This window comes from Chelon labrosus, assembly GCF_963514085.1.
Source record: "Chelon labrosus genome assembly, chromosome: 6".
NCBI classification, from domain to species: domain Eukaryota; kingdom Metazoa; phylum Chordata; class Actinopteri; order Mugiliformes; family Mugilidae; genus Chelon; species Chelon labrosus.
In genome coordinates, this window is record NC_140342.1 from 17009441 (window position 1) to 17153619 (window position 144179).

The 144179-nt window shown below is 44.0% G+C and overlaps 4 protein-coding genes across 6 annotated transcripts; 3 read left to right on the forward strand and 1 right to left on the reverse strand.

Moving 5' to 3' along the window:
- Positions 1 to 11897: 11897 nt before the first annotated feature.
- Positions 11898 to 30181, forward strand: greb1l (GREB1 like retinoic acid receptor coactivator). Its single transcript, XM_084547439.1, has 32 exons — positions 11898 to 12135; positions 12565 to 12744; positions 12866 to 13042; positions 13220 to 13396; positions 13507 to 13629; positions 14788 to 14910; positions 15993 to 16130; positions 16228 to 16353; positions 16836 to 16973; positions 17663 to 17848; positions 18054 to 18353; positions 18435 to 18563; positions 19095 to 19229; positions 19410 to 19610; positions 19741 to 19921; positions 20376 to 20565; positions 21328 to 21464; positions 21561 to 21903; positions 22408 to 22523; positions 22635 to 22867; positions 23111 to 23676; positions 23771 to 23876; positions 24000 to 24146; positions 24253 to 24392; positions 24505 to 24666; positions 24750 to 24954; positions 25761 to 25926; positions 26034 to 26261; positions 26347 to 26488; positions 26603 to 26803; positions 27356 to 27494; positions 27750 to 30181. The coding sequence occupies exons 1-32, from the start codon at positions 11946 to 11948 to the stop codon at positions 27911 to 27913; spliced, it is 5889 nt and encodes a 1962-aa protein (XP_084403565.1). The 5' UTR covers positions 11898 to 11945; the 3' UTR covers positions 27914 to 30181.
- Positions 30182 to 35366: 5185 nt separating this feature from the next.
- On the reverse strand, positions 35367 to 44487 carry abhd3 (abhydrolase domain containing 3, phospholipase; the record flags this gene model as incomplete). Its single annotated transcript, XM_084545937.1, has 9 exons — positions 35367 to 35793; positions 36325 to 36490; positions 36576 to 36624; positions 36944 to 37117; positions 37495 to 37607; positions 39790 to 39835; positions 41176 to 41358; positions 43242 to 43405; positions 44326 to 44487. The coding sequence occupies 9 exons, from the start codon at positions 44485 to 44487 to the stop codon at positions 35612 to 35614; spliced, it is 1239 nt and encodes a 412-aa protein (XP_084402063.1). The 3' UTR covers positions 35367 to 35611.
- Positions 44488 to 46673: 2186 nt separating this feature from the next.
- On the forward strand, positions 46674 to 94533 carry mib1 (MIB E3 ubiquitin protein ligase 1). Of its 3 annotated transcripts, none has more exons than XM_084547319.1 (22): positions 46674 to 47572; positions 48366 to 48537; positions 50534 to 50663; positions 53333 to 53437; positions 54463 to 54529; positions 55009 to 55213; positions 55532 to 55715; positions 56749 to 56893; positions 56987 to 57120; positions 57910 to 58017; positions 58189 to 58386; positions 58653 to 58804; positions 85023 to 85155; positions 86397 to 86483; positions 86966 to 87124; positions 88279 to 88460; positions 89042 to 89231; positions 89342 to 89420; positions 89514 to 89657; positions 91148 to 91219; positions 91899 to 91999; positions 92191 to 94533. In XM_084547319.1, exons 1-22 carry the CDS (start codon positions 47344 to 47346, stop codon positions 92329 to 92331), a joined length of 3117 nt encoding a protein of 1038 aa, XP_084403445.1. In that variant the 5' UTR covers positions 46674 to 47343; the 3' UTR covers positions 92332 to 94533. The 3 variants fall into 3 exon arrangements, with proteins under 3 accessions (XP_084403445.1, XP_084403446.1, XP_084403447.1); XM_084547320.1 differs by having other exon boundaries at positions 91151 to 91219; XM_084547321.1 differs by having other exon boundaries at positions 89514 to 89600.
- Positions 94534 to 114014: 19481 nt separating this feature from the next.
- gata6 (GATA binding protein 6) lies at positions 114015 to 118171 on the forward strand (the record flags this gene model as incomplete). Its single annotated transcript, XM_084545717.1, has 7 exons — positions 114015 to 114060; positions 114684 to 115568; positions 116181 to 116353; positions 117111 to 117236; positions 117349 to 117436; positions 117528 to 117625; positions 118010 to 118171. Exons 2-7 carry the CDS (start codon positions 114743 to 114745, stop codon positions 118169 to 118171), a joined length of 1473 nt encoding a protein of 490 aa, XP_084401843.1. The 5' UTR covers positions 114015 to 114060; positions 114684 to 114742.
- Positions 118172 to 144179: the final 26008 nt, after the last annotated feature.

Consider the following 144179-nt stretch of genomic DNA (forward strand, 5'->3'; position numbering starts at 1 on the left):
TTGCTGTTGTTGATGGGATGGGATCAGATGTGCGCGAACAACAGCTGGAAACACTCAGGCCCGTAGCCAGATTTCCCACTTCACCACAGCAGCACAATTGCCTTTGCCCATAACCGCTGTTCCAAAGTCTCTCTCTCTTTCTCTCTCTGTCTCTCTCTCTCACTCATCATCATCATCCCAAACAGGACATTCACTCGCTCTCCCTCTCCGTATTGAAACGAAAGGTCAGTGTGTGTGTGCGTGTCGACGCTGCCAGGATTGTGGGGGAGAGGTCTTACTGTAGCAGAAGGCTTTTCCATAGGCTGTCACAGCTTGTACAAGGCTACGGTGACCAAGACCCAGCCCTCCGCTGCGAGGACTCAGCGTTCCTCTGTGACAGACAAGGTCATTCTCTCTCTTTCTCTCTCGCTTTGTGAGTGCATATTTGCTACTCGAGCACAGCCCGAAATAAAACAGGCGAGCGGTAAACAGAGGAGTAATGATAACAAAGGATTCTTCATTGATTTTCTAACTAGATCGGCGCGCTCTCTTTACCTGCAGGACATGTTTTGCCGTTTCCCTCCTTCATCATGAAGACATCAAAGAATAGTGTGCAGCCCCTCATCCCGAAAAGAGAAAGAGTGTGGCTGTCGAGTACTTTCATAAAAGACTTTTTGTCTTTTCAATTTGACACTGATCAACTGCAGGAAACCTACAGAATCTCAGCTTCAAGTTATGATCCGAGCAGATGATAACTTATTGCTCTTTCTCTCTTTCTATTTCTGCATTAGAGCATCAGTGCAGTGCTTAAACTTGGCAGTGTTTGGCTGGTCTTACTCTACTGATCAGGCTGTTTTCTAATGAAAATGGCTGGAGCACATTTGAAGTCAAAACATTTTTTCTTGTCATTTGGCACCTCATGCCTCATTCACCCCCATCTCTGCGTGGTGCACCACATCGTCACATCTGCCAGTCAGTAGAGTAACCCATCTTTTGGAGGGATCAGTGGCAGAATGAAGTGGCAAAAGCCCCTGAATGGGTTTACTGTCACTTTTTCTCATCAGCAAGGTTTGTGTGTGGGGTCAAGCCACGAACAAAGGACGGCTCTGGCTTCCATTGTCCCATTAAGACAAAAAGAGCCCCGCTGATGCCGTGGCTACCGCTGCAGCACGGAGGACTGATGGGATTTAAGTGTGGGTCCTGTCACCGAGGGCAACCGAGGTGCTTATTAATCTGGTGGGTGAAGGGTGGGGGGGTGGGGGGGGTGACGGAGGAGATGTGGCAAGACCGTGAGGGGTGGGAGGGGATGCGTCGGGGGTTGGGTGCCGCTGATGCTGCAGTGCCGCCTGAGGTCAGGAAGAGGGGCATGATGGATTCAGCTGATCGCCCGGTAAGGAAGTTTAGAAGGAAAGGGGAGGAGGCGCCTTCGTCGGGACATTGAGAAGCCTCTTTGTCACGCTGTCACTCAAACGGATTCAAGGTGGCTGGGAGCTTTTTCGGGGAGGAAGAGAAAGGAGAGGTCCCATTGTGAAAGGTGGATCTCTTCTCTGGATGCCTGATAAACACAACAGGCCTCTTTGTTGCGGCCGAAACAATACGTGCTTGGTACTCCTGCTAGGCAAAATTAAGTTAGTGTGTCAGTTGTGTGAAATTTTAAAGAAGGAAGGTTGAGAGGATCGTTAGACCTTTAAAGCTAAAATTTAGTAAAGCTTGAGGTCACACATCAACTAATAGCCGGACAGTTATTTTTGATTTTATTTCATCGCTTAGTTTAAAAAAGCAAGAAAATGATAAAATATCCAATTCTGGTTTCTCAAGCTCAAATGAGTGTCTTGTAAAACATATATATATTCATTTTACTATCACAAAAAAACAAAGAAACTAGTTGAAGATTTGCAAAATCTGTCAATCTGGCATATCATTGTATCTACTGCAGTCCTACGCTTGTGTTATTGTATTATAGCTTGTATTCAAAACCCAATAATAGACCCAATAATGCATTGTCAGTATTTTGTTTTTCTTTAGCCTTCGTGGTGATCATCCCTGTATTATGCCATTAGCACTTCCATTTGACTGACATGTGAAGGGGAGGGAGGTTGGAGTGCAGCTCAGGTCAGCTCCTGAAACTGGAACCTGACCCCTTTGCTCGGTTTGTCATCTGATAAGAGCAAATGTTTTGATAGTGTTGGCCCTTTCAACGTGATCCATGGGCTCTCCTTTTACACCCCATAACAAATAGGGCTGTCTAAACAACAGTTTATGGCCGGGACAAGGCCTGGTCAGCCATCATCAAAGATCTACTCCGGGATGAGCCATTAGGTGCGGACCAGATGTTAGAAGAAGCTGTGGTTACGGTGGAGGATCAGCTTCTATCTCGGGATAGGATAGCATTAAAGTATAGCTTCAATGTAGCTGTTGCAGATTTTTACAATCCCACAGTAAAAATGTGAATTTGTGGTTAATACATTTAAAATTTGACCCTGCTCCCCTCTCCTTGCCCTTTAGCATTGACCAGCGTTTGACCGCCGCCACTGACAGCTTTACAGTATGAAATAGAACTCATTGTTGTCTTATTCAATATGGCTTCTCTGAATAAGTCCATAAACGTATTAGGGTCCTGTGTCTCTCCCTGTTGTTCCAACTTGGGTGAACTGGCGTTCAACCCCGGCAGCGTTGTAAAATGCAGATTGGGTTCACTGACAGGCCTTCGGTTTTATTACACAGCCATGAACAGCGTTGTAAACTGTCACTTGTCCTTCACTTTCATTCTCGTATTCTGCCGCGGATAAGATCGCTCAGGTTTCCGCCGCGTCGTCAAAGATCTTGGCAGAAGATGTAGGGAGTTTTGAACTTTGTTTTTGGAAAAGATTTAGCTTTCTGGTAATAATAGCTGGGCCTGTTGTTGGGCGAAGCCTGTAATACGGTGCTCATTAGCTGTTCTGTAATGACGCAAAACCTTCTGTGACAAGTCGCTGTCTAACTGTGTTGTTTGGCTCAGTCTTGTCCAAAATCATTGGGAAGGCTTTGTTTATTTCCATAAAAAATATAAGTGATAGGCTTCTTCTGCGCAACCTGAATAGATGGATGAAATGAAAACAGATTAATGCAAAATTTAATCCTGCTGATTAAAACATTAAAAACATCAAATTCCGATAATACCAATGATGAATTCCAGACGTTGGGTAACGCTTCTGAAAATGGATTTAACGGATTATTAAAATCGTATCATCATTAATCTGAATGTAACTGATTAATCAATAAATTGTGTAACAGTTATAGCTCTAGTTGCTCACTTAGTAATATATCTAGTGATAATAATCTGTTGAAATATGATGTGCGGCGTTTTAAATGTTCCTATAAACGAGGAGCATTCGTCTTCACTGCTATCCAGAAATCTTTTAACTGAGCTTGTTTTCCGTTTTTTGCCTCGTCAGTCACATGCTCGGAAGGCCTTTGCCATTAAATGACGCCGGGCCTTTGTCCGTGGCTCAGATTCAGTTTAAGGTTAAATGCCTTGCCCTTAAACTCATCCTCTGGGCCACAGTGTGTGGCAAGGTCACCACTCCAATCAACCTAGTGTTAACACAAAGGCCGCTTGTCCCCTAATGAATTAGCCCTACAGTTCCTCAGCGAGTTACTACACCTTTCTCCAGGCCTTCTCGGTCCTGCTGCCCTTTCACACGTACACCCCCCTCAGCCCCTAATTTTGAAATGAGTTTTATAACTGGACAGTAAACTTCCAGTGGCTTAATGATGATGACTTCTTCATCTGCCCAAATGCTCCTTTTGTCCACCCCTCCTCAGGCCCAGGACCCTGCCCCCGTTCCCTCTGGTCACACCAGTCTTTAAACCCTGGTTCACCCCACTTTATAGTTCCGCAGATAATCCCCTAGAAAGCGCACGCTCCCACGTGCACGTGCATGCACACGCACGCTAACACGTATGCCTTGAGGCTATTATCTCCGCTGAGCCCTGCTCTGTCTCTTTCTCCCGGTCTTTCTCTGCGCTGCTGCCGACTTCAGCAATGGCATTCAACTGGAATGTTTGCCTTTGTTTGTTTGGCTCACTGGAAAGCCATGAATGACCTTTAGCTCATCTGCTATCCTCACTAGCACCGATTTGCACTTCAGGGCCCAGCAGGTAGTCCTGGGGAGCCGGAGGAGGTGGTTTTTTTGGAGAAGGTTGCGGGGCTTTTATAAGGAAATTAGAGCCGTGGACTGCCACCCGGATAGTAAACGGGAGTGCGAGTCCTCACGCCCTTGGCGTCGGATGGCCTACGTGACGCAATTTTGTTACGGGAATTTTCACATGGTTGCTGTTTTGTTTTCTTGTTTTGGTTTTTGACCGTCGGGCCCCAGGGTTGTTTTCTTATGCTTATTAGCACCTTGGTTGCTGCTCTTCCTCCCTGAACCTCATCTCCAGAGAACCCTCAGTTACATACAGAGTTATGTAATAAATGTACATCACATCTGTTTTTCCTGTTTTATTAGTTTATATGCATTAGGTGGAAGAGTTTCAGTTCTAAGTTTAGGTAAATGATTGTCCTGTAGTTCAATCCAAGCTGCTCCAAACAACCATTATGTGTCCGACAGCTGCTGAGTCAGCTAAGACAAAGCTGCAGCGCTCCTCCGGGAATCCTAAGAGAGGAAGAACTCCTCTCCCCTACCCCCCTCTCTAGATTTAAGACCCCCAAGCCCAAGATCTCCCAGAACCCCCCACTGTTGGTCATGTGACCTGTCTTTCCTCAGGTGGCAGTGGCAGAGATACTTCCCCTTTGTCTGCTTTGCAGCTCAATGCAGCGGTGAAGGATGGGCTCAGGGGCGGGCAAGCATTCAATCCATGCTCTTTTGTTTTTTTGCCCAGTGTCTTTTGAGCCCAAAGAAAATGCTGCATTTACTCATTATCTCCGTTTTAAATGGGCTATTTAAGACAGGCCACGTCAAAGTCAGGGGCTTGGACATAAATCACAGTGACAGCTCTTTTCCCCCAGTTGAACTTGTGGCTTTGCTGCCATCGGATGGATCATTGTAAAGATTTAGAGCGGAAGAAGCCACTTGGATGAGCGGTGAAATGTCAAGAAAACTCAAATGAGTCCAATTACCGTTGTTTTAGCTTTTTATTCTGATATACTGTGACCTGGATGACTGAGAAGTGACACCAAACAACCACAGTTATCGATCACTGACAAATGTTTTTAATATAATGCAATGGATGAGAGTCGCTGACGTTTACCATGTGTGGTCTAAATCAGCAATAGCCGGGCAGATTTCACAGTCAAACTCAAGCCCAATGTTTAGACAAATGTGCCTGATTGAGAGAAATGAGTGCATGAAAGCTCTGCAAGGACTAATGGAGGCCCCCGATTGGCCGGCGCGGCGGTTTTTTACGGCCGCCCTCGCGCTGAATGCGCCGCAATATAACCATTGGAGAGGAGGTGAGAAGAGCTGCACACAACCTGATTAAAACAACTGTTGACCGTGTCTGTGGTAATGAACTGGAACGCGAGTCGCACGGCTCGGTGAAGTGAGAGTCGCGGGGCACTAAAGGACAGATTTTGATAATGAGATCGTTTAGCAAGTGTCTAAGAAGCATCACTTTCCAATTTTTCTTCCAGACAGTTTTATTGTCATCCTCCTCTCAGTAACACTGTTAAAACATTTCGAATGGGGAAAAAAATGCCGCTATGAAAGAGTGGCAGAGAAACACAAGCTGGACCTTCCTCCCTGCCGTCAAGCAGATGTGAGTTTGCTGAGACTTACTGTTTACCTGACACATTCTTGCTGGCTTTTCCTGACATTAATTAGTTTGCAGGAAAACAGACGCAGAAGCCTTCGTGTGCTGTGGAGACCTGACTGTAACTATGAATTTGTGAGATGCTAGTGCTAGAACAGGACTCTTAGAATCTGATAGCCAGTGGTGTTTACTATTCAAAGTCAGGATATAGTTAAGTGTGAGGTTCAGGAGTTAGAAAAAAGTTTAATTGTTCATATTGGATTGTAAATTGTGGTTTTAATGATTACATACAGTATGAAGATTCTTACTCAAGGAAAAAAACGAGCCCCTTTTGGTTATTTCCAGGACATTAGTTGTCCTCTTTACAGTATCGTGATAAGGTGCCAGCCCTGATCACTGGGCTATAACGACATATAATCCCCAGCATCTGCCGGGGGGGGCCGTTGATTTGCGGTGCATTCGCGTTTATTTTTTTTTTGACCAGATGAGCCCCTGGTATTTATAGCGGGAGTAAAAAAGCCTAGTGTGGGGTCAATCCCGGGTAAGACAAAATGCTCAAGCTGACCTGACATTCTTGTCCCCGTTTTGCTTGGGACAGATTCTCCTGTCTCCTTAATTGGCCCCCAATAAAAAGTTGGGTGTGGCCGTGAGCGGCTGAGCCGAGCGTGAGAAGAAGCTCGGTTTCTGTCTTGAAAAATTAAAAACTTCCGCGTGACGCAGTGCCCACGGTGGACGTCGTGCTTCGGGGGGTCACACGTGGCAGGGCGCTGGGGCTGCACGGCAGCGGGGAGATGTGGGTGCTCTTCTTTTGTCCCCCCCTCCCTCGACACACACACACACACAGCTCTGCAGGCCTCCAAGAGCATCTGTCACCACAGGGGGTCAGCAGGGCCAAGATGAATGAGCCCCCGGTGGATTCCCTCCCTCCTTGGCAAATGGCACAGGACAGAGGAGGACACAGGGGACTAGGGGGAGGGGTCTGTGTGTATGTGTTTGTTTGCATCTGAGTGAGAGAGAGAGAGAGAGAGAGAGAGAGAGGGCGAGAGAGAGAGAGAGAGGGAGGGTTTCTGCTGTTTCTGAGAGAAAGAGTGGGATTCCCAGTCATTTCTGTAGAGGATCATGACAAAGGTGACTACCACACAGGACTGAAACTCCACATGCTCCCTGGATATCAACAAATTCTTCCCCCCAAAAAAAAAGGATTATTTAACCCGGGACTATATTTGACAATCTGCCAGCACGTTTTGGGATTTACTGCGCTCGGACTGGATTTTTAAGGCCACATCAGCCGCTGGAGGAGTCATGGAAGGTACAGGAGAGGCTTCGTGCTGCGTGTCACATGTGGCCTTAATGCAGCATTAATGATATGGGCTTTTAGCACCTCATTTAGAGAGCATGGAGAGATGTTTGTCTTTTTTTTACCCCCCCTTCATTTCTCACCTCCCCACCACCATCCCCCGGTTCGATGGGCAGTGTCTTTTCTAATGTTAAGAGCCCTTTCCCGCAATTTCAGCTATTGATATTGACCTTAAAAGCATAACAATGAGGATTAACCGATTCCCAAAAGCTTTAACATTTTATGTGCTTTTATCCTGAAACAACAAGAGGAGAGGCTTTCGGTTTTTATTTCGATTAAGCCTTCATTTAATCGTGTTTGATCACAGACATTAAACAAGTTTAATTATATGCATTAAGTTGCTTATTAGATATTGACTTGGGAGGAAAAAGGCTGTAGAGGTTTGAATGTGATCAAACCACGTTGAATTAAAGTAACTTTTATCCTACTTTAGTCTCTATTGTGAACAATGTAATGTAATTATGCAGCTGAGAAACAAAAGGACTGGAAAGAAAGAAAAAACTAAGGTAACCTCAGATGAATGGTGAAATATCTCTTCAGGATAAAGTTTACTTATTGTCCTGAGGTTTAATCGCCAACCATGTTATTTGACCCTTTCACAACAGTCAACCCAAGGCTTGTCAATTACAGAAAACCTCAAGCATGTGAACACAAATGTTGCTTTATTGAATTGTAATCTGTTTTTTTTTTTTTTATGAGCCTTTGCCTGCAAGCTTAAATGACAGCTATAGATTAATCCCTGCCATTTTTAATTCAGCATTAAAAACGAAAAAATCTGTTATTATTTTTGAGAAATACTATCTCTGTTATCGTCGTTATCGCATATAACAAGAAAATACTGAATTCAGAGACTTATTTTCTGTGATATTATATGTAAGGATATGTTTTTAATACACACGTATCCATATTTTACAGTAGCTCTTGGTTGTATGATTTATGACGGGGGGTGTGTTTGCATGCACGTGCAGTTACGCTGCAAACATGCACGGTAATAAACCGCAGCCATCGCCTTGAATCGTGCCTCACTGAACCAGTGTGTCATTCTGAACATTCCCCTTAAATCTCTCCGCTGGAAAAACAGGACCTCCTCGAGCACCTCAGGCTTCACTTGTATAGATTTACGGCTCCTTCATCTTCATCTCCAGAGCCATCTGCGTCTCCTTCTGCGTCGTCTACCCCTCGCCGCTTAGATAAGCATCAAAAAATTTCAAGACTCTGCTCCTAATTAGCAAAGTGATTGCGGGAGCTTTGGTTGAGATGTCTATCATTAGCGGGGAACACCCGGTGGAGGATAAAAGCATGAACTTGTTGTTGTGAAGCTAATTTTCTTATACCTTTTATCGTTGTTAAGAGGTCACGTTGCTCCGGAGGAGGAAAATGGAGCCTGTGCCTGACACATTTGTTTTTTAACTCTTTACTTTGAGATATCACGCTGGCTAATCATTCACAAAACAGCCTGGTCCAGTAAATGCAAGTTGAACCGGGTTGTGTACACTTGCTATTTGAAGGACTTGGACCCCAGACCAGCTGCCCTCTTACAGAGGAGCAGCAGCGCAGTCGGAGGTGATGACTGGCCAGATTGTGACTGTCAGGGTTTTCAAAGGAACTTTGCTTCTGTTGTATCAGAGCCTGAGTGGCTAAACAATACTCTGTCAAAGGGTCAAAGTAACGCTTAAATCCATTCAGAGTAGGGTGACTGTGCGTTATGAGCGCTGCGACAAACACCCTGTTGTGTTTTATGAAAATAGCCCCGGGGTGGCGCGGTATCGTGTGACGCATTTTCAGCCTCGTAATAGCGAGTGCATATGTCATGGTTTGAGCCCCACTTAATGTTTGAGTGGCCCTAAGTGCACCCATTCATTTTGTGAATGAGCATGTCCTTTGGACTCTGTTGACCTGCAACACCAAACTATCTGAAGCATTCATTAGACGTTCCAGGCGTCACCTACAATTGTAAATTATGTAATCTAGCATTTGATAACTTGGTTAAGTCCTACAATCTTCATTTGTTTGTAACAGTAAAACATGAAACTGGATTCTTTTGTTAAAACTTAAATAAAAAAAGGTTATTGAGCTACAGTCCAACAAATATATATCATGTTTTGAGTGTTTTTCAAGCTATGTGTCTTGTTGATGCGGTCGATTTCTTTAAAAAAATTCCTGTTATGTGATATATTTGTATGCAACAGGTAGCTATTTAGGAAAAATCACTTTTTTCATTTTCATTCTGGGCTCATCAGAGATCTCCTTGCTCTCCCCTAGGTCTTGAAGCGATGAGCGGCATGTCATCGTCGAAGGTTTCCGCCGAGTGGTAGCGATCCAGCATGTAGCAGAGGTGAACAAATCCTCTTCACGCCTGGGAACAGTCCGACAGCGTAAGTGTTTCCAAAGCCGCGTTCAGGCTGATGTGTTTTTCAGTATCTGTGCTCTCGTTTTTTTTTTCTCTGCCTCCTCGAATCCGCCGAGCCAAGATTAGCTTATTGCGACCCGGGGTCACATTCATGCAATCTGTTGATGCCACCCAGGAACAGTGGGATGGCCTTGACTGACCATCTGACCAGGCAGCGTTCAGAGTCGGCGCTCGCTGACACGAACGTCCCTTTCAAGCGTCAGTCTTTGAACATTAAACTGCTCCCTCCCACGAGAGGCTGCTCATTATGTTTGACCATCCATCAAGCGGACTGCAGCCGCCGGACTGACCTGAAATCCCCCCCCCGCCACTGCAAGTGACCTTAGCAACCACCTGAGTCACACCCCTGCAACATCCGTTAAGCGACCTCTGCCTCGCTCACGCTTTGTTTCAGGTTGCACAGGTGGTAATAGGTCAGTCTCTTGTGTTCACCTCCGGCCTACGCCAGGTTAATGACAAATGTGTCCTCTGGGGTTTGACGCTCAGGCAGGCAAAGAGGCCTCCGGAGCCTGCTTTGGCTTCAGTATCGAACAGACAGCGGCTACATACTAATGCCCTCAGGCGCTTTTCTCCTTTCTTTTTTTTTTTTTTGTTTGTTTTAACCCCCCTCCGTCTTTGTGTGCTGTCGCCTTCCTCCATCAGTTAAGCAAGAAATACTGTAGCTTCATTCCCTTAAGCCGCTTATCTCTTTGACAGCACAGTCAGGCACTGTTAATCTTGTCTTTTGTCTGGGTTGGTCAGATTCCTCCCCAGGAAGGTTGTTAAGTAAACACAGAGTCTGGAACCTGTCCAGGCGTGGGCAAAATGAGACCTGGGAGGCGAAAAAAGGCACCTCCACCCTAACTCCCACCCTGGACATTATTGACAAAACAGTAAAGGTTCAGGGGTTTTCTGTGTGGCCAGCAACTGAAGACTGTATTCAGAGAGCGGTAGATGGTGATCAGTTAAGCTAACATGATGGCCAAAGAGTCCCATTTATTCACAGATTCGTTGTTTTTTAAAAGTTGTTGTCAGTAAGTAAACTCCAAGGCTAATATCTGGTTTAAAATGAGTTAAATCATTAGTAAACTCTGGTTTAGCTCAGTTATGTAAGTGACCGTAGTCAAGACGCGCGGTTACAACGCATCGTTGTCACGTAACAGCTGTGGCGGATCTTACTTAGGCTTTAATGAGGAGCCAAGTTGAGCAGCTGAAGTGTTCAACCTGGGCTTCCACTTGGCTGCTGCAGTGTTTACCACAACACTGGTCTACAGCACTCGAATGTAGTCCAAGGACAAACAGAAAAAGAGGCTTTTCAGGCCAAACTTGTGTCAGGAAAGCAGCCAAAAAAGCCCTTTTATTTTCCCTTTTTTTTTTTTTTCCTACTTCTCATCTCCCACAGTTTGAACTCTCTCGAACACTGGCTTGGTTTAAAAAAAAAAAAAACAGATTCTGGTGTGTTTTGACAAGCTGAAACATGGGAGTTTGAGCGAGGATCTCCTTTGTGCAGTGAACGGGCACGGGGACACAGCGTAGCCATTGGTCAGCGCCGCTTTTTCACCACATTTGGAGTTCTTTCTGTCTCTCTCTCTCTCTCTCTGTCTCCCTCTTTCTTCTTTGAGACCACATGCTCGGCCTCCCCGTCCAGCTGCCACCTGCCACCGGAGAGCCGGGCCAACCGCAGGCCCACACGGCCGACCCCGGCAGATGTCCCCGAGTGGACGCAGGGGTGGAAGGGGGCACGGGGGTGCAGAGGAGGCAGAGTGACAGCAGACAGAAGGAGAAAGAAGGCAAAAAAAAAAAAAAAAAAGATAGGAAAGAAAGCCATCGGCCTTGGCCGTTATGTTTTTGACCGACATAGACCTTGTGTGTTATTACATGCAGTACCTTGTAGGTAAACAAACCATCACGGTTACTGTAGAATAGGAGAGATAACAGCAACACACACTCACAGGGCTGCAGCTAACGTTTCATTTCAAGAAATCTGAGTTTGGTTTTGAACATTTTATGTCTCTCAATTGTTTCTATTCAACAGCAGTGCAAAACCTAAAGCTATTTTGCAATTTACTATCATGCAAAATGAAGAAGGTTGCAAATCTACAGGTGTGAGGGAAAGGGTTTTAGCTTTTTTAAAGCTGCATGGAGCAGATTTATCTAAAAATCTATAATATTCTTCAGCAACTTCAGTGATTTTGCATTTTGTTATCTACTAAAGCCATCCTGTCCAAGTTAAAACTAGTTTAAATACACAGCAGAGGCACACGTTTAGAAGCTGTTGCTACATTTGAGACATCTGCAGTTTGAGTGATAAAGCATAATAATCAAACCATATGCATAACAGTTTGATTGATATCTAACTTTGAAAAAATGAATTTTTTTATCTACACTTCCCGCCTTTGTGCGTGACAGCTGCTTTGCTACGTGTTGCGCTCGCCGCTATTAGGTAAGGAACTAATCAATAGATGAATTGCGATAAACAGACGGCTCATGTTTGCTCTCTTCTCTTTGCTCTCGCAGAAAATGGGGAATTCATACGCCGGGCAGCTGAAGTCCGCTCGATTCGAGGAGGCTCTCCACAACTCGATCGAGGCGTCGCTGCGTTCGAGCAGCGGAGACCCGCAGCCCATCTTCACACAGCTCTACCTGGAGCCCGAGCCGTACTCTGGTAACGTGGAAGGTAGGAACCTGGCAGGAAACGGCAAAACGAGATCTGGCTTTAAACTGCTTCAAGAGCACTTTAGCTCAGGTGAACTAAACCTTTAAAATGTGGTATTTCCTGGTCTGTATTAACGTCAAATGGAAGACTTTTGAGTTGAAATTTGAATCTGAAATGCTTTTATTTTGAAAGATATGTCTTTATTACAAATTATTTCACACAATTTTGATTTAACTTTTATTTGAATCCATCATTTTCTATACCCAATATCATATACTGAATCTTGACTGAGATTTTAAGTCAAAGCTATGTCTTCCTTACTTTATGCTGAGTACACCAGCCAAAAGAGTTTTCTGTATTTCTGTGTTATTTGATTAGTATCAAATGTTGCCGTTCTAAATTATGGATCAAGTTTGCTTCTAATCTTTCTGATAATTTGATTTCCTGCAGACGTGAAGCCGAAAGCCGATGTAGCGCTCCACGGCGGGGAGCACCCGGCTCACGAGCTCACGAACGGCCACTCTTCCAACGACCTGGAGGAGCTGGAGGAGGACGATGATTCGGACAGCAGCAGCCCTCCGCTTCCCTACCTGCAAACCCCTGCGCCCGACGGCTGCTGCACGCTGGACGGTAAAACCTCATCGCATTTGTATTACAAAGCACCTTCAAAGAAAATGCACGATAATGATGATAACAGATAAGCTGCCGGCTCTTTATTTCTTTAAATATCACATCTTCCCTCCTCTCTCAGGGTTCTGTCAGGCCGGGAAGGACCTCCGCCTGGTCTCCATAGCAACCGAGCCCGTCGAAGTCCCAGCCGGCTTCGAGCTGGTCGGTGCCAAGTCCCCCAGCGTCCCCGAGCACATCCTGGTGTGCGCCGTGGACCGCCGCTTTTTGCCTGACGAGAATGGGAAGAATGCACTTTTAGGTCAGTCTGCTCCCACGATCTCAGATGAAAAGTGAAGGAGGCAGATAGCCGTCAGCCTCATCCCCGGTGAAACGAATACGCTCTGCTGTGCACGTCCCGCGCTTGGCCGTTAATCATATGGAAGTATGAATGGAAATATGATGTAGCAAATTCATTTTGTGTTCCTTTTGCGTTCAGGTTTTTCAGGAAACTGTGTGGGCTGCGGTGAGAAGGGTTTCAGATACTTCACTGAGTTTTCAAATCACATCAACCTGAAGATATCCACCCAGCCCAAGAAGCAGAAGCACTTAAAATACCACCTGGTGAAGAATTCTCAGGGTGCTCTGTGCAAAGGACCCCTTATCTGCTGGAAAGGTAAAAATCCCCAAATCCCCAAACTGAGAAAGAAATCCGCATATACTGTATTTTACCCTCTTATCTGCAGCTGCGTACTGCATGTAACATTTGTTTTTTTGCGTCCTCAGACAGTAAAACCCGTCAGTTCTCCAGCAGCGCGTCGACCTCCAAACCCAGCTCGTCCTCCTCTCTCAGCAGTAAAGAAAACGGAGGCACCAGTGGACACAGCTCCTCTCCCTTTTCCCTCTCAGGTGAGACGGCACACTTGTGATGCACTTACTGTAAGAGAGCCATCCTGCTCAGGCCGGCCTGGATGTGCGCAAGACGCAAATCCATTTAAATACTCTCGGTAAAATGGCAATATATATTTATATATTCCGCAAAGACTTGTTGCATCTGCTGGCAAGCTTATGTTGTTGCCATAGGGACAGGTTGCCGGGGCTTAGCCCTGAAATTTGTGAGGTGAGTTTAGTCTGACGCCACCGCGCCACATTCAGCTGTTAATGAGTCGGTCGATGACATGGAGGAGGATCTTTTTGGTTGTCACTTGGTCACAGCGGCGCCTTGATGCGTGTTCTGGTGGCACTTCATAGTGGAAAACATCCTTTTCATTCGTTTTTTTTAATTAATTGCAGCTGCTGTATTTGATGTCAGTGTGTTTTTGGCTATTTAATACATCTGTGATGGGTCCTTCTTTTACTTTTGTCTCTTTATGTCATGAAAGGTCATGCAATTTAATAGGAGACATTCGCTCCAATCTAATAGAGCCATGGATAGAAAAAAAAAACAACTAAAATCATACGACTGTGAGACAGATTCTTCTCTTCAAGGAGATGTTGTTCTTCTCTGACCTCTCACAACGAGAACGCCCGTTCTCTCTTTGATTGAAAAAAAGCTCCCAGGCTTATAGTATGGATTTGTTCTGAACCTGGAAGCTGCCTGTCAGCAGAGACCTCACGCGTTAATGTGTTAGACAGCTGAGCTGCGAGGCTCTGCCTAGGCATTAGTCTTACCTGAAATCTCAAGACGGACACCTTTAGGTACGTCCTTCTCCCAAAAGTGGTCACTGACACTTCATTTAAAAGCCAAGAGGTTAAAATCCTTTATCTCTCTCTCTCTCAGTGCCAAAGGACTGTTTATCCTGAAATGATTAATGAAAAGGACAGTTATGGTCTGTTTGTTGTTGCGCAATAGACATTTTATACAAACTAGAGTCTGCTGTGAGTATTTGACATTTGATTGAAGGTCAGAGTTAAGCAAATGACCAATCAGAGGAGTGGTGGGTTTTCAAGCTGCACCTCTGAGCTAACTGAAACATGTGTTAGGCTGTCAGTGGACAAGAAGAGCTCAGGGAGCCGGTGAGTGGTTCGTGTCCTTTGTTAATATCATACTTTTGTTTCCATCTTTAGATTCTCCGCCCACCAGAACGACTCAAGCGTCCTCCGTCTTTTTCGGGAGCCAGGACCTCGTCAGGGATTGCAGTTTCCTCAAACCTCTGCCCTCCACACCCGGAAACAAGACTCTACCAATAGGTGAAGATTCCTTTTCAGTACACCCACGGCCGCCGATCGACTAATCACCACGTCGGTTTGAGCGTGTTCCACATGTTATCAGGACGACACGCTGAAATATCTAAACGCTCATCCGCATTTCTGCCTCCAGGCTGTAATGCCACTTTAATGGGCTCGTCCTTATGCTGAATGAGGTTGCTTAGCTACAGGTTTTTTTTGTTTATTTATATATTTATTTTTTACATGGTTCAGCATAAGGCAAATGGAGCCGTGGCTGACCAAGGAGCCGAGATTAACCTCTGCTACGCCGTGCTTAGACGCACACAAACACGCACACACACACACACACCCGCGTAACAATACACACACACTAACACGTGCCCGTGTGAACACACCAATCAATAGTGAAGGAAGAAATGCTGTAATGACTGTTTAAGGCCTTGCTCTCCATTAGCCCCTTTACAAGGTTGTGATATTGACAAGCAAAGGCTTCGCATGACAATCAATGTTTTAGCGTATTGCATACACAATGAATATGAGATGGGAAAATATGCAATCCCAACGGCCAAGCGTTTCATAGGAAATCAATAGCCCGCTGTTAGTACTGACTCATTTTTATTTATTCCCTGTTCTCTGAAGATGCCTAAAAATGCTTTTATAGTTTTATTAGATTTTTTCTTCATCGTTAACAAGTCAGTTCTGAATTTTTGCATGCCGGTGGCGAGCAGTGCGGCCTTTATCAACCATCTCGGGTACAGGCTGAGATATCATGAAACGTCAGGTACAGACGCATGTGTGCGGGCGGGAGCAGGCGTAAGGCGGTTTATCGACGAGTGCCAAACAGGCGCAGCGGGAGGCAGACAAAAAGACAAAAACCAGAGGGCGAAGCATCGATCAGAATCCACGAAACGAGCAAGGGGTCAGAGCAGGCAGCCGAAAACCAAACAGGCTAAGACGGGGACAGAGATCACAAAGACAACCTGTAGCTATGGATACGAACAACCTGGTCCCCTGAGCCAGAGACGGTATAGATGTAGACTATCTAATCATTAAAACACTGTCTATATAAACTCTTGTGTTGTTGTGTTATTGTGTGTTTACAGTTCCCACAGCTCTTAGGGTGAACGGACCATCTAATGGCCTGGGTGTTGATGGACGTCCTCCCTTGCTGAGCCCCTCTCAGGTCTCCTTAGGACCTCAAGGTCAGGGCTATCGCACTCCTGATTTAGGAGACAGTCCAGGTAGGCCCGTCTCTCTCTCTGAGGACAAGTCCTGTATTTGTAGAAACACGGCCTTCTGTTATTTCTAAGCTGTATGTTTTTTTTCTCCCACGTTAAGTATCATCGGCGATGAACTCCGGGCCTCCGAAGAAGCGCCACCGGAGCTGGCATCCCAGCTCACTGGTGCCGGTCCCGCCAACAGCCGTCCCCGTGCCAGCTATTCGTCCAATAGTTTGTTCTCCAGGTTCGTTCCTTAGCCCGAGTGTCGGGGAGCACGCTCAGCTCTAATTTATTCAACAATACGGGACGGTTCAGTGTGAGCCGGTGTAAATGGGCCCCGTCGTGCCTTGTTTTTCTGCTCTTGGCGGCGTAGACTGTTGTTTATCTCTTTCCCCCACTCTCCTCTCCCCTCCCTCCGGTTTGGGGATGAGTATGCCGCTGACATCTCTGACGCTCTCTTGTTGTTAGAGATGATTCACCCAGCATCTCCATGGAGATGGAGCTGGACAGTTTGGTACAGACGTGATTTTAAAAATTGCATGATTGAAGAAGCTCTGCTACATTATGAAATTGTAATTATAGACAGTAAATTACCTTTTTATTTTGTTTGTTTTTCCATTTGGAACATGTCTGTGAACACAATACAGCGACTATAAATACTTTCGGCAGTGTTTTTGTGACATGTGTAGACATCACCTAAGCTGTAACGTGTGATTCCTTTGCCAGGTTCTGTGCTAGGAGTGTCTTCTCCTCAACCACCAGTAGCAGGTGTCATTCAGCCCCAGCCGGTCACCGCAGGAGAGACAGTCATCGTCCCCGACAACCTGCTCAACTCTTCAGGGGTTCGCCCTGTCATCCTCATCGGTAAAAGCTTTTTTCCCCCACTGATCGGCTCCTTTTTTAAAGAGGCCACGTTATGCTCAATCACAATGCCATAGTTGTATTCTGGTGGTCTGCTAGAACAGATTTCCATACGTTAATGCCAAAAAAACGAATTATCTTTCTCGCGCTGCACACTGCTGCAGCACATCTTCCTGCCCTCTGGTTGAAACGATCCATTTTTAGCTCCTGTCTCTTTAAGAAAAGAAAATCTTTGGCAAGCTTTGATTGGTCACCTGGCCCATGCTGTTGTGTTGTGGTTAACCGCTTCCTGCAGAGCACGCGCCGTCACAGACTAACTGCTAGATGGGCATTATTCAAATGTGTTACGTGTTGACGTGGATAAGAAGCGGAAAGAATAGGCTGGAGTGATAAAAAAGCCGTTCCAGGAAGTGCAGGCGCAGGTTTTGATGTGGAAGAGTGCACAGAACGCATAATATTACCTTTTAAGGCTGCATATTAAGTGTTCTGCATTCTGCATGGCATGCCAAAATGCAGTCACAATTTTATTGAAACAAACAATCAAATATCTTGTTTATTCACAGACATCAACCTGTTGAAGCATAAAGTCATATCTACTTATTTCATATTCTACTTTTGAAGGTTAGGCTGCAGTAACTTGTTATTTTTCTCTGTAAGCTTCTGTCTTATCTAACGGCACCTTTCCTATTCAGGGCATGGCACTTTACCTTATTTCTACGGGAATGTCGGAGACATAGTGGTGAGTCCCCTGCTGGTGAGCTGCTACAAGAGCAGCCAGCTCACGGAAAAAAACCTGGAGACTCTGGGCCTCAAGAGCAGCCAGTTGCTCAGTGTGGAGACCATGACCCTACTCACTTTGCAGTATCTCGCACGTTTAGGTAAGTAGCCAATGCAAATCAACTAAAATCACTGTGTTTGTAATGACATATCGAGCTGGATAGTCGGTAGATGACCATGAGGTAACAGTGTCTTGTTCTGACAAAACACAGCTTGTATTTATTCTTTAAATCCTTCATGACTTACTTGCATCGATTTTGAAAACATGCATTTGGTTGCAATTTGGTTGAAATTTTTGTCCTGCAGGTTCGGGGCAGATTCCTCTGAGGGAGGAGCTGGAGCAGATAGTCTTGAAAGCCATGCTGTGCTGTCCCGGTGGTCCTGCCATCTCCCCGGCCCAGCTCCCCTGGCTGGCTCGCCTGGAAGCGAGCGTCTCCGGGGGCAGCGTCCAAGTAGTGGTTACCCACAACTCTCTGGGTGAGGGCATTTCTGAGTCGCTGCGCTCTCTCAGCGAAGGCCCTCACCCTCAGCAGTGCCTGCCGACCTATGTGGTCATCATATGCGCGTCAAAAATGAGCGGCAGCGAGTTCTGCGTGCTTGTTTTGGGTGAGTTTGCCGAGACCAAAAAGCCACGTATTATATTACGCCAATAATCTAATCTATACTGTCCTATACTGTCGGATGCAGGAAAATACCAAGCACGGGCCTTAGCGGAAGGAATGCTGACAACCAATGAGTTTTTGAAGGAAATCAGCTATGAACTCATCACAGGGAAAGTCAGCGTCTTGGCGTCTCACTTCAAAACCACCTCTCTAGGTGAGTTCTTCATCTATTAAACAGTTGCTCATTAAAAAACAAACTACTATGTCACTGTTGTTATATTACTTTTGCCAGATATTCTGACCACACTGGCAGCAAACAAGCAGTTAGACTTAGACAAAATAGATGTAAGATAGTTAAAAAATAAAAAAACAAGTTTGGCATTTGCGGATTTGTTCAAGAAATAGAGACAGAAGTAAATACACAGTATATACTTAGGAAGGATGAATAAGGTGCAATAATATGGATGATGGTTACTGAGTGTATGAAGCAGCTATAATCTGCAAACATGATTAAATGATGTGAAATATTGACTGCTTAAACGGTAAATTGCACAAGACAGAGATGAAAACACATCAGGGCGGTTTTAATTATGACTAGAAAAACAACCTTGTTTACTCCTCGATGTGTTACTTTGTTGTTGTATGCCCGTACTGATTGTGCTGCATATCAGGTTCGCGCACAGCTGTTGCACTTGTTACCCCGGCTCTGTGGCTCTGTGTGACTATGGTGACTGGTTGTTTCCAGGGGACAATCTTGACAAGCAGCTGGTACGATACCAACGCAGACGGAAAGGACAGGTCATCCAGCCCTTCCAGGGCGATGTCACTGACCACATCCACTCCCAGGAGGCTGCCAGCATGTCACCACCCCCAGACACAGGTTGGACTCCACTCCGGCGTACCCGCTGTCTAAACTAAAGTGTTTGGCTCATTAGTTATTGTGGGGGGGGGGGGGGCTCTGGCAGTGTTTTTCAGTGGCAGCAATATTCTTCATGTTTAAACCAGCGGTCGAGGTTGTTCATCGTACTGATTCTGTTGCTATTTGCTTGTTTTCCTGTAGCAAAGCTTTTAAGTAAGGTCTTCCAGATCTATCCGGCCCAGCTGAGCGTGGCCCGTAGCCTCCTCTCCCAAGTCTGCTCCATCGCCGACTCAGGGACCCAGAACCTTGACTTGGGTCGTTTCTGCAAGGTGGACTTCCTTGTTTTGGTTCCGCCATCTCACATTCTGGTACACCAGACGGCGCAGCGCATCCGACAATCAGGTATATTTTTAAGAGCAGTTGTCAACTCATGGATGACCTTTCCATCCGCTGATACCTTAAAAGTATAAAATACGGTCTGATTGAAGTCATGACAGTTGTTAACCGGTTGAGTTTCGTCCACTCTCCACAGGCGTGCTCGTGGACCTGGGAAACGAAGATGCCTTCACAGCCCACCAGAAATCAGATAGGTACGTGGTGCGCCTGGACGCCGACGTTCATGGCAAGATGGAGGCCTTCATGAAGAAAGTCAAACAGAACCCCTACACCCTGTTCGTCCTCATTCACGACAACTCGCACGTCGACCTCACGAGGTAAAGGCGCCTCCTAGAAACACGGGAAAATATTATGAGAACTGACAATGCGTTTGCTCTGTTTATATTTTAAAGCTGTGTGAAAAGGAGAGTTGTTGTGGCTGAGCATGTAGCCTTGGCTTTGTTTTATTCACCATTTATAGCAGAGAGAGAAGAACAGCTGCACAAAATGAGAAAACAAACACACCGCAGTATCCGTAACCTTGAATTTTGGGTAAATGTAGGCCAGACTCTACGAGAGGGCAGTTTTTCTTTATTTAAATTTAGCCACGCTTCTCGTGGATATTGGACATACTAGATGAAATAGATCACTTCCTGTTTTCCAGTGGATTTATCTTGGGAATGACCTACCACACACTGGGCACTTTGACCAGTAAAAACAACGCTAATGACTATGGTAGGAGAAGAACAAGAGCTAAAAATATCCACAACTTCTTTCTACTCCCACTTCCAGTGCCCTGTCAGGCTCTGTGTGCCACGGGGAGCTGCAGGGTTTGGCTGACCGGGTGGTGAACTGCCAGGAAGTGCTAGAGGCCACAAATCTCTTGGTACTGCAGGTCAGCTGCTTCCCTTACACCCTGCAGACCCACCAGTCCCGCATCAGCGTCCACAATGAAGTCCACTGGCCGTCCAATGAAAGTCTGGTGTGTATTTTTCTTTTCTTTTCACCCCAAAAAGCCTCAGACACCCTGACGTTGTAAGAAAAGGTCCTACAAGACAAGAGATATTTTAGATTTCAATTTATATATATATATATATATATAGGTTTGTACTGATGCCTCACAGCAAGAAGGTTCCGGGCCGACTGAGGCCTTTCTATGTGAAGTTTGCATGATCTTTCTGGGTACTCCGGCTTCAAACTGTCCAAAGACATGCACGTTAGGTTCATTGGTGGTTCTAAATAGACCGTAGGTGTGAGTGTGAATGGTTGCCTGTCTCTCTGTTAGCCCTGTGATAGACCGGCGACCTGTCCAGGGTGTGCCCCACCTGTTGCCTGAAGACAGCTGGGATAGGCTCCAGCACCCTGGTGACCCTTCACAGGACAAGCAGTTGCAAATGATGAATGAATGAATGAATGAATGAATATTTTTTTGCAGTCTTACTTTAACAACTGTGGTCCAACTGCTCCACCTGCTGGACTAAAACTGCACTTACAACCACAGAATATACTGTATCCTGTCCAGTTAAATAATAGGGGCTAGATTAGAGGAATCACCAGCCAAAGACACTGAGATGGTAAAAAAACACTAAACAAAAAAACACTAAATTTCAGATCAATATTTTTACACAGTGGTGTCTGTGTAAAGTGTGGACACTATAGGAGTTCTTACTATGTGGATTAACTGTCTGTTGATATTTGCGTCTGTAGCTGACTCTCTTGTCATGTTGGTCCCATTGCCTTCCAGCAGAGGGAGCAGTCTGCTAACGAGTTGGTCTACTTTGGCCTGAGGGACTACAGCAGCTCCCTGCAGTGGGGCGTGGCCAGCCCAATCCTGCGCTGTGATGATGCCTTTGAGAAGATGGTTCACACGCTGCTGGAAAGGTTAGCACGGAGTCACAGCTGAGAAATCACAAAAGAAATGACGTTATAATCATTTGTAAATCTCAAACTAACAAGCGGGTCTTATGTGTATTCCAGACACCCCCACCTACACAGCATGGTGATCCGCAGCTATCTGCTGATTCAGCAGTACACCGAGGCCATGATGGCTCTGACCTCTTCCCCGTCCCTGAGGGACCACATAACCCCGGAGACCCTGGCCATGGTGGAGGACTTAATCAACGCTCCGAGCAGGGAGGGCTCTCAGGGCCGGGGTCACATGCTGCTGGTCCGCGTCCCCTCGCTGCAGCTGGCCATGCTGGCACGGGAGAGGCTGGAGGACGTGAGGGACAAGCTGGGACTCCAGTTGTGCTTTGCGGTGCTGTTGGGAAGCCCTGCCTCCGAGCTCAGCCTGCCCAGAAACTTCATCAACCGCCTCCGGGTGAGAATGAGTCACAGAACTCATTCCTTATCGTTGTGTTTTCTGCTGAACATTTTAAATAATTATGCAAAGCTGCTATTCTTTGAACAGAAGTCAAAGTTGGTAAACGATACTGGGTTTAGTCTGCTTCAGGAACGTGGCGTTATTCTCAGAAGTCACTGATTTCTTTTCTGTAAACCACGATGAGGCACAAAATTATGATTCACCTCTTAAATAATAGGGAGAGGCCACATATTGCTCAGTTACAATATCATAGTGCAACTCTTCGGGTTCAGGAAGTGCAGGTGCAGGTTTTTCTGTAGGAGAGAGCAACTTGGTTTGACAAGGGACTTCAGTCTTAGTAACTTTGCACAAAAAGCTGCACATAAGGCACAAAAAAAGCACAATACGGCCTTTTTTAAGTACGCATATTCAGCTTTATTCTGCATGGCATGTCAAACAAGTTGAAGGATGAAGGATTCTTAGGTAGCAAACTTTATCCAATAATCCAATGTTTCGCTGCAGGCATGGCGAGGCTGTGAGAATGAGGACTGGGTACCGCACACCTACGAGGATCTGGAAGGGCTGCCCTGCATCATCATCCTCACGGGGAAAGACCCCCTCGGAGAGACTTTCCCCAGGTAACCTCATACTTCAACATGAAACCACTGCTCGTACTTTAACTCTTCAGTTAAACTTAAAGAAAAAAAAAATACTCATACGCAACAATCTCCATCCACACACTCTTCTAGGTCTCTGAAATACAGCGACCTGCGTCTCATAGACTCCAGCTACCTGACTCGTACAGCCCTGGAGCAGGAGGTGGGTCTGGCCTGCACCTATGTATCTATGGGTGTGATGCAAGAGCCCAAAAAGGACATGGCCCCTCGAGAATCAGACGGAGAGAAGGCCGCCACCAGTCTGAATGACGGAGATGAGCTGGAAAGGCCTCAGAGCAACGGTAGCGCTGCAACCAGAACATCTGGTGAGTGTCTCTGAAATACCGGAGGATTAAAGGTGGAAGCACACAGTACAACGCAACTGGCAAGAGATTAATAGTAGTAAAGCAATCTGGGCTATATGCATTTATAGGAAATATGGTCCTAATTTGTAGGAAAAAAACTGCACAGTCAGCTCAAATTTAATTCCTTTATTTAAATAAATATAAGTAATAATGTTTCTAATTTATTGCTCTTTTATATTTTACTCTGTTCGTGTCCGCTCTCAGGATCCTTGGCTGAGAATGGTGTTAGTTCTTCGGACGTTGCTGACTCTTTCCAGAAGCCCTCCACTTCCACCTCTCAATCCGAGGGCGCCGTCACCTCGGACGTGGGCACGGCCACGCAAGAATTCAAGCAGGAGTGCGACTCTCTGGGGGGCCAGCTCACCCCCAACGCCTCCAAACCCTGCAAGGCGCCCCCGTCCCTGTACTCCAGCTCCTCCTCCTCCTCCCCGTCGCCGTCGTCCTCCTCCACGCAGAGGCCCAGCCAGTCCACGCAGTGCGGCCGGGGGCCCAAGTCCGCCAGGGTGTCGCCGCGGACGGTCATCATGTCGCGGGCGGCGTACAGCCTGCTGGCGGGGGAGTCGGGGAGTCAGCTGAGCTCCTACTCGCTGCTGCCTCACGCGGACGTGGCCTGGAGCAGTCCTCTGAGGCCCGTCATCACCCACGACCTGCAGGGGGCGGAGCAGAGCGCGTACTACCGCCAGTGGACCGTCGCCAGGCAGCATCACGCTGATTATGAGGCGCCGCTCGTGCCGCATCCTCGACGCCTGCTGCTCAGTGGACCCCCACAGGTAGCAGAACTTCACGTTAACTTCACCTTCTTAGATGCAGTTGTTCACGTGGAAATGTCCGGCACTACAGGAATTGTTTCTTGTTCTTTGCTAGGTGGGAAAAACTGGTGCCTACCTGCAGTTTCTGCGTATCCTGTTCCGCATGCTGATCAGGCTGTTGGAGGTAGACGTGTATGACGAGGAGGAGGACGGCGAGGAAGGTGAGGATGATTGGAACTTGCGTATTAATTCCACAGAACGGCCTCGTGTGCCGTTAAACGCCCCCGGATAAACGCCGAGGATTACGGCGTGACTTCATGCTTTCATCTACTTCTAATCTGCAGAAAATTCCGAGGACACGACCCCGGTGAACACCCAGTGGCCTGACATCGAGGAAGTTCGCAAGCTGCCCTTTGACCCCAACCCCAGAGATCCTAAGTTCAGGAAGGCCAGCTCTGTTTACGCTGACAAGATGCCAAAGAGCTTAAGAGGTCAGGAAATATATGCAAACACGCAACCAGGACACCCTGGACATTTAAATCTGCCTCTGTGAAAACAGCCTGGATGTTAATTAACTTGTCCTCGACGTATATGCAGATTTTAAGCAAGAAGGGCCGAGCCAAGCGACAACCAAGCGAGTGACCAAGTCAATACGGCTGAGCAGGTTCGCGGCCCACAATGCGTTTCACCACTGTGAGCAGTGTCACCACTACTGTGAAGCGGGTCCCGCCACGCAGGTGAGATACAGCACACGGTCTTGCATGAGGCATGTGATGCACTCCCCTGCTGCCTTATTGCAGATAGCGGTGAGCTCTCGCCCTTAATAATGCGTATACGTGTGTGTTGCAGCTGTCTGAGTGCACCTTCCACGCTTTCACCTTCTGCTCGTCCATGCTGGGGGAGGAGGTCCAGCTCCAGTTCGTCATTCCCAAAGCCAAGGAGCAGCACTTTGTTTTCAGCCAGCAGGGCAGCCACCTGGAGAGCATGCGCCTGCCTCTGGTCTCCACCAAGGTGCGCGCACAAGCCAAAGTCTGGAGTTTTGAGTCAGACGTTGATCCCTTCAGTAAATTCTCCCCTTTCCCTCCCGTCTGCAGGACCCCGATCTCTTGAAGAGCCCCGTCTTCACCCCGACCACGGGGCGCCAAGAGCACGGCCTGCTCAACATTTTCCACGCCATGGAGGGCGCAAATCACCTGCACATCCTGGTGGTCAAGCATTTCGAGATGCCCCTCTACAGGAAGTACTGGCCCAACCACATCCTGCTCGTCCTGCCGGCTATGTTCAACAACACAGGAGTCGGTGAGCAGCTTGCCGTCTCAAAAGAACAAACTTGCAACGTGGAGTTTCTTGCTTGCATTGTTCACACACGTGTTTCCGACATGGTAGTTTTCGTTTTTTCTGGCTGTAGCTGGCGCTTTGTCACACTTTGGTTGCTGTGGATTGGTGGAATTGTTTTAAACCAGTAGGAGGAACATACAGAACTATGTGCAATACAAGCAAAACACACTTAGAGATGTTACTTCACAACACTACTAGTGGTCAAAAGTCCTTGGCCTTGCAGCTTGTCATTCTGCTGAGAATGAGTGATTTATCACGATGAATGAGCCACGCTTGTCACGTATATTATATTACAGTCACGTTTCACGCTTTACCTATTGTAGGCTAAAGGTTAAACGCTATCTTGGCCAATGCCAGAGGGCCATTATGTTTGAAAACAGTACGGAGCGATAGGCTGATTTGTCAGATAGCCAATCAAGTTCACGGCCTGCCTGAAACAGGGTGCAACGAAAGTACATTTATTGAGGACTGGCCTCTCTATGACCCCCTGTGTCAACGTGGCTGCCTGCTATATATTACCGTTCAGGATTGACCATTGAACTGGATGCACAAACATCATTCACGTACGGTAACTTACAGAGTGCGATATGAAGCCCTTCCTAAAGCCGTACGAGTTCACTTGTTAATGTGTAACGCGCACAGGCGCTGCGGGACTACAGCTTCTCGGTGCTCGGCTCCTCCAGCGATGTGTTTAGGTCAAAGGACGTCTCAGGTACAACGGTTTTAATGGAGTCAAAGTGAAACAAATGTGGTCCTGTCTGTTCAAGGTGCGGCCCGCTTCATGATCAAAGAGCTGTCGTACCATAACCTGGAGCTGGAGAGGAACCGGCTGGAGGAGCAAGGCATCAGGAGGCAGGACGTGTGGCCTTTCATTGTGATGATGGACGACACGTGCGTGCTGTGGAACGCCCACCAGCCGCCAGCAGATGGAAGGTAGTAAGGGTTTCAGATCTGTTGGAAACATATATTTACATTTCAGTAATGTGTTTCTGTTAAACTCTGACGTCTCAACCCCGTCCTCCCTTCACTTTGCTTCTCAGTGAGACGTCGGACGGAAGCTCGACTCTCGCCAACGTGTCCCTGAAGACGGTGCTGCAGCACATGGAGAACACGCCGAAGATCTCCCTGTACGCGCTGTGCGGCACGCGCAAGTGGAACAGCAGCCTGGCTCGCAGGTCTCCTAGCAACCCCTTCAGCCGGTGTCACCTCCACGACTTCGTCATGCTCAACGTGGACCTGACGCAGAACGTCCAGTATGACCTTAATCGGTAGGTTTTGCGGAGAGACGGCCGGCGGGTCGGGGATGTGAGCGGCGGCGTCTGTCATTTAACGCGGTCTTTCTGTCGCGTGTAGATACGGCTGCGAGGAGGTGGACTTCAATCTAAGGGTTAACAGCAGTGGGTTGCTGCTGTGCCGCTTCAACAACTTCTCTCTGATGAAAAAACACATTCCAGTCGGGGGCAATAAAGACTTCCTGGTCAAACCTAAACTCATGGTGGGTGTTTTGTTCACACGACGCATTTCACAGCGGCGTTTAAAAAGCATTTTAGTAAATTCACGTGGTCTTCTTTCAGCTTTGCTTCCCTAATCTCCTTTCTTCTCTCCACAGGAAATAGAAAACCCCGCTCCAATCAGCCCATCACAGTATGTTTGCGCCCCAGACAGCGAGCAGACCCTCCTAGACGCCCCGGCCCAGTTCCTGCTGGAAAGGTTCCTGCAGAGCTGCAGTCACAGACTGTTTCCAAAGGCTGTTCAGAACAGAAACAACCCAGTTCTGTCCATCGACAGCTACCTCAACATCAGCCCGGAGGTAAGAGCTCCCAGTAGGCTGCAGCTTGAAGCAGGAGCGAAGACAATTAGCGTCATTCAAGTCATTCAGTTTAAACACACAGAGAGGCTGCTGTGAAAGTGAATACATTTGTTCTCCTGACCTCTAAACATACTGTACTGTGCCTCCGTTTCAAGGGAATCTCTAGAAATTTGAAAAACCGTCTCCTTTGCTGTATTCTAGATGCTTTTGCGTACAGAAGATTAAAGAGTTGCGTTAACCCACAGAGAAACATGTTGCATGATTCTGCCATCTGCTTAGCCAAGAACACGCTGACCTGCATAGACGCACATGTGCAGACAACGGATGCTAACAATGCACATGCTGTACTTTTGTGCATCGGACATGCAAAGAAAACTGTCTCACTGCACAACTCACACACACATTTTTTTTGTTGTTGTTTGTATTTTCTATTTTTGCAGACAAGTGCAACCTATGGATTTTCTTGTGCAGGTGCCTCCTAAAGGAAATGCATTTATCTTTTTGCTTTCAGTTTGAAATGAATGGATCTTCTTCTTGTATCTTTCGTCACAGATTTCTGTGTGCTACATCAACTCTCGTCCACACTCCACCAACCTGAACCATCAGGGCCTGGTGTTCAGCGGCCTGCTGCTTTACCTCTGTGACTCCTTCGTCGTCTCTGGGCTCCTCAAGAAATTCCGCTTCCTCAAAGGTGATGCAACACTGGCTATTGTTAACTGCTTCGATTGCCTTGGCATCTGTTTGATTAGGTTGATTACTTCACAGTGGTGTTACAAAGTATGTAAGAAAATACACAGAGGGCAACTGTGCTTCTTCAGAGTTAAAGGAGCCTCTTGGACCGGTGGTGAAAAGTCCAAATGCCTTTGTTTTAGCTTTGTTATTTAAATATACCTTGACCTGGATGACTGAGAATCTTCACAGACATTGACCCTGATTGCGTCTGCAGGTGCCACCCTCTGCGTGATCTGTCAGGACCGAAGCTCCCTGCGTCAGACCATCGTCCGACTGGAGCTGGAGGACGAGTGGCAGTTCCGCCTGCGCGACGAGTTTCAGACAGCCAACTGCAGCGAGGATCGGCCGCTCTACTTTCTGACCGGCCGCCACGTTTGAAGCCGCGTCCGGTCAAGTCTGCCGACCTGCTGAAGAAGCGGAATCTGAAATGAGGGTCATTTGGACAGCAAATCATCCAGCAGTCCCAATTCTCGCCGGATCAAGAGGGGGGGGATACACTGGAGCACGAAGGCCCGAAGTGCCCCACAGGAGGACACATGGCTACGTGATGTGGCTCTCCCGACATCTGCGCTACCACAGTGCACTATGCCCGGCTCTGAACAAGGGCCGGTGCATGCTTTTAACTCTTTTAACGCTGAGCTCGTCTCCACTTGAGATCGTATCCTACTGAAAAAGACTTTGCTCGGGGAGAAAAAAAACGAACAGCTGAAATCGAACTCTTATTAGTTTTGTTGTTGTATTTTTTTGCAAAAACGGACCCTCTCTCCGATCGATAATGTGACTATTTGAAGATTGTATGTGTACATGGACTTTGAAATGTCCCACGCCGGACATATGTGTTTATCTCAGGGTTTCAAATGGGAGATCCAAGGGGAGGTCGCCTTAAAGGGTTCTCTCCCAGTCCACAGTGTATGTTTGGCATTAACTTATGTTGGCACCAAAGACATCCTCAGCTGCACCTTGCCTTTTTTTTCCCGTTCGCTCTCCTCGGACTCTCAAAACTCCACATTCACTATAAAACGTCAGCTCGCCGATATTGATTTCCATCGTCACTGGCAGCAAAATTTGTTGTAATGCACGTGGGATTTGGACAACAGCCTCTGAAATATTTTTCCGCGGCGTCGATAATCTTTCCGACAAGCGAGCGTGGTTTTGGTTTCCACGTGACTGAAGTATGTGTAAATTTATCCAAAGACTGGGGAAGAGAACAAGTTGTGTCGTTTCAAGAATGTAGATTTTGTTTTTGTTTTTTTAATGAACTGAATATGTATCTGTGAAGTTGGTCTGTTGCTTAAAATACTGACGGACCTTAGAGGACTTGCCACAGGGTTTTCTTATTACAACTCATCCGTAATGCCAATCAGACAGAGCGCTAGGTTGTGATTGCGTAACAAGCCCGAGCTCCCTCACTGCCAGCTACTTCGCCGCCGGCTCGTAACGTCCGGAGGCTGATTTTTGGAAGTCTTAATGTCCACAAACCTTAAACGGACCTTTCCCTGAAGTAAACCAAGTACAGGTTGACGAAAGCAGCCGACCGGGTCAATTCATATACTTGAAAGTAAAGTGTTTTTATATGTTTCTGCACAGGGTTGTCCAAAGAATATGCCTTAAGCAATGTTTCACACAGTCACTGCTCAAGACGCTGATTTTTTCGGACCAACGAGAACGAAAAATAAATAAATAAATAAAAGAAGAAACTGTGAGGTGAAGAACAGTTGTTTGGCGGGAAAATTGGATTTCGGACTACTGTACTGTTTAAAGCTTTGTTTACATTATTAATATATTATATCATCCCCTAACCGCTGAGGTTTACTGATGTTTCTTTTTAGTCCTGTGTAACTTTTGCCAGTTTATTTTGGGTCTTTCTGCATTTTATGTTGCAAAGGCGAGAAAAATCTACCTAGATATATCTGTGTCCCTTTCTGTTCTTGTGTTGGATTTGTGTTAAAAAAAAAAAAAAAAATGAAAATCAGGTCCATGTGGGATTCTTATTTATTTGACGAGCATTTTTGGACCGATAATCATATTTATGTGATCGCATGCTGATTGAGCTCGCTTGAACCAAAGAGCGCGCCCCGTTCGAAAACCATCCGCGAAGGCTTTGCACAAGACCCGAACGAATGATTCTTGAATCTACTGAATGTCAATGGGGGAAGGGAATGTGAACTTGCACTATACAAGTTGCCAGCTAACTAAAAAAAAAATATTTCCATATCAGCAAAATATTTGAATTAACCCCCAGAACTAGTCCAAATGTAATGACGAAAATCTGTCAAATTCCAGTGGCCCGTAGAATGTGTCTTTCTCTCTTTTTTTTTGATAATTTAAATCTTAATATGCAACTTGCTTTCACAATCTTCTCTGAAATGTGTTTGCTGACCATGTGCAGCCCGGTGGTAGCCTTGGTGCCTGGTTGATCTACCTCATGTTTACCATTGTGGTTGCAGGCTGTGAATAATATAATGACATTAGAGCCATGCTGTTGTTGTTGAAAAATGATGAATGTAATAAAACGGCTTCTAAAATCATCTCCTGGTTTTGTTTCATTTTGTTTGTTTTTTTTCCTTTTATTTGCTTGACTTTTTATTTGGATTTCTCTTTTGAAATTTGCAAACCAGCATCAAACAGTAGCGCAAATGCAGTGTAACATAGGTTGCTTCCAGCATTGTACACATATACACCGACCAGGCATAACATTAGGACCACCTTACTAATATTTGTTTAGGTCTCCCTTGAGGCCTCCTAAACAGTTGTGACTCATCAGAGAATTGACATGGGTCTTCTGAGGGTGTCCTGTGGTGTCTGGGAACAGAATGTTGTTAGTGGGGGACTTTGGGTTCTATGAGTTGAAGGGAGGGGGGGCTCTGTGGATCATCCCACAGATACTTGATCAATTTGGGATTTAGTGAATTTGGAGGCCAGGTCAACACCTTGTCCTGTTCTTCATGTTTTTTTTAGTTGTTCCTAAACAGTTTTTGTGTGTGTGTGTGTGCCTGTGTCAGGCTGCATCCTGCCATCAAGGAGTGTCATTGCTATGGGGTGGGGGTGCCTGGTCTGGTCTAGGTGGGTGGTACATGTCTAAGTAACATCCACATGAATGAATGCCAGGTCCAAACGTTTCCCAGCAGAACATTGAATTGTCACAAGATGGTTGATGTTATTTACTTCTCCTGTCAGTGGTTTTAATGTTGTGGCTGATCCATGTGTATAAACTCAAGCTTTGCATCTAAAAATTAGCCTAACCCACTGAAACGTATTTTGAATTCCAGTGGACACTGAAAACTTGACATTTTTCCATAACACTACACAGCTTATAAAAAGAAATATTCAACTCGGATTTAATTCCTGAACTATTTTTTTGTCAAAGACAAATCCAGAATTAGGCCCTTACGTCATCTGTCCATCACAGTAAAGTGGTTTGTGAAGGATGCATTGACATAGGGTGGATAGATTTGCTGAGACTGCCCGTCCCCAGGTTGCCTACTTGTACAAAACACTAACTACACCTCTCCTAGTAATGCAGATTTTCAGTAAAAACCGTCATCTCTAATCTAAAATCAAATTTTGCAAATCTCCTCCAAAGGCACTGAACACACCGTATCACTGTTTCCACAGGCTGGGTAACTAGGCTCCAGTGGAGTGCTCAGCTAAGCTCTGATCTTCGCTCGCTTTAATGATTCTGGTGTGCTTCCCGTGTTCCCGCTGAGTGTTTTAAAGTGCGCTTCGAGTGCGTGAACACAAAGCTTAAGCGGCGTCGTTAAAATGCATGCTCATCCCTGTGACTAACAAGGCTCTCCCTCTCTCCAGCGAGTGTTCAACTCCATTTCTCTCCGCCCTGCTAAAGAGTAAAAACCACAGGCCCGTGCTCGTTTCCTAAGCAGAGGCTCTCTCCCGATATGCGTCTCACCTCTGCAGCCGCGCTGGGACTAGATACACAATCGAAAAGAGATTCGGCTCCTTAATGAATGCCCGGGAACGTCCCTGGCATCGCCGTGGGGGCGCAGGGGCATCGTTGGACAGCACTATTTCAGCTCCTGTGTGGTAATATTAGAGCACACTTTCCATCAACCTACAACCCCCTGTGTGATATAACGCGAGGGCTATTTTCATCCAGCTGCCGCCAGGATAGAGAGAGAGAGGGCAGGCATGCTGGTTCTTGCACCTCATAATTGCTGTTTTGGGAAAAGCAGAAAGACATTGTGCACAGTGCTCGAGAGAGAGAGAGAGAGAGAGAGGGTCGTCTCGAAAGATTTTAATGTCCCAAGTAATTAATTTGTGACAAAGGAGTGAATTCTAACACTTAGAAAGAGTGCAAAGGGCTGACTGACATACAAAGTGTAGATATTGGTTTCTCTTGTGCAACACAGAAGAATCCTGGAGTAATTTGTTTAATTTATGCAAACCCTGTGAGGGCAAACAAGAAAATGTCTTAGCCATTGGGATACTTGACATTAAACTACTTTCAAACACTGGCATGCATCTGATATCACTGAGAAATGTCCCAAAACATTGTTGGTTTGGTGAACTAGGTATGTAATGCACATGAGCAGAGATATCAACATTTATTACGGAGGGGATTCCTGTCGCATAATATCAGTTCTCATTGGTAGTAGCCAAGAGTACATTACTCATCCCTCTTGGCAGTCTACTCTAATTACTCACAGGCTTCCATAAAGCATCTAGCTAAAACCAAAGCTCATCTGTCTGCGGGCTTATTGGAGGGAGGGCGGGGGTTGTTAGGTAAGTGGAGTGCTTTGGGATTACAGTTTGCCGTTGGCGGATCACATCCACTGCTGCAGCGATGCATTTCCTATCAGCGGCTAAGCCCGTGAGTGCGGAGTGAGTCAATTCCAGGGACCGGAACCCAATACTGCGACGTGAGAGGAGAGCGAGCGTGACCCCGAGGTGACAGACTGGGCATGAAGTAAGCCGGCTCGAATGGCAGACTTTTCCAGCGCCTTTGCCTTAAGGTGACGACTGGGGAGACGGACGAAGAGGCCGAACACCTCGCGTGACTGATGAGCATCTGACTGCGCGGCCCGGCTATCAACAGTATTTAGTCACCGAGTCTAAATCCCCATTTATTTTTGTGAAGAAGTGCTGACAAAAGGCAACGGAAGTCAATTATTCTAACCCCTTGGTCAGTTTAGCAATCCAATAATCTCTGCAGAGAAAACGCAACCGCAAGCACAAACACTGGAGACAAACGGATCTCGTTTCATGGTTTATTAAATACAGCATATTACACTCATGTTGATAACGTGAATATACTAGTACTTGTACTATATAGATCATGTTTTAAATTTAAAATCTTATTGCTGCACATTAAATTGAACGTTTCTTTATCTTCATTTCATGTAGTGTACAAAATGAAATGCAGCATTCTATGAAAAAAAAACATAAAAACACACAAAAAATTAAATAAAATAAAAACATGTCCTTTGTGCTACAGATTACGAGAGTGACGTTAAGGTCCAGGACATGATGACGGCGATGAGACACATGCTACTTGATGGACACTTGGCAGAACAAACGAACACTAAAATTCCAAAGGAACAGGAAGTCAAAAATCCCTCATGCAGTGCATTAATGAGAGCCCGGCCCGCCAGTCACGTCTGCCCGTTTCACTGGTGCCAACTCAAACGCGGAAGCCAGCCCACTGATCATTGTTGGCGAAAGAGAACAAATGAGTGACCGGAGAACCAGGTTCCGCTAACGATACGAGCTATGCATCTTATAAAGCGACATCTACCGCGTCAGATCAGACTGCCAGTATGTACACTCTCTGTCTTGCCGTGTGCATTACTTCATTCACACCACTGTATCTAGCACCCCTCAGACTTACGTACGCAAAACTTGGGTAAACCTCACAGAAATTTACATACTGCTCTGGTTAGCCTTTGGGATATACTTTCATATCTCAAGTGAAATGAAGTGCCTTGCATTAAGGAATTAGAGGCATGGTGTTATCAACTAAAATAGTGCAATTTTACATTCCTTGTAACTGACGTATTGTACTCCTTATAATACATTTTTAAAACTATTTGGTGCGCGGGGGGTCAAAATAAAAAGTGCATGCAGTAGACGTACACACAGAACGGTTTGGAATATGTTCATTTCTTGCTGAGTCTGATACAGCTCAGCTGCTTGTTTGTTAAAACCAGCAGTCAGGTAGTTAGCTTAGCATAAAGACTGGACGCAGTGGGAAACTAGTTTGGCTCCTTCCTCTAAAGCTGTCCAGTTAATATATTAGAAATAGTTTCTCTAAGCTTAAATGGGAAACAGTCCAGCCACTGCCACAACTTGATGTTTTTACACTTTTGTTTAAAGCTGCCACGCAAAACAATTTGTCTTCCCCTCCCCCCCGGCAGTGAGGGTAATTACACAAACCCTGCCAAGAAGAAAATGCAACGTAGGCACCCAGTTTCTCCAGCAAGCAAAATACACACCAATGGTGATGTGTGTTGGTCCTTGTCATTGATCTATTTAATGTTTTAGATTATAATCCTTGGAATTGTGGAGTAATATAACCGTCCCAATAATTACAAGAGTCCTGAAGAGCAGTTTTGAAGCTAACTCTGGTAGCTCTGGCCATCTTGGCAGTGACTGACTAGCTCCCAGCTAATTCAGAAATTGTCTGTTGCAACCTGTGACGGCAGCCACCTGTCGCTTGAAGCAGCTCTTAATTTAATTTAAACTGGTTGTACAGTTGCAATAAATGGTGACATTCTCTATGGCGACAGTAATTGCTTTTTGGACATATTTATTTTAGCTATAATGTTGGGCATTTTAATATGGACGTCTACGGGGACTGCCTCTACCATGGTTGTTGCATGAAGTGTCTTAGTTTTATTTGATTCTTCCTGAATGCCAGAGAATGTGAATTCATAGAACCCAAGTTACATCTGTAACCATGGTTTCTCCATCAGACCCCTAGTCCCTAGTCTCCATCGTTACGGATGCTACCCCACTTCAGCTTTGACAGACTAATCCACGCATCTCTGCTGATGCGTTGTGGCGACAATGACGCCACAAACACCAAATTCAAAACTCCTGTACGCTGTAAAATACGAGAGATATACCTGGCACTGATCAGCTTAAAGAACTCAAAGGGCTTGCATGTCATGAACGTACCTTTGCTTTAAACAAATGAGATATACCACGTTATTCAGAGAGTTTCAGAGCTGCTGGTTGGTTTGCTAGCTGCTGTTTCCAGTCTTTATGTTGTGCTAAGCTAACCGCCTCTTGACAGTAGCTTCATATTTTACAGAAAGTGCAATCAATCATCTCAACTATCTGAAACAATGCTTATCGAATTTCCCCAAATCACTTTAAAGGACAGACGCTGCTATATGCCAACAGGTAATTAACACAAACGACTGAGGAAAAATACCAACTCAAGATAACTGACGAGACAATATCACACAGGAAGGAGAGGATGTAATTAAATAAAGAAAATCCCTGAGGCCTAAAACGTCTAGTGGTTTAAGCGCTAAAGGATGTGTCGTGAACACAAATGATTGGAGTATCATGTACAGTACTTCTGTTGACTTTAAAAGAAAATGATTGCACAGGGTAGTCACAGAACTATTTAGCAAGCTAACGCAACTAAATAACATAGACACGAATTTAGTGGTTCAGCGGGGACATGAGCCGCTAGGCTTGATTTTAAAAGCATGATCACAGCTTTGTTAACTACATGGAATAAATACATGGATGTTGAAGGCAACACAAACGCTGCATTCAATAAGATGTGCCCTTCAAATGAGAGAGAAAGATGTTTTTGCTTGTGGCAGGACGGAGAATGGGACGGAGGGTGAAAATAAAGGAAAGCCCACGGAAGGAAGGAAAGAGCTAGAATGGGGTCAGAATAAAAGGATGGTGGGAATGACGAAAGACGAAAAATGGTCAGAGGAAGGGACAATGGTAGGAAGGTAAGAGAAAAGAATGGGTTTAGAAATCAGAGGGATAAAGAATGGAATGCAGCAAGGAGAGACGGATGACAGAGAGGAAACAGTGAATAAGAGAGGAGGAATAAAGACGTAAAACTAGAGGGACATTGTTAAGTTTTTCTTATCAGTAGAGGTCCTTGAGTCGGCTGCCTTGTTCGATGACCGCCTTCGCAAACTGCTTGAACACTCGGTCCATGTACGTGCTCTGCCGTGGCCACAGGCCCTCCAGGAAACCAATATGGCCGCCGTGAGAGGTAATAATAAGCGCCAGGTTGGGATTCTGCTTCACCGCCTCCACTGGAATAGCTGCAAAAAAACACAACAAACACAGAATTCAGTTAATATTTTCTCGCAGTCTAACTCTTGACTCCCATGAATCAACAGATTATCTAGTAACATGGTATTTACACATTTGCTCTTAAACTTCTCAAACCACCTGCAGACTCGTGTAATTTTTCTAACTGCAAAGTACAACAGTTACAGTTTTTCTTCTTCTGCTGTTGCCGCTTCTTCATTTGGTTTATTCTGCAATTTGCACATCAGTTTGCAGACGCATTACCGCCAACTACTGGACTGGAGTGTCGATCAGTAGATTTACAGCAAGTTGTCGCAATGCAGGCTCTGCTCTGCTTCTAATTTCCACATGAGATCACATGAGTTGGTGCATTCAGTGCTCCCTGATCTTGCACAACAATCTAAGTACCCTCCTGTGGTGTGTGTGTGTGTTGCGCTATTATTTTCAAACCCTGCAAGTCTGAGAATAGAGAGAACGTGTGAAGTTTCTCCTTAAGCGCGTGATGCAGCCGACCACAAACAACACGGGCGGCTGGAGCTCACCGTGAGATGGAGAGAAGACATCGTCAGCAGCGTTCAGACACAGCATTGGCACCTGCACGGATTTCAGCCTGTGGACAGGACTGGCATCGCGGTAGTAGTCGTCATTGGTGGGATAGCCGAACATTATGGAGGTGAACCTCTCGTCGAACTCCCGGATGGTCTTTGCCTGTAGCGAAACGGAAAAGTGATTCAATTTCCTCTGCTGTTTAATTAAATTAGCGAGGCTCAAAGTCACTGAAAATAATCCCTACCTTCATGACATGATCGATGTCGTAACACTTTTCAAGCACTGGTCTGTGTCTGCAGGGGGGATTAAAAATAAAACCGTCGCTAACTGCTGTTAGGTTAAATCATTTGAATCTGGAAATATCCCTCAAAAAATGCTGATGAGGTTGTAGCAGCGTAATAAAAGAACAATCAGGCTCTGCTTTAAATGGAGTAGTGCAAAAGCACAGTTCTACATATATCATGTTAACACACTGATATCAGAACTAAAAATGTTTCATTAATTAAATACAAGTATGTAAAAAACCCAGTTATTAAAGCTTGCGAAATGTTCAGCCTCTTGCACCAGCATTGAGTTAGAGGCCGTGTTAATCCCAGTCTGGCCCTGCCTGACCTGTGCACAGACGCTTGTAGGCAGCTGGTGAGGTAGGAGTTGAAGAGGAAACGGTCCAGAGGTTTCTCCAGTGAAGCGGTGCACTCGAACACATCCCAGCCCGCTGAGAAGACTACGACCCCTTTCAGACAAGTTTCCCGGCCCTTGCGCCCCAAGTAGTTGGCCAGCATCATCCTGAAAAGGGGGAGAGGGGAGAGATGAGGGAGAGATGAGGCGACAGACAGGGGGGGAAAAAAAAAGGGATTCCGTTTCTGACCAATCCCTCCATTCAAGGGATTAGTGCTGTGCAGTGAAAAACACTTTCTTTGGCAAGCTGCACAGAATGACTGCACCAAAATGAAAGCCCTGACATATTCAAACCAACACTGAGTGAATGCGTAATAACTTATAGTGGACAAATGCTGCATTATGTTACTCAGGAACCTCTTTAGTTATCATTGAATTGCCAACAAATGTGCAAAGCTGTCGTGTACGGCTTTATCAAGTCACATTCTGAGATTTATTAGCAGTACTGAAATGTCCAGTCAGCTGGTCCTGAGTGGCTTCATTACCCGCCCATGGATACTCCTGCAGCCATGATGGGAGCGGCTTCATTGGTCCTCTGGATGTGCTCAATAACGGTCTCCAGGTCCTCTGTGTTGGCTGCACAGTACGTCCTTGGGGTCTGGCGGGGACAGCGAGACAATAATGCAATCATCGTTCGGTTCCTCTGTTTGAAATTACACGAAAACAAGTTGAATTCCTTAAATGTGAAATTAAAATGCTTGCCTCAGTCTGAGCAGTCGTGAGCCACTAGTCGTGAAGAACTTAATGCGTACGGAAACAAATGCTAGAAACTAGCGAATATAATTTCAAAATGATCCCAAGCAGACGCAGAAAACTGAATTGGTAGAGCTGTAATAACGACAATAGACGGGACATGCTGCACGTTGTTTGGCATTAACTTACAAAATGATAGTTTTGTTGAGTGAATATTGGATGAAAAACCTTTAGAGCGTAATGTACATTAGACAGAGATGGTACAAGCGGAGACAGATATGCACATGTGGACACAAAGAGCTTACAGATCCCTATATAACAATGGTCCACACTGAGGCTTTCATACTTATAAGGAGAGACAACGAGACTCTATAGCTATTAGGCTGCACATGTGATGTCCTCTTCTGATCATATATTCTATCCTTAGGAGACACTACTTTTCAGCTGGAGTTGTTTCTTAATGTAAACCACTCTTCAGTATAATACATAATACATAAACATAGTTTCTAAAATATTAATACGTTATAATAAACTATTAGATGTGAAGACACCTGCTTAGTCTTTGGGAAACTGATTCCTTATCACACGAGGGCTGCTGTCACGTGTCTGGCCTGTTTAGCGATGGATTCTGGGTTTGAGTCCCATCTGGGGTGTAAAGCAGCAGTGGCGTGCAGATCGTGTGTGAACTTACTCTAGAAACGATTCACAAAATGAGCTGAAATTTGAAAAGTCATGAACAAACTTGAACATTTGAAGACGCTTATGTTTGAAAACATGACGCATTCATAGCCCCGTGACAAACTGTATGTCAATAAAACCATTTCATTCTTACATATTTTATTTTAACCAACTCATTACTGTTTATTCCGGCTGTGAGAAGAATACTGTTACATTTTTCTGTGTTAACTCTCCTCTCAACTTGAAGCAGCCGTATCAGTCGGAGCAGGTTTACTTAGCGTTTAAAACCATCCGGTACTTAAGGAGCCTATTGAAGAAGTCCAGTTTGTCAGGATGGTGTTGACTCCTCAGCTCTTCAAGGCCCTAATTAAGATTCAAGAAGAAGCTCAGGCAAAGTTTGTCTTGGTTTTTTTTATTCTCTTTTGGCTCCACTAACAGGGTTAGAACTTTACAGGCATTGCAGAACCTACTGAGTGAAATTCATTAAATAATAATACATAATGAAAAGAACAAAATACCAATGGCTAGAGGAGCAGACTTTAGTTGCTTCTTCACTGTAGGCCTACTCCACACTAAAGTGTAATGTAATGGGCATTTTTACGTGGCCTAGAAATAGGGCTCTAGCATTAAGGATGGACTTTGTAGCAGGAAGGATCTTTCACACAGCAGGTCGCTCTAAAGCACTGGCCTATTTAGACAATGGAGGATATTCACACTAAGCGGACACAGAGACAACATTCACAGAAGCGCACAAAGGCTAAATCATTTGCACACAATATAGCGCAACTCCCAAATGAAATGAGGGAAAATTCCTCCCTTACGACCACTCTTGATACCTTGCCAAGGTTACTGGGTTCACCTCTTTTGTGTCCACATGCGGCGTCGGTTTAGTTTCCAAAATTCAGAACATGACAGCGGATTTCAAGCGAGATTAGACTGATTGAGGGCAACGCCTGCCATATCTTTACATGGTAGTGATTGTAATGATAGATAAAAGAAAAAACGAGCCTCCGTTCCGAGACATACAGACGGAGCGGGGAGACATCGGCGCCGTGTGACATCAAAATCTAGGCCCATTTTGTTGGCTAAATATACCCGGTGTGAGCGGGCAGATTAAGCCAGGTGTCAGAACAGCACGTGCTCTGCCAGGTCATGTTTCTGCGGATCGGCATTAAAATACAGTATCTGCCAGCAACTTAATCCCCGCTGTGCAGCGACATTGTCTGCGCGGCGCTCCCTGTGAACCGACATGATCTGTGCGCGCTAAATCAAAGAAAAGAAAACAACTTAACTGGGAATGTGAAGCAATAGCCGCCTAAACTATAGCCGCCTTGTCTTCCTGAGCAGTGTCAGGCAAATTAATAAACGCATCCGGCGGAATGAGACTGAGACGCGTGTTAGATTCTTACCAGCAGTGTTTCTCCAGAAACCCCTCTGTTGTTGAAAACCACACATCTGAAACACACAAAACGTGTATTACTATAAATCATTACTGTCTCCTTAATCATTTGTGTACAGAAACAGCTGCAATAGTAATAAGTCAGTTCACTGTTGCAAACACTTGCAATCAGCATTTCCTGGCGATTCTGGCCGTTTTACAGACTATTTAGATTTATTGAGAATATAATTGTAAGCTGCGACCCTAATGCACTTATAACAGTGACAAATTCAGGCAGGGCTGAAAAGATTTAGTAATAAATTTGCTAATTAATCTGCATTTTACTCAGTTTTCTAACACAAATACCACCAATTTATTTCATGTTCACTTAATAAATGTGAGTATACTTTGCTTTTCTCTGTTTTACATCACTGCAAACTAAATATGTTCAGCTTTTCAACTCTTCTTCACTTCTGACAAAATAAGCTATGTCGGTTTTGTCACCTTGAACCAGTTATGACATTATTTATCAGTTGCAGTCCTAAAACGTGCACAAGAAACATTTAATAGTTGTACTTTCATGTTTAAAGGAACATGGTGGCCTAGATTCCTTTAAACATATGTTACTTCCATAAAAAAAAAATGGAACTGGGAGTGTGATTAGACGCAGAGGTGCACAGCTGTGTGACCAGCGCTCAGTTCACACTATAAAGCAAAAGACATCAGCACCCCTCCGCGCCCCACATCCCGCCAGCCATCTATTATCCGGCAGAGTCAGACCTGCTGCTTTTATGTGTATAACTCAGCAGCAGGGCGGAGCCATACGACACGGAGGGAGGAGGCGATGGCGGCAGGGTGCTTAAACACACGCTGCAGCATAGGCTCGGATGCAGGTCTGGGCTAAGCTGCAAAGCTTGTACCGGGATAAGCTGTAATTAATTAAGCCACGCAGACAAGGCTGAGGACTGGAAGATGCTGAGTTTGCCGGCTCTCTTCCCATGCCTTTCCAAATCTGGGTGAAAGAATGAGTGCAGAGAACACAGAAAGGGCCTGTTGGAGAGGGAGGAAAAAGGGGGAGAAAAATGCCTCCCTCTGCAACTCTTCAAGCTTGTGCAACGTTTGGCTATTTACAAAAGCAGCTCTTGACACAGAGCTTAGCTGCCCAGTTTATTTGTGTGCTTCACCTGAAACAACCCCGAGGCCTTGTCACTTAAATAAAAGTATAAGATTTGCAAAAGTGCTACAGAAGTCGATGTTACGATTTTACCTCGTAATCATTATTTGACTTTGATTGGACATGGAACCCATACCCCAGATAAATAAGACCGTAATGCACAGTGTCCCGTCTGTGATTCAATGCCCTGAATGTGCGCAGAGCCTTGGACCCCAGCCAGGGGATCTGGCCAAGACCACCCACCTGTAACCCAGATCCCGGCTCTGCTGGACCATGTGCAAGATGTAGGACTCTCGGCTGGTGCCTGTCAGGCCAGGGAGAAGCAGGACTGTGGGCCTGGTTGCAGGGTCGGGATGAGAAAGGCTGTCGTCGTTGTCGAACCAATCCAAAGAGATCTGTCCTCCATCTGCTGCCTTAATAAGCTCACTGCAGAGAGACACGATGGGTCACGCAACTCAGCAACGTGGGTTTTTCGAAAAATGATTTTCAGTCTGTATCTGTATCCATTTCTTTGTTTCGTGCAAATGCATTTGCACACTCAAGCACGGAACGACAGTGATGGATGTCAGATCTGGATTAACAGGCATATCTGCTCATTAAACTATCATTAAAAGCTGTTCAAATACTCTGGTTGCATTCTCTGCACAATAAATAATTTCTATTAAGTTCTTCCTAAAGTGATTACTTCACTGTATCCAGCACACTGCCAAAGGGGAACTGGATATGTGAGTAGAACGCTGACAGAGAGCTGTCACATTTCCCCTGTGACCATCTTGTCACTGGATTTAACACAAGTTTAGCTAAAGAGGAAGGCATTGCACCAGTGGATTCTTCTGGTCAGTGAATTTCTGAGCTATACCTGTACAACCCTAGCCTGGCAGATGAGGTCATTCAGTCCCAGTGCTAGTACATTTTAAAACCTGCACCTCACACAGCCAGTGAGGCAATTTGGGCCAGCTAGTGGCAGCAAGACATCAGCATGAAATTACAGAACCGCCATGAAATATGCACCCGGGACGAGACTTTAAAGCCAATGAGAGCCACTTCTGAGTGGCCAGCCCACAACGCGGGAAGTGACGTGGTGCTGATCCTCCACCCAGGCAACAAGGTGAGTGGAATTTCACCCTCACAGTCAACCTACGATAAATGGGACGGTTTTCAAACTGTCCGCCCTTGGGTCGACCTTGGATAACTTCATTATGGCGAGGGGGTGGGGGTGTCCCCAGAGGAAATGTGACAATAAGTTCGGTGACTGTGACCATCAGTCTCACCAGATTTAATAACAGCGATAGGTTGGCGCTAGATAAGACACAGTACGTGCGCATTATGGGAATATTTGTCTCCTTGACAAAGGAGACAAGCAAAAGCAGCAACAGCGTGAATGTCCATGGGACGGACAAATGACAGAACACATAATTCAACTGAGGAATCCAAAAGGCCATTAAGCCAACAAAATATCAAATATATAAATATAAAACCAATTAAAGGGGTCAATTTTTGCTCAGATGTTAAATTAACTGAACAGAACCAACTCCCAACAGGTCCACCTGTCACTGATGTTTATTTAAAATAACTAGAAGCAAGAATAACTATGGATTTTCTAATAATCTAATAATAATATTAAGTACCTTGCTGTTTTACTAAAGCTCATAGCCACACCAGTTGTATAATTTACAGTTATATAAATATAACCTGAGCCAAAAAAGATGTACAAGATTATCAGGGTATACTGTATTTAATATATATGTAAGTAAAAAAGCAAATAAGGCATACATTTGTAATAACCTAGCATAAAGCTGTCATTTTTGCCCTTATAATCTCTTTTAGGTACTGTACGGAGAGGGGGCAAGGAATGCAGTGCCAGTTAATCTTCAGCAGAATGTACATTGTGAAGGAGCAGCCTGGGCAGCCCGAGCAGGCACGCTGGCACAAAAGCTCTCTTTTTCCTCAGAGCTTTTGAGTTTGCTTGAGAACAAGTGTGGGATTTGTTGTGCAACTGGACGGAAAGGAATCCAGAAAAAAACAATCGCAGTTTCTCAGCGACTGAGACTGAGCTAATTCGAAAAGTGTCCTGACAAGGCTTAACAGCTGGCATGGAAAACTTGCGAATGTTTCCGCTCACCTTAACAAGTGTGGAATGCCAGAACAAGACAGCCGTCATATTCAATGAACATTTCACTGAACAATGTCTTAATAACTGAGATTAGAAAGTTCTGGCAAAGGTAGCACAACTGCTAGAAAGGAGAAATAAATTCTCGGTCTGGGAGAAGAAAAACAACAAAGGTATGTCGGTCACGGTGAGGACTTACTTTCTGTATACCACCCCAGGTTTGGCTGTAACGAAGGGTCTCAGCAGGGTCTGGATGCGGCTCTCCCAGCACCAAAAAGTGGGGTAGTAAGTCTCTGACACTACCGGACATTGCTCCCTCAGAAACTGGCAGAACTTCTTACCCCCAGAGATGAGCTGCGGCTTCTGCAAAACACGAGCAAAGAGATACGTGAACAAATTTGCAAATACTGTAAGTGGTGTTACTTTACACTGACACCAGAGATTTACCAATGTACAAAATTATACACATGTAGATAGAGAAATATATCAGCAGCAAAATAGGATTAAAACGTATTAATTTTAAATGTCACACAAATGTCGTTCAAGGGAAAAACTTTCTAAAGTGAAGGAGACCATCATTTAGTCAGTTATTACAGCTGAACAAATTGTCAGTAAACATCAGGTATGTATTAGCACTGCATAGTTATAAATATTAATACTAATGAATTAAATAAAGCTGTATCATATGTATTATTATTATAAGCTATAATGCATGACTTGTGCTCCTTTAAGCCATTTCACTGGAGAAATGTGATTACATTTATTTTATTTTTTACCACATTATTGTTTTGTTAATATTTTAATATTACACCAGTACCTGACGGATATTGTTTTAAGTTTTTTTTATTTTTTATTATTATATAAAGTCAAATCAGGTTACTAAATCAGGTGACCAAATCAGAGACGGAAACTTAAAGACTGCATTACATAAATCCTTCTACCGGCATTTCAAGCTACCATGTTAGCCTAGCTTAGCCACTACCGACTCCGCATTGAAATAATAAAACCTGCTTACAGTATGTGCTACACTTATATGTAGATAATGCCCCGTTTTTTTCTGTTTATATGCTAATTGAAGTGTGTGTCTTATTGTGACATACGCGGGTTTTACCCCCACCGGTGGCCGGATGCGACCAAACCACCTCCATCAGCTGAAGCACCGGCCGGTCGGGTGTCACCACTAGCATGGGGGTCGTGATGCTCCTCCGTGAAATAACGGTGTCTATTCAATACACGAGCTAGGATATATATATATAAATATAAGCAAAAATGGGTGAACTCACCTTTGCCACTGAGACCAAATAGTAGCAGGTGTAGGCTGCGCTAAAGCCCAGCACCAGAGATAGCCCGACTCCCGACCCGAACAGCCCAACTTTCACTTGATTCTCCAAATAATGCGACAGGTCCCTTGTCAGAATATTGAAATTGAAGTCAAGCGAGATCATTGCAAGGTCCCTGTTGTCTCCCGTAGTGCAAGGACAGCGGCCAGCCCGGCTGTAGATTCAGCTGTGTCTGCCTTTCGAGCCCACTGTGTGAAGGAGACAGTCAAGGGGACCTGATGAGGGGGGGGGGGGGGGGAGAGAGAGAGAGATATATATTATGGAGTATCAGCGAGCGGTGGCGCTCTTTGACCAGCTTTACCGTGGAGCTGCACCCAGTCAGTCTGCCGCCCCCTGCAGCCAGCAGAGGGGAGGTGCACCATGCACAGCCAGAGTCTCTAATAACGCCCTAATTCTTTATTCATTGGGAGACAGCTCAACCAAAAGTAACCGATCCTCCAAACAAGCCTTTGCAAAGACTTCGCAAGCATCACTGAAGAGCTACAGCAATTAAAAAACGCATCATGTGTGCACTGCAGTGGTAGTCTACGCACTGAAAATTAGTTATTAAGCAAGCAAATGCCCCCGGGGGGGTTTCAAAACCCACATGGGGCCTAAATGTTCCAGGTTAACCAGGTGGCAATTGGCAGTAATTTAATCAACTGAAAATGTTATGGAATTATAGGGACCCTGAGGCAACCTTATTACCGGATCTTGAACAGGAGGGCCCTGGGTAAAAAAATAAAAAAATAAAAAAGTTCATGTTGTTTTTGTTCATTTCAGCAGATGAATTTCTGGTTAATTATTTCAGCATGCACAGAGAGGAAAACAATTTGTCGGTGGCACCTACAGGACATGTTTGGCCCATTGCCCTGTGTATATTAATCTAATCCTGATCCGCTCAAGGTTTTGTATGGAGCCTGATTTGACTTAAACTTGGTTCAGTGTGATCTCATTTAACAGTTTGCAGTGTGATTGTGTAGAGGATGAAAAGGATTTAAACTGAGTTGACATTTTAGATTGCGAGGTAAAGATTAGGAACCTTTTGCACATCTTTTGCAGTTACAGGTGGCTGTCTACCTCAATGTCAGAGGTCGCTGGCTACAAATGAACAGTCTTCATATATTAGTGCTTTAATCTGTATTATTGGTGTTTTGCTGTGGACCTATTTTAGCAGTAATGCCATGCAGTCACCCACTTACATCAGCTGGCGGCCTTTGACCCATTCAAGCTGCTGCTATTCATTCTCTGTGGTTTGGATCTCATTTAATGTTTGAATTAATGTCAGCTGCTACCAGCTCAGACATTCCTGACGGTGCCTTAACAAATCAAATGTATTTACTGTTAGTTGTACCTATGCGTGGACATACTGACAGGGATGAGTATGCATTCTTGCAAGTTATATTTTACGTGCAACTTACTAACGTCATTAAATGTCTATTTATAAGTTATTACAAAGCTGGCGTAAGTATGTCCATGGCCGTTGACAAAGTGTATTCACCCACTTGCCAGTTCATTAGTTACACTAATGAAATTGATATTTTAATGTAACAGTTGTGCAATAACTCCCCTTGCTTGACTGTTATAATGTTCGGTTTATGTTGAAATAGTGTAATAAATGTGGTGATTGAACTCCATTTCAGTCAGTGGGCAAGGCTAAATAACAATAGGCCCTTTGTGTTTAATTCAATATAGTTTAACAGCACCACGAACTACATCCTCCAAAATGATGACTTATACAGACATAAAGGAGAATTTAGTGCTGGCCTGTTACATTAAAATGCATTCATTTTCACTAGTATTCAGATTCAGATTCAGATTCAGAAAACTTTATTTGTCCCCGGGGGGCAATTTAAGGCACAGGTGAGCAGCTTAACGTGCAAGTACAGACATTTTAAGGTGCAAAAGAGACAGAGACAGAACAGGATACAGAATACAATATATACAAGTATATACAAGTTACCATGCCATAAATGTTATGGCTGTCCAAAATATCCATGGAGAATGTAAACAGACTGTATAAGTAAAGTGAGTAAAGTGCAAATGTAAACAGTAAACAGTAGTTACAGGGAGTATATGCCTAATAAAGTATACCTAATAAACTAACAGTGTCTTATAACTGAGTGGAAATAGCTAAGAAAAAAGAAAATTAACAAAAATATTTCTAAAATCAATATGATGAAAATTGTAAAGAAATACTAATGTATATATTTTTATTTATTTTTATGTTTTAATTAATTCAGTCATCCACATCACTATTGCGCACGCGCATCAAATCGGGACTCGCTTGTTTTCAAAGCCTCGCGTCTTCGTGCTTTATCGTCTCCCTCCGTAGCTAGTTGTTGCTCGTCTGGGGTTTGAACGGTGATTGACTATAATGGCGACGCGTTTATTCTGAGTTGAGTCCATGGAACCATCTCTGGCTCACAAAGGGAAGGTCTCAGATGGGTACTCGGCACCGGAGACATCAGTAACGCGGATAAGCTGCCACCAAAAGGAGAACGTTTACCTCAGCTACAGGGAGCCAGGGAGCGCTTTATCTAGCTAGCTTTGCTACAGCTAGCAACTCGGCTTGCTAGCCTGCTAAGTTGAAGAGGTGGTGGCATTCTTTAGTGTGGACTGGAAGAGGAGAGACAGCCAGCTTTCTGGCTCCTGAGATCCACGCTAGCAATGTGGCTACGTTGTTGGCTTTTTGTGTGATTCGTTTAATTTCCCGGAGGCGACGCAGAGGAGACGCTGGACTGCAGCTGACGCTAGCTTGTAGTAATAGTTTTTGGAAGAGGATCCAGCAGCCTCCTTGGGCAGCTAACTTAGCTACTGAGCTAGCAGGCTAGCTTTGTGGATTGTTCCAGCCTCTTTCCTGTTAGGACTTGCTCTCCATTTGGAAAGTGTCTCCCGGCGCGTCCGTAGCCGGCTAGCAACGTCTGCTAGCTTGTCAACTTGGAACAAATTTGTCGTGGCATTGCTAGACCTCTTTCCTAAATGACCACCGGCAGGAATAACCGGGCGATGATGGAAGGAGTTGGGGCGAGAGTGGTCCGCGGACCTGACTGGAAGTGGGGGAAGCAGGACGGCGGTGAGGGACATGTTGGCACCGTTAGGAGTTTTGAAAGTCCCGAGGAGGTGGTGGTTGTCTGGGATAATGGGACAGCCGCCAACTACCGCTGCTCCGGAGCTTACGACGTGAGGATATTAGACAGTGCTCCAACAGGTAACTTTACACCAGTTGATTTATTTATTTATTTATTTATTTATTTATTTGTGCCTGGACCTCCAGACTCATTTAAGACTCTGCACACTGCACCAAAAGTATGCACAACATACAAGTCGCTGGTTCTTTGTTTTGCATGGATGTTGTGATCAAAATAGTAAATCACCATCATAACGGAAATCCATTTAAATGCTGAAGCTTTCTGTTTACAAAGTTCTCGGAAACCGCAATTTATTTGTAGCTAAGTTATAATTGTGTGTTGAATGCAGCCTACGTCTGAGTGACTTATCTTTACTGGTATATAAAAAAAAGATAAGTATGTAAATACATCCTGTATGAACAAGTATGAGGTATACAAGATAAGCACAAAGAATATGTCAGCACAGCTTGTTATTCTAAATTCAGGGTGAAACAGCTTTTGCTCACTATGTACCAAATTTGTGGAAGGACCACTTCATCACTGGTTGTGTTAATCTCCCAGACATACCATATAGCAATAAAAGTCAATATAGCAATCATCAGTTTTTGTTGTTATTGTAGTGCCAGCCAGCCAACCGTGCTCACATCAACACGTCTGTAACTTTTTTTTAAAGTGGTGGAGGATATGAACATGTTTCCTTGTGTGTGCAGTTGAGATCATGTAGAATAAGTGTATGTTTTGGACACATATTGTTGATATGAAAATGTAGACCAGTTATTCTGATAGTGTACCAAGCGTGCAACGTGCTGTCACAACATGCAATCCCGAGTTATTAACTCCGACTGATGCGTCCCCCCCCCCCCCTCCCGTCAGGCATCAAGCACGATGGAACCATGTGTGACACCTGCCGTCAGCAGCCCATCATTGGCATTCGCTGGAAATGCGCGGAGTGCACCAATTACGACCTCTGCACAACATGTTACCACGGAGACAAGCATCACCTGAGACACCGGTTCTACAGGATCACCACCCCGGGCAGTGAGAGGTTAGTTAACCTCTCAACAGTTGCCCTTATTGTGCCTCGAGTAAGAGCTGCCAATGATGAAGTGTACACAAGCTGGGCAGGTAGTCTCTTGCCTTTCGCTGTGGCCGTGGCCCTGTTGTCCGCTTAGGTTGACTTTATGTTGTCTTACGTTAGTGTGTGACATTTGAGAAGCCCTTTTGTGCGCCCTGCCTCTCGGGCAGACAGAATCTTCTTTCTCTGTGCTCCCAGCCTTCAGTTGCCAGGCAACAACTCACCCTCGTTTTAAGATTCGGTCAGACCTTTTTTTAAAAATGATATTCATGCGGTATTTTACGTTTATATAGTGTATTTAAGAAAAGTGTCCCGTTGTAAATTGTGTTTGTCATTTTAAAATGTTTCACACATACACTCACCACTTACTGGAACTTTATCCCACTGGTGTGTCTTGAATTTAGGAACATTGAACTTGATAAGTGTGATAAATAGAGAAAAATACTGTATTGCAGCTGCCTTAAAAATTACTAACTGTATAATACTTATAATAGTAACACTAGATGTGCACAGCCAAGTATTTGCATGCGAAAGTAATCCCTTCAAGTTCTTCAGATTGTTTTTATTTATCATAATTTCCCTCAAGTTATTCTGTCATTCAAATGGCATTGTCACGGTGGATACCCCATTATTTTCTCTTTTGCTCTTTATTTGCTGCTGGAAGCTAATTTTGATTTTAAAAGCTACGATGTTTTAGCGACCAGATAATACACTGTGAAGTACTATAAACTCTCCCCGGTCAGGGCATCTGAGGTCTGCGTAGAAGCTTTCACAAGTTGGAAAAACCTCAGAATAGATAATTGTAATTAGACCAAGTGCTCTCTCTACACAACAAATTAATCCTTAATGAGGACTTTTAGGATTACACATAGAAGAGTAGCTGCATGTGATGTTCATTTTAGGTCCTTTTAGTTTTGGATAAATTGGAAAATATTTCTTCATCCATTTCAGTCCTGTTTCATCTGAACCCCATATTTTAGTAAATGAACACATGGCCCAACAGCTGGCAGCCTTTTCAACTGAGTTCGACTTCATTTCCCCCGAGACGGACATTGCATAATGCACAATGGGTGCTGGATGTCTCCCCAACTCAGACTGCTGCTACAGCTTGGTGGGGTGTTTTGTTACACCACATTAGACTCTTTCACTAACTGCCGAGGAGGGAGTGGTTAGAGGCCTCAAGCTGTTTGCATTGGTTAGACCTGCAAAGTCCAGCTGCTGTGTCTACCCGGGCTCACGTAGTTATTGACTGGTAAGGACTCAGCTGGATGCGTTCTTTGCTGTTATTAAATATTAATTGGTTAGACTTGTAGCTATGCTGCAATTTTGACTGCAGCTCTCAGAACTGAAGTGATTTCAAAGTTTAACTCCTTAACCACTTCCCTTACATTTGCATTTGTTCTTGTTGGGTACAGGTGAAAAGGGAAGGAAATGTCAGTTAGGTGCAAAATCGGTGCTGCTGCAAAAATTATTGTTATTCGTTACGTTACGACGTGACACCGGCTTCTCAATGACATGGTGTGATTCTGAATTTAACTGCATGACATGACACTCCTAAAGGAAGAAGGAAGTCAGATGTTTCTGGTTTAATGTGTTTTGCTAGAATCTAAAATCAGTTGTGTGAAAGATTTATAATAATCGGCAAAGACTATTTGGTTCACATATAAAATTGTTTGAGGTTAAGGACATTTTTCCTCTGCAGAATAAAATAACATACACCAAGACTCCACAAACAGTAGGCACACATGTAGTGGTGTGCCTACAAAAGGATGATTTCTAATATGTTTAATTTAGCAGTTACTGTGGCGCAGACACTGACTCCTCCACTGCAGTGCCTGTTTGCCATTCACTCAGAATAAAAGTGAACTGATCCATCCAAACGGAGTCACCATACTCTGTCTGATAGTGATAAACTCGTGGTCCAAATAAAAAATAATGGTCTCTTTCAATTTATTTATCCACGTAGAGTACTTTTGGAGTCACGTCGCAAATCAAAGAAAATCACAGCCAGAGGGATCTTCACTGGCGGACGGGTTGTGAGAGGAGTGGACTGGCAATGGGAAGACCAGGATGGAGGCAACGGGAGGAGAGGAAAGGTCAGCTATTTCTTTTTTTTTTTCTAACTCCTGAAACCAAAACCTGTTAGCGCTGTCTTGTTAATCTTGAAAAGCAAAAAGGATTTAGGATACCTACGCACATAGTTGGGTCAGTGTTTGCAGATGTTTCTTGCTTTAATTGTCATATAGGGTGAAGCTTATTTGCTACTCTTAGTTTTTCTTTTCTATTTTAAATAGTATTCTGTTTCTGGCCCTTAGCTACTCAAGAGTTGGCTACATATCCAGGACTTAAGTAAAAGTAAACTGCACTTGATACAAAGATCAATGATATTAAAAAGAAAGAAAATCCCATTTCACAAGGAGTGTTCGGACAGATGAACGAGGTTACTAAAGGTTCTTGTTGAAAAATATTGACAAGTTTTAACGTTAACAGCAAGGCCGCGCAGTTAAATGGAAAATAAATAATTGTCTGAAGGTAAGGCTTGCTTAGTGAGCTAGCCAGAGGAGGCTCAAGGATCTTTTGACCTGAACAATTACCCGGGGCATCCCAGGATATGATTTCATTAAAATGTGAAGGAGCCTCACTCAAAACAGGAAGGGCACTGCCTAACTCAACATGTTATTGACATGGATATGCAATGCAAAGACAAAGGACTTTACAAGCAGAACCATTCAAGGTATGCCTCTTTGTTCTGTGCTTTAAGTTACTATGCTCCTGAATTATTAGGCGATATTTGCAAATACTTATAGTCTCTTAAAATCTGAAATCTGTCCTTCCAAGCTTAATTTGAATACATGTGTGGTACTGCTTGTTGTTGCCATTTGACACATGCTCAAAGAATACGTGACTGAAACCTCTTTTTGTCCTTGGTCTCACGCTGTTGATTCCTATTCATCTTCACTGAGGCCATAAACAGACCTCCTTGCTGCAGGTTATTTCAAGCTTAAATACATCATTAGAAAGTAATACAGTGTCTGATGAGGCTGCATTTGTTTAGCGCAATCTATTTAGATTTATACTGTAACCGTGCTGTAAAGTGCTTGTATTTTGACTCTGGTCCAGACCCCAGAGTATTCAATTTAAGAGCCCCTCCAGGCAATTTAAGACTTCATTTTGCTGTGTTATTTAATGGCATATCTCATTACTGTTTTATGATGCTGTAAGCAATACGCTCTCCAGAAAACCACTATTACATGTCCTGCAGCTTAGATGTTCAGTTAGGTTTGCATGAATATTACCTCCTAAGGCCCATTAATCAATTAGCTCCGGAAGGGGCCTGAAAATAATTTAACAGTTTGATTTCTGTATTTACTCAAGGCTCAACTTTTAATTAAAGGATTAATTTACTCCACTACAGCTCTTCTCTTGGCACTTTCTCGTTATTATGAAAGCAGTGCGGCTGCTTATGATGGAGGGAGAATTCTCTCGTTAAAATCCCAAATGTGTTTTCCAAATTTGAATTGATTTTGCAGTCCACTGTTCATAGCTCGTTGCTAATTTATGCTTGTAACACGTAATTGTACTTGGCTTGTGAATTGGTTCTTAGTCAGGTATAGCATTATTCATGATGCTCGACAGTAACTACTGACTCGTGGAAAGGATGTGTAATAATGTTGTGGTAGTTTGTCAGAGTTTATAGTGGTGGTTTGCTCATTACGTGGAGCCTGTTTGTCAAATTTTAATGCGCAGCAGACAATACATTAACAGTGCAACACCTGCAACATCAGGCCAGTCAGATGACTCCTTCATGTAACTGCGTGATGATTCATAATCTAGGCATTTAAAATTGACTGCAAGTATAACAAGAGAACTATGTCCGATCGTGTCAACATGGATGATGAGTCCTCCAAAAGTTTCTTGTTTGGATAAAAAGTGTTTCCCCGCCTGCTCTTTTTGCGTTTAGCCTGAACCAGGCTTGCGGTTGTCTTGCTTTGTGTTCTACAAGCAAATAGATATAGTTGAACATTTTCAATTAAACCGTCCTTGGAGATTACAAAAGTGTACCTAACACAGTGAAAACAATAAAGCTTTTAGTATTGACTGTAAAAACATAATTATGGGAACACAGTAACAAAATCTAATTGTGATCCCATGAGCCAAAACCTAATCAGATTTGTTCATGATTTGTCCCGCTTCTAATGTTTGTCAGTATTTAGGGAATTAGACATATTCCTTGAAGTGACAGAACATTGTGCTCAGATTAGACGTATATGAACTTGCCAGTGGCTTTTGCTCTCATCTGTCACGTACGCAATCTTCCACCAACTTAGAAGCAAACAGTACATAGAGCAAAAACTGTAAAAAAAAATAATGTAACGTATGAGGTTGTACGTGATCAGAAGTAGACGCTGGGCCGTTAAACTAGAGAAACTCAAGTTCAACTTCATTCATTTTGTCTTAGAGGTAGGTGCTTATTTGTCTCCGGGCTTGTACTTCCATAGTTTAACCTTCATCTGACCGAGATCAATGAATCATTGCTGTATTATATTATACATTATTACTTTAATGTTTTAAGGAGATGAAAGCACCGCTTTGAAACCTTCCACTGAGAAAGCAATCAATATTTGCTCAAACTTTTATTTTCATATACAAGTATGCCGAAACTTTCCTTTTTGTATAACTGGGATTAAAACTCAAAACACCCCACTTTCAGTTTGCCTGTGTCCGTTTCTTTTCTTATCTTATCCCGCCTCCTTCTCCCGCTCAGGTGACCGAGATCCAGGACTGGAGTGCGGCCAGCCCTCACAGCGCTGCCTACGTGCTGTGGGACAACGGGGCCAAGAACCTGTACAGAGTTGGCTTTGAGGGAATGGTGAGCAAACTTCTAGTCTGACCCTCACTTACTCACACAGACAAAGTCCCACAAAAGATCAGCTGTCGGTCGGCTTTTGTGTTTGACCGTAGGGCTGAGGCTCTTTATTTTGCTGCCAGGCCTTTGTGAGAGCCACGCAGCCAGCATGAGTAAGGCGCCATTGTGCAGGCAGCTGGAAGGGGAAGGTATCTGCATGATAAAGGCAATCTGTTCTTTCTGCGTTTTTAGGGGGAGAGAGCGAACATGGAGGTCAACTTTAGAGAAGGGGGTTTGGGGTGGGGGGGCTCGGCGACACGCGCGACCCAGATGAAAAGCATTGTCTTCATTGGTGGAGACGGCCCTTGTCTTTTTACAAATGTGACCAATCGGGTTTCTTAGTTGCGTAACAGATTTGTTCTTTGTTATTCTAATAAATTAAAAGGAAGGTAGATGGCATCTGTCTCTGGATTAAGTATATCACGGATTAGACCTCCCATCTTGACTGTTTTATTTTAGCTTTGCTTTTTATTGAGACAAATCCTGCGTACGAACACAAACGGGATGACCGTGGAGTACATGCTCCAAATGCAGCATGAGAGGCCACCACCTTTCCCGTTTTGTAATGTTTGCTTTGCGCTCAAAGTCCTATAAGATGAGACGTGTCCTGCTGCCTGCTTACAGTACGGTAGACATGAGTTATTAAATTGTTGAGACTTGTTGTAGTCAGGACTTTAGTTTTCCATCAGTCCAGAGGAGTGTTTGCTCCGCCTTGTGATCATCCCTGCCCTCTAACTCTGCCACAGTCGCTGCACATCTGAGTCATCACAAATGATATGATGCTTTCTCGCTGTAGCAATATAGTGTTTCATTGTCCTGCCTCACCCTCAGGGCACTGATAGTGTTGGTATTCCAGGCAACTATTGTACCACTGCAGCTGAAGTGTGTAAATTCCCAGATTCATTATTCATGATCATGCCCCGCTAATGGAATTACCTTGGGTAATTATCTAACCCTTTCGATCTTTTTTTTTCCCCCTCTCCTCTCAGTCGGATCTGAAATGTGTCCAGGATGCCAAAGGAGGCTCGTTTTACAGAGATCACTGTCCTGTTTTAGGTAAGTAATCCTGTGATCTGTGTCTATCGTCATTATTGCACCAATTCTCTCACCTATCGTTCTGGTGCAGTGAATTCAAGGGCATTAGGGGAGTTTTGCTTGCAGTTAAGTCTGTTTGGCCACTAGATGTCAGCACTACATAGTCACCTGGCTATTAAAAGCAGGTATAGACTCAGGTCATGCAGCTACAGTGTTCCATGTATTCCAGGAATAAATTGTCTCCCTGGATTCAACACTGCAGGAGAAGCATCTCATTAAGTTCAACAGTGTCACCGTTATAGATGGCAGCAATTTTGATATGTAGTAATGCAGCACGGTGCAGTAATCCTTCATCTTAAATGTCATTTTCCAGTTTTTTCATTCTGCATTTCTGTTTAAAGTCACTTGCAGACCTTGTATCTAGATGTGCAAAAAAAAAAACAACCTTTTATTAATGCAATTAAATAATTGATGAACCTAACATTACCTTTATCTCCCAGGTGAGCAGAACGGCAACAGAAATCCTGGCGGTCTCCAGATTGGAGACCTGGTCAACATTGATCTGGATCTGGAGATTGTTCAGTCCCTCCAACATGGCCACGGGGGGTGGACTGATGGGATGTTTGAGACCCTCACCACCACCGGCACAGTGTGCGGCATAGATGAAGATCACGACATTGTGGTTCAGTACCCCAGTGGGAACAGGTGAGTTTCTTTATAGACTGGCTCAGATGTGTTGGCTGCCACTTGAACGGACTGCTGAAACATCTTACATATTTTTTTACATTTGATAAAAAGTTTTATGTAACCCCTTCTCAACTTAGGTGAGTCAGAACTTGCAAAACACTTGTTAGGGCATCTTCACTGTAAGATGTAATTGAGGTTTGTAACACTTGAGGAAAGACTCTCTCAAGTAGTAAAATTGCAGCTTGCTCAAATTGCAAACTTAGTGCGCTATTACGTTTTATAAATCTAAGCGAGTTAGTCTGTGTTGCTTGAATGCTTTCGTTTGTGCATCCTCAGGTGGACATTCAATCCAGCAGTGCTGACAAAGGCCAACGTAGTGCGCAGCGGCGAGGTTGCAGCCGGTGCAGAGGGAGGCAGCTCTCAGTTCCTAGTGGGGGACCTGGTCCAGATCTGTTACGACATCGACCGGATCAAGCTGCTACAAAGAGGCCACGGAGAGTGGGCCGAGGCGATGCTGCCCGTAAGAGTTTAATAGATGTTCGCGCTAATTTGTGTGAATTGACCGAGCTCACAATCAGCCTTATGAATGTGAATGTCAGTCAATTATATGCTGACATAAATATGAATGTTCTGCAGCACTGTTTCAATAACCCAGCAGTTTTCTGATGAATGCTTTTCTGAAAATTGATGTGGAATCATTTTAGTTCCTTAGCAAGTACATCGTCTAATTCTAGACTGTAGCTATAAAGATGTTTGACAAAAATGATTACAAGATTTTACTTCAATTATAACACGCAGTGTCAAGATTACTCTCATCACATCAGTCTGGCTGTTCTGCTGAATCTTTTTTAAATCCGTTTTTTCAGTCTCAACTTTATTCTTCCGATAGTATGAGGTTTGCTGCTGCCCAGCACGCTGCAGGTTACGTAATGTCAGTCTACTCCAGCATCCCACTTGTCCCTGCCAAACTGGGCCCCCTCAACACCTAATGAGCCTTAAAACCCTGAGATGGGTTGTCGTTTTGATCACTAACCGCGGCTGTTTGCCGCACGCTGCTGCAGTCCCTGTTATTGATGACATCCTCCAGGACAGGCCCAGACCCGACTCGACAGACTCGACGTGCCTCTTTCCCATATAGCCGGGATCGAGATGCTATAATTCAAAATTGGATAGCATTATGCTCTGTCCTCTCTATATTGCCTGTATAGATGAGGAATAGTCTAGCACCTCGAAGGGTCTCTTTATTTTATATCCATCTTCCTTCTTGTGCAAGTGAGTAATGAGAACAGAGGTAGAATCGAAAATATGTTGCTTTTTTCCCGTCGGTGTTTTTTATTTTTGCAATGAGCTTAGTTTCTGCTCCGTGCGGGACAATTGCTTTGTTTAGTCGGTATTTCCTCCACTTTATCCTTTCCCACCTCTACTTTTGCAGCTCTTTCTCACAATCTTTATCCATCTGTCCTCTGCCGCTTACAGACTCTGTTACACAGCACATAGCCCTGAGACAACTATCCTCCATATACTAATGAGTTTGTCGCAACATTTCTAAACAGACCCTGGGCAAGGTGGGCCGTGTGCAGCAGATCTACTCTGACAGTGACCTGAAGGTTGAGGTTTGCGGGACGTCTTGGACGTACAATCCTGCGGCTGTCACCAAGATTGCCCCCTCCGGCTCTGCTGTCAGCAATGCCTCTGGAGGTATGTGTGAACATGTTCTGCTGTCTTTTTAGTTCTTTATTCTCCCTACTCCCTGCGCAATCAATCTCTGATGTTTTCCCCTTGTTTGGTCAGAGCGTCTGTCTCAGTTGCTGAAGAAGCTGTTTGAGACACAGGAGTCCGGAGACATCAATGAGGAGCTGGTCAAGGCTGCAGCCAATGGAGACCTGACCAAAGTGGAGGACATTCTTAAGAGACCTGATGTGGATGTAAGTGCTCCAAAGATACAAGCACCTGCAGGATGTCTAGATGATTTTACAAATAAATATATCCTGAAGATTTGAGTACGTTTATAATCGGAGCTCCAATACCCCCGGCTGTGCTCTGCTGTTCTCTCAGTATATTGAAGAGGGGGAGAGTCTCCCAGGGAAGGTCTCTAAGATCCTCCCATCCCTGCACCTCTCTCAATCTGAAAAGCATTAAGGCTGAGCCCAGAGGAGGCACCGAGGAGCACTGGTGTGCACTGCAGCACAGACCCAGAGTCACTCTCAGAATCAAGTGGATAGCTACAAATCCCAGATGGTTGTAGATTTTGTTCTGACACAGGCTACAGAACGGGGAAAACACCCATTTTCCACAGGAAAGAAATCTGTGCCTAGTATGGGTTATGAGAAGCGGTTACGTCAAGTCTGCAACACTGTCTTCACTCCCAGCGAGGGAGTGAATAAGTGTGTGTGTGTCATTGGCGAGGGCTGGCCAGATGCCCTATTGCCTTTCAGTGGAATTATTTGCTTAAAGCTGAGCACACTGAGCCCGGCCAAGTGATCTGGCTGCCAGGACAAGAGACGTCTCGAGACTCCCAAAGGGGTCCACATTAATATTTATGCTCCCGAGTTTTTGCAGTGCTGCAGTTGGTGATGAAACATGCACACACAGCCGTGCATGCATATCTACTCATACAAATGCTTAAACACACCCTCGCCACCTTCTTATCTCCCAACTATGAATTCGACAGATTCAGATTCGCATATTCTCACCGGCTCTTGATGTGTTTGCAGGTGAACGGGCAGTGTGCTGGACACACCGCTATGCAGGCAGCCAGTCAGAACGGTCACGTGGATGTCCTGAAGCTGCTGCTGAAACACAGTGTGGACTTGGAGGCTGAGGTTGGTGTAATTAATAAAAAAAAAAAAAAAAAAATCATGATCTCTCATCTGTGTCCTTATCACAAGTGTATCTTAATCTGTTATACGGTATTTCAGGCAGTATCGCAAAAGGTGAAAATCCAATCATGGGCTTAACGCTGAGTCATTATTCATGTGTGTCACTGTACTCAGGACAAAGACGGAGACCGGGCAGTGCACCACGCAGCCTTTGGTGATGAGGGCTCTGTCATTGAGGTGCTGCAGAGGGGTGGTGCTGACTTAAACGCCAGGAACAAGCGAAGGCAGACTCCATTACACATAGCCGTCAACAAAGGCCATCTACAAGTGGTTAAAACCCTGTTGGACTTTGGCTGCCACCCCAGCCTCCAGGTATCTGACACTTTGACTTATTTACTTGCTGAGAAATGCTTCATAGGATGGCTTCTGACATCTTACAGAAGCAATACAGAAACAAATATATATATATATATATATTTGTATACAACAACACTGTCAAAGCTTGACGGTGTGCTTTGTGCATTGTTTGTAAATTACATAGTTTGGAAAGCATGATGTGATAGCTGGGCTGTCATCATGTACACATTTTGAATCAGAGTAGTTAAGGACTAGTAACTAGCGCACGGTTTTTCCTTCAGGATTCAGAGGGGGACACACCTCTGCACGATGCCATTAGCAAGAAGAGGGATGACATGCTGTCAGTGCTGCTGGAGGCCGGCGCTGACGTCACCATCACCAATAATAACGGGTTCAATGCCTTGCATCATGCTGCCCTGCGAGGAAACCCCAGGTATGTGACACTTCCCTGTCGCTGCGAGCTGTCACACCGATCGCGCGTGTGCGAGGAATATGGGCATTTAAGTGGGATCTGGGGAGGCTCAATGTCTGCTGAATGCGGCAAAGCCAAGTTTAGGTACGCGTCGAATCCTTAAATTTACTTCAAACTCCTTGTGCACATCTCCTGTGTGTCAAACAATTTGACAATATTCATGGAGAATGAGTAGGGGAGGAAAAGTAATTGTTTCTTCAGTGGCTTCTGATTCAGTCTTGATATTTTGCATTTAAAGCCCTGTCTCATAAGTAACAGTAACAAAAAGTGTTACCATGCACAGAAATAATAAAATTTAATATCATATCGTCAGCAGTCACTACTAGGTATCTTACACTTCTCAAAGATGGCTGCAGTAGGAGCTACCCCGTGTAGAACAGACATAGAAAATGCAATGTGTGCATTGAAGGCAGAGGACAGAATTTCAGCTTTTCTGTAAACGGTTTAAGAAAACTCATTAAATGGTGTCTGACATCTCTAAGTGCAGCAGTTCAAGACACAGGCGGTGTGTCAGAAATAATTTTCTGACTCAAACTGCAGTCCACGGTGACGGAGCCGCAATACAAAAGTTTCCCAAAGCAACACTTTTCTTACTTAAAAGTCTCACTAAATCTATTAAGCAGACACACTTGACAACTTTATAAAATTTGATTGTTCAATTTGTTTTGTTTTTTGACGTTGCACTGAATCATTCTCATCTAGTACCTGGCACCTAATGTTAAGATGTATTTGTTTCTTCTCTGCAGATGATATTATCTTAACCTAATTTATTTTGAGGATGCATTTTCCTTTATTTAATTGTGTGTTATTAGAAGATACCTTTGAGAAATATTATTTCCCTTTCCTGCATGTGATCAAACCATTATCAGAAAGGCAGAAGAAGAACAGGAGAAAGTATTCTGCAGAAATACGTTGCTGTCTTTGTTGCAATTGAATCATATCAAGAAATAATAAAAAAAAAAAAAAAAACAAGAACACAGGACTAAAGGAAAGTATACTTAGCCAGGAGCATTTAATCATATCATAGCTTTTACTTATATTCTTTGATACTGATCACTCAGCTAAGCGCATCTAAAACATTTCCAAGCGCCACAGTTCAAGCTGCGTCAAACGCTTTAAAATATTTCCGTCACAGCTACAACCGGTGGAGTCTATGTTTTGCTTCGTAGCTGCCAGAGTACAGAGGCCGTAACAGAATCACTAATCTGTTACTTAATCATCCTCCCTTGGAATGAAAGATGTGGGCTCACCATATACATACTTAATCTAGGGGACGGTCTAGGCACAGTCACTTAAGCAAATACAACATTTTGATTAACTGGCAGAAACCCTATTAAGGCCGAGTTTAAAAATGTGTGTTTAGCTTACAAATTGTTGTTTTGTTGTAAAGATCAATCATGATTTATATCCTCGGCGTCGTCCGTATCGATCAAATATCTAAATTGAATTGACCATTTGATGCAGACATTTCTTCTACAGATTCCACTTAAATTTAAAGGTATTATTAAAACTAAAGTCTAATTCCTCTGTTTCACTGTAGACATATTCAGTTTTCGAGCAGGCCTGTAGGACACATCCATCTTCCCAAACAGATTTCTTTTTCGTTCTCTTTTTAACAACTAATAGCTTTTAAAGTTAATTTGTTGTTTCCTTTTTACTGTTACGCTAGTCCGTCACTGTGTGTTGTGAGCAGAGGCTGGCCTGTGCAGCAGCAGCAGCAGCAGCAGCGGTGGCGCAGTTCATCTTGTCCTTGGCCATTGCTATTTCTGGCCAGCAGGTCGCTGTTCCACTCTTTGGCTGTTTTATTCTCGTCTCTATCAACCATGTGCATATTAAAGATGGCTCGGAGAGATGACTGTCTGTATCGGGTTGACCGTCCAGGGTCTCTGAAATGTGATGGCTATCGATGTTGCATGGGCCCAGTGTTTCTGGAAAAGTTAACAGCTGCTTCCCGTGCTGAGTGCTCTGGCTGTGTACGTGCGTGTTTTTGCGTGCGAGCGCGGTTATCCCGGGCTAAATGTCATTCCCCCTTCTCTGGCATTTATTCCTTTTGGCATTGGGACAAATGGAATTGAGGTCAGGGGGCTGTGGAACACCTGTCACCTGATGCAAGCCTGGATAGACCCGGGCCTCCACCTCTGGTACAGAGCAGAATAGTTTATCCAAAGTCCGTTCCTGTTTACTGTGGGGTATGTTGATCAGTTGATTTGCAGATTGGCTTAAATCAGTCGGCTGTGAGGTTTTTGTATATTCTCATATCAAACAGATTTTAGTATGCTAGAGTCCTGGGTCAGATGTTTATTTCTTTCTAAAGAGCTAATGTTTTAAAATGATTGTCTTAACAGTAATTATTTAAAACTTCTACAGATTACATAAAATAAGTAATTAGTGGTTATACTAACAACAACAACTATTCAACATAATTTAAATGTAATAAAAGGAAGTATACAATAATGTGTACCGGTACATCATTTATTTATATTAAAAAAGATCCAGGAGCTAGAAATTCTGTTATTACATTTAATCCTACAGATACTTGTCTCTAATCTTTTTGTACTTGTACCGAACAAATAACTGAAAGACATAAAAATGACAAATCGGCCATATGGTCAGCGTTCCCAGCTGGTCTTTGTAATCCGAGAGGGGAAACAAATATTACAAGGCTACCGTGTTGTCTTTTTATTGCGCAGCTTTTTAAACTTTAATGAATCACAGTAAACGTGTTTAGGAAAGGTCACAGGACGGCGGAGTTTGAGCAAATCTAAATATTTAAAACCGATGGGAGCGTAATGTGTGTAGGGTTCATAATGTACAGTAGAAAACTGGTCCGCCGTGTGACTCATTGATTTAACGTCAAAAAGTGCTGAAGCACGGTATTTTCTGTATCAGTGTTGTGCGCGTATTGCTTGCTCCGGTCCACGCTCTGTCCCTTCGCCTTCAGAGAAACGAAGATATATGTCGCCTGCTCCGCTCTGCCCATTTACTTTTATTTCACGCTCGAGCTCCTGCAATATTGGGGAGACGGTCCGCAAGTCCTAAAGCTCTCGAAAATCTCTCCCCGGGTTGACGTTGAAAGCACCTCGTGCGGCCTGTTTTTAGTGGAGAGGCAGTTGTTTCAGTCCAGTGCTTGGAGGAATTCCTAACATAGAATCATATTTCTAAAAAAGCACCCTTGATGACCGTCGATAAAAGTGCTCGGGAGTCTGAAGCTAATCAGACGGCCCTCGGATAAAGGATATCGCATGAAGCCGATCCAATAAAAGAACTTGATGTTATTATTGCTTCCTGATGGTAACTTTTAAAATCGTTTCCACTGTTTTCCTTGTGCATAGATTGTGTATCTGCGCCGAATGTTCTGGTTTACATTAACAGTCTAAGATGTTATTTCTCATTGGAAAGAAAATCAACATACTCCCTCTTTGTGTTTCACTAAGTGATTGAGTCACCAACAAGCAGAGAATTCTTCCGAGTCCCTGGCGCATGTGTGTGTGTGTGTATTATGTGCCTGGGTGTTTTAAAAGCGTGGGTGGGTCTTCCAGCAGTGGAAATAAGATTGAGGAAGACACATAGGAAGAACCCTGTGGGTGACAGATGAATCTTTCAACTTGGAGTCACAAATACCGAGACAAATCAAGTCTACTACCAGCAGGAGAGCGTCAGGAACTGGGGTGTTTTACTATATTTTACCTCGTTCATTACTCACATATACACCACCGCGGAGTGTATAGGCGTTCCCCCCATAAATTAAACCTAGTTGTTAACTTTTACAATTGCTAGTAAAATGAGAAGTGCTGGGGTAACCAGCAGCGTTTCGGAGGTGGGTGGGGGGGGATTTTCTCGGGCATCCACACTGCGTGTTCTCCCCGTGTGTTTACCCCAGCCCCGGCCTGCGAGCGGAGCCTGGCTCATCTCTGTGTCTCTCCCTCGGGCTGCTGGAAGCCAGTAGCTGCTACAATACTGTAAACAATGCGATTAATAGCGCATGACTCATAAACGGGCTCTAAACAAGCCCTGCGGCGGCCGCCTGTACCCTTTTACGTGTCACCTCCCTCTAATATTTGCCCCACTCCCTCTCCCGCGTAGCTCTCGGCTTTATTTTAATATGGCGACATACAGGCAAGCCCCATATGGTAATTGCCTCACCTGAGGAGACGGAGGGCTCTGCAAGCATTCACGCTGTGCTCTGAAATGCGCCGTATTCCCAGTATCATGTCGGTGCTAATGGACAGGGCCATAATGGCAGCATTGTAATAAGGATCGCAGTGAAATAGAAAATAATATTTTGGACCCATGGAGACAATGAATACTTGACGTGGGTCAAATGTTGTGGATGTTCTTCACTGATTGAATGTGAGGTTTTCAATCTCTATAGCACGTTTCCTACAAGGTCATTTGTGTCAGTCCGCTGTGAATGAGTAAACTACAGCTTCTTATACTGCGCAAATTGATTTAATGGTTATTGGTCCAGTAGCTCCCAATAGACCTCTTCAGGTTCAAATTAATAATCGACGTCAATCTGCTATTCCCACATCCATAAATAGATTTTTGGAGTAATTAGACACATTACAACTTTAAGATCAGATGCAGTACAAGTGTTTTCAGGAGGGTTGTTGTATACGTTCTGCGTGTAAAGAGATATCGGTTTGACACAGCGTCAAGTGCCAAATTAGGAGTAGAGAGAGCAGGGAGGGAAAAAAAAGGAGGAGGGAAGGTTATATCGTGTGAAGGGAGTTTAGTTTGATCTGCCTGCTTGTTCCGCAGCCACGGCAGGTGAACACATGAGACTGTAACTGTTTGGAGGTGTCTGCTCCTGTGATTTGTGCGTTCAGCTTTCTGTCCTCTGAAGCACCTGGCTCTCATCTACCACCAGCTTGTCCAATATCATTGCAGGAGGCTCGAGGGGGGGGAAAAAGGCCGAAGTTGCCTGCGCGTGTTTGTATTTACTGTATATTGTCTAAACAACTACATTTTGCCCCTATTGGATTCTTGCGGCCTCTTTGTCGATTTTGTTTTTAACTCTTTACAAAACCATCGCACTCCTGCCGAGTTGAATTAACTGCCTCCTGTATTTTCCCTTTTCGTTCGCCGATTCCCACCCACAGAGCAACGGTGACAGTCGGTTCAGAAAGTGTCTCAGCGAGACAGCCGTACATTCTCGCACAGACATGTGAGTGCTGTATTTCTGAAATAGCGCGCGCTGCACGTCTACCCCCTGCTATTTTTGAAACAGCTGCTGATAGTCTGGTCAGAATATCAATCCCGCTGCAGGCAAAGAGGCAACACTCAGTCAGGAAAGGGGACCATACAAGAGTTTTGAAGCTGGGATGGTTTCTTTATTAGTCAAGAATCAAGACAGGTGTAGCAGCGCACATGACAATCACTGAACACTCCAGATGTTGTTGTCGCTGTTAGAGGGAAAGTCGTAAGCCAGTCATCGTCAAGAGGTGGCCTGCTGTTGTTACAGTGATTGAAGGCGTCACATCAAAAGGGGCTCCTGTAGTCATCAAAGCATAGCTACAGCTGGTTGAAGGGGACCAAATCCATTCAAGAGGTGATTTGGTTCCATTTTACCAGCTTTAGCAAAGCATTGTGGAATCACTGTTTCAGAGAGAGGTGTTGATGTGAATTGAACCGGCTCCAGAGGCTGTTCCAGTATCCAACACTGGGAATGTAGCATCGAACACCTTTTTAAAAAAAACTTGAAATGTGTCCATACACCGGTTAAAATAGCCAGCGCTGTCTTTTTCTCTCCCCTGCTTTTTCCCTTGCCATGACACACATTTAACACACTGCACCCCATTTAGCAGCACACCAATAACACACAGATACAGTTGATCAGCCTTACCTAACTTTCTCCTTTGCTGCCTCCCAGGCAGTCTATTTATCCTCCTCGCTATCTTTTTAAGTTTTATGCTTGCCCCCGTTCAGAGAGTGAGAAAAATTGTTCCCTGAGAAAAGGATAATAATAATCTCTGGCAGTGCACTTGAGTCAAATGTCCCGGAGTCATGAAGCAATTACAGGGTCTGACAGATGGGCCCTGCTGCAAACACGCCGGCGCTCCGGTCACCGAGACGGCCGACAGACAAATGCAGAGACATAACTACATACACAAGCCCTCTCACTCATACTCATACAGCACCACTCAGGGGTGTCAAGGCACAACATTAATTTAAACCAGTCATTTAAGTCCTAAGGACTGATATACGGTGTAGAGGGTACTGTTTGAACACGGACTCAGGGCTGACTGTTTCATGTCTCTTTCAGGCCTCTACAGTAGTGCTAATACAAAATTATAATATGAGCACATACATAAAGAACTTTGATTATGCTCTTGTGTATGTGTTTCTACGATTACCGCACGGCATCAAACATTTTCCATATTCTAGCAATGCTTAGGTTTATTTTCATTTTAATTCTCACTGCTGCAGTATTTTTTTTCATTGCTCAGTATTTGCATTATGTTACAGTTAAATCACCATTTAGCCCGTAATCATAGTAAATGTTCCTTGGACGCTATTTTTTAAGGGCACTATGACACAAAGTCAGCTGCTACAATTATTGGCTTTTTCTGCCAAGGCACGAATTAGGTTCTCAGAGTGGCCGACAACAGCTGAGGGATATACAGCACTGCTTGTAGACAGGATTGAGGTCAACATAGGGCCAGCTTGATATGGCACACCAGAGGCAGGTTCTATTTGTAACATACACATGCACATTCATGCTTGCTCACTTACACACAGAGTCGCTCAGAGTCAGGTGGCCAGGCTGCTCACCTCGTCTAAGGGCCATAACAGGGCAAAAGCACGGGGGGACGACAGGCACTTAGCATTTGATAATGTCAGCATCTGCTGTGTTTGTCACTCAGACAGCAGGGCATTGCTATTGAGGGCCCGGGTAAAACATGCAGCGCAAGCCACACAAACCTACACGCACTCTGATGTCTTGACAGAAAAGAAAGCGAGACAGAGTGAAACTGGAGGAAGTCTGAAAAGGCGGACAGGCTCCGATGTGTCTCTTATATTTATTTATATATATGTATATTTTTACACTTTCTCTTGGCTAGTTTTACTAGATTTCCACTTGCTTTACTATAAATTGATTTGATTTAATTTAGCCGCTGTTAATATTAAACTTAAAGTCTTCCCTTCAGAAAATTTGGCATTACATTTTGGGCGTTTCTTCATGCATGAAACACAACTTCATTAAAAGCAAAATAAGCAATGTGGGAAAGGGACTTATGACTTTATGATTTAACATAAAATAATTAGAGTCCTGTCTTCTCAGCTTAGATTTTAATTTTATTCCTATAAAATAGAGTAAGTCAGCCCTACACTTACTAATTAATTCAGAGTATGTCATTGAGCTGTACTGCAGTGACATACACACAATTTGTCATTTCTCCATTGTGGGTAAATGTTTAGAAGATTTTATACTATATGTTTTGGTTTCTGATTTTATAGCTAAGCCTTATCAACGTTTACTACAGCCACAGAGAGACGACTATTGTAAATTTACGTTCAATAATGTTTCATTGTTTCCTTAAATTCGCCTTTTCAAGCGGCAGCTAAAATACAGTGTGAAGAGTTGCCTTTAGCAGAGGACGGGTATAAAGAGAAGTAAACCTGTGCTAAAATAGTGTAGGCCTTGTATATGATCCGGGCGCACGCCACAGAGGGGATCAGAATAGGTGAAAGTGCTAGATATGAATAGCTCACCATGCAAACTGCTCCCCCCTCGCTTCATTTCTCCCTGCGCCTCTGTCCATATTCTGTTGCCTTTATTTGTTTGAAGCAGTTGACAATTGGAATCAGCTGACAGGCCAGAGTTGACCCTGATCCTGCATTGTCACTTTTTGATGGTCTAATCTGGCTGCCATGCGGCCCAGCAAAGCATTTGGCAAGCATAGCAAACGTGAACAATGAGAGCAGGAATCGGAGAAAGGGAGGGGAGCGCGGGGCAGCCGGGTTGATGTGGGGCGGGAGTGTGGATAAGCGCAGTAGCATAAAGAGAAGGCCGTCATAGTTAAACACACAAGATTGTTAACACGGAAGCTGTATGATACGGCACTAGTAAAGCCAGGTTGTGGCAGCGGCAGCAGCCTCGTTCTGCCTCCTCAGCAACATCTTGCTGCTCTTTCAGTTGCAATCTTTAAAAAAAAAAAAAAAAAAAAAGCCGCCAGCAACAATGGTTTGGTCCAATTCACCTTGCTTTCTTTGCCCCCGTGTAGAAGCACTGGAAAAGATTATCGCATTAATGATCAGGAAAAGCTCCAGCATACCTTTTGCTTCTCGCTGAAGTTGGTGCTAAGTTGCAGCTGGCTGAATTTCAAGGGCTGTAATGCAGCAAAATCACCCAATAATGAAAGAAGGCCCTGTTCATATGGCGGTGTCACAAGGAAACTGGCCATAGTTGGCGCGAATGGCTAACGCAGCAGAGCAAGCCTAAAACATGATCACCATTATTTAATGCTAACTTACGTAATTGTCCAATGAATTGTTGCCGTATCTTGGATGGGAGATTTTTTATTGGCCAAGTCAGCCAGTTTCAGAAAGCAGTATGTTCCCTACAGCGATTATTGCTGCAGTGAGACTGCCCAGAGACAGTATAGCTAATGTATGAGCCTTACCGCTCACATTCATTCTCTCTTTTCCCCTCTCTCTCTCTCTCTCTCTCTCTCTCACTTTTACTTTGCTTGCCTTTTTTTTTTTTTCCCTCTTCACCATGATCACAGACATATTAACAATCCACAAAGCACACACATACCCTGAGACAATGCTGCGCCAAAAAGGATTTTTCCCAGAACGAGGATTCGCACCTCACCAAGAATACATACTTCTTTACATTCCATAGTTATCATATGTTCATATGGGTACATAAAGAAGTATGTGCACCAAGGAGGTAATCTTAGGTAGGAAATTTTCTCACCTTTTTCCAAGGTCAGGAAGTGAAGTTAAGAGCAGAATATTTTTCCTCACCGTTCTCTCTCTCCCAAGTATGGTAGTCTGCACTGTAAGGTGACTTTGAGTGTAAATTCAGTTCAACACTCAAGGCTTTCCTTTGGTTTCCATGTAAGGCTGAACAGCAAGTCCCCCCGCCCCTGAACATAACAGAAGTTTTGCAGTCCATACCATAGTCGACTGTCCCAGTGACCCCTGCTGTCCTCCAGGCAACTGGAAGAAACCAGGAGGCGCAGGGGGGAGGAATACAGCTCCCTCTTTTTATGACAGTTAGAAGGTGGTCTCTTTTTTTTTTTTCTTCCCAGGAAAAATTGTTGAGAAGGTAGATTAGGGGTTTGGACAAAAACAGCAGCACAGAAGAGAAGAGTTTCCTCCTTGATATATTTAAAAAAAAAAAAAAAGTCTGTGTTGTAATGTGCCCCCAGCCTTGTATGACGATCATTTGCCGTGTCCTGGGAGCAAGGGTGCACCTATAAGCTGAATGGCCCCGCTGACACACTAAACATTTTCACTTCTCTCCGCCCACTTCTCTTTCAGTATGTCTTCCTCACCATCATTTCGTTCTCTTATTTCACCCCCCACTTTCTCTAACCTTTCTCCTTTCCTTCCTCTCACTTGTGCCAGTGTGGACCCCTCTCTCTCTCTCTCTCTCTCTCTCTCTCTCTCTCTCTCTCGCTCTCTCTCGCCGGTCTCTTGTCTCTCTCGTGTCAGCAACGTCCCCGGTGGCAACTAGAGCGCTTGCTGATGTTTGAAAATGCGGGTGATCCAAGTTGAACAGGAAGCTATTGTGAGCAGGATTTGGGCTTTAGGCACAGAGGCAGGCCATAGGTCACATGAAGGCGCTAATGCCCACTCAGCACTTGTGGATTGGTCCTGGTCACACCCCCCCACCTGCCCACCACCACATTTCTCTCCCTCCTCTTTTTTCTCTCTCTCTCTCTCTCTCTCTCTCTCCCTACTCATAGATCACAGTTTTATGGTTTTATTTTCTTCACTCGCGTTTTCCTTTGATCAATCCTCACTCGTCAGTGTTTACAGGAAAAAAAACAAAACAGCTGTTCTATCGCAGAGGGGGTGGAACGGATCAATAATCATTTGCGTGGTGGCGAGAATTGTTCAGCAAGTCTCTAATGAATCTTTGCCCCAGACCAGCACATTCCACAAGTCAACTCTGCCTCTAACCATGCTAAGCTAGTCAGCAGGCTGAATGCTCGAGCAGTGGGTGTAAAACGACAAATGGATTACGGTAGACCAGCTTAGGGTCGAGTTTGGAGACTGGGTGGCTGAGAACTGGGGGGAAAAAAAGTGGTGCAATGTTCTTTGCAGTGGAAGGGTTTGGAATAGTAATGAGAGAAGGTGTAACTGGAGGTGACAGTTGTTCTCGGCTCAAAGATAGGGTTGGGCAGGTGGATGAGCCCGGTCCTAAAGGTGTGACGTCCTGTTTAGGAAATGTCACAGCTCCCCGAGAGGGTGAGCAAATAGGAGAGAGGGGGGTTGAAATTCCTTCCTACACTCAGCGGGACGGAGGTTGGGGAACGTGAACCGGCGAATTACCCCGATGGTTGTTGTGTCTGTTCTGGTTTGGGCGATAGCACTGCAGTACTGTGTGCCCTGCATGCCCTGCCTAGCCTATGGCAGTTCGTTACAGAGAGAGAGAGAGAGAGAGAGCGAGAGAGAGAAGAAACTGGGCTACTACCCTAAGTGCTGAGGGTTCAGCCAGTGACACACATCTACTCAGCCAGCCATTGCTACCCAACGTCCCCTCCCGCCCTTCTTCACCCCCCCACCCACCCACCCACATCTGTGTTAATACACTTCTCACAGCTGTGTGCTGTCAATCCGCTTTTCCTCCTGTTCAGAACTCATGACCTGCCCGCTGTTCATTATTCTGATGCTTCGTCATCCCTCTGGTCGCCACGTTCCATCCTTCCACCCAGTCGGCCAACCTTGGTCTCAAAAGTGCGACGTGTCCTCAAACTTACCTCCCGTCAATTAAGAATGGCAGTGACCACCCCTGTTTAATTAACAATTGGTCTGGTCTAGAAAGAACCAAAAAGATATTTAGAAAAAAAAAAAAAAAAGACAAAAATTACGCATCAAAAAGTCCTAGTAATTATAGTATCCTTTCGTCATGGTGACAAAAACATCTTGGAAGGTTGTCGGGCGCAGGAGGCGAAACATGGATGAGGGAATGTCTTCTCCACACCAGTGCAGGTCTGAGTTAACGAGTCCGTCATTAGATAGCGGCAGGGCTGCAACCATGAAGTCTAATGAGCCAAAGAGCTCTGCTGCTGCAGCATGTCCGGCCAGTGCCAGGAACACGAGAGAGGGAGAGGGAGAAAGAGCAAGACAAGAGAGGGAGGGAGGGAGAAAGAACAAGATGAGAGAGATAGATTGGAGAGTGCAAAAAAAAAAAAACAGGGCTAAAATCCATGTGGACCATAGCAACTCCCCAGCCTCCCCTTTCCCTGTTTCACATCTTCCTGCATCCTCTTCCTCTCCATACTTTTTTTTATTTTTTAAAAAGCCTTGATTTCTTCCCTTCTTCTAAGACAAGAGGAACAAGAGAAAGGAAAGAAAAAAAGCCCAAAGGTGTTCTCTGGTTAAGTTCTGTCCCAGCGCTGCTGCTGCTGCTGCTGCTGCTGCTGCTACTGCTGCTGCTGCTGCTGCTGCAGAACAGTACAGTCCACTCCCCCTTTCGACTACGCGACTCACAGGCAAACCATGCGGTTAATAACTGATCGCATCCGACGAAGAGAGAGGAAAGAGACAGGATGGGGGACATCAAGGGCCATCAGGGGTAAACTCCGTCCAAAAGCGAAGGAAGAGCATTTATTACCTGTCAGATCAGTTTCTTATCTGAGCTGCTCCTCCTCTCTGTCCCTCCTCTCCTCCTCTTCCTGTAGTGAAGAGAGCCATAATGACCTAGAGAGCGCTCCAGCTGCTGCAGCCATCGTGTGTGCCGGGTGCACGCCTGACTCGCTGAATCAGCTTCTATGAGTGGGGGGAGGAGGGGTGGTGGCGGGCGGGTTGAGTGCCAGAGTGAGGGGGGGGGGGGAGGAGTGGAAGCGGGGCACGCACACATGCACGCACATTCCCACACAAACACAAGTCATACCTTTAGAGGAGGAAGACATAGAGCTGACATGAAGAGCTGCCGTTTGAGAAAAAAAAAGGGGGGGGGGTGGGGGGTGGCGGGGCAGAAAGAGAAGAGGGAGAGAAGGAGGGGTGGAAAAAAAAAAACTGCAGCACTCTCCTCTCCATCATGTGCATTCTGACGGAGAAAGCTGGGAGGATGCCCTGATCGGCGGAGGAGGCAGAAAGTGTACCAACCACATTCCCACCCTGCCCTTTTTCTTATTCCATCGACACACATGCAGCCTCTGAGCTTTATCTTGATCCTAAAATACGCTTTTATTATCCAGTGGAACTTTATACAGCAGCTTTGATGAGGGGAGTTTACTGAATGTTTGAGAGCAGCTATGTGGTATTTGAAAAGAAAAAACAGAAAGAAGAAGAAGAAGAAGTGGCCGTGCCTCTGCGGTAGAAGACAGCTGTACTTTTAATAGTCCCTTGTGATATATGCAAATTTGATTACCCATGTCAGACTAGAGATGGAGGATATTTCGTTTTTGGTAATTTTTGGTGTTTGGGTATGCAGCTTATACATTCTAGTGCGTTGCAAGGGTCACCTTTTTACTAGGGATAGATCACGTAGAGATGCTGTTGTAGTTGAGAGGGCACAGAGCACAGGACGAACACACTGGCAGCCAGTAAGGTGCAATAGGCCGACCAGCCAGCCAGCCAGCGTCTTTCTTCCCCACTGTGCGGAAGGCTACGCTAAATGGTTCGTACTTTGTGGGAAGCCAAGCATTTGAAACATGCAACGGCCCCATTTTGCCGGGCTGCTCCTGTCTTGTCTCACCACCTCCCTGACCATATTTAGTCAAGCAGTGCAAAAAATAGTTGCAGCTCCACTCCGCTCTGCTCCTCTCCTTGTCCCCCTCCCCTCCGTATCCTCCCTCAGCAACTGTTGGCTGCAGGCTCCGGGAAGCCTCCCCTACAGCTCCCTGCCTATCGATTCCACCGGGCCTGGAGGGAGAGAGAGAGACGCGTTAGGCCAGCTAGCCCGTTACCATTTGCCGCTCTATTTTTAGTAGATCCAAATAAAGTGGTCTCTCGTGCTTCCACTTGTATATTCTTGAAACCTCCCCATTCCCTGCTTTACATCCTTACCACCAAGTCCACTGCCTCCTATAATACCACCCCCTCATTCTCTGTGTCCCTTTGACCCTCCCCCAAACCCAAATCTCTATCATTCTTCTTTTTAAATAGACCTGGAACACGCTGCTTATGGTAGAGCTTCTGTCTTCTCACCGCTATACTTAGAATAACTGCATATCCGTGAAATGGAGGGGAGGGTAAGGCTGAATGTGTAGCGCAGAGAAGCATGGAGGGTATTAGACCGCAGGAAATATTATTGTATTTCCTTCATTCGTTTATTTATTTATTAATACTGCTGGTGGCGATGCATCGAGACAAGTGGCAGTCCCACCTCTGAGGCACTGAAAAGTTTGCACTGCTTTTTCCTTTTTGAGCTCTCATTAATTTTCAAGTGTCTTTTTCAAGCTTTCCCGAGGCGCGGCCACTGAAGAATCTATTTAATTAGTTGGTCTCATCATGGCGCACATCTATACTGTACGGAAGCAATGTCCTCTGTGCCCTCCTCTCTTTATTTTTCTTCCCACTCTCCGCTCTGCTCCTCCCATACCTCCAGCCTCATGCTGGTACCTCCAGATACCGGTGCACTTCTTCTTGCCCCGCGCCAGCATGCCGTTTAAGTTATGCACATGGAAGCCCGACTGTGCATTACAGTCGTAATGAGCGAGATTGGGACGGCTCGCTTTAAAAACACTTTAAAAACACGGCGCGGACTTTTCACGAGCCAGAAAAACGTCGCACAATTCTCTGGTGCTTAATTTGATAAGCTCCTTTTAACAAACTCGCACTCACGCTTCCCCCTCCTCTCTCGCAGTAATATCTCAGGCCCCTTTTTCACGGTGGAGATAATTCTGCATAGATTTAAGCGTGCAATTTAATTAATGTATTGTCCACGCAAAATTATAGCTTTTGGATTACATTATCGTTACGGCTGTTACAAGAAATGACCATTTGCGAGGTAAAATGGTAAAATGGATTCCCGAGCTCTAATGTGTCTGCTCATAACTTGACCTTACATGGCCAATCAAAGGGCAAAATTTCAGCAGGATAAATGGCGACTATAAATGTCCACCTGCCCCAGAGTCTCTACATTTGGCTGGCAATTAAAATTGAACCAAGTAATTGTTCGCGTATAAATTCCCATGCAGTAAATACTCTGTAGATGCACGTTTGAACTTATAGTTTTATTATGAACTCATTTTTTTTTTAAAGTGGCATATAACTATCTCCAAACATTGTGTGCTTTGTGTCTCCCCCTCTTTGGGTCTCCACTCTGCCTTTTGAAGCCACCCAACCCACCAGTTTAATCTCAATTACATCCCGACATCCCATCTGCCCCTGAAACTCAGCAGCATGCCTTATGTCTTCCCTCCATGATGAATAGGAGAGGGCTGAATGTTTAGCTGAGCAGTTAATCGATCAATAAAAAAAGGGTCGACTAATGGATGTGCTTTGTTTCACTGGATGAAGGGGAGGGCCGTGTTGTTCTCCCTATGAGTACAATTAAAGACATACCTCTGTTCAAAAAAATGAAATGTGCAGGAGATCAACCATTTGCCATGTTTTGGTTTTGTCTTCATATTGTTTCGCAGATGCGTTTTAGATGGAAACAAATGCAGCGTTCAATTAGCTGATTAACAGAGAAGAAGTGAAAAAATATAAATCTCTGCACATTGATTGTACTCGCACTCCGCCCACACTTTCACTGACTGTAAATTGAAGTTAAATTAATGCTAGACTCGTCATCAGTGTTGAGCGTTTTGTAAATGCGCAGACTTGAAGTCATGAAGTGATCATTTGTGTTCCACAACGGATGTTAGTCTCTGGAAGGCCACGACCTCCACGAAGGCGTGTGGGAGGATCATGTTGTGATTCCGTCTAAGGGCCTGCAAGGCCTTTGATCATTTAACTTTTAAATGCGATCTTAATTATAGACCTCATTAGAAAAAAACAGATTCTGGACAGTTTAGCAAATAAAGAGGGGTTACAAAAAGCCGCAATGCTATTATTGTTGCATCTATTAAATATTGACTTGATGAGGAAAATCTAATAATTATTTTGGTTTCTATTTGTACTTTACAAAAATTGCAGCAATTTGTTTTCATTTCGGCATTAGTCAATGACAGAAAGCACCGTTCCTTCTACTGTGATTCAGAGTTATAAAACTATAAAATACACCCAGTACGTCTCTCTTGTGTCTCTAAAACTTTTGTGACTCATCAGAGAATGGACCTGGACCTTCTGAGGGCGTCCTGTGGTGTCTGGCAACAAAATGCTGTGTCCTGTGGGTTGAGGGGAGGGGCCTCTGTGGATCACCCCACAGATACTTGATCAGTTTGGGATCTAGTGAATTTGAATGTTTTCTGAGTGTGTCTGTGTCAGGCTGCATCCTGCTGGGGATGGCTGCTGCCATCAAGGAGTGTCATTGCTATGGGGTAGTGGTGCCTGGTCTGGTCTAGGTGGGTGGTACATGTCTAAGTAACATCCATAACATCCACGTGAATGCCAGATCCAAAAGTTTCCCAGCAGAATATTGTATTGTTACAAGATGGTCAATATTATTTACTTCTCCTGTCAGTTGTTTTAATCGGTTTTTCAGCTTGCCTTCATTTGACCTTTCTCTGTGCCTGCACACACACTGAAAAGTTAGAAATGACAGAAAATCTTAACGTATTGCCAGTGTGTTCAGATTTATATACTTTGAAGGTTATTTTAAAACGGCTTTTTTTAGGGTGAGGGGGAAAATGCAGTTTAACTCTGGACAGTGTGTTGAAACAGAGGAAAAGATGTGTTTACACATTTAGCAGTCGTAATGTGGACGTACCCCGTCAGCACCTCTCCTCTCCCTCCTTCCACATCGCACTGTTGTCTCCCATCCTCCACACACCCCTGCCTCCTCGTCCCTTTACACAGTGCATCATTTGAAGAGGTGAGGGTGTTGAGCGCTCGGAGGAATAAAAGTGATTTATGAATGGGCCAACCTACCTGGGTGCTGGAGGGGGAAGCCAGTGGCAGTCAGGCTCTCTGATCCGGCAGCCCATTGTTCCCTCCAGCCTCACTGCAGGGGAAGCTCCTTCGCCTCCGTTGCCTCTGATCTTTCACCGTGCCTCACCAGCGCCGCATTTTTACCGTTAAGTGACTCATAATCTGCACAAATATCTGTGCACTTCTGGGATGCATATGTGTGCGAGATCATTCTCTCAGAGGCATACACACACACACATTATACAGCTTATAATGTGTTTATTTACATGCAGGCAGCCACCCAAATAAATGCATGGATGCTGCACAGGTTATATTGGTACTCAGAACACCTTAACTCAGTAAAATAAAGGGATGTGTATATGAGTTCCTTCTTGTCACCCTAAGCTTATATACACCACATGCATATGCATTTCTGAATTTTTTTTGATATATTTCAGGAGGGATTGTACTCGGCTACTAGTTTTTGTGTGCTTATCTGCTGCGTGTGATCTTTTTTTAAGACTAATATAAGATAATTCCTGACGGCAGGATGGTGGATTCGATAAACGTAGGAGTAAAGGCTACACACGGGTGCTCAGCTCTAATTCATTAAAAGATAAGTGATCACACAGATAGGTCAAAGTAACCTTTGGAATCTACAATTCCAAAACCAAATTATTATAACAGACTCTTTATATTGTGGAGTGATTACTTTCTTTCTTTCTTTTTTTGTTGGTAGACACTGCATTATGTTGCATCCTTCGAGATGTAGTGCAGCGATCGGGTCATTCAATGAGCCTGCGTACCGGTTTGCTGCAGCATGCACCGTGAGCTAGTTTTAAAAGTCCCCCAATTGCAGACGCCCTACCAGTGTCCACGTCTCTGTGAGCTGGGACCAGTCCAACAGATCAGCCAGAGGACAAGCTGATACAAGCCCCAATCCCCCTGTGACCAATCAGGACGCCCGCACTTCCTCCTAGGGCTGGGCCAACAGTGGCTCTGTGCCAATAGATAAGCTCAGCCATGCTGTAATGCTCTGTCTGTCCCGTGGCATGCTGAAACATTGAGTCCTGGCCACTATGTTGCTATAGCACATGTTGGGGGAGGGAGGGAGGGAAGGAAGGATGGATGGATACTGGGGGATAGAGAAGAAATGAGGGATGGATGTGGGGAAACAGAGGGAGGGAGGGAGGGAGGGGAACAGCCCTTACTGAATGGACTCAAGGACATAGAGAGCTTTTGGGAAAGTGACTATAGCATGCAAAGAGAAAAGCTTGCATTGTGAAGCTACTGTAATCACTGATGGTATTTTTTTTGCCCACTTGCCAAACCTAGAAAGAGCAGGATTTATTTGTGGCACTTTAAGTGCCTCAGCAATGCAGGTAATAAATATGACAGAGCAAGGTGATATACTTCCGCAGCACAGCTGTCAGGCATCTTTAATACTGTCTCCCACCATTTAAAAACTAGTGTAGTTTATCTATTTACTTGATGTATTGGAATAAATAATAGAATTTATTTATGTGTTTTATGATTCTTTAATATCAGTGATTTCACCTTGGTTTCTGTTTTTATGAAACACCGGGAAGCTTGCTGCCTGTTTCTTAGCCGAATGAGTCAACGGCGGTAATGCATGACTGTAAACCTAAATATGTTTCCACAAAACTGAAGCAAACGTGTCACTGTGTAGATTTTATAAGTAGCTGGGGCACCTTCTTTGTGCTTCTTGCAGTTTGCTCTTTTATCAGTGCTATAGTGTATGTATAGAATAAGTATTATCAAGGATTATAGTTAGGATTGCCGCACTTGTGCTTTTTGGAATCACAATCCGTGTCCTTGAGATAATATTGAGCCTCAACACCATGACAAATGTTAAATTTTTAAATTACTCTCTTTACTTGTCAAGTAGTTTTTTATCCAGTGGAAATAGTTAAAGTAATGGTATGGTCATGCACTAGAGGATGCAAGAATTTTGTATTTCGAGCCAAATTTGCAAACCTCTACGTGATCCGCTTTGAAATGTTATTTACCTGTGTGATCAAACGTGTCCGTGCCTATGCTTAATATCCCATTTCCAGTCGTATACAATTTTTGTCAGTGGAATGGATATTAGTAACCCTAATGTACTCCGAGGGACACATTCAGGCCAGTGTTCAGATCTAAACCAAGCTTAGCTGTTGAATAATGCAAGCCAAGTTACCTTGGTAACCCTTACGGACACCGAAGTCAGTGGCTCACATGTAAATGCAGTGTGACAGTTCAGAGAGGATAAGGAGCTTGTGTTTGTTTCTGTCTTTTCAGTGTGCTCGTGCATGTGCGTGTGTGTGTAAATTTTGCAGCTTACAGTAACTGCACAATTCCTGGTAAAAACCTTTATTGCGATATCTTTGTAGTGAATCGTGGATTCGGGTCTGTGGGGAGTCTCTTTTGGAAGTTTCTGTGGAGTGGAACGTTATCAGTATAATATACAGTACATTCATACAAGCTCCAAGTTAGCTGTTAGACATTTTTCTGTGCAGCTCTGGGGCATATGGCCTGTTGTCTGAGTGGTTCGGGGAAGCAGCAGCTGATACAAAGTCCTCAGATCCCCATTGTTTTCCGCTGCAAACAATAGATTGTAATTAACAAACTCCTCTCTCAGCCATAGCCTCTTTCTCTGCATGTGTGCCTGGAAGTATAACCGCCAAAGAAGCCAGACTCATCAGCTGCAATATGGCAGCTTGCTTGTGTCACTTTGGATCTGCTCTGCCAATTACTGTGGTAGAGAATGTGATGTTGTGTGTTATCCTCATTTTTCCATTGTGCTTAAGGGGCAATACTGTCACAGCCTGCTTTCTGTGTAAATGGACCCTCGCAGGTTACAACACACAGAGAATTGAGGGGGAATGCGAGGATGATGTGTTTGCGGCGAGGGAGTGAAGAGTGATTTAAAGTGGTAGATTTGTCGTAAGTCTATAGATCATGAGAGGCTCTCAGACCGTCTTCGAGTGTGATGACAGTGGCGGGCGGCTGGGTGGCTGTCGATCGAAGGACCTTCAGAGCGGCGGAGCTCTCCACCGCTCTCTCCAAAGCCCGTAGTCTCTCAGTCCTATTTACCGCTCTGTGCCTCTGTGTGGAAACACTCGCAGTTAATTTCACCAGGCAGGAGTGGGGGTCTAGTCGTGCTCCGGAGTGACTGCGAAGGAACTTTATGCATCACAAAATGACCAGTATCCTTGCCACAATAAAAGAGCCATTGTCGGTAAGAAATTACACACTGGCTTCACAGATAAGAGGTCGTTTAGATGCTGTCCGGTCGGTGAGCTCACGCCTAAAAACCTGAAAATGATATGAATGACAATGACATGGTGGCTTGCCACATGGACTGCTGATGACCTATCGCACTACGACATATGGAGGAAACCTAACGAGTAGAAATTGAGTAATTTAATTGGAGGTTTTGCTCCACTTGTGTAGAAACCTACCAAACTACAGATAGTCTTACTTTCTGTATGGTGCTGTAAAGGTCCCAGTTTCCACAACAACTAACGGAGGACTGACACAAATATGTCACACACATAAATAATATAACCCATATGCAGTATACACTCTATAGACCCTATATTTTAAACGGCATGGTGTTTTCTTGACTATAATATCTGCTGCTATACAATCAAAAAGAAGCAGGTGTTACAAGTGGGCCAGGATCTGCAGCATCTTCCAGAAGTTTGTAGGAAAAGGGTGAACGGGGTCAGAGAGGATTTTCTTTGCTCTTTTAGTTGCTTGTTTAAAGGGGAAGTGACTCTTAAATGACATGACAGAGATCCCCTGGTGAGAGAATACTCCTTTTTTTTATTCTATTCAGATCAGAAATGACTTGTTTATTGTTTTAATCAGTCAATCTCGTAATGTCTATTCCTGTTACCGCCGCCCAGTTCTTCCATCAGATACATTTCCATCACCGTCTTTATCTTCTCACTCAAAGTTGCTGGGTCAGCTGTGCCCCATTTTCATTTTATGGCCTTTTTTTTTTTTTTTACAAGCCATTATTAATATTTTAACCAGATATGTATCATTGTACTGTGCAGCACCATGTGTAATATTACATAATGTACAGAAATACTGATAGCACCGTTATATCATTTTTACCATTGCGCAGACGTTTCACCTGTTTGGGCCGCTCATCAAATCATCATTTATGAATCCATATTCTCTCCCGTTTTTACTCTGGTGTTTACTTTTTATCTCAAACGTAATTAAAAACTATAATTGCCTGTCCGCTAATTAGCGGTTTGGGGATTTCTTTCCACATATTTTGCCGATCACGGCTGTATATCTAAACGCTGTCGGTTCCTTTTCCCTATATCCCTTTACACGTGCTGTCGAATGTCTGTTATTTATTAACAAATTTCAGTAGTGCTTCCCGTATATGTTTTATTGGTTTATTTGAATGCACCTGCACCTACTTGCAGGGAATTCCCGCAATGTTTTTGTTTTATTGTTTTAATCTCTTATATTATTATAGGTATCAAAAGCAAACATCACTTCCAAATGCTCACTTCATACCTTTAATATCCCCCAAGTTCCCTCTTTAGATATTATTATTATTATTATTATTAATAAATAAATTTTCTTATGAGTTTCACTTTCTCCTATATCCTGTTGTGCATTTTTGTCAGATTTAAGTTCGGCTGTTCCTCAGATTTGCATTAGTAACTGACTAAAAACTTTTGAGGAACCTATATATGTTCATGCCTGTGAGGAAAAAGTTGAATTTCAGTAATTAGATCGTTGGTGATGCTGCTGAGCAATCCTTAAAAAATGATTTAGGTGCATCTTTATTCTAATATAACCTGCATGTCCTTGCTTCTCCTTTTTATGTGCTTCTTGTTTTCTGTGCAGGATGTGTATTATGACTATAGGATGCATATTATGACTATTATGGCTGGTGCAGAAATGAGAACGAGGCTTTTTTCAAGGTGCTGAGGCGAATAAAGCGCAAAAGGAAGAGTAGCATGGGAAAATAATTGGGTCATCTCGAACCAATGGGATATTAACGTGCCATTGAGCTTGTACGACTGTCTTGCTGCCTCCTTCTTCATAAATTGCTATGAACCCGGAGACCCCATATCACCGGGTGATTTAAGGCTAATTAAAGTTGAGCCTTTATGGGCCCCACCTACTCCCCAAATGGAACGGACAGAAAGCTGAACCTGGGATGTTTGAAAATGCATCTGGTGGCTCCTAGACATCCTTCAAGGCAGCAGCAATAGTATAGTGATGACTAAAAACATGATCGAAATGCACCCCTTACTCGTCTTCCCCCTTCCCAGTTTATGCAAATATTCCTTAATAAAAGCATGCTCACTCGGGGGCTTCAGGTACAGGCAGGCAGGGGAAGGTCACATTGTAAGGGAAATTATTCTCCTCACGGCATGGTAATGAAAGCTTTTTTTTTTTTTTTTTTTTTATCGAGTGGAGCCAGTGAGGTTCTTGTCCTCAGCTCTCTGCTGCACTGCCGGCCTGGACGCTACCTGTGTTTATTTACCCTCTCCACAGCAGGATGGCAAATACCTGTGGGACGGCCCCTGACAAAGTGAACTTGTAACTAATTGCGTCTAAGGGTGGGGCGATGACCGCAACAAACTGAGGGTTATGTTTGCATGTGAATTATAGGCTGCTTAAATCATTTGTCACATCCAGTATCTGTTATTTAGCGACAGTAATTGAACTTCCTGTTTCGTTTTCATGCACATACATGTACAAAGGTTTATTATAACAGTCAGGCATTCCCAATCAAAGCAGCGTATTTGAGCATCGGTGAAACCGTTTTATAAATCTCCCCCTCCCACCTGCTTGTGACTTAGGGACTCTGACTTCCAAACCTCTCAAACATGATGAAGAGCACCTCTCCGCTCTGAGTGGAAAGCCGGAGGAGGTGGGGTGGGGTGGGGTGAGGTTCCATTTGGAAGTAGTGTGTTGCATTTGTGAATGATTTGTTGGGAACAGGGTCCACTATTTCAAAGGACCTGAAAGTATTGATCGAGTCCTCAAAGAGCTGACACCTCATGTATCGTCTGAGGTCGTCTCATCTGGAAAGGCTGTTCCAGGAAAGGACTCTGCCTCAGGGAAAAACAAATCCTACCATTAGGAATATACGGACAAGCCCCGCGGAACAATGTGACCAGCTTAGTTCAACTAAGGTTTAGCAATAAGTGCTTACTTACCTTTTTTTCCCCCCCGACAAAGGTTAATTAAATGGTCTTCATTTAATTCACAACATGTTTTTAATGAAACTGTTGCAGAAAACTTGAGTAAAAAAATAGTAAATGGATGGTATTTCAAGGTCAAGACTTCTGATTTAATAGTAAAAACATTTTAGTAACACCATAGAGGTGGTTATAAAGGAGTTATAAAAACCATCTGCATTAATTCTGATCTCCACGTTTGACCATATATGCAGTGCAACATTTGCAAGACCGGTCTTTTTTAATTATCAGTTTCATAAAGCTTTTTATTTTCTCAAAGCAGGTGGCAGCTTTTGGCGACTAATTTCCAATGCAGACGTAGGATCTCCATTCTCGAGCTCGAAGCCTTAGTTAATAGATGACGGTATGCCAAACACGTCTCCCGCATCAGAGTAACCATATGTTTGTGCGCAGACACTTATTTCAGGCTGGATGTTGACGCTGTTCCCGTTCTGCCCTGTCCTACCCAAGTTACTGTCCCCCGACTCTCACTTCCTGTTGTAATATCGTCCGCTGACCACAACACAGATGGCTGTCAGCCAGGCGAGGGCAGCAGAAGGCCCCTGTCGACCCTTACACTCGCAAACAGTCGCGTTCACACACACACACACACACATCCACTGTCTTACATACTGTGACAAATGCCAACACACACAGAGCTGAGGGCGTCACAGAGTGTCCCAGTCAATGACAAATTGCAGCCCAAGACAACAGGACCCGGTGTAGCTCTCCTGAGGGACTCTTGAGATCTCTCACAGGGTGACCCAGTTCCATCATGTTTCCCCTTCTCCTCTATCCTCTACCATCGCCTTTCCTCAGCTGCACGTCCTCCTGCATTCACAGCGACCATAACATTGGTTTCAATGCTCTGTCGGAGTAAGAAATTCCTCACTACACTACTCTAAATACCTGTCTCCTTTTTCATAGCAGATAACATGAGTTAACTCCCAGGTCATGTCGGTGTCTTCTGCTGGTCTTTTTTTTTTTTTTTTTTTCCCATCCCTCTAGACATCATCCCTCAAGGGCCAACACACAGTTTCTCTCATATCCTCTTCAACAACCGCTAACATTTCTGACACAGGAGATAAAAAAAGCAAACAAACAACCAGAATGTATTTCTTGGTTTAATTCTGTCTCTTTTTTTTATTTTATTTTTTTTATATATATATTTTTTTGCTTTTACAGCAAATAGCTGAACTGCAATGCAGCAGTGCCAGGATGGGGCATTAATATTAATGTCTGCCCATTTCGCCCAGCGTGGCAGGGGAGCCTGTCAATCTAGACTTATATAGGAAGGGCTCCCCTCACCTGCCCAGCACTCAGGAGCCTTGTTCTCACACTAGAAGGCGCCAGTCTGCTCTTGTAGTGTAGCAGGTGTGAATTCATTGGCCAGCCGTTCTGCATATAGCAGATATTTCCAGCCAATCCCATTGTACGGATCTCATATGTTTTACCAATGGGGAGTAAAACAATTGGCACAAAAGGAACAAAGGCTTTATGTGAGACAAGTGCCCTTGATTCTGGAGACCATTGTGCTTGGGAAAATATGCATTGTGTTCTTGTACTGTCAATCTTCAGCGGTACGTTGAACCGCTGGGAATCAGTTTCATAAGTTGGATGTTATAGCTCCGGGCGAGATTCTTATGTGACTGGGTCTTTTCTTGAATAATTTGCTTGTTTAAGTCTCAACTCCTACCCAGCGGGGCGAGCCACAGATGAAATTACTCAGAAGTCCCCTCTGAGACGTAAAATCTACAGCGTGTAAGCAAATAGTTCTTTCTAACAAAGGCGACACATTATGAATGTGAGATTAGACAGAATGGGTGCGGTTGCTATCACATTTAAGCAGCGCTCCTCTGCATTAAGTGGTTGGAGATGGCTGCAAGCAATGCAGGTGTGTGTGTGCGTAAGCCTCTGTGCAATGAGAGTTAGAGAGAGAGAGAGAGAGAGAGAGGGAGACTGGGATCAGTGTGCTGCGCTGTTCATCACTGCAGCAGTACACCAGCCCTGAATCTCTGTCCATACAGAGGTGCTGACTACTTGCCCCATGCCTCTCTGCCCCTCTTCCTCTGCATTCCTCAAGAGGGTGTGCTGATGATGCTTTCTTTTCATGACTAAAGAAGGAGAAAGGCGAGCTATAGGTTCAGCGAAAACCTGCAGAGACTCGGCCGTCCTGATTACGTTTAGCCTCCCAGTTTATTTGTAGCCTTCGTTTCTTTTCTCTGTCTCTTAATTGTTAACCGTTTCCACTGACTGTGCAGCCTGTGGCCTTTTCCTGCACTTTTGCTGGAAACAATTTCCCCCGCTATACGGCGCGACACCCTATTTATTATATTTATGTAAACACTCCGGTGCACGCCGTTTAGCCGTATCAAAGTCGGTAAAAAAAAAAAAAAATTAAAAATTGGCCGCCTCCTTTTTGTCGCAGTTCAAAGATATGCCCTGCGTGATTGTTCAGGGTTAAACAAGGTCAAAAGCGTTCCCTTCCGCTTTAGCGCTCGTTGAAGGTACATAGTGTACCTGACTGTAGACAAGATATAGAACCGTCCAGGGATTCGGCTTTTAAGTGTCTTGTTTCATATTTCATAGTATTTGCACAAATTGAAGAGTCCTGTTTGCTGCCCTTTCCTCTCATCAGATATCCTTCGCTGACGCACTCTTTGCACATTAAAATAGGACTCAGTCTCCCCGGTCTCCTATCAGTACTTCGTATTTCTCCTGTACAGTATTTCCTGGATGTATGCCCGTGGGCTGTAGCGAGAGGAGCAGGAAGGGAGGAAGGGTCAGGGCAAATAGATAATGGATGAGTTCAGACGCTAAATTAAAGCTGCCATGCTATGAAACCTACTTTATTTAATTGGATAAATGCTGTTGGCGCGTTATTATTATTTCTAAGCGCTACTGTATTAGCAAGTTAAGCCAAAACTACTTTATGTTTTTTCACAGTTTTTCCAGGCTGCCGTCTCTGCCATCTTCATATTCAGTATGTAATGGAAATATGTGCGTGTGTGTGTCTTCCTATTGCCAGTAAAAGATTTCTTTTCAATGACGCTGCAGGGAGCGACGGTCTTTCTCTCTCTTCATCCCCAACTGTGACACTGTGACTCCTTCCCAGCGCTCCTCTTCTACATTTGCCTTTGCAGCCACATCTGTGTGGCATACATCCTCCAAATGACCTTCAGTGTTACAGTGCTCTTTTTTTTTTTTTTCACCGAACCATGCCACTTCTGTGTAGCAGCACCGTTTAAACAATAGATATTTTTCTTTTCCCACCGCGTCTTGTTTCCCTTCCCAGGAGGAGATCTGAGTGAATGCAGCTAAATCTTGTGTAATTACCATTTTGCCTTCCGCTTTAGCACATCATCAAGGGAAACGTGGCTTCCCTCTTTTTACCTGAAGAGATGGCAGGGGGGGGACGGTGCTCTTAAGATAACACAAAGCACTTGTACTGCTCAAAGCTTGATGTAAATAACACTCTCTGCTTCGTAAAGCAACTCCTCCCTAAGTTGATTTGGTATTCTTGTCCCCGTGTGTGAAAAAGCTCTGCTGTAAAAAGAGAAACTCCAGATTGCAATATGCTGTGCATCAGCAGTACAGACGAGAACATTACATTAAACATTCAGACACAGACGGATAATTTTTTGCCATTAACGTCATATATTTATCCCCCTTATCAGAATAACTTTATTGTCTTTTATTTGTTTCCCCCCCAGGATTTTTCTCATGCGCCACAGCCCCAGAGTTTAGTTAAGCCACTCACTTCTCTCCCTCCCTCTCCTCTCCTCATCCCCTTTCTCCTCTTTGTGCAGTGCCATGCGTGTGCTGCTATCCAAATTGCCGAGGCCTTGGATCGTGGACGAGAAGAAGGACGACGGCTACACCGCACTGCACCTGGCCGCCCTCAACAACCACGTGGAAGTGGCGGAGCTCCTGGTGCACCAGGTAGCTACACTCCAGCGCTCTCTCGGACGCGCAAACATCCACGTAGTCGTCCTCACATTTTAACAGACGCTCACGTAGCTGGGTGCATGAAATGACAAGACATAGATTTAAATGTAAATACATACTCTGGATTATGTATCCATAGATTTAGCATAAGTAAAACATAAGGTGTTACACCGCCTGTGTAGACAGCTGAAGTGATTAAGATTGCAGGGTATCTGACGGAAAGTTTTGACATGGGCGACAGAAAAACACCTTTCTGTGTAGACGCATTTTAAGAGACCTCACTGTTTACAGTTATTATCCCAAAGCGCCAGCATCAGTTCAGCTTTTACTCGTAGCTGTACCTGACTACAGACCATTAAAAGCAGCTTCCACTGCACTCCCTGCAGCCAGCGAGCTGTAGACCAGTTGAGGCTCCTATAACTGCCTTCTTTTTTTTTTTTTTTTATTGAATCCATACACGGCCTCCAGGGGTATTCTTTAGTGCTGCTGGGCCCTCACATCCTCCTCCTCTTGCAATCATAGGTTCATGCTCTTTTTTTTTTTTTTTTTCCCTTCTGAGATTGCAGGTTTTGCTCCCTGGAGACTATCACATACATGAGTCTGCTGCAAAAGTCACCTGATCAAGCGGGGGAACTGGGTTAATTAGGATATGGTGCAAAGCAGCAATGTTGCTGCAACGTTCCAGCGCGTGAATGTTCGCTGTGCAAGCTACCTTTCAGCAGGGGCAGCTTTTTCCCCGAACTTCCTGCAATGGGCTTGTTCGCAGTGATGGCTCAGCTTTCTATTCAGAAACTGCACCACACCAGTAGGTGCACTGCAGATTCCCTGCCAGGCAGCCAGTCAGTCAGTCTTATTACTTTGGGATTTCACACACTGCCTGATCACAATGCTTATCTTCCCACCACATCTCCTCAGCTGAGGTGTTTGCAATTGGAAATGACAATCACATGCAGCGTTATTATAGGCATGCCTTTTTTTTTTTCCCCAGCGCCCGGTTGGTCGGCCGGGCTGACGGATAAAAGGTTCTGTCATGACGCACAAAAGGGTGTTACAGTCTTAGTAAATTGCACTTTTTTTTTTTTAATGAAACATTTTCTCTTTCTTCTCTTTTTTGCACATCAGTAGCCTGTGATTCCACCGTGCACACACCTTCAATATAATATGGTTTGCTGTTAATGTACACAAAAATTCCCACGTGTTTATTGTTCGCTTCTCTCTTTGTTCCCGTCTCTCAGGGCAGCGCCAGCTTAGACATTCAGAATGTCAACCAGCAGACGGCATTACACCTGGCAGTGGAGCGCCAGCACACCCAGATAGTTCGGGTTAGTGCACCCTCTTCTTTCATCTTATATTTTCTTTCCCCTGTTGGTACACACACTTCAGCTGCAAAGTGAACACGCCGTCTCTCAGTTCCTCTTTCTGGAAGGAGCAGAACAACGTCAGGGCAGCCCCACGTTTAATTTACATGACTGGATGTCCTGCAGTTGAATGAGGTCCCTGCTTCAGAGGGGAGGGGAGAAAAAAAAAAAATTCTTTCTGAAGCAGTGTCTCGGCCAGAGTCTTTTTGGCGTAGTGTCGGATTGAGATCGCCACGTTGCCATCTTGTGGACTCCGGAAAAAATGCACTCCCTAATTGGGGGGCACAATACTGAATAAGTTCATTGTTGGCTGCAGCAGTATAAATCAGCACTGTGGCATTTGCATTGTAGCATAAAATTAAAGTTGCTTTATGGTTGCGGCCGGAGTTTCTGCTTTGCCGCTCACTTGCTTGTGCAACTCTTTGTTTATGTGTTTGCCTTCGCAGTTGCTGGTGCGGGCAGAGGCCAAGCTCGATGTGCAGGACAAGGATGGGGACACACCTCTCCACGAGGCACTGCGTCACCACACACTGTCCCAATTGCGGCAACTCCAAGATATGCAGGACGTCAGCAAAGTGGAGCCCTGGGAGCCCTCTAAGAACACAGTATGTATACATCCATTATTAATCTTGCTGTTCCTCCTAATATGTTTCCTTTAAGGCACCACAGCAATGAATTTTTGAGCAGCAGCAGCAATATGTATTACATTATGACTGAACTGCAGCTGTATGTAGTCACCTATTTTATGCAATGAGAGATTTTAGTCCGTATAAAGATGTCTTTATGTCTTCAGGACCTGTACTCACACCTATAATAAGACCAGTGGTCCGACGAGTGTCTGATGTGTGAAAAATGATGACATATCTCAGTTAGTCAGGAAGCTCAGCGCTCCACAGTCTCCGTCACCTGCATCACTGGACAAACCGAGACAGCAGGCAGATAGGAGGAGCAGTCAGCTGGCCTGCTGCCGCCTCTTTACCAGCCCGTATGAGTTTTATCCCTCCGTAGAGGCCAAAAGGGACATGTCAGACCTGAACCCTCTCCACGTTAACACCACATCATTAATCCCTACAGGGAAGCATTTAAGGCCCAGCGTCAGCGACAGACTTTCCGTACCTGTCACCTTCTGTCTCCCTTCCACTCCTTTTTCTTCTCCCTTCTCCACCTCTTCTATCCTCCCCCCCCCCCCCCTCTTTGCCTACCCCCTCCGGTTCCCCGACGAAGGAGCAGAACAGACAGACAGCAGGCCTAATTGAGATATGTGCAGTTGGGTCGCTCTCCCGTAGCTCTCGCCTCCCTTCAAGATGAGAATTGAATTAGCCGGCCCGATGGCTCCATCAGCGGAGATGTAAAAGCTACTGGTTGAAGACAATCAGACATGGAAGGCCTAAATTGGTAGAGAGAGAGAGGCTTTGAGTTGGGGTGGACGAGTGAGGCGATGAGCTATGGGAGGAAGAAAGACGGGACGTTTAATGGGATTTTGGGTGAGAGTGAGAGGGCTATACTGTCTGACAGTGATCTTAAGGCGTCTCCTTGATTGGCTAATTTGTAGTGACCTGATCTGTTCTTTGACATGGGTTAATTTGAGCCTCTGAAGCGTCAGTGTGTTGAGCTTGAGAAAGAGCGCTGTTCCCTCAGGATTCAACTTAAAAATAATCACTTGTGCCAAAAGCTTGAATCTTTTCTGACTTCATCTGTTTTTTCTTTTTCTGTGTGTGTGTGTGTGTGTGTGTGTGTGTGTGCGCCTGGCTCTCCGCAGTTAATCATGGGCTTGGGCACCCAAGGGGCAGAGAAGAAGAGTGCAGCATCCATCGCCTGCTTCCTGGCAGCCAACGGAGCAGACTTGACCATTCGTAACAAAAAGGGCCAGTCCCCTCTAGACCTGTGTCCCGACCCCAGCCTCTGCAAGGCTTTGGCCAAATGTCACAAGGAAAAGAGCAGGTAAACATTCCAGGAAGTGTTTGACATTTTGGAAAGTGCACTTATTCGCTTTTGTTGCCGTGAAGTGGATAAAAAGACATCGATCCTACTTTCATGTCTGTGTGGTAAATTTAAAGCTGGAGCCAGTAAACGGTCGACTGAGCTTAGCATAAAGACGGAAACTGCAAAAAAAAAAAAAATCAACCTGCCAGCAGCTCTAAAGCTGCTTACATCTCATTGTGTTTTGTCTGTGCAAAGCGGAGATGAAAGCGCAGTAGATTGTAATATTACAGGACATTATGCGCTGGACTGTCTCTTATCCGATTTAAGTGTTTTGTCGAGATTTCGACTGTGTTTTTTTTGTACTTTAGCACCCACAGCTACTGTAACAGTACTTGAAAGAGATAAAGGAACAGTTCACATCTCAGCACAGTCATCTGATGATTTTATTGATCTCCTTTTTTTTTTTCTAAAGATGCTTCCTGTAGCGCTTTTCTTCACGTCCTTTCCTGTCTCCCCACCGTTCTGTTTTCTGTGTCGGGCCGCTCCTGCTCGTAATCTCTTTCCTTTCGCTCACTGTGGTTGTGTTCTCGTTGTCCCAGCGGCCAGGTGGGCACCCGGAGCCCGTCCCTGAACAGCAACATCGAGTCGCTGGAGGAGTGTATGGTGTGCTCCGACATGAAGAGGGACACTCTGTTCGGGCCCTGCGGACACATCGCCACCTGCTCCCTCTGCTCGCCGCGCGTCAAGAAGTGTCTCATCTGCAAAGAGCAGGTCCAGTCGAGAACGAAGGTATTCGCGAGCGCCACTCCAGCCTGTGCTACGCATCAACACGCGCATACACGACTCAGACCGAATGGACTCCTGTGTTTGTTTTTGTGTTTTATGTGTCCCCTCTACAGATTGAGGAGTGCGTAGTCTGCTCTGACAAAAAGGCAGCCGTGTTGTTCCAGCCCTGTGGTCACATGTGCGCTTGTGAGAGTAAGTTACACCCTTAAATGCTGTATTTTTATACAAACGCTCAAACGGTAAATAGATTCAGCGTTGTGACCGCCGCGTGTTTGCTCTCCCCAGACTGTGCCAGCCTCATGAAGAAGTGCGTACAGTGCCGGGCTGTGGTGGAACGCCGCACCCCCTTCGTCCTTTGCTGCGGAGGGAAAGGTATGGAGGATGATGCCGCTGATGATGATGATGATGATGATGATGATGATGACCTTAGTGAGTGAATCTTCCACACGTTCCCTTTTAATCCACCCTTCTTTTTATTACCTCTTTCTTTCCTCATCTGCTTCCTTACCTCTTTGCTTCCTTGCTTATGCATTTTATTATTACGTTTGCATCACTGTTACGTTGTTCTGTTGTGTTTTTATTTTTCCCCCATCCCAGTAAAAATGTTAGAAACTAAGTGAACTAAACTCAGACGTTTCAGTTAATCAGTCTTGCTTTCCAAACTTGGCATGTTTTAATCATTACAGCCATTTTTTATTATGTCATTTGTACTGTACTTCTATTTCGAAATTGCTCCTAGTGGACAGTGGCCTCACTAACTAATGGCTCCTTTGTCTGAAATCACAACATAGATCTTCCAGTGAGAGAAACCTCTGTGTTTTAAACTCATAATCTTTTTACGAAGGATCCCTGAAGCCATTTCTAGATTGAGTTTCTGAATAATACAATAACGTCACGGCATACGGATAACCTGATTACCTTATTCATGTTTCTGTGGCCTTCAAAAGTTTGACTAATCACATAAAGTGGATAAAGTTGAGCAAATGCTTGCAAGGACCTGTAACCCTTTAAGATGCATCTATCTGAGAACAGATGGAAAACGGACAGATCTGCTCTCGGAATAGCTCCCGCTTAAGGTTTATATGCTTTTCAAGTGTCAAGCTCTTCCTCTGACAGATCGCACCCATAAGAAAGTTTGAAAGCACTCATTTATAATGTCTGTCGGTGATTATTTATGGATAATTTCATACTTGTCAGCGTCCTGCAGCGCAGCTAAGAAGAAACCCCATCAGTTTAAAGCAAAATATCGCGTCTAAACACTCACATGTGGATAGAACCCGTGTATCGCGATGTAACGTGTAAGTATATTTATTTTGGGTTGCATTCACAGTCCATTCCCCTTATTTTAGTGGCGCATCTCACTAGCGGTTGCTGTTTTCTCCACGTTCTGTGTTGAGTTAAAAGGGCGACTGTTGCGAGTTTCACGACTCCCGTGTCCGCCGCTTTGGTTTCTCCGGCGAGTCCGCACGTTCAGAATGTGAATGCAGACCCAAACACGCACATACACTCACGCAAGGGGCAGCATCTCTTTTCCCATTTACCCCCCCGTTAACGCAGCCTGTTGCCGTCTGTCTGTTTTAAACCGCAAATCCAGTGGCGCGGAATTCACCTGCTCATTGTGTCGACTACGTGCTTCTAACCCAAGCGAGCACAGGCGTTAAGACTCATGCTTAAGCATTGGCTGATGGCAAAACAAAAAAAAAAAACACAAATAATTTGCCGCTTTGAACTTTTTAATCAGTTCTGCATAGAAATGAAACTGTTTCCCTTTCTTTCCCTGAGCACTGTTTCCAACTTCCTCTTCAAATTCTTTCTCTGAACCTCTCTCCGAGGCTGTAGTGAGTAGTTTTGGTCACCAGGCCAACCGTTGAGCTGGTGAGGTTGGCTCCTGCTATAACAATGTGACTGGTTATTCCCAGCAGGGAGCTCTAACTCTATGGCAGGGGGGTCGCAGGATCTTCTCCAGCCCAACAATCTGGCACTAAGTTGGTGTAAGTATACCTCCATGATCCCCTCCCTTATCAGAGCCTTGTTTTTAAAGAGCCCCCTCCCCTACAGTGCTGCCCTGGGCCCCAGTCCCTCACCCCTGAACCCTTTCTCTTTCACAGCTACACACACACACGCTCTGACTACATGATGTATGTATGACGCTTATCCCAAAGTATCGCGCTGACGCTCACCATTTCTGGCACTGTGTGGAAGTGTGGCAGCTTGGAGTCCCCGACAGGGCGTCAGTCCAGAAAATTAGCGTCAAATAAATACATTCAGGCAGTTTTACACACACACACACACATCGTTACAAGCACAAGTTTCCCGCGGACTGCACGATGCCAAAGGCGCTGCATGACGTTTCGCCCTGTGCCAGTCTTGCAAATACTAAGTGTGCCTTTCTGAAATAAAATCATTTGAAATGAGAGACGGCCAGAGCCTGATCTGCCGGGCAATAAAACTCAAAGTGCATGCGTTTGTGATCTTTGCTCGTTTCCAAAACTCAAGCTTTTAAATAGCTTGTTTCAGAATGGCATTGTAGTTGTGTGCTACTTTTCTGTTTTTATGGGCAATAAAGTCCATACTTAAAAGAGTTAATCTGAGGTGCCGACTGGCGCGAACGAACGAGTTTAATCCCCGGCCTGGCAACTGACTCTGTGTTGTTGTCTTGTGTCCAAACAGCCAGTGGAAACATCCCGGCCCTGCAGAGAGACAAGGATAACACTAACGTCAACGCGGACGTACAGAAGCTGCAACAACAGCTCCAAGACATCAAGGAACAGGTAAGCCCTCAGACTGGGTGTGCCTCATAAAGGAAGAATAAAACTGGGCTGTGAAACAAAGAGTTCTGCTGTAAAATCCCGGGATCAAATGGTCACATGTGTTATAAAGTTATATTCGAGGGCTTGGCGTAGTTAGCGATTCTCGGGGGTATTCGTCTCAGAGTTGACATGGAGTCTGATTGCTCCTGCAGACCATGTGTCCGGTGTGTCTGGACCGGCTCAAGAACATGATCTTCATGTGCGGCCATGGCACTTGCCAGCTGTGCGGCGACCGGATGAGCGAGTGCCCCATCTGCCGCAAGGCCATCGAGCGCCGCATCCTCCTCTACTAGATCTCCCAACAGACTCTCCCCCTCTTCTCTTAAAGCCCACACTGACCACGCCCGCGACGCCACATCCACGCCAGCTGCTGCTGCTGTCATCCTCACAGCACCCCAGTCAGCCAGCCATGTCTTACGATACTCTACAGATGCTCTCTTAATGGTTTGTGGAATTCCTGTTACAAAACAGTGAAACATCTAATTTAATATTTGTTTTTCTGTCCTTTTCTTTTTCCTCCACCTATCTTTTCCCATCCACCTTTTTATGTAGGTTTCTCTGTATTTGCCTGAGTCCGAGCTTCATTTTCAGAGTCTTGGATATGAACTTAAGGGGGCGAAACCCCATCTGTGGTTGTCAGCAGTTTCAAAAGTGTGGCGGAGATGAGGTCGGCCTGCTACCTTTCTTTTTTTTTTTTTTTTTGATGTAAAGTTCTCATGCATCTGTCGGTGCCAGCTGCAGTCACGTTTTATCGTATTTGTAAATCTTTATGCAAGTGTATTGTATCTGCAGCTCCAGATGTGGATTTTTAAAATACTTAACTTTTCATGAGAGTATGACAGCGAGTTTGAGACACGGTGCCGTTCGCACCATTTAAAGGTTCACAGAGTTTCCTTTTTTTGTCTTTTTTTTTTTTTTCCTCTCCGCTTGGTGTACACGCAGACCGCGCTTCTAGTCGAAGACCAAATGTTGGCAGTTTTGCACTAGAAAGGCTGAGTCAGGGTGAAAACGCAACCGACTTTCGGAAGGTCCGCCTCAGCTCGGTGACGGAACACAGATATAGTAGTCCGACTGCCAGGTAGCACGCCACACCTGCACTTTGTTTACCAAGCTGTAACTGCGGCGGTGTCGCAACACCCGCTTGGCTGCGGATTTAAGTGCTGCCGTGTCGCAATTCGAGACGAAAAACACACACACACGCGCGCGCACACGCCTGTTGTGCCCCTGTTGTAACCGTTTCAAGCTCATGCGATGCAAACATTTCTGTCGCCAGAGTCTCCCTTTCGCAACTAAGCTGCGGAGACTCTGGCGGCGTCGTCTAAAACGAAAATCGTACGATTGAGCGAGCGTTGCTAATTTACCATTGACGACTTTGTGCCATCTGCTTCCAAAAAACTACTTGTAAAATAACTTAAGGGGATAAGGTGCTCTTTATCTTGTATTACATTATTTTTTTTTTTTTTTATTTAAGTGTTTTTTTTTCCTTTTTCTCAAAAAAAAAATCAACATTTACTGAGCTAGAGAGTACAATCTATTAGAAGATGAAAATGTAGAATAAATTATTTTATATCGCTGCCCAAAACGATAGGATCTGTAGGTATCACTGCCTTCCTATAATGTAGCCTCAAAAATCTGTCTGTTCACATTCAGCTTTTTGGTATTCATGTTGAAAATCGTTTGTGACGTTTCCTGTTTTGTTTTCTCGCAATAGCTTTCTAGCAATCACCAGTAGAAGCTTTTTATTATTATTTTGTATTTTTCCTCTGTTGGTCATTTTGTGAAACAGAAAAAAAAAAACAAACAAAACACATTTTGTTGTTTTAAAAAGTGTCAAGTATCTTTTCACCAGTGTTTTATTTGGGAGGGAAGCTAACGGTTTTCTAAGACGGATCTTGCCTTACCTCTTTTAAAAGACCCAATGTGGAGACTCAGCGAAGTGGCTAGCTTGCTCAGCTATGTGGGAATTTGCGACCGCATACAAGCATTGTGTGTGTGTGGTTTTTTTGGGTTTTTTTTTTTTAGGACTGAAAAAAACAACTTTTGAGTACAGTTTCGATTCTTTTCACAGATCACAATAACACTTTAAGCTAGAAGCACTAATACGCTTTATGGTAATGTCGTCTTGTTATGGTTGTTACGAGAAAAAAAAAAAAAAGAAGCCTATTTTGTACTTTATTTTCAATACCTGTAAACTGTCCTGTTAGAAGTGTATCAGTAGTGTTTTCCTTGGCATGAATGTTTGACATATGCAGTACGACATGTATCATTAAAAAAAACATTCAGTCTGTATTGCTTATTAAGTGCTTTTAAAACAACCATATAGCTGAAATAAAGTTCTAAATGAACCATGAGACATTAAAGGTGCTTTTTTTCTTCTTCTTCTTCTTCTTCTTCTTCTAACTTCTTCATTAGCTCGTTTTGTTTTCCCAAGTCGAGCTCAGATGCCGTTGGATTCTTCTAAGCAGCAAATTAGCATTTTGTTGCTTTTCTCCTGCTGTGCAGTGTCTGCCTCGCGAGTGGAGACAGGGTGGCGGAGATGGGGAGGTGTGGGGTAATTGAAAATGCTAACACCCCAATAATGACTCGGAACCAGCGTGTGATAGGTCAGCTATGCTAATCGGAGTGGGAGGGAGGAGAAGAGAGAGAGAGAGAGAAGGGGGAAGAGGGGAAAAAAATAAAAAATAAAAAAAACACTCAGGAGAGATGAGGAAGGCCCGAACGGAGTGATGCATCTCCTTCAGCCGGCGGTGTGACAGCGGGGCGTCTCACAAGGCTTCTCCAAAGCGCCCGAGAAATCATGACCAAAGGCCGTCCGTGTTCTGGCTCATTGACTTGTCCATTCATAACCTGGACGTCTTGGGGCTTGTCTCGCATGCGGTGGCGGCGGCGGCGGCGGCGGCGGCGTACAGCAGCTCCGTAGCCAGGCATTCATCATCCTGTCATCCTCTCACTCTGTCAGTGCGCACCGCGCTCGAGACTGACAACTTTTTATGCCAGATCACTGTGAGCTGGCGTGAGGCCCGGGCAGTTAGTGTAAAGTCCCATGTCAGGTCTGGGGTGCTTTGTCATTTTATACTCAAGCGTTTGAAACAACGGGCTGTCGTACGGTTTAGGAGTTAGCAAAGCTGGACATTATGTGAACTGATAAATCTTAATTTTAGGACAAGGATGCAGATTTAATGGAGTAATATTGCGCTGCTAGCAGCTCGTGTAAGTGAATCTGCTGTAGATTTAAACTGAGTCACTCATGCTTCATTCATATTTGGATAGAAGCGACAAAAACAAATCTGCTCTGGGGAACAAAACAAACATTTCAGGTCCTTAAGTTCTGAATTTGCAGAGACTCCACAGGGTCCTGATCTCAGCCTAAACGCCCAACAGTTTCTGATCTCATTAACTGCTACCAAAAGCCTTCACACAAGAGTCAAGTTGTATTTTTGGAACTGGATGTTCGTCATACGTGAATGTGGGAACATAAAACTGGAATACCACGAGCTCTGATAGAGCAGACTGCTTATCCATCATTCTGACTGACTGCAGACACACACCGCCGTGCTGGCTGAGTGTCAGGGTGCCGGAGACGCCGCTATCTCCCTCCTGGTTGCAGCCTGGTCCTGGGGAGCATCCCTGACCGCCTCGCGGGTTCGCTGTGTCTGCTGACTGGACTGCAGGGGCCGTTACTCCCACACCAGGGGGTCAGCTAATCCGCTGGCTGCTCCGCGGAGCGGTGTGAGTGATGGCCGCCCGGCACTGCAGGCTTCACTGAGCAGCAGATAGAGATGAATTGAACCCCCCCCCCCCCCCCCCCCCCGGAGAGGACGGCGGGCAGGCAAGGCCAGGAAAATGACTGTGACCCAGCTTCAAGTCTCCGCTGTGATCACTGAGAGGGGTCAGCGACACGCGTCGGCTGGCGGGGCCCCGGCGTGCCGCAGGGGGAGGAAGGTGCGCGTTCGCCCCCCCCTTCACGCTCTGCCCTTGGCTCTGGCTCTGAAGTCACGACAGAAATGAGTATATTCTCCACACATTTACTATGAAGTGAAGCTCTGACGTGCAAGGTTCAAAGCGCATCACAAGGTGGCAGTACTCCCAACGGCTAAACACTGTGAGCCTCATGCTGTCATAAACCAACCTGTAATTGTGCAGAGGACGAGGCGATTCACAATCACTCATTCATGCTTTCTATTATGGTGTGACAGCTCGTCACAGGCACCATTATTCATGCGAGGTTATCCTGGTATTTGTTTTAAATCAGCAAGCCTCGCTTTGAAACAGAGTTGTCAATCGTCGACTCGGCCTCCTGTGAGAAATACAGCCGTTTGAATTTACTGCGACATCCCAGTGCAGAACTTGAACCCAGTGTGCTGTGATCCCAGATGTGTGTGTGCGTGCGTGTGTGTGTTGCTTCTGGTAAGGAACAGCATGAAGGATATTTCATTAAACTGTCAGAGCAAAACTCAAACCCGGCCTGAGAGCTGAAGGTAAATCTGGGGTCTCGGCACGAAAAACGAAAACTTATTCCATGTGAAATGTTTTTGTTTTGTTTTGTTTTGTGCGAATTGTCTTTATTGATTCACGAGGTCGCAGCGAGAAACTAAACCCAGGCCCAGCACACCAACAGAAACGCTCACACCAGACCCGTCTGCAGCACAACATTTCAAAACCTGCAGAAATCTATTCCTCCGTGATTCGTTCGGATCACACGCAGACGGAGAGAGGGGGAGAAATACTTTTATCCATCTATTCCGGCCGCTTGGGCTTTCCCTGCCATGTTGGAGGAATTGATCCCTGACTGTCTGAAGGTCTCCCTCTCTCACCCTCTTTCTCTCTTTCCCTCTCATGTCAAGCAGTTCAGAAGTCTGCTTGAATTTATTGTCTCCGTTTATATGGCCCGGGCCGAGCAAAGTGCAACATGGGCCCGTCTGGACAAACTCTCAGAGGAGGCGGGAGGGGGACTGAGGAGGACCAAGTTTTAAAAATAATTTTTACACGTGTGTCTTTTACCAAACTACAGCTTTTAACCGCTGACACGTTCCCTAGAGGATTAACCTGCCTTTACGTGTCATCGGTTTCCAGTGAGGGTCAGTTTAAGCACAGATCTTTTTTGGTAAACGTGTCACGGAATGAGTTTAGGCCGCGTGGAATGCCGCGTTACGCCGGCCGTGTTTGTTTCTGTACGTCCCTGAGAGCAACGGCCCCACCTCTCACCGTAAAGCCATAAAGCCAGTTATCCTCTCCCACAGAGCCCTCCTCGAAAAAAAACATATAGTCCCCTGACGTGCTGATTGCTTTATTGATATTGATCCGGGCAAAGTGTCAAACCACTCGTCTGTCTCCGTCTTCTCTTGGAGGGGGAGCAGTTGTTATTTATGCATGTGGGTGGGTCGGTGGGAGGGAGGGAGGGAGGGAGGGGGGAGACGGTTTAACACAAACAACAAGTGAATGAAACTACACTGAGACCCATACAGTATGTGTGTGTGTGAAGACGTTGAGGAAAACAATCAGTTTTTCCTGCATATCATCCTTTTAAAAGCTTCTTATTGTGTTAGGACATTTCTTGATGTAGTATCAGAGCAGGAAGACGGCTGCAGGCTGTCCAGGGTGACCGAACCTCCCAGCTTTAAAGGTTTTGACGTAAAGTTGATTCAGTCCTTTTTCATCATCCCCAAAACAAATACTCCGTGGCTTTTGACCTGCTGGTTGCGTCCCACTAGGTGCCGTCCTTATCACCCCGGCACAATTGGAGGCTGTGAGGCCTGCGAGCCACATTTACAGTGCAAATGTTATCGTTCCAATGACACTTTAAACAGTCTTTATCAATATATAGTCATTCAAGGTTTATGAGCTTTGATAAAATGCCACTAGCGAGCGGGGTCATTACACCGTGCAGGCGCGAGGCGTGATTTTATTTTCAGCGTTTTCAGTTCCACGGAAATTTCTTTTAAGGCGTCGACGGGCAGAACAAGGTTTCGGCGAGGCTTCCTGAGCGCAAGACGTATTGATTTCCCCCTCAGGAGGAGCAGAGCCGGGGCAAACTGCGGTGCGAGTTTGGCTGAACCTTATCGGCCTATTATCTTTAAAACAGTGGGTTATCATAATTGCTTACTTAATAATTCTATAAAACGGTGGAGCTGCAACCTTTGCCTGGGCAGTAAAGTGTCAAGTGCTCTTGATGCAGAGATCGGAAAGATGCCTGACGAGGTTAGGAAACGCTGCGGATTATTAATGTTGACTTCAAATCGAGCGCGCAGACGTTTTAGACTTTTCCTTTTTTATGTATATATATAAAAAAAAAAGAATCACGTAAATTCTTCAAATAATGAACCAGTTGTCGCACCGGTGTTCTCTTCAGATGTGATTAGTTTCACGCCGCTACAAGTATGCCTAACAATGGGGTAGCCGTCCTTAATCAACAAGTGCAAACCTCATCACATTTAACTCTCAGCTAAGCAAACAAGATGGCGTTGATGACATTGTCCTCCTGCGTGGTGCCAGGTGAGGGCCTCTAATCACACCTGGCTCGGGGAGGTGGTGGTGGTGGTGGTGGGGGGGTAGAGTATTTAAAGAGACATGTGTGCGGAGAGTTCAGCAGTTTGCCATCCTCGTGAACTCAGACCGAGAGAAACTTTCCCCCTCTCCCCCTCCACCTCAAGCCAGGCTTCTTTCGCTGAATTCCCTCAAGTGATGCTTTTTGTTTCTCGCAATTTCTTTTTCATTAGTGGAAAAAAAAAAAGAAGGGGGTTCTGTGGAGGCAGCAAAATGCTAGCGTACGTCTGACAGGTGCTCGCCTCTTCTGCCGAGCAGGCAGTAACCTTGGAGGGAGTAGACAGGAATGCAGCGGGCCCTATCTGAGCTCAGAGGGAAATACTGACTGCAAAGAGCTTTTTTTTTTTTTTTTTTTTTGTTCTGAGAGAAAAATCAATATTCCAGAGTCCAACACACGGGCAGGCATTTTAGTGTGTGTGTGGGTTTTTTTTTTGGTTTTTTTTTTCTGGTGGGTTCCAACTATGTGAAACAGGCTAAGAGTGACCCCTGGAAAAAAAAAAAAAAAAAAGTTAATGCCTAACTTCTTTATCTTTGTTTTACAGCCAGGGGTTGTACCTCCAAATCAATACATGATACACAAATATCTCCGGGCTCCGTGTTCTAGACGGAGGGAGCGATGACGGGGGCTTGAGAGTTCGCAGGCTTTCCACCACCTGGCAAAAAGAGAGAGAGGGTTAAGGGGGCCAGAAGCTTCTGGTGGAGTCGGCGGAAACGAGCACGAGGCCGCGTTTTTACAGAGACGTCCAGGTTCCCGAGCTGTGTTTTGACAGTTTGAAGACTGGGGTGTAGTCAGAAGTACTGTAGTGCCAAAAAAAATGATTTCACACACACTTATTTTTGTAGTGAGTGAGCCACCTGCCATTGTTCAGACATGAGCGAGTTCGCACGTTATTTCTTGGAGGACAAGCTACTGCTGTCACATCATGATACTAGAACAGTGTTCTTTGTTATTAGCAAGTTAAACCAGATACAGCCAGACCAAAAGCTCATTTTACTGACGGTTTCTTGTCCTTTTTTGTAGTCACAAATTCATGAAATCTTGAAATTACAGCTTGGAATATGAAATGAATCACAGTCCGAAACAATATATTGTTAAAGTGGCTGAGAAGGAAACATTTACTCATTAAGCGTCTAAGATTTAGTCATCTTCAGAGGCGTTGGTAGATTTCGTTAGCCTTGGACAGAGCCGGTCTCTTTATACCGATCTAAAGCCGGCTGTAGCCTCATCCATTCATTTATCATACAGACATGAGAATGAAATCAATCTTCATACCCGACTCACTGCCAGAAAGCCTTTAATAAACATCTTTTAATTAGTGATCAAATCGATAATCAGTTAAATTTTTTAAGATTTATTTTATTTTTTTTATTTTGTACCTGAATCCGTATGAAGCAAATATTGATTTTCCTGGAATATTTTCAAGCCGCATTGGAGGAACTAAGTAAAAAAAAAAAAAGAAAGCAAAAACCCTGTTAATATTAGCGCTGAAGGTCTCAGCGTGCGGCCTGGGAAGGCAGCATCTGGACCTTGATAGCAGACCACCACTTTTCTGTACTGTTGCTCCACACCCCCTGGGATGCACCAGATGAAACCGGCTAGATGTTTACAGCAAACACCGGCAAACAAGCAAGTTTTCTCTCCTCTTCTGAGCCTGTGTTAGCCGAGATAGTTGATATCTGTCACTGTCTGACACTTCGTCCCTGCAGACCTTGTGGCGAATCAACAGGGCAGCTTCAGACAGATAAAACGCCACATCAGAGATTCAGAGGCCTAGAGCAGGTTCCACTTCCCAACCAGTGTTATGGTGAGAGAAAGGAGCATCCACTTACTGAGGGCAGACATCACCCCCCCCCCCCCCCCCCCCCCCGTCCTCCTCTGATAGTAGCCGGTAATCTCAGAGGTCGACCTGTCAGTCAGGTCCTGGAGACAGATGACGTGAGGCCCCTGATAGGCTGTCTCCTAAGGAGGAGACACCAGCTGGGCCGCACAGGCCGCTGGGACGGAGAGCAGGACCCGAGGCGACGGACGAATGGCGAGCCTGATGGGGGAGGGCAGGAGAGACGAGGACAAGGTGGGTCAGGGAGGTGGTGTGGTGGAGGAATGCCAAAGCAGAGAGGTGGGGGGTCATGGAGAAGGTCTCCTGATGAGCAAGGAGACAGCTCTTTGCTGGAGATCGTTGCGTGGCTGACAAAGTTTACTTAACACCAACCCCTGGGAGCTCAGGTCACGGGGGGGAGGGGGGGGGGGGGGTAGGTAGGAGGACCCTGCTCGCCTCCACCTCAAAGAGAGAGATTTTTGTCACAGAAAAAGATCTGGAGGACAGCGAGCGGGTGAAACAGCACGGGCCTCCAGTCTGCTCAGTTTAAACCCGCTGTCAAAGCAGCCGCTAACTCACATTTAGCATTCAGTTATCTTCTGTTGAAGTTATTAATATCACACAGTATGAAAATGGAACTGGCCAGAAGGGACTTCGTCTGGCAGCTGTTGTGAGGAGCATGCAACGTTTGTCAATTATCATGCAAGTGATACCAGAAAATACAATCTCGTGATGAAATCTTCATGATGTCCAAGTTAAGTTATTGTTTGTCCCTGATATTAGATTTCCTGACATCACATCTCAAGAATGAAACGCTGTTGTCCGGGTCGCTTTCAATTTCCAGATGTAATTTCCCCACAGAAAAACACACCAACGAGGAAGTGATTTAAAAAAAAAAACCCTCGGCTTCTCACGGTATTTACCTCACAGGTTTTGTATTGGACAAAATAAAAAATAGAGCAGGCTGAATCTTAGCTTTGTAGGGTTGGGTGTCTTAAGCAAGGTTTAAGTAAATTTTTGCAAAAAAATCACTTTAGCCCTGAAACAACAGGAAAATTGCTGCCAATAATACGGTGAATATATGATGAATACAAACACACCTACCAACACACAATCACATCCTCATAGAGCTACTTGGTGCGTGTCATAAATTGCGTACGTGCATATGAATGCACGTGTGCAAACATCGTCTGGTGGCTGCTGTAAAGACGCCGCCATCTCGGCCCTGCCTCAGGCACATATAAGGTAATGCATATGCCGCATTTCCCCGCTCATTTCACTTTTTGGCACCGTGCGCCGCCACAGAGATATACTGTCACTAGGCAACTGACAAAGGCTATCAGTATTACTTCAATGTGTCAACAAATCCAAAGTAATCCTGAATGAGTAGCGATAGTCATTTGTTTAATGTAAAGATGTTATCAATTTTTACAAGCTTGCGCTGTTGGCTAACTTCTGCCCTGTTCTTCAATCAGAGTCTTCACTTGAGCCAGATGCAGCAGCAGCAGCAGAGAGTATTCCCTTGATGGCGGCTACTGCCCGTGACTCCTATTAGATTACGGGGCAGATTTATCGAACTGGCTTCCGGTTCTTAGATAGGACAGCGACAACACTTATCTCCAGATATTCCCTTATCAAAAGACAATTTAGTGAGAGAAATAGACATTAGCCCAGATTTTTTTACATTGCAGAGTGCTCCAGCTTAGCCTCCTTGGTACAAGGGTCTGTTTGCACTGTGCACACACATGCACACCTCCATCTGCCCGGATAGAGAAGCATTAACATTGCCTTGGTGCTTCTCTTGATGTCACTGCCATTACGTTCGCATCAAGCTCTTGGACTTTGAGATTACTTCTGCTTGGATGTGGAATACTTACAAAAAAAAAAAAAAAAAAAGGGCAGCACGAGCCTTTAGCGGAAGGAAGAGACATGAATGAAATTTTGGTAGTGGTGACGTGCGTTGTGCAGAAGTGTTGGCGGTGGTTGTGTGCGGCTGACCTAGCAGCGGTGACCGACAGGCCAGCCTTAGCAACCGGTAAAAGAGGTCACCGTGAGGTTATCCTGACCGGAGCTTAATAGTTTTATGTCTGGATTTATCAAGAAATAAGGGAGGCATGTGTTTGTGTAATTCTTTCACTTAGTAGTGCATGCCTGCTGGTGCTGCGTGCAGAGAAGGAGATGTTGGAAAGCAGTGGTTAAATCTGAAGCAGCTACAAGATTTTGACAAAGGTGTTTGTCAGAGAAACATTCGTGTGTGTGTGTGAAGCCAGAAGGCCATCTGGGGGAGTTAGTAGGCGGATAGCGTACACTCCTCTGCTTATGACCCTGGAAGGATAGAGAAAAAAAAAAAAAAAGGAAGAGAAGAAAAGAGAGAAAAACCGGGCAATAAAGTTGCATGGAGTATGCCTGTGTTTTATGGGGCTAATAACAAAGTTTGAGCTCCGATTATTAACGTTGATGTCGACCATCTTCTTTTCCTGCAGCCCTTTTTTCCGCCAAACATCTGCTGGCATGTCAGATGAGAGAGGGTCCGTGTAAGAGCTGATGTGCCCAACAAGCATTCAGGCTATTTGCTCTCTCCGTGGATTATGCCTGTAAAAAAAGGGGGCTTGCAGGTGCTTGGGACACGGGGCACACAGTGTCTAGGGGCCGTGTTAACTATTAACGCAGCCATATAACGCTGTTACTGATTACCGCTTCTCGCTCTTGAGACTCCCACTGACCTGAGTCACAGGTAGGAATCCCACAAGAAGGTGTGGATTTGTGTGTGTGCACACGGTCCTATAGAGTGGATCCGTTGCAGCCAGCGCTCACCAAGCGTGGTGGTGGAACTCGGCCTCCCTCGTGGTCGTAATTCTCACTTACCTCTTCCCACACGCGGGCCTCTCCCTCACTGCATCTTGTCATTGACCTTCGTGGTGACCTTTATCCTTTCCGCCATAAAACACAGAGACGTAAAGGTGTACTGTACAAAGTCAAGAGGAACCATGTACTCCAGGTACTTTACTCTGGGGTGAAAGTCTAAGGTGTAGAGGGCACTGATGAATAACTCGCAGCAGCATGCCTCGCCATACGTGTGCTGCGAGATGAGGAAATGTCAAGCGGTTGAGCGGCAATATGATTTTGTGATAAGAACAGTGCTTAAGCTAGTTCACGTTGTTAAATTTGAATTAGCGCAAGAGGACACTTATCAGTGACTTAATGGTGATTTGGTCAAATAAAACGTTATAAATCCTTTGCAATGGGGTGTGATGAATTAAAACTGCTTTGGGTGCACGTTACTTTGTGAGATGAGGAAACAAACTACTACCTCCTTTCATCTTTCTCTTGGTTATCAGATGGTGTGAATGATAAACTGCAGCATATTTTTTGTTAGGCTGAATTTCAGATCTATTTCTGATACAAAACTGGCCTTTATTTGTTTCCTGATTGTCTATGATCACAACAAAATGCACAATTTATATTTATAGGCAGAACATGTTTTAATGTTGAACGGAGCCAGGCTCGCTGTTTCCCCCTGGTTTCCAATCTTTGTGCTAAGCTAAGCTAACCAAAGCTAATGGTCTCCAGCTTCACGCAGACGTCTCGGGAGTCGATTCTCATGTAAGTCACAGGGAGTGATTTTAAGAAATGCTAAAGCGTCAATAAAGTCAACGTTTGCAACCCCGAGTCAAAGTGATGCTCCCATGCCGGCGTGTGCTGATCTTCACTAAACACAATTCTTCAAATCTGAGCAAATAAAATCCTATCCGACTCGACTGTGTAGGAGTGAAAGCCCAAGCTCTGAACCTCAAACGTGGACGCCGCATCCCTAATCAGCAGATAAATGCAAATCACAAGTAAAAGACACTGTGTCACCACGCCGAAGATACAGGCCGCGACGACCGCTCCCATCCTTTGATTCCCTGGCGTTATTATCGCGTCGCGTTAATCATGTTTTATGGACAGTATGGCGCAGTCCGTGGCTACGGCCCACGTCTGCCCTGGATGCTGCATCTTCAATCTTCAAGGCTGCGTTCCAGCAGATCTGTAAACACTCGGCTTAGTGGAGCCTAAGCACCTAAGCTGCTGACCGCCGTCTATCAAAACAAAGCGCACGCACTGGTCAGGGTTCATGAGAATAATAGCAAGGGTCAAACCGGAGGACAGCTCCTTTTTTTTTTTTTTGAAGTTCAGGGCTGGATTTAGTCACTTTTTTATCTTTTATTCAATTTATATGTTCGTTATGCACACAATTTTCCATAGAAAGGTGTGTCATACATTTTTCATGTATTTATAGTATAGTTATACAACTTAGGTTATGATAACATTCTTGTGAAATAACTGGCAGTGTGGACGTGACTTTGACTCTGAATTGGAGTCAGTCAAGTCGAGAAATGAGCCAATGGTAAGCCAGACCAATCTTTCTTGGTCTCTTTTGTTGGCGCGTACATTGCCAGTCACAATGAGGGATTTAACTGTACGTGCTGCAGATCACCCTGATACGGCCACTTCTTTTTTCTTTTTTTTTGTCGCATAGGCCGTGCAGCGGCGGAAACTGAACATGTTTGTCAGACACTGCAGAAGGGCACTTCTCGCTCATGTGTAATTTTGCCGCAATATCCACACAAGGAAGGTCTGCATTCGAAACCAATCTGTTACTGTGAAGTAGAAGGGATTGTGACACATTGTTTTTCGACCAAGCCGCGTGTTTTCCGCCAACAGGGACACAAACCAGCCTGAGATATTATACTCCCACCATGGGCAAACATGCAAACACAGCGAGCCACTGCTCCGCATGGTACAGTACACACCGCTAGAGAGGGCACAAAGGAAGGCGCATGATTGGTGTGTTTGACAGCGATCTGATAAAACCATAATTGGAGTATGTAGAATGCATATGTTTCTCAGTCAAACAAAAGCCCTGGTCACGCCATAGAAACTGCCTCTCAATGTTTTCATTGTCTGGCAACTGACTAAAGTGAAGGAGAGGGCGACAGAAACCTCCAAGTCAGACGGAGAGTGTGTTTAATGTGTGCAGAAGGGGAGCTGTGTGTGTGCGTGTTTGTCTGCGAAGCGAGGTTGCACGGTCACAGAAGGACAAGCGCGGTGCAAAGTCGGCCATGTCTGGTGGCGCTCCAGACCCGCTTGAGTGCAAGCCCGAATCTTATCAGATCTCAGAAGGCGTATTTGTTCTTCTGACTGAAAAGCTGTAGACACTTTTGAACACAAGAAAGTTAAACTGTATTTACAAAAAAAGGTCAAGGCCGAGACTGGGCATTTCCTACTTGGACGGATATTTTGAGATGTAGTTTAGCATCTCGTTACTATTTCTGCGCGCACTTAAAAGGTTGGACACGTGAAATAAAACATTGATATATACCTCTTAAAGTGTCTAGCCATGAATCTGATATTCCAAAAGTTTTGATATTATCTGCCATCCACTCTATACACATTGCTTTCCATCAGTGAAAATTACTATATAATTAAAACACAGGGTTACACCTGATTTATTATTATCTTAATTGAATAAAATCTGACTTGCTGATCACCGTAATGGTATCAAGATACAAGATTGGGCTGTATCCAGCTTTCATTATCTACACATAGATTGATTCATTCACTTGGTGATATAAAGCTACTATGGGACTGTTCATCTTATCTCATGGCTGAATTGTTGGAGTGTCTTTCAGTGTTTATGGTCTTTCGCTGGCCCCGTTGCTACAGTGCTACACTTTCTTCACTTTTTAGAAAGAGATTTATTAATTCTTAAACAGCAGATTAGGTGACTTTGTCTAAAGGAAGAATCAGATGAGACACAACCCAAGCCCCTGTGCCTCAAGGAGACGTCTTGGGAAACAAGAGGCATGAAGTTGGGGACGGGGAATGACATCTGACCAGAGTTGGCAACCAGGGTGCACCCTAGCCAGAGACTCAGCTGTCATTAAAGGTATTACTATCTGTACCTGTGCTTCTGCAAAGAAAATGTCTGCAGACTATTAAAATGTTACTTTTGTGGCATAATGTCAACAAACGGATCTATCTGATACTAATAAAGGTTAGTGAGAAAATAAGTTCCTTTTGCAATTTGGGTGAAATGCACCACAAAAAGGCAAAAACAAATGGTGTCACAATACATAAAATGGTCAAGGTGTAAAGACGCATAGGTTAATAACATTGTTGTCTCCCAATAAACCATGACAGAGACACAGGGTGTCAACATCTCTTGAAGTTGAAGCATCCGACAGAACTGATATGTCTGTTTATTTTATGTGAAAAACCTTTAATCCCTTCTTCCTTTTATATCCCATCTATGATATCCTGCAATTTTCAGTTTAACAATTGCTGATTGTTGATCATTTCCACCACATACTGCGCTCGTATCTTTCTAACAAGCAGCTGAGAGTTCATAGACCTTGAAAGCATGAGTGGGCCTGCAAGGTCTACCAGCTGCTCCGCTGCAGTGCCAGGTCCAAGTATCCGACCCTCCGTACCCCCACAGCCGCCCTGCCATCTCCACCTACTACAACGGACTGAGCTGTCTCTGTTTTGCTATCAGTGACGTCACCTCGGCCCAAGGCTGTTTTCCCTCAAGCAGGGGCTCCGAACGGCTGAATCAGGGAAGTCACAAAGTGTACTGGAGGCCTGACCTTCTCGCCTGAGACAAAACACATAGAGAGGGGCTGGCTCCACAGGACGGAGACGCTAGCATGGAAACAATAACACAGCCTCTGAATCTACACAAGAGATGAGGCTCTGTTTTCCAGGGGCGGACGCAGAAAGTCGTCAGGCGTCTGTGTGAATCAAACCGCACTTGATCCCGCTTTGATGTCAAATCACTTGGAGTGTGGTGGCTCTAAAACTTTAATTTGAGTTCGGCCACATCTTCAAGTTGCCAAGAGTCCAAGTGGCAAATATTTAGTTTTATTTATTCTCTTTTATGTGATTTCCTCTTTTAGTACAGTATTTTGAATTGACATATGAGTAGATCATATCATAGATCATATATCAAAATGTTTACAGTATCAATGTATTTTTTTTCTTTTAATTAAGTACACCGCTAAATCCAGGTTTAGCTCATCTTAACATATATACACAAAAGAGGGAGAACAGCTTACTCTAAGGCAACAAAATCTGCCTGGCAACAATGCTAAATCTCAATAATTTATAATATATTACATTGTATATTATATTACCATTGTTTAATCCATATACAGAGCAGGACTGTTTGTTCTGCCTCAAGTCTTCATGCTAATCTAAGCTAACCAAAGCTAACTAGGAGCTAGCTGTAGCCTTAGCAATATTTAATACATATAGTATTATATACATAAACTCCTGGTTATGACATGCTAAGTCGTGTTCACAAAATAAGTTATAAAATAAGTTCAACTGCTAACATCAACTGCTCAGTAACTGTTGAGCCATCGAGGCTAACAGTTAGCGAGCTAATGACCAGATAACTTAATATAGGGAATGCTAAGGAGAGGATGAAGGCTTTATATCAAAATATCTAGATTTTTCTCAGACATACAGTATAAAATTATATAAAAATAACCACCTAAGAGGTGGCAAAAACCTCAAGAGGCAGTGATTCACGGACTTGTATTCTCAGCTAGAACAGCACATCATGAATCACCTCATTGCCTCTCATGTTTATATGATAAACTGTTTTGTGGGATCTTTATGTTTGCGGGGTTTTCCAGTTTTGAGCAGCTGATAATAATATAATCTTAAAACACCAACACGGCTGTGGAACAAAACAGATTTTGTAAAAATAAGACTCACTGTAAATTATCCGTCTCTTATTCCAATTCCAGTGTAGTGCTTACATTGTGTGTGTTTGCCTTATCTAGTTTTAATTACATTTTAAACACTTACTCAGTTGTCAGGGGATGGGTGGGGGGTCTTATCTGACTACTAGCTCCTTCTAGGTGGGGTTCCTCTGAAGTGAGCCCAGAAGTCCCTACTACAAAAAAATTCCTATTGTGAGTCAACCGACTGTTAAACAAAGAATTATGAGTCAGTACCATTGGCTGTATACACTAGGTCAGCACCTGGCTTTAATGGAAAGTGAAAATTTAGATATTAACACTGAGTTAAGTGCAGATAATTTTTGTCTTGACCATGTTGATCCGTTCTTCATGTGTAAAGTTTCCTCAACGTAACACACGGGGGGCATCCTCTTATAAGCTTTTAACTAAACATAAAAGCATCAGTGTGGCTCTTCGTCGTTCACTCCATCATAGGATATCTAAAAATAGTAAATGGACTTTGGTCTGCAAAAGACAACTCGCTGCTGATAGCAGAGTCCACGTCAAAAATGCCTTGAGAGGTTTACAAACTCAATATTCCGTGTGGCAAGAGCCCTGGCTCTTAATCCGCTTAATCCCACGGCCAATATGACTAACTAAAATGTGCAAATTAATATTATAATTACACACAGCCAGGCATTGATCTTCTCATCCACCTAATCCTTCACATTTCAGCCTCAGCTTCCTCTATCGAAGCTTTATTTGAATTTCAACTCATATATGATGCCAGAGCAAACTCTCTCTATCTTCATTTAACTGTAGTATTCCCACTAATGCAGCATGGTGGCTTTTGTTCAAGGGAGACAGATAAGGGCAGCACAAGTGATAAAAACATTCATAATATCATAACATATGCTGTAGTTGATTGGAGCCACTGGAGCCAGAGTTTAGGGAATAGGTCAAATAAACCTCGAGGCCTGTGTCAGGCTGATATGACATCATGACACTCGGGTGATAAAGTGGCATTACTGGAGACACAAATAATAACAGATAAATGGTTCTTTTTCGGATCACAGACTAGCCTCCATCTTTTTCTCAGAGTGTGTGTTTTCTCCTCGAGCTTTCTGTGTTCAGAGCCAAGACAGTAAAGGCACCAAAGCAAGCTTCCATATAAGTATGTATGTAAAGAGCTCTCTATTCGTCACTCATTCCTCACATGACGCTGACAGCAAGTGTGATGGTGCATGATCGCTCCCACTCCACTCCCTACGGTGACACACAAACTGGAGCAAACACACACTCTGCGCAAGCGGCCAGGTGAGCAGGGCGTTCCGTTGTGGGCGAGTCGAGGAAGCAAGGACGGTGCACGTCCAAAATGACAAAGGTTGCTTTTACACCTGTCATGACCCGTTTAATCATCTACCACTTCAAACAGGAGAGTCTGGCGTTCACGGCCTCCCAGCAGCCTTTGCTCCAGCGGCCCTGGACAAGCTGCCATTCAGTATTCAGTGGAAGACAGGGGAGAAAAGACCCGGGCAACGTATAAAACTTAACTGTGTCTTCCATAAAACGAGAGCAAATACCTGAATGTTTTAAAGGCTATGGGAGGAGGAGGAGGTAGTAAATATGGGAAACAGGTTTCACATTTGATTGTTTAACATAACAGATCGAGTTTAATCTGATCACTCTGTTTCCTCCTTATAGCTTTATTTATCCATGTGTTCCACTATTATAGATTATTTTTCAGTTTCAGATCAGTCATGCAGCACTTGGTTTTAGGTTACCTCATTCAACTGCTGTAATGTAGTATATAACAACTATGAATTCATATATATTGAAATTTAAAATTGAATTATCCCTATTTCATACACATCTTCCTCAACAGGATTTATAATCTGACAGGCAACAAAAAGGAAATTTTTCATGTCATTTATTATTAATATTATTAATATTTGTTATTTTGATTACGAGTTTATCAAAGTATTTTATAGATTAGAGAGAATTATGACCTGATGTGGTGTAACGTTTGGTGATGCATCAGTGTTAAATCACTTGTTTTAAACTAGAAAAATGCATTTTCTCTCTTATTATTATTTTTGCATGCAATTTAAAAAAAAAATTAAAAATAATTACACCGTGCTTCTTCTATTAGAAAATAAAATGCAAAAACAATTATAATCAAATCCCACAATTAGGTAACAAACTTCCGATGCTTCCAGAAAAAAAACAATAATAATAATAAATGATTATAGTGTAAGTTTTTCCGTAGAAATTACTCTCCTGATCAATTTTTTTGTTTAATTTTTTTTTCTTCCATCATTATTGAAGAATTGCCTGTTACACAACGCAGGCTTCACCTTAAACCGCGCATTATGCACAGCATACAAATATGAAGGAACCGGTGATTAAAATGATGAATTGCGTCTATTTCCTCCTTGTTTTACACGCAGCTACAGTCTCTTTTCATCAATCATCATCGACATCACAGACATTCCCGCATGCAGGGCGTGTTAAATGTCCACACGGCCTTTTATAGCCCTGCGTAACCGTAGAAATCAAAAACGAGTCAGAAATAAACTAGGGCGCGACCAGGTCAGTTTTTCAAATTAAAAGTCTGCATAAAATGTATATATATATAAATATTTATCGCCGTCGTTGCTCATAACTCATAGTTTGAAATAATGGGATGGGATTATTACCCTTGCTTATTATCTCTGTAGCATCCTTTATATTGGAGTTGTATTGGCTAATCAGGAGCAGGCTATAACAAGAGCTGGAGTGTTGGAGATAATCATTATCAAGTCGGTACATAAGGCACTGACACCTGAAGAGGGTCGGCCATTAGTCCTGTACACCTCCTGAAAGAAACAAGCATTATTCTGATAAAACTGTGAAAAAAATAAGATAAATAAATAAATAAAAATCTATAAGAATAAAGATGAGATCAATACACTATTTATTAGACGGTAAATTATTATTATTATTGGCTAATTATTATTATAAGTATTATTACAATGTCTTTTTTAATTGTCGTTTTTTTTATTTTCTAACGATAACTAAACTTTTTTTTTATTTATTTAAAATGTTCGATTCTGAAATTGTATTTTAAATTTTCCAAATCAGACCTAAACGTAACTGAATTATTATTATTATTATTATTATTATTATTACGTGGTATTAGGCCTATTAGCCTTCTGCATTTACTAGATATACGTTCAAAGGATATAGATAAAGATAATTAGGTTAGAGGCCTGCGTCTCTTTACCGTGGCTGACAGCCATGCAGGCCCGCACTGTTTGACCGCGTCTGGATAAATGTGGAGACAGGGCGGCGTCCTGCCCACTTCTTCTCCCGGTGCTCCGTGTGTCAGAGGAGCACACTTTGACATTACTCCGAAAAAAAAAAAAAACAAAACACCTCATTCATCAACTCGAGGCTCCGCAGCCAGCGAGTAAAGACGTGAGAGAGGAGGAGGAGGAGGAGGACGAGGAGGAGGAGGAGGAGGGGGAGGAGGAGGAAGGTGGCGAGAAGCGAGAAGAGAAAAGAAAAAAAACAACAACACGATTTTGTATTCTCGCACCTCCCTGACAACCGATCACTGCGACGATGGGATAGGAGACAGTAGCGCATGGTTAGGTTACCCCCACCCACCATCACCCTCCCCTTGATAAAATCAAGTCTCCAGAACCTCTACTGCTTTTTCACGACTGACACGCAAACGCTGCGTCAGATATGTGATCCACGGCATGCGTAAAAATTATACGAGCGAAGTTCTGTGGAAAGTAGAGCTCTTGCCTTGCATGTGGATTGAGATTTATTGCCACGTTTGACACACAAATAGACGACCCCAGGTGCCAGCAGCAGCGATAATAACAGCAGCAATGAAACAATGGGGCCTAGTGGAGTGAGTCAACGGCGGCTGTGGTAGCATTACGCATACAGGGGGCTGAAAACTTATTTTTCTAAGTAGCTGCTAGAAATGGGCTAAAGCTGTGGTTGTGGTAGCCTACTAAACAGCAGCTAGGACGGGGTAGTACAAATCTAATAATGATAGCAATAGTGGGAGTAGTGGCTCGAAGACTAAGCTATGCAGGAATCGTGTCCATGGAAACAGTAGTAGCACCAATAATAATAATAATAATAATAATAATAAAGCGTGTTTAATTAATTCAACAGGCCTGATTGGTCAGATCCTTAACAATAATTACAAATAAGTGCATCCGTGTGTATTAGCTACTGGTATTGTAAGACCATTAACAAGTATAGTGCAGTAATAGTAATAGTGGCAATAGGGAAATTTTAATCATAAATGGTAGATTGCTCAGTTTATTTTCAGTCCTGTGTTACGGCCTTAGGCCTGTAGTAGTAAATGTGCAGCCCTTCTAGCAGCAGTCATGTTGGAAGTACTGGACACACTTGAGTTCTCCGGTCTGCAGCAGTATCACCAGCAGTATTTTGCAGTAACATTATTATCCTCCACTCAGACAGAATGCAATAATACCCTCTGAATGGTGGAGAGTGTGATGAACCGAGGACCGGCCGTCAGGGCGCACGAGCAGACCTGTGAATGGCTCAATTGACACCTCGCTACTTTTTGATCACTTCACTCATCACCATGTATATTCGGGCTGAACGAATCATCGCGGTTCAAAGCGAAGCTCTTCACAGCAGCAGCAGCAGCAGCAGGAGCAGGAGGACGTGCGGAGAGTTTGGGCTTCCACACACCTGAAGCCGTTTAATCCTCAATGAAAGCGTCTGACAAAAATAAACTAATTAGGAGGGGTATTATTGATCACTGCGCCGAGTGGAGAGAATAAACAAAAGAGATCAAGACTGAAAGATACGCATGAATAAAAGCCCCTTAAACTACATTTTATTAATTGATTAGTGTTATTAAACGGGTCGACACAATAAAGTAAGTTTAATTTTGAGTTTAATCCGGTCTTGTTTTGTTTCTGCCAGTGGTGAAAATAATTACCAAAACGTTTTCCCTGAACATAATTAGCTGCAAGTCGTGTATAAGAACAAAAACGCGAGCAAAATATTATTATTAAGTAAAATATGTTTCATGCAGGTAAACCTATATTGGCAAAGGCGCAATTACGCGGAAGTAGCACTTTACTGAGGCTGTTGAGCTAAATAAACAAAAGTTTTGGCTCATTTAACTAATTAACTTAATGTCCTATTGACTTGTGGTGGGATTTTTATGTAAACAAATGCAGATGTTGGCTGTCACATGTGGCTGAATGAAACGTCCAATAATTCCCCCTCTCCGGTGAAGCCAGTGGAACAGAAGTACAAACACAAAATGGGAGCAACTGCGTGAAGAATATGTGTCACGAATTAGTACGCAAGATGGCTACTAATGATCCAAGAAAAAGTGTCCAGCTTTACGCGTATAGTGATGAACTGGAGAGTTGAAATAAAGGGCAGCAAATAAACCAATAAAAAAATAATAACGGAATAATAAAAAATAAAAGTTAAAATGTTACAGGGCTAGAATTTAGACGGTGAGATCATTTAAAGGTCATAATCACTGATGGCCGTTATTGATCAGGACTTGATAAAATTAAAAAAGCTGAGAAGGGGGAGGGGCCTTGTCATAACCTAGAAAAACACTGTGATTGAATTTACAAATGACTGTAGGGTTTCAGACATGATCAAGTGTCTTTTCTTTCTCTCTCTCCCTCTCTCTCTCTGTCTGTGTGTTTCTCGGCGTGATTGATTGGAGGAGTTCACCGGCTGGCACCCCCATCGTGTTTCCAGCCACTCAAGCTCCACATGATTGGTCCGCCTTCTGCGGCCGCGGCCACCAGAGGCGCCTCCTCTCATAAACCTCGTCAGAGCGCAGTAGCGTTTCCCATTACTTCCAAGAGAAGCGGAGAACCACTATTAGGAACTTTGCGTGCGACCTATGGCACACAACTAGCAGGTACGCGGCGTCTAAAGTGTCTTAAAGTCTTTTTTTTCTACTTTCTTCTCCTGCTTCACAGCTGGCTTCAACATCTGGCCGTGTGGAGCGACCTAAACGCATCATTTCGGGGTATTGTTTTATCGCTCCAGCCTGCCTCTCTGTCCTTATCTGTTTCGGGTCTTATCAAACGGTTATCTCTTTTGCTGTGAAGACATATTGCGTTTTGTTTCCTATCTGTTGTGTGTGTGTGTGTGTGTATACTTGTGTGTGTGTGTGTGTGTGTGTGTGTGTGGGAGGATAGGGATTTGACACGGATGGACCCCAGTGCCTCTTTTAAGAGAGCTTGATGGGAGTAATGGCAGTCACTGTGGGCTGGATGTGTTTCACTGGATCTAGAGATGATACCGAGTCAGTGATCATTAACATTCGTAGTATATTAGGATTTTATTAGAGGAAGTGTAGTTAATTTAAAGATGAAAACAAACTAGTTTCATATGAGATGCTGGTTTGCGCTTTTTTCAACAGAAACTTGTCGAGTTTCTGTCCTGATGTTTTGGCTTTCTCTTCGCTTGTCCCCCACATAAAAGCAGAAAGGTTAATTTTTCCTGATTTTCTAACTGGTCTAATTCTTTTTGCCACAGGGTTGAGTACTCCCTGAACCTTTTTATTAACCCCTACGGTGTATGGAAAGTGCTCCTGGATGGACCTGGGCGAAAACGGCTGGTCCATGGTCAAGCGAGAAGTATCCAGCAGCCCAGGGTCACCGGCTGAGCAGACCTACCTGACCGGTGACAGCAGGAGGGACGGTCCCACCTCGGATGAGCTGAGGACGCCTCCGAGCGAGCTTGACGCACTGGGATACAGATCACTACACTCCTACCTTCACTTCGGACACCATAACAACACCCTGACCACTGCCGAGGACATCCCGCGGTTTACGGATTTAGACCAGGGGAGCAAACTCGTCCTCTCCACCGGAGCGCACAAGGCGAGCTTGCTGGTGGACCCGACCGACATGTACCAAACACTGGCCATCGCGGCAGCCCAAAGCCAGACTGGATATGATTCCTCCTCTGGAGGTTATATGCACTCCAACCCCAACTCCCCCGTGTATGTCCCCAGCTCCCGAGTGGGCCCCATGATACCCAGCCTCTCTTACCTGCAGGGCAGCAGCTCTGGTCAGCCCAGCCACGCAGTCTCCAGTCACTCGGTGTGGTCGCAGTCCACCCCAGAGAGCCCTTCGTACAGCACCGGGAGCCCGCACACCTCCAGTCGTTTCCACTACCCTCCGAGCCCGCCCATGAATAACGGGGCGCCCAGAGACACCGGCTACGCCAACACAGTGAATGTGAGCAGCAGGGACCAGTACGGCCTCTCTCGCCCCCTGAGTGGGGCCTACCCGAGTCCATACTCTCCGTATGTTGCACCCCAGCTGACCTCGCCCTGGACCGGGGGACCATTTGATAACACGATGCTGCACACCTTGCAAAGCAGAGGTGCGCCCTTGATTCGAGGACCAAACGGAGGTAAGAAAAAAAGTAAAGTAGGCCTAGAGAGGGACATGGCGACGGGATTATTTTTTCTTCTCACCATCTATGATGGAAGAATAAAACAAATTATTTTAAACAAGTGTTAATCAGGTGAGATCATTGTAACTTAGGTGCTTTTATAATAGAATTTTGAGTTGAAAATGTGAAAAATAAAAAACAAACTTATGTTAAGTAAAGTAGCACAAACATATTATTTTTTGTAATTAAAATTTGAGCTAAATTTGGTCTGACAGAACACGTGCGTGTGCGCCAGTCCTGCAAAAAAGCGCAAGGCCGAACTCTGTGCGCCAGCGTAAAACTAAAAATGCTATAAAACTAAAAATAAAATAAAATCCCCAAAGTTTTCAATGAACACTGCCACAACAGCACAACCTACACAAAATGTAAGTTTGCTGCATTTATAACTCATCACTTTAACACACTTGATCTGTCTCTGTGCAATCATTTTACTCGTCAGCGTGAAATCTGTTTTTCATCCACCTGACATAAGAATGTTCAAGACTCACAAACCCTCATAAAAAAGATTTAACGTTCACGAAACTGTGCGTCATTCTAATTGAAGCATTTATTTATTTATTCATTTTCCAGTTTCAGATATTCTCGACGACATGGGGGAGAGCAGGGAGTGCGTGAACTGCGGATCCATCTCCACGCCGCTGTGGAGGCGCGACGGCACGGGCCACTTTCTCTGCAACGCCTGCGGCCTCTATAGCAAAATGAATGGTCTGAGCCGGCCATTAATTAAACCGCAGAAACGGACGGTAAGGAGACAGGGGACCACTTAAGCGCTCAATTTCCTGCCTAATTGTTTCAAACAATGGCTGGAGGTTATCGCCAATGATATTCATCTAGATGAGAAGACTCCCTGAGGTGATATAGGTTTTAGTCCAGATCTGATTTGGATCCAGTAATTTTTGCTTCACTGTGTCTGTGATTCATCACATAAAAAAAAGCGTATTTTAGTTTGAGTAGCTTTAATATTTTGTGCAAACTGATCCTCATCATTAGGACCAAAATAATATTAATTCATAAATTAACAATCATAATTAAATTGTGAAATTAGTAGCAATTAATTCCATATGATTTAAAGGCTTTATTCTAACTCAATTGGATTAAACCTGTCCCGAGGATGTCTGTTAACGAAGCCAGACACTTAAACTCTATTCAAAGTTTTTCAGGGTAATTTAATCTAAATTTGCACCAAATCGTCAAATCTTTCCAGGTGCCATTACGCACATTACGCACACTTTTTACAAGGAAATCAGGTGCCAGTTTGGACTCTTTTTGGACCTGAAAATAAACATTCTGCAAAAGGCCGTGCGTAAAAGCAAGATCTTAATAGATTCTGTGTTGTTGTTTTCAGGAAGTAAGGCACGGGCACTATAATTAAATTAGCCTGCCTCGCTTTTTAAAACTCTTTATTTTCTCCCAAGTTTAAAGCTCCTAAAACATTTCAGAGCTTTTTAATGTTTAAAATTCATTATAATTAAATTATTATTTTTTTGTTTTTGTCACCAGTCAACGTCCAGAAGAATCGGCCTTTCCTGCGCTAACTGTCAGACGAGCACGACCACTTTGTGGCGCAGAAACGCGGAGGGAGAGCCGGTGTGTAACGCGTGTGGGCTCTACACAAAATTACACGGGGTGAGTTCAGATCTGCTGACACAATTCCAACGAATTATATTTTTTTAATTTAAAAATAAATAAATAAATAAAGTAAAAAAAAAGATATTAACTAAAATGTTTAACTCTGCAGGTACCTCGGCCGCTCGCCATGAAGAAAGAAGGAATCCAGACGAGAAAGAGAAAACCAAAAACTCTGAATAAAACGAAGGGATCCTCTGGTGAGTTACTGACGAATACGTTGCTCACATGCGTGCGTGGAAGATCACCATTACATGTTGCTGTAACGAATATGTTTTTATGTGTTTATAGGAAACAACAACTCTGTCTCCATGACTCCCACATCCACATCTTCATCCAACTCCGAAGACTGCTCGAAAACAAGCTCTCCCTCTGGACAGGTGTCAGGGGTAAGGGATTTTTAAAAGACATATTAAATGTTGAATTATGATTGGACACGTATCTGATTTGGAAGAGGACTTAAAAAAACAATGCAATAAATAAAATAGTAAATATGACCCTTGTAATTATTTTAGTCAGGCTTGGTCTAGTTTCCATTCTCAGGAGTATTTTGTAATGAACCAACTGAAAATGCTGTAATATCACATGCATGCTGACTGATGCTCTGTGGTGATGACTTCTGCTAATCAGTGTGTCACTATAACTTTACAGTAAGATGAGCTTCACATTCCTCATGAGCAGATGTCTTTTTTCTCCCACTTATGTAATGCAAATGGTATCCGAGTCCAAACCCCCCCAAAAAGTTGACACTTGTGTGTTTTCTGGTGTTGCAGGTGAGTTCATCCGTGCTGTCCAGCTCGGGGGAGGGAACAGGCTCGAGCTCAGCGGTCAAGTACCCGGGACAGGACAGCCTGTACACCAGCGTGGGCTTGACCCAGTCATCAGATGTAGCTTCAGTGAGGGGTGAACCCTGGTGCCCCATGGCCTTAGCTTGAACAGCTAAATCATCAGGACGGACAGAAATCGCTGGCCCCCCTTTTTTTTTTCTTTTTTTTCTGGAGGCTTTGGAAGTATTTGGGGGGCGAGTTTGCTTTCTTCCCTCTCAGCTGACACAAGAGGGGTCGGACAAGGGGGGGGGAAAAAAAGAAGAGCGAGACGACCTTCGGCCACACTACAAGCTTGAACCGAGCGTGGAATATCTGGGATTGGGGGTCCAGATTGGATCTTGTCGCCTTAAAAAAAATAAAACAACATCAACAAGAAGGGGAAACGCCAGGCCAGACGATCAATTGGGTGGCCTGCCGTGGATGGTCTCCGGACCTGCCGTGCACTCAGCATCTCTTCCATCCATGGCACAGAACTAGATCTGGGTTCTTTAAAGAAAGCCATCATGTACATACACGGATTTCCTCTCCGAAGAAAAAAAAAAGGCTGTTGATTGGATATCAGTGCTCTATACGGCGCTATACTCTTTAAGGACATTTAGATTTTTTTATTTTTCCCCACAACTGGAATCATACCATAAGTGCCGAGACAACTTTTATGAATCAAAAAAAAGAAAAAAAAATATTTATAAATCTTCCATTGTTGAAAACATGGCTATGATTGTTAATAAAGATATCAATATAGAGTAGAAGTTAAACCATTCTGATGTCTTCTTTTCTATTTTTTTTTTCTCTTTTTGAGTGTTAGTAGTATACAGTAGTGTTGAATCTGCACATGTTTTCCACTGAAAGCTCTTACTGTATTTGACTGAAACTAGTTTGGTTTAAACAGGGTATACATGACTGTGTCATATAGTGTTTTTTTTCTTTGATCATTTACTAAAAAAAATTTTTTGCCAATAATCAACTCCTTCAGACTAATTATTTTATATGTCAGCTGTTGGTTAGCATCGAGGTACTATTCTCAGAGCAGAGGCTACAAAACCCTTTTTTTTGTGTGTGTGTGTGTAAAGCAGTTGGATGGTTTGGTTTGAACAAAGCACACCCAGAGTAGCTGTAGGGACACTGACCTTTATGTTTTAATATATAAGCTGCAGGAGGGGCTGCACCAAGCTAACTCACTATGAGCTGAATGTCTTTCACAGCATGTGTCACTGCGTCATCTTAAACCAAAATTAGATAAAAATGGCCAGTGAGGTCACCTCCGAACAAATTCACACTACTTAGGTGACTGATGATCACGAGGAAAACTGATTATATGTTTTCTTTAAAAAGACAGCCTCACATGTCAATCAGGATATGAGAAGGATTTTGATTTGACTTATCTGTGGCTTCGGCAACGGCGTGGTGGGAGATTTAAAAAGGTCGAAAGTGATCCACGCTGGGACCCGAAGGCAATCTGATGAGTTACATGTAAATCTAATCAGAAAGAGGGGTTTCCTTTCTTTCCTTCCTCCCTCCCCACAACTTGCTTCGTCTGAAAAGAGCACGACATTCACTCTTCTGGATTTATTTATTTTTTTAAAATAACATTGTTTTTTTTTGTTTATTTGTTTTTTTTGGTCATGTTTTTTTGTTTTTTTTCTGGAACATTAAGAGAAATTATTTTTATTTAAATTCAGTCTAATGAATTGTTCTGGTGATGCAAAAAAAATAAATAAATTTACAGCTTGTTTAAAAAAAAAAAAAAAAAAAAAGGCGGAGAGAGTGTTTGGAAGTTATGGAAAGAACCGTGTTTTTGCTAAATGATAATATTACTCAGGCATAGCTTTGCATGAGTCATTCAAATCTCTGCCTTAACTCCCCATTTCTCCTTGGCCGACCGAAACCTCGAGAGTTTTTTCTCAGATGTCTCCCGGAGGAGGGGAGGAGGAGAAATTCAGATGTGCACCTAAATGTTGCAAGAAAAAAAAAATATATATATATATATGCTTTAGAATTTCTGGGTGGTTTGCTTCCACGCTCTGCCTACGTTTCATTAAAGCAAGCTTTTATTCTTCCTGACATGGTTTTTACTCCAGAGTTTTCCTTTTCTAGTGGCCCCCGGTGGCTTAAAGCACAATCCACTTTCCTGTGTCCTCTTGAACGAAGCTCAAAGTACCTGTCACAATGTTTACTGTACTTAAGAGAATATAGCCTGTGAGTAATACCACATGAAAAGATTTTAGAGATGGTTAAGATTTATGCAGGGGCTTAGCGTTATCTGTCTGCTCTTTGACATATTGATTTAGCTAAGTTTATTGAGTGTGGAGGAATGTGCTACACTGCATAGCAGCCACATCCACAGTTTGGAGGTGAACCTTGTTATGGCACCTATTTTTCTTATTTAATATTTGCGAAATGACATGTGACGATTGATGATCCATCCCAATGCTTGATTTTTCGACCTTGCTAGTCGCCAACTTTGCCTGAATATAAAAAAATGGAAAAGCTCGGCATGTGTTTACTTGTTGCCGAGAACCGGTGGGAGACCACCGGGCATTAAGTTCTTGAGCTCCCGAGCAGATAAATTACAAAAACTACCCATAGATATGTAAATGCAAGCTAGTGTTGAACTCAAAACACGAGCAAATATTTATAGGTTTCTGAATTTATGAGGTGGTCCTACCTTGGCACTGTCTGACTGGTATCCATGGTGCTACGAGGGGAGGAAATATAAACACAACAGCGCAGAAATCCTCCCTGCGCTCTCATCTGGATAGCTGCTCCCAGAGCCGAGGGTCACATACATTCAAGCTGACAGTTATTATCTGTGAGAGTGGTAGAAAGCGATGGTGAGAGATGCTTGTCACGGAGTCACAGGAACAGAATTGTGTCTGAAAAAGTGGTCAAAAGCTGGAAAGAGATGGGAATGATTGAGGCGGACAAACACACAGACAGAATACAGATCTTGCTGGCAGCACAGGGTTGAAAGTCCTCCCAAAGTAAACAACACAGACTAACCGAGCAGAAGACTACAGGCCTCAGGGCTGTTTGGCCATGGGGCAGCAGCACAGCATGGCGCAGCGGCTCCCTAAGGAGATGCCCGTTGATCTTTCCATGTTGCTTTTCAGAGGAGAGTGCTGCCGGCCCAGTCTCCGGAAGAGATGGGATCTCTGACTCAGCCCTTTTGGGTTTCCTCGACAGACACGGTGGCATATTCTGTGAGAGAGAAAACACTTTTAAAAGCCGTATCTGTCCCGCTCGTGGCGTCTTTTAGATTTGGACTCGTACCAAAAAAGCGTGTCTGTAGAGCTTTTATTTGTTCTGCAATTAGTATTATTCTGTGATTTATTTGCCTCGTCAGATTCATAGAAAGCCAAACTGTGCTCGCAAAGGTACGTTCAAAGAGCACTTTGCCGTCTCAGTTAGCAAACAGTTAGCATACAGGAATGTGCAGGAGAGAATGAAGGCGCCTCCTCCTCCTGTCATAAATTCTCACTGTCTTAATCACAGGAGTTTGTTAAACACACGCGAAAGGTTCAGTTCAATATAAGTATACTGAATATAGTATTTATGAGAAACTCTGCCCGTACAATCAAAACAGCAGTAAGCAGACTCTTGTTAAAAACGAATGGACAGTGAAACGTGTGACTCCACACATTGTAGGTGATTACATCATTTAGCTATGTATAGTCAGTGTTACTTATTACAGAAATAGAGGGAGTGTGTTCAAAGAAGGGTGGGTGTTGGAGAGCGAATTACACTGCTGGTGGAGAAGCGCGAAAATCACATGGCGCAACGCAAGGCCTTGTCCTGATTCTGAGTGTATTAGTTAGTTGTAAGAAATGCCAGGAAGTTGTCAAGTGTATGACTAAATTACAAGGAATTAAATCTGATCTGATGAAATCTCTATAGGAAAATAAAACTCATTATGATGGAGTTTCTTGCAAGGTGAAAGTCAATGAGGAGCGAGAAGTCAAGCTCAATATGCTTAACTAGAAACTTTTAACCAGAAATATCTCCAGATGATATTTTTATTTTTAGCTGTCCTAATAAAATGTAGACTTTATTTAAATATACCCCCAAGTGCATAAGGGAAGAGAAGTTTAATAATAATATATATTTGTCTGCATGATAAAATATCCAAGGTATTTAAAATGCACAGTTAAAACAGAGATGAGATGACTGCCTTAACTTGAAACTTGTTGACTCACTCAATATGAAAAAAAAAAAAAAAAAACATCCATGCAGAAACACAGCCTCAAATATAATGTGTTTTTCATGATTAACTGGAATCATGTAGTTTAGTAATCTGACATATAAAATGTTTATCATCTATGAGAAATACATTTTGATGCCCCAAAATCTATTTAATTGCTATAAGCATGCTAATAGATCTGTGAGGCTATATTTTGAACTAAATGCTAACATCAAAAATGCTAACATGGCCACAGTAACAATGCTGAATTAATTATGTTTGCTACACTTTAGTTGCTTAGCATGGTAACATTTGCAAATCCAGCAACATAAAGATGAGTTAATGCCGGAGGTTGTTTTATTACCTGTGCAGGTATTTAGATTTGACAACGGCTGTAAATGAAGAATTTACCCTGAGAGGGGCATGGATGCCTTACCCAGTGTCAAACAACAGTCCAACAGAAGACCAAAGTCAAACTGCCTGTTGTGGAAAAACAGTTAATGTAAAGAGAAGTGCATTTTGACCGGCTTCCCCTGAGATAATGTGCCTCGACTGAATGAAAGCAAGACTACGCGCTGCGGAGAAATTTTACATATTGGGGAAACATTTCCCTACTTCAACACGTCTGGTACTGCAAGTACAGTAAATAAACCTCTACTCTGATGCGCAAACATTCAAGACAAATAAAACGATGCTGGGAGTAAAGCCCGGCCCACCGGTGGAATAGCTAGTCGCATTTTTGTGTTTGTTCAATCTGTTGTTCCTCCTAAAGGTGCAGACAGCTGGGGACTTTCTGTCATGAAAGCTACACCACACTTGCACTCGTTCACACACAAACATGAAGGTCACAGCATTAAGAATCGTAGACTAATGGATTTTAATTGAGAGCTCAGTGTGTTAGGATTGTCGAAAAAAACGTGTTAAAACATGGATGTCAACACTCATCATGGGAGATGCCTGTTAAGTATTCTTCTCATTCTGTTTCTGACATTTCTTGTCCTTATATTTTGTGGTTTTGATTAATTATTTATGGGATGCTCTCATACCTAATATTCCTCAAGCTAACCATCTTCTTTATTCTTTATTAGGAACGGTTTGCCACTTCTGTTCCTTAATTTAGCATGTTAGCATGCTGACATTTTCTAATTTGGACAAAATAACGCTGAAGTTGATGGTTAACATTGTTAGATTTGTGGACATTGCGTCAATAACCAAAGCACTGAATAAAAAAAAAAAAACATGACCTATTTCATCCTGCACCACATTTCATGGCAGCCTCTCCAAAGGAATTTAAACCATTTCAGTCAAAACTACTATTGTAAACAGTGGCACTAGGCTACAAGGGCCAACTTTGACTTGCCATGTGTTCTGGGAAAACACGAATAATGCTCACCAAAGACTATAATGTGAAATAGTGGTACAACACAGGTAAAATAATTAAATTACTTCAGAAATGACCCACAGACACTGTATCAAGTCCCTGCAACACAATGCACAATATATATATATTTTAAAAAAAAAAGCTTAAATTCATCTTCAGTCTACCAGGATCCCGTCCCGACATCTATTTTAACCTTATAAAGTGTCCAGGTAAGCAAATTACCAGTGAAATATCTAACTTTTCAAACCTGCTGTATGCTAGTTAGCAATAGCATGGTGGCCTAACAACTGACCTAGCTACATTATAGCCTACATGACAGCCTAGTTAGTGTAGCCTGAGATACAACCACTAACAAACCAACAAATTTAAACCCATTCTTTATATAATATAGGTTACAGGGGAGATTTTGTACAACTGTTAGCTTCCTTGATTCTGTACAACAGGTTGGCCGCACACGCTAGCTGTCATGTTCTCGCGATATGTGCTATGGCTAACGAGCGTTTGTGCTACATGCTAAAATAACTAAATAAACAGAAGTAGAAATTGGTTGTCTTTGAGTTTTGAGCTGATTTATTCACCGCTCCTGAGAATTTGAGGGGAAAATCTGGGAATCAGGTAATTTGAAGGTGCACAGGTGTCCAATCTCCACAACAGCCAATGAGAGAGAGTCTACAAGCAGGAGGTAACAATCTAGCCCTCTAGGCTAATGTTAGCTAGGATGCTACTGTTATAAAACAAATATAAAAAAATGACAGTTTAAATCTCACCTCCATTTCTCCCTGAAGAATAGACACACCGTGTTGATTGCATCGTCCCAAACATTTTCTCGTCCACACTTGGTTAGCAGTTTTTATCTCACTGCAAAGTAAAACAAAGCTAACTCTTCTTCTTCTTCTTCTTCTCTTGGTTTGAGCAGCGGTTCGAGAACCATCTTGCAGGTGCATTAACATCACCTTGGACTGGAGTGTGGAGTAAGTAGATTTACAGCAAATTGTTTTTCCCATTGACTGTAGGTTTTTCCCAATAGTTTTGTTTACATCCGCATCCCGCGTGAGATCCAATCAGATCACGCGAGGTGGTGCGTTCAATGCCCCCTACTCTGGCGCGATAATTTAAACACTACCCTGCAGCGTGTGTTGAGCGATTGTTTTTCAAATCATGCAGTGTGTGATTCAACCCGATGTCAAAATCGTGTGGGATTTTTTAAAACTCCTGTACTCAAATCCAAGCTTGACTGTGTCCAAAGACAAGGGAGATCAGCGTTTTTGGATTTATTGCGAGTGCAATCAATTGCATGCCAACTCTCCGTCAAAGAGTAATCATTCAAACTGAGTTGTTTAAAATGTTTAAAGTGTTTATGCAGAAGGCATTGTAAATCTTCATCAAAAAAGGGCTGTTGGGACAAGAGCCTACTCTTTTGCCACGCCACTTGCATGTGTTAACCACTGTCTGTATATGTGTTAACCTATGTCTGACATATTTGTGTTTCATTTCCTGTGTTTATCATTTGGAGACATAGAAATGCAAAAATGCGTATGAAAATATTACAAAAAATGGTTTATCACAGCAAATTCAAATGAACAAAGAGACGTACGGCTTTGTTACAGCAAGGTCGAAGGTGAATGGATAATGAAATGGATACTGCTTCTCCCCGAGTCTTGTCCCTCGTCAACTCTTTATGTTTATTTGCAGGAACAGAGTAAAGTATGTCATATATGTGACAAGCAAGGCATCAAATCAGTTCCTGTTTCTAAACAGAACAAAACATTAGAGCTCAGTTGCTCTCTAATGGAAAAGCTATTTCACTACCAATCCCTCTGCTTAAAGGGGTCTGGGCTTTGAAACCCAGCCACTAAATCATGTAACTCGTGTAAGTATTTTCTGCTGTCGTGATCCAAGGAGTATGCTGAGATTCTTGGGAGTTCAGTGCAAGGTTACAGCTATCTCTCCTCTCCTGCTAGCCCAACAGTCAGCCTTGTGTCCAAGGCGTTTTGAATTAAGTTCAGTGCTCTCGTGTATGGGAACCCGAGCTCGCCGCCAAATGCAATACTTCCCCGAGTATTTCTGTCAGAACCTCGGCCTTTCATAACAAAACACAGGGAAATCACAGCAGGTCCGTTTTAATCAATTAAACATATGTCAACAAGCAATATGCTGATCATTGTCTCAGCAGGGAGAGCAAATTCTCTCCTGGTGATGTATGATCAGAAGTCTGTCATTATTGTGAAAGGACTAACAGTCCAAAACTGGGTTCACTTTCAGTTTTTAAATAGATGGGAAATACACTGTTTTGATTTGATTCTGTGAAAATAAGAGCTGTTTTCTTTAGTTTTGTCATTTGTTCTAAACTGTCTTCATTGTTCAGATGGGGCTTGGAACAGATAAAACAAAGGGAGTCAGAAATGGGTGATTTCCACGCTCCATGATACAAACAAGTCCAGTGTTTGTGTGTCTGTGTTTGTCTTGGATAAAGAAGTAGGGGGGAAATCATGTCTTCCTGACTTGTATCAGTTCAAGGTCTCCAGCTTTCCAGAAAATCTGGACTCTTAGTCATTTGGGTCAGCACAGGGCTTGTGGTGGGATTTTACCAGCAGAAGTCCTACCCATAATGCAATGCAGCGTCCCAGACTTCAGGACCCGCACTCTCTCAGAACAAAGTATGCTTGTGTAAACACCGTTTGGCTCACTGAAGTCCTGAAACGTAATAAATTTTCATCTAGAGCTCAAGATAGTAGCAGAGCCGCACAGAGAAGACTGCAGATAAATAGCAGGATGCAGCAGCCTGACAGGAGAGCCCGGCGAGGCTCGTCTCCTGCCCGCTGATTGGGCGCCTCTCCGCTGAGACTTCTAGTGAACACTCCTGATAACCAAATGAGCATTTAAAGTAAATAACAGGCTGACGCATGGCAGGCTCCCAAACAGAAGATGCAGGCGCTCATTAACATCTCACAGGCACATTGTCGTCAGATGTTTTAGATTTTTTCTTTCCAGAGATACTTCCTTAGATAGGTAGCATTGAAAACAGACTAAACGATGGAAACCAAGTGTTTTATTATTTGATACTAGCAAGCTTTGAAGATCACAGTCTTCATTTATAAAAAAAAGAATCCAGATGAATCCACTGAAACATCCAGCATAAAATTAGCTGCAACCATTTGTCTCCAGGATTTGAAGAAACATTTTGTCTTACTGCATCTCAGTTTTGGACTTCAGTGCTGCCGCCTTTATACAATTATATTATTGTACTCAACACAGAAGTTGCAAAAACTGTCATTTGTAATCATCCTCCCCAGTTTACAGCAGACAGCCACGGTTTGTGAGGCAAGTGTCACATGAACGATGGGGTTTATATCTGCTAGTGCATTTACTGCCTGTTATCTCGGGCCAAGCTGGCTGCGAGTTTGACAGCGCTGTTTTATTTATTTGTGGTGTTACAGCGAATATATCTCAGTAGAAATGTTTTGCTTTCTTCTATAAAGTTTCTACTAATAATTGGGGGCAGCTGTGGCCTGTTGGTTTAATAAGCAGGCCTGGGGCTGGAGGGTCATGAGCAGGTGGAGGGAATGGGCGACGGTTTCCCCTTCAGCATCCATGGCGCATAGCTGCCCAGTGCTCTGTGTGTATGTAAGAACAGAAGAGTGATACCCAGAAGATACATGTTCATTATTGGCCAATTAAGTCTTAAGTCTTTGGCTGGGGATCAGACTAGCATATTAAATAATTTGGCACAAAATGAACGGCAAGGGAGAAAACATAACATTGAACTTCTTGTGACAATTCAATGTTCTGCTGGGAAACTTTTGGACCTGGCATTCGTGTGGATGTTACTTAGACATGTACCACCCGCCTAGACCTGACCAGATACCCCCACCCCATAGCAATGACACTCCTTGATGGCAGCAGCCATCCCCAGCAGGATGCACAACTCAAAAAAACATGAAAAGCCTGACCTCTAAATTCATTAGATCCCAAACTGATCAAGTATTTGTGGGATGATCCACAGAGGCCCCTCCCCTCAACCCATAGGACCCAAAGGCCCCCACTGACAACATCCTGTTGCCAGACACCACAGGACACCCTCAGAAGACCTATGTCCATTCTCTGATGAGTCACAACTGTTTTGGAGGCACAAGGGAGACCTACACAATATGAGGAAGAGGGTCATAATGTTAAGCCTGATGTATATTGTAACTGATGTGAGAATTCTTTTTACAAACTTAAAACATTATGTACATTAATTTCTAAAATCTTTCCTTGCATGGTAGGTTGCTACTGTTTCAGTGTGTGTGTGTGTGAGAGAGGCAAACGTAAGAGTAGATCAAACCCCTGCGTGCTGTAAATGGAACCATTATCCAACTTTACTTTGATCTGTTGTGCTTGCTGTGTTTTCCTATGTAATGGGAATCCCTTGGTAGATTTTCAGTTTTCCCTCAAAGTCAAAGCAGACAAACTGTTGGCTTGTGTGTGATTGTTTGACCACTCCTGTCTCTAGCTCCATGAGACCTATTTTTAGCTATGTTGCCGGATACTACAATCCCTACTTATTTTGGTGTGCACAAAGTTATCATAACTGGCTAAACCCACACAAAGATACACTGTGGTTTCCCTTTACAGTATGTCCCCAGTAGGACAGGCTGCACTGTGAACCCGGTGACTGAGTACAACAACAGAGCTGCTTCCTTGTGTTCCCCTGACCAGGCAGACCCTTTGGCTGAGGCGACCAATTAATTATAGACGTGACTTTAAAACTTCCTGTTTTTCCCTCTTTAATTAAGCCAATCTGCCCCGCCGCTCTAAAGAGAGGAAATGCCTCAAAATAGTTCCCAATTTCAGCACATTCAATTATTTTGTGCCCGGTACAGATTGCATCAGCCGTGTTAATGTACGGATCAACAATGTTTGATCAGAGGGAAATTATGTCTGTCATTTCTTCCTGCTTCACCTCTGAATAATGTGGGAATTGTGCGGAGAGTCAGTGCCCGAGGTGGGCACTGCCTGCGCACGGATTAGCAAGTACGTGCCCTCAGTCAGGCCCATCCAACATCAATCTCTGCCCGAGATGTTTATTATTACACTCATGCAGCCACTTATTCAGAAGAGAGTAAAAAAAAAAGTCCCTGATTTATGTCTCCACTGTTACCCTTTCCTGTCCTCATTTATGAAAACAAAATTCCAGTGAATTCCTGCAGTATTAACACTAAGCAGTTATGAGGTCAAGTTTTCACTTACACTGCACAATTCAACTGTCCAGCCACAGTCTGTGCAAAGATATGTGTATTGTGCTGTTTGTGCAGCTTCACTGCATGCCATAGAAGCCGAGTAGAGGAGTCTGCACAAAAACTTGCAAACTGATCTTGACAGCAGACACACTTCATATCTCTCTCCGCCCTTTTTTTTTTTTTTCCGTTACACTAAATCTACAGCCCGAGAGCACCAAGTCAACTCGGCTGTTATCACAAATGCACCACACTTGCTGAATACCTGCCAGTGTTTTTCGCTGGTGCGCCCTTTTCAACTTTGAACTGAAACTCACCTCCAGGCCTCACCCTCTGTGTTTTTTGCAAGGAAACAGGAAAAAGGAGGAGAAAGTGAAGATATACGTGGATGAAAAGGCAGGACTGTAACACTTTAAATGGGGGGAATTTATGTGGAGAGTTTCTTCAGAAAAAAACAAAACAAAAAAACTACCTAAATAAATTACAGTGGGAAGTGACTAATTCTTTCATTAGCCATATCAAGCTAACGTCATCTATTGTTCTCTGCTGTGGTATCTTTGTGGTACATTGGGGAGGTTGTATAAGAAAAATAGACACAAATGAAAGAATGCTGCCTAGAGCTACGGTGTAAAACTGATTTCAGGTCCGTGTAGTGGATGTAACATGCAACTAATCTTTGTACTTCCGGGTCAAAACTGAAAGTCATACAGTCAGAAGAGAAGTTAAACAGAACAGGAAATCTTTTTACGTAACTCAGTATGGATCTTTATATAGTAAGTGTTGTAACTAACACAGACAAAATATATGTTTTATCTTCACATTGTTGCTGAAGAGGCAGAATTCCTGTCAACTGCTATGAAGAAAAAGAAAAATGTGGCCTGTTGAGTTGCACAGCAAGTCTGTCAGTTTGGTCTGTCTCCAAAAAAAAGGTTCAAAAAAGGCAACTGGACTTGTAGATTTTTTTGTCTGTCAGTAAAGTTTTCCTTGTATGTCGCATGCATCAAAAGCCTTTTTTTTTTTCATTCAAAACGGCTTCTCACAAATAGAAATTGGTGGTCTTCTGCCAATAGAGTGGTAAAAATATTGCTGTCAAACTGGACTACTGACGTCCTGCAACAGACCTGGGGAGCAGACGGGATAGGCGTCCAATCAGCTTTGTATTTCAACAGTATTTTCTGTTTCTTTTTCTACTTTTAGGCAGTGAGGGAACCACAAAGTCCTCCTCCTATCGTTTATATATTATATATTTCAACAAATGTGCCACTATTGTGCTGACTATTTCACCTATTTACACCGTGTTCTGTCAAATTTTAAGCTCTAAAATGTATGAGAGCAGAGGGAAGTAAAGGCATGCCTGATTTGACGGGCAGAAAAACTGCCTAAATAGATTAAAGTGGGAAGTGACAAATTCTTTCATTAGCCGTATCAAGCTAACGTCATCTATTGTTCTCTGCTGTGGTATCTTTGTGGCACATCAGTGAGGTTGTAGAAGGAAAATAGACAGAAATTAATGAATGCTGCCTAGAGCTACGGTGTAAAACTGATTTCAGGTCCATGTAGTGCAAGCAACATGCTAATCTTCGTGCTTCCCAGCCAAAACTGAAAATCGTAGCTTCAGAAAACAAGTTAAGTTCAATGAAGCCCACTATTTCACCTATTTGCACCATATTCTTTCAAATAAGGTCTAAAATGTATGAGGGAACAGAGGGAACTAAAGGTATGCCTGATTTGACGGGCAGAAAAACTGCCTAAATAGATTACAGTGGTAAGTGACAAATTCTTTCATTAGCCGTCTCAAGCTAACGCCATGTATTGTTCATAATCATAGTTTCAGAAAACAAGTTAGGTTCAGTGAAGCCCACTATTTCACCTATTTGCACCCATATTCTTTCAAACAAGGTCTCAAATGTATGAGGGAACAGAGGGAAGTAAAGGTATGCCTGATTTGACGGGCCGGTGGTATGACATCATCAAAGAGGAAACTCAAGCAGGCCTACTAGCTGTCCTGCTAGAGGCCCCCTCAATAAACAGGCTGGTTATCACATCACTAACATTTATTTAACCCCTCTGCAGAAGGTGTTCTCTTGGAGGACGCGCAGGGGAGGGAGCTGTTCCCAAATCTCTTTGGCTGACCTGTTACCAACCTTAACCGATATGCTAAACACACTCTCTCTCTCTCTCACGCACGCACACCAAAGCTCATATATTAGCGCAACGTAGAAACATACAGCTGCTGTCTTCTCTCTGCCATTAAGTGTTTTAGACTGTTCTCAAGACAGCCCCCTACTCCCTTGAACTCCACTACTCTCCGTCTCCCACTTCATGGAGTCCTCCCAAGTTTGGCTGTCTCTCTGGGACAGGCGACTGAAAACATGGCTTCAGCGGAGAGAAGGGTCGCGGGTTCAAGAAATGAAAGGATGAGAGGATGAAAGGATGAGGGGAAGGCTCTTATCCTTGGATACCTCACAACCGACTCTCCAACGCCATTCCTTACCCGTTCGCAGCGAGACAGTGCGAGCAGCTCTCTCCCACACATCCCAGCGCCGGGCCCTGTGTTTTTTTAATTCATTACTTAAAGGAAAGAAATGCAGCTCATACCAAAATAAATATAGCTCTCTTGGATCAGACTATGTGTCACAGCGATAGCTCCTCAAAAAAAAAAAAAAAAGGGCTGTTGTTTTAACCGTAGGAGGATGGAACTCTTTGGCTCTGCAGAGTGTCTGTCACTCTGCTCTCTGTCTCCGTCACACAGCAGTCTGCGCTCTTATCACATGGTTTAGAGCGAAAAGACATTATTTTAAAGCGGAACGCCTGCAGCCACAACACTCGGGGGTGAAACAAGATTCACTGGATGCCACTGGGGAGTTAACTGGTTGAACTTGAGCTTGTGTTTTTTTTTTTTTTTTTTACACTTTCTACAGCGTTTCAGTCATGTAAACAGTGTGGCTATGGCTCCAGGAATGCTATATTTTTCTATCAGCTGCTGCAACACTTATATCTCAATATCTCAACAACTATAAATTTATATAGGTTCGTACACAAAAATGCACGGCCCCCAGAGGATGAAGCCTAAAGATTTTTCCCTCAGCTTCGTCTATACTTTTATCCATACTCACTTTTGTGCATAATTTTACAACATTATGCCTTAATTAACATTCTAGCATTATCATTGTGAGCATGCTGCAATACTCATACTCATGTTAAGGCTCTTTTAGAGTACTGCGTAAGTAAGTAATTTACGCACGTAGAATTTCGCCAGTGCGAGCCATTTATACTTGTGCCTCGTCAGTCTGCCTCGCTCAGTAAAAACTGTAGTCGGCGCTGTGTCTTTTTTTCCCCAATTGGGTTCATTTTTGTTTCCACTTCCTGCTTCAGTTTCAACAATATTTCAACGTTTATATCGACGAACCTCCTCAGTTAACCTTTCCTCGACATGTTCCATCCGTATTGATCCAAAACAATCATTTCAAAAATTGTGGCGATGGAGAAGCAGCCGGAAATACTAAAGCGTAAATATGCTGCTGCCAAGAGGACCAATCACAGCTCTTGCGGTCTGCGTCGCCACAGCGCGTAGTTACATTTGCACGTCTGCCATGGCGCAAGGCTCTGCGTGGGGGTCTGCGTTGTTGCCGTAGCCTCTGGGTCAACTTGAGACAGAAGTATAAACCGCCTATTACATTACTGGGGAGGCGCACGTTAGATATGGCACTAGGGTCTGTGTATGCTCTGCGCTGTTGCCGTTGCTAAACCGCCTATTAGGCTGTAAATATTCATATAATAGAACATTTTCTTGCTTCTGGATATTACACAGTATATTATTTCAAGTGTCAACACTGTAATAATAATTATTGGAAATGTATATATTTAAGAACAGAGTCTGGATAAAAAAGAGGTTTATTCTGTGTAAAAAAAAAAAAAAATGTGGAAAATAAAAGTTTTAATTTATGTCTGCATATGACACAACCCTGAACTCCTTCTCCAATAACCCAATTTGAATTCATTCAACACTGACAAACGGGTATTATAATCAGGATTTGGTCCAGTTTTGTCTCTGTTTACAGCTCCTTGTTATTTGCTTCAGATAAATCCAAGCACTTGTCATTAGGAGTCTGTAGACGTTCATGGAGCATGCACTTCGGGTGAGGTCTGTTAAACGGCCAATTGAATGCTCTGTCAAGCAGAACCTTCCCGTGACCCTAACACACACATACACACACATGCACACACACAAACATTTACTGCACTGGCACAGTCTAGCACAATCCTCAGCTATAACATCAATAGTTTGTTTATAATTAGCCCTGGCACCTCTTGACTACTTAGAGAGAGTGATTGTTTTTGAAAATGGCCCCAGGGGTCCTGTTGACTGATTGGCCTGAGGTGGTTAAGGGGAATGGGGGGGGGGGGCTTGAGGATCTGCTGTTGCTGAAGAAAGTCTTGCTGGCCCAAAGTTGGGAGCTGCATTCCTCTCAAGCTGCTCTGGACCCTTGTCTGACAGCCACTCCGATAATATCCCAGTCAGATAGAGTCGCAGGGCCGCCGTGTCTGAGCCCTGTTCTGAATCACTCAATTAGTGCCACAGTGGGTGGAGGAGAAATCTCTTTGTTCCCCGAAAACCCACACGGAGCAATACACAAACAGCGTGAGCACAATTAATAGCGGCGGTGTTTATGCGGAGGAACGCAAGGTGTAAATACAGGTTGTGTGGTCTTGTGGCAAACTCTACGTTGGTGGGAAGAGGTGTGAGAGTGTTTGTGCGTGTTTGTGTTCGCTCGCTTGTTGTTTATGGAGGGCAGCGTCACTACCCAACCTGACCCCGCGTAGACGCCAGCACCTGCTAAAGCGCGACGATCGAGACAGGATGAATCTAAAAAGGCCGTGCACCTGTATCTGCATGACGGGATTACGTGTGGTGTACGGATGATGGTGAGCACATTCACCAATTTTGTAACAAGTTCATCAGATGCAACTCATTTCCTAAGTTCTCAAGATGGTGTTCTACTTATTTAAAGCTTTATTTTAGTTTAGTATTTTTAGTTTGCTTGGTTTAGCCTGTCTGCACACATGTTACGATGCAGAGCAAATGTAAAGAAATAAAATCCACATTGTAGTAAACCAGAATAGTTTAACACAGATATATTTAGATCTTCCAAAGAAGATTTTGAATAATTAAATATTGACAAAGCAAGGACTATGGAGCAAAACCATTTCTTATTTTGTGTGAAACACACAGGAGAGTCATGGGAACAAAAACACATGTTGTATGTCCTTTAACGTTGGTCTGTTTTATATTTCGCAGGCAGTTTGTATTGACATTGGATAAGGCTTACATACTTTACATGTGTATGTTATAACGCAGTGAAGACAGTCTCTTGCGTATCACGAAAGCACAGGAACGGCGTCTCAACATGACCGCCTGCCTCCACACACACACACACACACACACACACACACACACACACACGGATCACTCAGCCAGTCCTTTGACGAATGTGTCTTGTCCACTTTATCGCATAATGAGCGGCGGCGGTTTTTGTTGAGTCATTTTTCATCAGCCACACTGGGACTATTTGGTTTTTAAAGGGAAACGGTAAAAGGCGAAAATAAAAAGAGTACAGGCTCAGCAGCAACCCGGCTCTTAAAATCCAGGTTTCATCAATGATTTTCTTCCCTCCATCTCCTCGCTGACCGGCTGCCCCGTCGGCCAGCGACTGACCCCTCACCTCCTGCTGACCCGTCACCTGCAGACACCCTCTGTGGCTGCCTTTGATGAGGTGTTTACTCTTATGTACAGTAGGGGTTAATCACACACCTTGAGCAACGTCAAATTCCATACAATGGGTCCTCTGGCCTGTGTTGTCTGAAGGCTAAGAGGGGGATTAGGGATTTAAAGGCTGCCAGTGTTTGAGGTAAACAGCAGAAGACAATATTTTACCCACTCCACGTTTAGTCAGCGGATGTTGATGTCAGTTCATTTTCTTTCTACTTGATATTTAGTTTTGACCGACAGGCTGAAAGGCTGCCAAGTCTGTGTGTGTACTATTTGATCTCTCTTTGCTTTCACAAAGTCCTATAGCAGGATGTAAAACAGTGGTGCGATAGATTTTACGGTGATTGGTGTCATGACAGCTGCAAGAATTAATTAATATAAAGACATTGCCTTAAAATGAGTATTTGCTTGTTAAATTTGTTGATTTAAATCAGAGCACACGGATTATTACAGACAAAAAGTTATCTGCCATCATATCAGTCAACCTTAGATTTTCAATCAGTATCCAAAAACACATGCAAGGTTTAGTTTTTTTGCAACAACTGCAAAACTGTGGTGCCTCGTTGTTATACGACTGTATACATGTTTTTAAGGTTACCTCTCCATTTATGGTAAGCCTGTATCCAAAATTAAACAAAGATGTATTCACTGAAACCTGGGATAGTTCATCCATAACCACAGCTAATATGCCACATCTGTCACACTAATGTTGCTCTCGCAGTCTCAGAAGAGTTTGGGGGAAAAACAATTTTACCATCATTGATCTTCTAATCTGGGAAGCGACCCAACATTTCTCTAATATTCATTCAATCTTTTGCAAAACCTTCGCCCGCGCTGAAAGACGAGCTCTCAGGACCCGAGAACGTATTCCCCTGGCGAGCGCAGCGCCGTGCGGAGGAATGCCATGTTAATTGTAACAAGACACCCTCAAGGACATGTTCATTCACACACTAATTAAAAGCGAAGTGTACGTGAGTTACGGCGGGACCAGTTCTCAAAAAAAACAAAACAAAAAAAAAGCACCATTAATTTTTGTGGCAGCAGAAAAAACAAACAGTGGATATCATCTCACAGAAAACTATCTGCAGCGTACACTGAATAAATGTGATTAAAGAAGATTCATAGGCACTCAGCGCTTTTCTTAGTGCAGGCCTAAGGAACTGAGATCCTTTAGTAAAGCTAGCCATGGAGCTAATGTGAAAATACTCAATAACAAGGGTTGTCTATGTTGTATTTCCCTTCAGTAAAAGTACACAAGTATTAAGTAAATGTAGCTAAAGCATCAAAGGAAAACAGACTTGTTCAGAATAATTTCTAACAAGCATCGGCATCATTTTAATGTTTTAGCCATTCCAGGTCAAGCTAATTCTCATTACATACACTTCGTTAGCGAAATCTTCAACAAAGATATTTTATAAGATGAGCACTTTTTTGAAGCCTTTAAATGATGTTGCATTTGTGGCCCTCTGTTCCAGTCAAATGTTGATATTAATCTCGGCAGTTTCTAGATGGCAGCAGTTTCCTAGCAAGTGGCGTTCTCACGACTAAAGGAGCGTACATACATTAAGCAACTAGCTGCTGTTCCGTGACAACAGACCATGAGTTGTAGCGATGACAATAATTTCTTTAGAATGCAAAGTAAGCGGGTACCAGGATGTGCTCATCTCAAGACTCGGGCGACGACCGATGGGAGCAACTAGTACAGCTGACTGACGTATGAGGCAAACACAGAATTTTCCAAACGCTGACTACAGGGACACTGTTCATGACCTTGGTTCATACTGGCAAAATCACCATGCTGAGAGTGTCATTGGTGGTATTTTCTTTTCAAATAGAGAGCAGCAAAGACAAGGAGAGCTAGCTCAGTCATACAATAGCAATATTTTTATGCTGTGCTCGTTTCACTCGGAAATTGTCCACTAGCAACTACCAACTATCAGCTTCTGAGTGAAGCACACGTGCCATGACTTCCATTTGAAGGCAGCGTGTGTATGTGGTAAAATCATTAATTGTATAATACCTACAATACTTTAATTGTGGAATATTCCATATTATGGTAATTGGGTGCACCCCGCCTCTTGCCCAATGACAGCTGGGATAGGCTCCAGCCTCCCCTGCAGTCTTCCAGAGGACAAGCGGTTTCAGAAAATGAATGAATGAATGTTTAGGCCACATTCTCATGAGAGGTGGCTGAGCTTTGGTGTATTAATTCTCACTAAATCTCACTGATCTCGAGCTGGGCGCCGTGCACCAATTCTGTAACCAAAGATGTCGATGATCTCAAGCCTGATATCAGACTATAAAAGGTCCTTGCTGCATTCCCGTACAACGCTGTCACTATAGTGACAGAAGCACACTTGAGTCACAATCACGCCAGTGCATGTAAGAATTTGAAAGTGAATCATGTTATGACAATATTTACTCTGGATCACAGCCTCTCATTAGTTGTGCAATAAAACAGGAAATTCATGGGAAGGCAGAAGGGAGTGCTCCACATTAAATGTTTTAGACCACAACAACCTGGTGAACCACGTCACAGACTTTGTCACCTCCATATGGCTGTCTCAAGTGGAAGAAACTGCCCCTTCTAGGAACAATAGCTTTTCCTGCAGCTTTTTTGGTGAATCATAGGTCTAGTCCCTTGGAAATGAGTTGTTGACTTTACAGAAGTATTGTCACTTTCAATTCTGTTTGGATTCACAGTATATTCTGGCCAATAGAACACAATGTGTAAATCTGTGCGAGTCATCTTTGTTGACTTGGTCACGTAGGTGACCAAGAAGGAGGTGCCAAGAACCAGCCTCACTGTTCCACAGAAACAACAGTGAATTTTTAAAATAAATTATTAATGAAAGGGAATCTGGTGCCGTTCATTGTGATCTTTCCACTGGGGTGAGCTCGTGGGTGTGCATTTACACCAATCAGAAACAACATTAAAACCACTGACAGGAGAAGTAAATAACATTTACCATCTTGTGACAGTTCAGTGTTCTGATGGAAAACTTTTGGACCTGGCATTCATGTGGATGTTACTTAGACATGTACCACCCACCAAGACCAGACCAGAGCCCCCCACCCCATAGAAATGACACTCCTTGATGCTGTGTCAGGCTGCATCCCTAGCACACACAAATGGTTTAGGAACAACTCAAAAAAAAAAAATGTGAAGAACAGCACAAGGTGTTGACCTGGCCTCCAAATTCACTAGATCCCAAACTGATCAATTATCTGTGGGATGATCCACAGAGGACCCTCCCCTCAACCCATAGGACCCAAAGACCCCCAGTAACAACATGCCAGACACCACAGGACACCCTCAGAAGACCCATGTCCATTCTCTGATGAGTCACAACTGTTTTGAAGGCACAGGGGAGACCAACACAATATTAGGAAGGTTGATTTTAATGTTCGGTGATTTAATGATCTGATCGGTGTATGTCCAGCATGATTGTACATCAATACGTGTTTGTGTAATTCATTATTCTTCGCATGTTTACAGCTTCAGCATCATAAAATATAACTAGGGAGAAGATAGGACATAGGACACGCATCCTGTTCACACCTGGCATTTACAGGGTGGTCTAATCACCAACGGGCAGCTCTGAGTTATAGGTGTGAACACACTCAAGACACAGAAATGAGGACACATTCGAGATCGGGTGTGCCTGCACTCTTTCGGCTGTGTGGACACACGATTAACTGTCTACTCAACTGGACTGACAGTCAGAACAGACAAAAGCAAAAAAGGATTCACTGGAGACTATATGTCTCTATTGTCATTGTATAAGTACAACAACATTAACAGCTAGTGTATTAAGAAGAAATTAACAGCTAGTGTAATTACATCATGAAAGCATACTAATTTAGCTTGCTAATTAGCCACATGTTCATGTTTATGTATGCAAAGTAGCCATGTGGAGTCACCTTACTCACTTTCCTCTTCTTGAAAACAAATATTTCCAGGGTTTCAGAATTCTGCGTGGGTCTCTAAAAAGGTTTACCATTTCTGATTCGGAGGACTTCCTTTTTGACACACACATGTCCAACGTTATCATCGTCTGGTATCATGTAATGGGATCTTGGCAACATGCAGCTAATTAGAAGATACATGAATTAGCAGTCTCAGAGGTGCTGCCAAATAGATCCCGTTGACCTTGGAGAGAGCCAGGACAGCTGTTTCAGGTTAGCTGCATTTTGTGCTATGCTAACTAGCTGATGGCTCCAGCGTTGTATTAAGTAATTCTCTGCAAGAATGTTGACCTATTGCTTTTAAAGAGATTAATTCAATACAGTTGTGGTGTGTTAGATGATGCTCTAAAGTTGCCACATCAACAATTTCCCCTGGAAAGGCAACAAGAAGAGGAGTAATACTGAAAAAAACATAAAGGTTTCAAAGGGAATTGCTGATGAGATTTCCTAGAAGAGGTGTCAGTAGGAGTCAGACCCTGCTTGAGAACAGACCTGGTTGCTCTTTGCACAACGTCTTCATACCTCCCTCCCACTAGATCTGATGACAAACTAGGTTTAACCTCCCAGCTATGAGGATCTAGGTTCAGCTTCTTATTGCTCTATGTGGAGGAGTTGCTTGTCTGATGAAGAGATGAATTCTAGTGGTAGGTTATGATTCAGGGCAGAAGGAAGTTTGGACTTAAAGTTCCTTCCAGAAAACTGTGATTTGAGTCACAAGCATCCTCATTTGTTTTTTCTTTCACTATTTCCAGTTCAATCCAGAATAACTATACATAAATCCTCTCAAGTGGATATTTGACTTACTAAGTCTAAGTGGACTGCAATAAAGAACAGTCAGATCCTCTTATGGATTTGAAGTTAAAGAAGCCATTTTATGCTTTTGTCCGTTAGTGTGTTGTGGAGGATTTTGTGCGTAAAAAAAGTCCACAGCAAAACAATTTCCTCCCTCAGACTTGAAAACATTGCTCCTGAACGGCCTGTAACGCCTCGTTTGCAACTTACCAATGGTACCGTGACAGAAAAAGTGGCAAGTCTAAACAACAGTTTTTAGGTCCGCTGATCAATCAGAGCAGACTGGGCTTTTCTTAAAGAGAGAGGAGCTAAAACAGAAGGTAAATAGAGGGTTCAGCAGCGGCGTACAATATGACAGTATACAATAAATGCACTTAAAGCATCGAAGGAAATCACAATATATGCCTCTTTAAATCTACATTAACTAGGGTTCAGCAGAAAAAGCTGCAAACGGAACACTGACTTTTTCATCTTTTTCATTGTATAGTTATTTGATCCACAGTTAGCACGAATACAGTATAATGATAAATCCAGTGGAACACACCGGTGTTTCTGCAAGTTTTCCTCATCAAGCACAAATTATGTTTTCTCTATGCAGAATTGTTTAAAATGTCCACTTTTAATTTTTGCACAAAAGTAAATTTGCAGATGGCTCCATCCATCTTTTTTTAATGTCTGTGTTCAAGGTCAAGGAAAGTTGCAGGTAAATGTGTGACTGTTAATGGACTCCTTACACCGAACCCAAATGAATGGAAACCGGACACTTGAAAAAACACAGCAGCATTCACACAATGATAAAATGTAAATTATACTCTGAATTGGCTGACTCACATAAACTACTGGTAACAGTGCAGTGAAAGTTCAGTATACATGATTTGTGTTTATAGAGATCTGGCTGCATAGTCGCTGGCACATTATAAATGACGCTGGCCAGTGCACACACCGGTTTAAATATAGACTCAGGCGGAGATAAAAACCAGCGAAAGCTCAATTATCTGTACTTCAAAGCAGCCAAATTGTCAATACTTCCCCATGGCATTTCAAGTTGTGCCAGTTCTTTCATCTCTACCCACGGTCCTTGAGGGCCAGGCATTTAGATGGAGTCAGGAAGTCATTGGTACTGGTTGGCATTCTGCTATGTAGGAAGACGGGCTGAGCGCTGTATAGAAGCAACCATCCCCACATTTATTTGGCCAGGCTTTGTTTCAGTACCTTCTGATCTATTGTCACAGGTGACTTTCCTCTCAGCTTCACTGGCTTGGAATTAATGTCTGAAGGCACGATTACTGCGAGGGGGAAAAACCCTGACTGCACAAAAACTTCACAGCTTTCTGTCATAGTCACCCCTTGGTGCCACCAGCTACGCTTTCACATGACAAATCATTCACATTTCCAGTCTAGGTGTTTCCTCCGAAACCATTCCACGGACAAAAGAAACCGAAAAGTGCTGATGTAGCATGAAGGATGGTGTTTTCATAAGTGGTTCGGCGTCTCTTTCAGAAAGCCTGCCACACACCACTATCCATTATCTTACTGTGGGACAGGGGAAGTTATCTTGGGGACCCATTGTGTGTGTTGTGGAGTTTTGACTCTGACTTAATTGTGTTGGTGGCACCTCTACTGTGCATGCACGGGTGTCTGGGAGACCACGGCTGCAGTCTCGGATCCCAGAGGAGAGTCGTGGCTCCAGGGGTCCTGTCCTCCCCTCTGTCCCATCCTGGGCTGCTGGGGAAACCAGGCACGGAGACAGTAGGGTGGGGGGTGGGGGGGGGTAGCATGGAAGCAAATGAGCAGAGGAGGTGCTGGGCCGGCTCTTGCCCTCTCAATGACAGGATCTGGTCAATGTCCTGCTGCCGAGGGTCGCGGCCCAGCTTACGCACACAAACTTATCTCCAGTGCATCTGCCGGGCCGCCTGCGCAGTCAGTCTGTCTCCATTGCGGGCCACAAACGTTTTCCTGCTGGGGGCTGAGAGGAGCATGGTGGGAGGATAGAAGGAGGAAGGGAGAAGGGTGGGGGAGATGCAGGGGTGAGAGAGGAGCATGAAGCAGGGAAGGAGAGGGGGGCTCAATGTGAAACTGCCCCTGCAGAGCCTTGCCAAGTCGCTGAGCTATATGGAAAACACGAGCCGCCTCCAGGGTAACAGGACCACTTCTGAATTTCTAGAAAACAAAAATAGCTCTGATGTCTGGCTACGACCTCTCTGTTCTCTGGCCCTCGCCGCTCTCTGTGTCACATTTGAATTCCCACACGAAGACCGAGATCATGTTCGAACCTAAACAAGAACAACTTCATTTACTGCTGAAAGGAGAAAAAAAAAATACTGAAATTTAATAATTGTGTGGAGCCAAGCGTATTTATCATTCCTTCTCTTTTTTTCGGATGGAGATGACCTCTTGGTGACCAATCGTGTAGACCTCAGTCGAGGTCCCTTTGGTGAGCCATTTCATCATTTAAGCAGTGCAAGTTCCAATTCTCATGACCTAATGCATTGTAGAATGCCTGAAATCCGCCGCTTGTGTTTTCTCTTCTCTCCCTCAACCCTTTCTCATCAACGGCAGCAGGACGAAGCCCTTGGCAGCTCTGAGTTGTTTGGGACACGGTGGTGGGGCATGACATATTACCAAAAACTGAACTTGGGACGTCTCATGAATATAATATAAATCAATCTTAAACACCAAGAGACCAAGAAGCCTCGTCATTTACATCCTTAAAGGAAGCTTTGTGAATATGACCTTCATTTCTAATGGTCACGAAAACATTGTACTTGGCAACAACTGTGCGTGAAGTCGGGGTAAGCAGTCAGACAGCCAGAGGTTGTAAACAACCCTACAGATTGGCCAGATTATCTGGAATACTTCTTGGGAGGTGAAACCGAAAGTGAGAACAGACATAGTATCTGTAATAATCTTGCACTGGGCGAGAAAACGGCATGCGTGCTACTACAGCAAGTACGGTAGGTCAAAGTTAATCCAGGAAGTTGGTTAGTCATACTTTCACCATATACGTTATTTTTTTTTTCTTACAAGTAGGTTTGACTTGGTGAACTACTCTGCCCTATCATTAAACCCACTGCAGAATATTATAATAAAGTGGAAGTCTTTTCAGATTGTGCAGAATAAAACAGTCATTTCTTGACTTTAGATTATACCGTGATCTCTGGGTCAGTTACCTTTAAGGATAATGTTTCACGTTATTCCCCCCATACTACTCCTAATGTCCCAAGACCTGCAATAGATCCTCCGAGTCTTGAGCACCTGACACTGACACATGCACACCTATAACCCTAACTCACACACACACAACTCCCCTCATCTGCTACTCATTGGGTGCCCTGTTAAAGCAGGACCTTTAACACAAAGGTAAAAGCCTCCGATGGGCGTTTACAAGGCAAAGTTTAGCCATGTGACCTCCAACACTAAAACTGTTTGACAGTGACTGGAGGAGGGAGCAGCAGCAGGGCGAGGGCTAGATTATGGCGTAGTGCTCTTCAACCTTTAAACGATGTCGAGAAGTAAACATTGCAGTAAAATGGCAGCTGTGCCACTTGTTGCTTTTTTTTTTTTTTTTTTTTGTGGATGCACATTCTCTCAGATTTCAGAAACACATCCATAAATTAAGGGGGAACAAACTCAGCTTTAAATGAGGAAGAGAATATGGGGAACTGTTTAGCCTCGGCGTGCAGCGTGCATCAGTAGTTATGATGGCGTATGCAAGAAGAGAAATAATAAGAAGAAGAATAAGGGAGGAGAGATGACCTTCTTAATGTACATTCTGTTCTGCTTTGGCTGTGATTCCCATGGTTGCCTGTCTGTGTGTGTGTCTTTGTGTGTGTGTGTGTGTTTGTGTGGCCGTGCCAGGCACAGCGTCTCCTCTGGCTCACACAGCGTTGACCCTGCCCTGTACTCTCCTCCTACTATGGGCGAGGCTTGGCGGTGCTGCACGTAGCAACACTGTGTTAATACTGATATGTGCATATACACAAAAAAAGGCGTGTGCGCTCGAGCCAACAGACACAGACAAACACAAACATACACTCCCACCCGCCGCAGTCAGAGAATAAGGATTGTGATATTTGCGAAATTGCTCACACTCAGAGTTCAGGATCTGCTAATTGATTTCTAATTTATTTATTTTTTCTTGCAGCCTTGCAGCTCGCGGCAAAACACCTCTCTTGCAGCCTTTCGTCACGCTCGCCGTTATCTGTGAAATAAATGATGGGCGAACAAACTGCCAATCAAAACAGTGCAGCGGGTTTAAAAATGATGAGGTGTAAAAAAAGGCAGCACGGGTCACATTTCTCCTCAAATTTATAGTTATTATGGACTGACTGCTTAAGGAGAACAGAGGAATTTAAAAAGAAGTCGTTTTACTCCTTCATCCCTCTCGCCCATTAACATCACCAGACACTCTCAACCACCGATTTTATAAGTGAGACAAATATTCCCATGTGAAATAAACTGCAAGGTATGCGAAGCCGCATTCCTGAGAATATCTCACTCACATTTAAGGCTCTCTTGCCCAAGTTTGGGTCTTAGCTCGTTTAAAAAACCTACACGTTAAAATGAAAGAGCCCAGCGCCTGATTGTATCTCGCTTTGTCTCTCACCCACTCATTTCCAAATGAATATAAATGAGTGTTTTCATTGTGAGACAGACCAAAAACAGCAGTCAGCTATGTGACCAAAAACACTGGCAAATACTCCAAAAGGGAAGAAACGCACGTAAAAGAAAAACAAAAGAAGGAAATTCTTGCTTTTCATGTCTGAATTTTGGCATTTACTGCGAGCTGCAGAACAGCTGTAGACAAACAG

What these genes read in the sequence shown, in the direction of transcription:
- greb1l (XM_084547439.1), top strand. Translation starts at nt 11,946, where the DNA reads ATGTTTGCTCTCTTCTCTTTGCTCTCGCAGAAAATGGGGAATTCATAC. An exon ending in GCAGTATCTCGCACGTTTAG is followed by an intron (nt 17,849 to 18,053) that starts GTAAGTAGCCAA and finishes TTTGTCCTGCAG; the next exon opens with GTTCGGGGCAGATTCCTCTG. An exon ending in GTTCACACGCTGCTGGAAAG is followed by an intron (nt 21,465 to 21,560) that starts GTTAGCACGGAG and finishes TGTGTATTCCAG; the next exon opens with ACACCCCCACCTACACAGCA.
- mib1 (XM_084547319.1), top strand. Translation starts at nt 47,344, where the DNA reads ATGACCACCGGCAGGAATAACCGGGCGATGATGGAAGGAGTTGGGGCG. An exon ending in GCTGCCACCCCAGCCTCCAG is followed by an intron (nt 58,387 to 58,652) that starts GTATCTGACACT and finishes TTTTTCCTTCAG; the next exon opens with GATTCAGAGGGGGACACACC. An exon ending in TGTCACAAGGAAAAGAGCAG is followed by an intron (nt 88,461 to 89,041) that starts GTAAACATTCCA and finishes TCGTTGTCCCAG; the next exon opens with CGGCCAGGTGGGCACCCGGA.